We start from the raw sequence: 144179 nt of genomic DNA, 5'->3' as shown, positions 1-144179 counted from the left end.
TTAGCTGGGGTGAGTGTGATGAGCCAGACTCACAGATTAATACTGTATAAGGCAGGGTCGTACTAGTGACATAAGTGACGCTTTCCAGAAAGACTGAACTGGCTTCAAGTGGGTGTCCTTAGGGGTCTACAATAAGGAGACAGCATTTGAACTGAGCTTTAGAGGACAGATGGGATTTGGAAGGACAAAGGAGAGAGAAAGGTACCAAATCAAGAGCCAAGGGTGTTAGGAGAAAGTGACTTGAGAGAGTAGCTGGAAACGAGGGACTATAGGAGGTGGAGAAGAAAGGTAGATGAAGGACCAGGAATTGGAATGATCTGAGAGGCTACCTGGCAGACAGCTTGGCAGGCCCTCAATAATGCCAGGTATTTATACCTGAAGTGGTTTCTGAGTGTCTTTGAGTGGGCAGCCTGGGTGTGTCACTTATGGAAATGCCCCAATCCTCAGGTATGGGGTGAATTCATCAGGAGTTAAAGGGAGGACACCCTCATGGGTCTATACTGATGCCAGTCTAGGAAGGGTCTCTCCTAAGTGCCTAACCTGCTTTAGGGTGTGAACGGTCTCTAGGAAGGATTAATTAAATGGGCAAGAAACTATGGCTAGGCTCCTTGCAAGGACCATGGGAAAGCACTTGCCAGGCAGAACAGGCAAAATAAGGGAAGAAGACCACACTAGGAGGGGATGCCTAACTCACAAACTCCAGGCCCAATATATGGGGCCTCTGACATTGTCTTAGGAAGGGAAAAACTTCTCATGGCCATCATCCAACTCCAGAAAAGCTGAGAATAGGGACCCTGAAAGAGGCAGCATTTGGGGACATTTTTGGGAGGTGAGAGGAGAATGTGAGTTAGACCCAGCTGCTCGAGGCTATTTCCAAACACCTTTTCCTTGGGAAGTTCAAGAGCACATAGCCACAGAACCTGAGCCTACAGTGTGACAGGATGCCAGGAAAATAAATGCAACTTATACACATTAATGGAGCCTGGCAGCCTGGCTTGAGCATGTTAGGCACTGCTTTCAAAGAGACGCATTGGCGACTGAGGACATCCAGCTCAGCATGGCAGGGCCTAGAGGGAACCTAATGCAGAAACAGTTAGAGAATGGGAAACAGGTAGCATGGCATGAGATGATCGGGTGAGAATGAAGCAGGTTACAAAGCTGCAGCAGTCAAATGTCTATTGAACTGTGACAGGTCGAGGGTCAACACTGTGGCCAGTGCTTCCATGGCAGCAAAACTAAGAATGCAAAGGATATTGGCTTCCAAATACCTGAGAACTGTACAACAAGCAAAGGTGCTGGCTGTGCTAGCATTGCCTACTCTTTCTTGAACACTTACCCTATGCAGGGAGTGATGCTATATTTCACTGTAGCATAAACCTGGTTGGACTCAGGTTTGCAGATCTGTTACTTTGGGTTTATTTGGGACATGTGGGAATGCCTTCTTTTGGTGGGTGTATTCTAAAGATTTCTTATATGCATAAAGTTTTTGGCAATAACAGTGTAAGAGTGGTGTGTCTCAGGAGTGGGAAAGTCAAAACCATGTACCCCTATGGGTGCTCCATATTGGAATCGACTGCCTACATCATTTTTGGCAGGCACAGTCAACACATCTGTGGATTTAGCTATATACAGATTGCATACAATGTCATAGGTAGATAAATATAAATTGTATTGTGTAAATATAAATACAGAATTTTAAGCAGCAGGGAAATCACAATATATATTGTCTCATTTAATCTTCACATGAATCCCATGATTTAACTACTATTATCTTCATTTTACAGAAAGGGAAGTCAAACATAGAGAGATTAAATAAATTGCTCATGCTCAATTAGCTGGTAAGTGTCTGAAGTAGGCCCAGAACCCAGATCTCCTTGAAGGTCTTAGTTTCTATGCGCTACTGGAGGTATCTACACAAGGCATAAAGGAAGACTTGTCAGGGATGCTGATAAGAGAATTTTTGCCTTATGGGTAGGGGTTGATAAGATTCCTTCCATGTCTTCAGGTCTGTGGTGTGGCATCTGGGGTTTTCAGGAGGCCACACCATAGACCTGCAGGGTAAAACACTAAAATATATGATAAGGTGGTTGCTGTGGTCTGCATGTTGTGTTTCCCCAAAATTTATATGTTGAAATCCCAACTTTCAAGGTGATGGTACTAGGAGGTGATTCAGTAACGAAGGAAAGCACTCATGAATGCAATGACTGTCCTTATAAGAGGGACTTTGGAAGTGTCTTTGCCCCTTTCACCACATGAGCATGTAACGAGGAGAAAATGGCAGTCTGCAACCCAGAAGAGGGTCCTCACTAGAACCTGACCATGCTGGCACCCCGATTTTGGACTTCCAGCTTTGAGAATTGTGAGAAATAAATGTCTGTTGTTTATAAGCCACCCAGTCTATGGTAATTTGTTATAGCAGCCCAAATGAACTAAGACAATGAGCTGGACCCTGCACACTCCAATGCAATGCCAACGATGTGGAATTGGGCAGGCAGTCTGGCACAAGGGCAAGATGAGTGAAGTCTGTTTACACCCCCAGAATCCCTGTTTTCTTTGTAATTTTTCCTTGCTGTTTCTTTAATGTTACCCAGCCCTTGGCGACCCAAGTAGCTGATCTGTCTCCATGAGGGAACATTAAGCAGCCAAATGGAGAAAACTCAAGCTGGAGACCTCAAATACATCCACTCAGAGTGTCTAAGCATTTTTTGATTCATAATAAAAAAAATTCCTATCTTTGCCTTGGAGATCCAGAGATGCCCTGATTTCTGGTGGGATGGGAAGTGTCCACTTTGAATTCTAAGATTGGTTTATGTATGAATCCTCATCAGCCATGAAGAGTCTGTTGAGCTTTTTTTCTGTAGATTGTATTAAGGAAGTCACAGGTAGACTCTTTGGTTTTCAAATACAGCTGCTCCCCAACTTATATTTTTGACTTATGATATTTTCAATTTACCATAGGTTTATCTAGATGTATCCCATCTTAAGTCAAAGAGTGTAATGAGTGTGTATCACTTTTATACCATCAGAAAGTTGAAAAATCATAAGTCAAACCATTGTAAGTCAGGGACCATGTGTATAAAACTATATTATACCATTGAATGTTCTTATTAAAACCATGAATGCTCCCTTCTCCTCTCCCCTTGGAATTGTGATATACTCCTTATGAGGGTATGCTACCTTGTACCTCTGCCCTCGCAATTGAGAATCACTGGTCTCCTGGAACCCTTATAGCTGAGGAACCAGAGATAGGAATCAACTTGGTCACAGCCACAAAATAACTTATTCAGCTCATTCAATTTGGTTCTAGTCAACAAATATTTATTGAGCAACTACTACGTCCCTGGTATCCTAAAGGCAACAGGTACATTTGCAGTTTCAAATCCATCTCAAGGGAAGGAACTCTCTGACTAAAGGACTGAATGGTAGAATTTTGGTACTGATGGGGAATAGTCTTACTAAAATCCCACATTACAGACAAATGTCTGCATAACTAATATAAAAAGGATCAGCCCTGCATGGATGCCCAGGTTTGAAGATGGCAAGAAATGAGGGGGTTTAGAGATCTTTCCCTAAAGTAGCAGCATATCTGCTGCTCCTCTCTTGTCAACACCCTCTTCTCCTTGGAACTGGTCTTATACCCTGCCTGCTGTTTCCTTTGTTGTCTTTTTATCCCCACCATGTTGGGCAGAAGGGCAGCCCTCCTTATTCCCCCCCACCCCCCCATCCTTCCCGGCACAAGGTTCCATTCTTTATTAATGCTGTTTTAAAGCCAGCACGGAGCTGTTTTCCAGATGTGGCCATGCGCAGACAGTAATTGTGCTCTGTGATCCCTTCCAGCTGCTCCCGTTGCTTGCCAACAAATTCCCTCCACCCCCACCTTGCAGCCCCAGGAGTCCATGTTTGGGGGCTGCAAATTAGGGCAAACGTTGTAAAATGATCATGTGCTACCCATGGCCTTCCCCACAAGAATTATGGACTTTATAACTGAGCTAATTGGCATTAGGTCTTGCCTGAAAGGTCAACAGAGTGGCAGAGAAACAGGATCTTTGTAAATTGATCGGTTGCTTTTCCCCTTCTTCCCCCCAACTCCCTTTCCAGTTTTGAAATATGGCCTACCTGCCCCATGGAATTGCTGACTCTTGTAAATTACTGCTTTGACTGTATGGGACTGTGACACATTGTCTCATATCACGTGGAAGCCAGTGGGGATGTTGAAGGGGTGCATAATTATACCCTGCAAATTCTTCTACCATACCGCAAGCTTCGGCCTTCATGCACCTCTGTGAAGTGGGGCATTGTAATGCTCTTGACCTTCAAATCAGGCATGATTTATCCGAGAGTAGCATACAGCCTTTGGCTTTTTTATTTATTTAGTTTTGCTCCAAATACATGAGTTCATTTGGAATGATCTTGCAGCACAGCATACACCATTGCCTTTCTGTTGTTTCTCAGATGGGAACCCTTGTATGGCGTTTTTTTCATTCCACAAATTCTTATTGAGCGTATTATAGGCAGGGTCCAAGACTGACTTTAGGAGGGAAAGAAAGCTGTCTTCTGGAGTCAGAAATGTTATGTTCTAGCTATAGATTGTGTGGGTCCCTTTCTGCTTAGGGCCAATTGAAGCCTTATGGTTTTGAAATGTCTGTCCTTCCCACATCTGGCACTCACTATTTGGGGTTAAGCATTGAAGGTCCTTGCTAAAACATACATAATATTTGGGAGGAATAACTCATTAAACTTGTGGTTCTTGCCCCTCTCCCCTTTTTTTCTTAGTAAGGGGCCCTCGAGAATCTAATGAAAGTTGACCTCATACAGCACACCCTCACCCCACTCACAGGCATTTTGCTTACAATCTCCGGCTGTTCTTGACTCTTCAAATCTCAACTATGGATCAATGCTAAGTTAGGAATCCCTGCTCAGTTGTCATCCTCACCCATCAACACTATTGCCCACTTAAGCTGATTAAGCCCCTTCTAGCAGAGAGGTTGGAGGAATCAGGGCTTAGGCTGGTCAAGGGAATGGGAAAAGTGAGGGAAGCAAAGCTTCAGTGGCCTACTTTGGGGCCACAGTGACATAGGGGGCCTGAAAATCAACTATTTGTATGTACAATTCTTTTTCAAATGTATGGAAGCCCTGTTGGGCTATGAACATTGTGGATTTGTTTAGAAATGTGGACATCAAGTGTTTGCCCAATCCACGAATGCCAAAATGCTAACTGTTATTAGGCTGGGAAGTGTTTGTAAGGTTATTCAATGACAAACAGGGTTTTTTGAGCTGGGAAATTTGGGAGCCCCTGATCTACCCTGTCACCTGGGTAGATCTGATGGCCCAGGTCACCATCATCTCTCACCTCATTGCTACCTTAGCCTGAGCACCTTCTCCTTTCTTCTATCCCTAGCCAACACTGCAGCCAGGATGATCCTTTTAAAATATTAGGTCCTCCTAAATTGAACGCTCCCATGGCTGCTATCTCACCCTGAGCTAAAGCCAAATCTTTGCCATGGCCTCATGCTGTGGGCTGATTTTTTGTTCTCCCCTTTGCTTTCTTTCCCCCAGCTCTGCAGATCCCCGCTCTTCCTCAAACATGCTGGGCAAGTGCCCATCTCACGTCTTTTGCACTGGCTGCTACCCTCTGCCCATCACACACCTGTTCTATGTCTTCAAATAGCTGGTCTCCTTCCCCCTTTCCAGGTCTCTGCTCCTCTTTGTCTAACCACTGCCTGCCATGACACTCTTCCTCCCTCATCCATTTTGTTTTTCCATACACACCCAGCACCACATAACTTCATGGTTATTTGTTTTTGTTTGTATTTTCCCACCAGAACATCAGCTCTGTGAGAACAGGTACTTTGTCCAAGGTGTCTATGGCTGCATTGTAGTGTAGGCTAAGTTGGTATTTGTGAAATGAATGAGTGTCCCAGCTTGAGGACATGGGGGTTGGGGGGTGGGAGAGCAAGAAAGGAGAAGGGAAACTCACACAAAGAAAATGCAGGGGGTGGGGGAGAGAAGGAGCCTGGGGCTGGCAGGGCCCAGCTGCATTCCCCTTCTCCTTGCTGCTATGCGGGCCATGGGAGTCAGAGGACTGAGGCTCAGTCACTCAAACTCATGGCACCTCATCTATCACATGGAGCATGTCCCTTGTTGTCCTTTCTGCCCTAATGCAAGCTGCATGGAGAGTTTGCTTGGGCCCATTTCATTCTCCTGTGTCCCTTGTATCTTTCAACGCCAAGGAAGGGTGGGCTAATAATTAAGGACATATATGGACAAGAGCCCTGTATGGGTCACGGATCTGCTACTAAAAAGTTATTTCACTTCTCTGGGTCTTATTTCTAAAGCTACAAAATAGAAGGGTTTGTTAAGAAAATCTCAAAATCTAAGTGATTCTATTATGAAAAGGAATGTGAGATGCAAATTAACTTTAAATTCTTATGAATACTATGCAATAGTACTTATGGCAATATCAGCTGAGGATCAGTGTTCCAGAAGGTGGCATTCAGATGGACAAAGGGAATTTCCACATAAGTCTCCCCTTCTAACTCTGGGATGTGGTGCAGACGACAGTAAACGTGGATGAGACCAGCTTTCCACTGTGAAGCCAGTGTATCAACATTTGTAGCCACTAGACATGCAGAAGTGCTACCTTTCAGTCACTGCCCTGCCCTCCTCTGGGCCAACCTTCCCTCCCACAGCATGCACTCACTACTCTTCCCTTCTGTACATTTCCTGCTCCCCATGCCTTCATCTTACAGCCTCCCTACTTGATAGCCCTCATGTTGACACATCTCACTTCCCCTTTCTCCCAACATAGAGGAAGACATGCCAGAGAGCCTGGACTGACATCGAGGGCCAGCCCAGACAGAACCTGGTCAGAAGGGAGCCTCCCCAAATGGGTTGAGTTCTGTTGTCCCAACAGCGGTAGCTGTTTTCTTATTGGTGAGTTCCAAGCCCTTGGCCCCCATCTGCTGCAGCTCTGCGCTTTGAGCATCACACTGCAGCTTTTCCTTAAAAGGTTTTCACAAGTTCAGAGCAGTCCTGGGTATTGGGGAGTTGGAATCATTTTTACCCATGTGCAGCTGAAATAGCCATCTGCCATCACACCGCCCAGTTCCCCACTGTGTTTAAAATCCATCTGGAGTTCTTTTTTTTAAAATTCCCCATATTAAAAAAAATAGTGTCTTGGTGCAAAGGAAGGTATTTCTTCATGTCTTTCCTGCCTGTAGCAGAACTTGTCTTAGAGTACAGAATGAACTTAGGGCTACTCATTGCTTGTTCTAAGCCATATTGATTAATTATTGGTTCTAGGCCCATGTTTTTCCTTACTCTAGGGACGTCTATCTTTCTGTATCTAAATGAAATTCACAGCCCAGCTCATGTCACCTCCTCCATGAAGCCTTCCTGATTATTCTAGCCCTCCCTTCTCTGAAGTCACTACAGCAGGAATAGTCAGTTCCGTAGCTCTTAGTCCTTAATTTTCTTCTATATGCCTCACCTGTGTTGGCACTGTATCTCTCAGCTCTGTGACAACTGGGACTATGTTGATCTTGCAGTCATCACAGAACCTAGCCCAGAAGGAAACCTTCTATAGTGTCCTGGAATGTCCTCTAATCCCTTATTTTCCTTCAAGACTCCTCAGATCCAGCCTTAAACAGCTCAGATTTTCACCACACTTGGATTCTTATAATGTCAATGAAATTGCCAGAATTCAGTATAGTGCACACTCTCTGTCAAGAGCCATGCGGGGCTCAATAAATGACTCTGATAAAATGAAGATGGTAATGGTGATTGAGCCATTCATTTATCTGTTAGGATCCTGATAAGTGTCAGGCACACAGGCAGGTTCTGGGGTTCAGGGATGAATATGCCACACTCCCTACCTTCAGAGAGCTCACAGTCTAGTGGAGGAGACAGACTGTGAGCACTTCAAAGTGATTTCAGATGAGGGAGCAATTAACTCAATATGGGATTTCCAAATTTTGATATTTGAACTTGAGGGTTCAGGAAGAGGATGCACAAGGGCATGGAAGTGGGAAGAACTGGGGGGTTCAGGGAGCAGCCATGGTTCTGTGTGGCTAGGGCAAAAGAGACATGGGAGATGCTGAGAGGTCAGCCTGGAAAGCAGGAGGGTGAGGAAGGGAGCGCCAACTTGCTTGGCAAGAGACTCCCACCCCAAGCTTCCTCAGTCATTGTTCAAATTGTAATGGGTACATTTATTAATGAAAACTTTTCTTTGGTAATGAGGTCTATGAGTTATTCCTCTTCTACATGAAGAAGGACTTCCTTTGATTTATCTTATATTGTTCATTTCCATCTCTCTATGCAGCTTGATGTAGTTGACACCTCTTAAGTTCCTCATTGCCCTTAGTCCAGTTACATGCTCTTAAAAAAAAAAAAAAGACACGGAAAAACATTTGGAAACTAGGAATTGGAGATATATCCTTCTATTACCGTCATGACTTTGGTCAATTTTTAAAACTCCTTTAGGCCTCAGTCTTGTCACCTAAAAAAATAGGGAAAATAACACTAGAGCCATCTACTGTACTGGATGGTTATGAGGCTCATAGTATAACCATACATGTAAGAAAACCTCAAAACACAAGAAACTCAGCACAAACACAAGAGCTTATTACTCTGATGGAAGGAGCCAGTCACTCCTTCCTCTTGCAGACTCCCTTGCCAGGCTGCAAAACTTCACTAGGTCCCTTGGTCTCCCAAGTCAACTTGCCGTAGCATCCGACTGGCATTTTTGCCTCCACATAAGGCGGCATTTGCTCATTAGGTATAATAAATTACCTGCACTCCACTGGGGCAGAGATGGAAAGCGGTGAGGTAGAATGGATTTCTTCCCCCCTGCTTCCCTCCCTCTCCCTTTTCACGTTCACAAGTGCGCTTGAACAAGCTGTCTCCTGTCTGGGGAAGGCAGAGCTGGGGCTGCACTGAGGTGGGGCTCAGGATTTGAGAAGGCAGCTGCTCCATCCTTCCTCCCAAATGCTTTCTACAGCTTGGCTGGCTCTGGCCCTGCCATGCTGGTAGCACATCTGAATATCAGTTGTTTGCATAAATTGTGAGCCCAGCACATCGTAGTCCTTCTTTTGGGGCACCCCAGTTTACTGCCTCCAGGAATCCACTGAGGGCAGAGCATTGACGGACCAAAAGCCAAATTCCTACTTCATGAGCTACTCCTCTCTAGGGAATGGTGAGGCCCCTTGTGGTCACATTGCCAGTCCTTTGTCCATTTTACTTCTATTCGAGCAGCATCGCATATCCATATCTGACTGTGAAGAAAGGGGAACTGGCAGCATAGGAAGGAGGATGGAGGAGGCGCTAGCCTTCGGCAATATTGTGAGACTAATCCTACATGCCTCTCTTGGTCTACTCTCTGGGGTCCCTTTTACCTTCATCTAGGTGCACAGGATCTTTACAATACCTGCTGCAGATGCTCCAACATGCCATCCAGTCCTGTCCCCACAGTCCTACACTTGGCTGCATCTAGATTGCCATCAAGGGGTCAAAAGATCACCAAAGGCTGGAGATCTGCCTTCCAGCTACAGGTTAAGTGACATCACCTGTGTAAACTTCAGCTTGTATACAGCAAGGGCAGTGAGTTGGGGAGGGATGAACTCTGATCCCGGGTAGCTGTAAACTATGTGATTCTTATTTTTTGTTTTCAGGATCTCATTCCATTGCCCAGGCTGGAGTGCAGTGGCATGATGATAGATCACTGCAGCCTCAAACACCTGGGTTCAAGCAATCATCCCACATCAGCCCCCTGAGTAGCTGGGACCACAGGTGCATGTCACCACGCATGGCTAATTTTTTTATTTTTTGTAGAGACAGGGTCTCACTTTGTTGTCCAGCCTGGTCTCAAACTCGTGCACTCAAGCAATCCACCTGCTTCAGCCTCCCAAAGTGTTGGGATTATAGGTGTGAAACACCATGCCCTGCCAAATTTATGATTATTTAATCAAGTTCCTCTACTACTCTTTTCCCCGAATCAAAAATCATTTTTTTCCTGTGGTCCATCCTCTCAGGGTCTTCTTCCTCACTGAAGGAGGTCTTCTTCCTGTGCTAATGGAAGAGCTGATGCCACAAAGTGTCTTTCTGGTAGCCTCAGGCCCTCACTCCAAACTCCATTCTTAGCCTAAGCCCAGGATGACATCACAGGGCAGGCCTGCTTTCCTGTTTCCTTTTGAAGAACTTCCACTGGACAACAGTCCCTACATTCACTTCACGGCTATCATGGGTCATTCTCTTGTTTTGACTCCTGCCTCCTATAACCAGATTCCTGAGTTTCCCGACATCAGAAATCAAGCTGGCAGCAGGCTGGGCCCTTGGAATGTTTTGAGTAATTGATTTCTTGGAAAAGACTCCAAGTCCTGGGCTACAAAGTCCTATTTGAACCCATTCTCCTAGCCGACGCTGCCCACCTTTCAGTCTTACCCTCCTCTGATCACCCCAGGCCAACCCTTTTGCTCTTTGGGCCCTCATAGACTTTCTCATTATCTGTCTGCTGTGCAGCCCTTCTGTTCTCCAGAGTCTCTTTCTATAAAAACGTCTTCCTGGACCAGATCAATACACACTGGGCTTCAACTTCATTTCTTAACTACAATTCCTTACAGTTATGTAAGTATTTTACCAGCCACCTTCATGAAGATCATCTCATTTCATCATCTCCTAGACATTATCATCCCCATTTTAAAGGTGAGCAGACCAAGGGTCAAGGAGACTAAATGAGCCCAAGATCACAAGGCGGTCATCAGAGGGCCCACATGGGGCTGGCCGGGACTCAGATACAGTTCCCAGGTCCCAAGCTAAGAGTTCCGTCAGTTCCAACATAGGCAGTGAAGCTCATGCATCATTGGGGCTGTGGGCACTCCTATGCTCTGGCTTAGTTTATTCCAGAGTGGCCTGCTCCCTGTTCTGCGGCTCTCTTGGCTGAAGATATTCTAAGAGTCAGAGGAGGAACTGCTGCAGGGTAAGACAGACTGGAAGGGCATTGGAGGGAAAGGGCTTGGACACAGGGCATTTCAGGGGCACAATGTCAGGCTTTAAATGACCCTGAAAAAATTTTCCCTGAGAGGACTTGTTAAAGGTGGGAATGAGGTTCTCTGGTGTTCAAAGTAATGGGTTTCTAAACATCATGATGCCTCTTAATCCAAAATCAATAAAAGTTTTTCTTTTTTTCTTTCCTTTTGTTTAGCTCAGATAGCAAAATTCTTGGTTTCATAACCACAAGAACTGGTTGGTCTGGTAGCTACTGCAACCTGGGACATGAAGGAGCTCTGGACTGTCTGATTAGCCCATGCCCTAATCAGAAAGGAGTTTAAAAAGTGCTCTCTGCTCAGGTTGGCTCAAGAGGGTCCGGGGACCATAGATTAGTCCCTGGGTTGAGAAGGCTGGGCATGGTTTGATTATGTGTTTCCTATGCCTTCCAACAGTGGCAAGAGTAGCCAGCCCATAGGACGGAATGAAAATCAAGGTGGACCTTGCTTTAGGGACATCTAAAAGCATCCAAGAGAACAAATAAAATGAATAGCTCCCATTGAGAACTTAGTATTTGCCTGGCAATGTGCAATGTGTGTATATATATTTTTCTGCATTACAACTTCATGAGGTAGGTCCTATTAGTATACCTATTTTACAGATGAGGAAATTGAGGCACAGAAGTTTAAGTAAAATGCCCAAGGTTAACAACTAGTGAGTGATAGATTTGAAATCAGTCTGGCTTCGAAACCAATCCTTTGACTATTAAGCTCTTTGACCTTTCAGGGCGAAGATACACTTTTTGTGAAAGAATTGCCCACAGGCTTCCTTTCCATAGCTAGGGCTCTCCTGCTCCAGTAATGCTGATCACTGATTATAGGGTCTGTGTTAGAAACAGAGGCAGCTTCAGACAAAGAGAGGTAAAAGCATAGCTCAGTGTCTTTAGAGATTCAATTTCATTTGCATTGATTCAACTCAGTTCCACACGGAATTCAGCATCACTGTGTGTCAGGCAGATTGCTCTGTCTTCAGGAGTCTCAGATGAAGCTGAATCAATTCAGAAATAATTTTTGAAAGCCTTAAATGTTTGAATAACTTCTCTCAGCAATTCTTCTAGGAGTTCGTTCTAAGGATATAAAATCCTGAATGTAGGGAATATTAGCTCTGAAGATGCTCCTCTTTGTTTATTAAATAGCAAAAGTAATAGGTATGTTGCTGGGATAGGGACAGACTGGTTATAATACATGTATCTAACACAGGTATCATAAGCTGCAATGACACAGTGGATATGTGGGCTGAGACCAGTGAGGCAGGAACGAGGGCAGTCAGCAGTGTCTTTAGTTCCACTGGAAATATACAAAAGGTTCCCAAACTCTCTCAGTAATAGTTTTATAGCATTTCTAGGAAAAAATAAATGCTTCATAGTTAGATTTATTAAGTATATGAGTGCAAGTAAACGAGGAATACTTATGTCCTAACAACTTAATAGCTGTTTAAAAAATATTACACATAATTTGAAAGAAAAAATCTATAAATGTCATTCTTAAATATATTTACTAATGGGATATGTGTACCTATTGAGCATCACACAATTAAACTAGAGTCAGAATGGACACCTCTACCTTTGTTTCCTGTTTGATGATGATTTTCCCATGGTACTTGCTTTTTAACACAGTGACCAATGAAAATCCAGCTTTCCAAAGATGTGATGATACCAAGTGTAGCATGATCTATTGTTAAAATGCTGAGCTCACTCAAGCTGCTAGTCTGCATGGTGTCTGACAATAGTGAATATCATGGCGTGTTTCTTGATAATTATAAAAATCCTAAACTGTCCTTGTGGTTTTCCTGTGGGAGCCTGGGGTTCTTTGGTACACAGTTTGGGGGTTGCAGAAATATGTTCTCTCCTATTTTGATAGACATATGAGGACAAGAACTATTTCACTTCCATCTTGACTGTAGCAAAAGAAAATTAGCCCAAGAGCATGATAAATGGCAACGGACCCTCAGCCTGAGTTTTACGGAGGCCACAGAGAATGGGAGGGACTACAGCAAAAAGACAGCACCAGCAGCTTCCATCCAGCTCCACCTATGTGGCCCGATGGGGATGTGCTGTTACCATTTTTAAAATAAAAGCTTAAAATATTGACTTTAATTCTAAAATATTATTTATAACCACTGGGCAGGCTAATGCTATGTTACACAAAGAAAGCATGTCTGCAGATGGTGTTTAGCTTGAAAGTTTGGGATACGTAATATAACAAATTATCATGTAACCATTAAAATGACATTATTGGCCAGGCATGGTGGCTCATGCCTATAATCCCAGCACTTTGGGAGGCCGAGGCGGGCAGATCACCTGAGGTCGGGAGTTCGAGACCAGCCTGACCAACATGGAGAAATCCCATCTATATACTAAAAACACAAAATTAGCCGGGCATGGTGTTGCATGCCTGTTATCCCAGTTACTTGGGAGCCTGAGGCAGGAGAATCACTTGAACCCAGGGGGCGGAGGTTGCAGTGAGCCGCAATTGTGCCACTGCACTCCAGCCTGGGCAACAAGAATGAAACTCCGTCTCAAAAAAAAAAAAAAAAAAGACATTATTGATAAATATATATATAATCACATGAATACATATTTATAATATGTTAAATTTAAAAAGGTAACTAGTAAAAATCATAATATCATTTTTATAAAAGCTATTTATGGATACCAAGATGACTAAAAGGATATACAACCAAGGGTAGTGAAGATGGTTATTCCTGGGTAAGGCATCATGGGTGATTTTAATTGTTTTTTTCTTTGGCTTCTTTGTATTTTCTAAATGTTTAAAATAACCACATATTTCATCCAAAAATTTTGATGTTTTTGTGTCATTTTTTATAAAGAAACTTAGAATGATTACTATGAACAAGACAACATCAGGAACAAACACGAATGCAATTGAAAGTTGTATAAGAAAAAGTCCCTGGTTATATAGACACTTAATGAGTGGGAGAGAGATACTATATATTACTAGTACTGTATATACACTAATTGACAAAGCAAACAGGAGAGTTAAATGATTATATGTATATGTAAGTTGCTGAAGGGATTCAGGATAGGAAGAAAATTGGAGGCTGGGATGATCACAGAAGAAAGCTGTGTGTGGGGTACCCAAGACCATCTGAAGTTCAGTGATTTACTAAAGAACTTAAAGGACTCAGTATACTATCATACTCATTGCTAAGATTTATTACAGCTAAAGGATATAAAGCAAAATTAGCTAAGGGGACGGTGCATTGGGCGACTTTCAGAGGAAATCAGGCACAAGTTTCTAGAACCCTCTCCCAGTGGAGTCACATAAGATGTGCTTAATTCGTCCAATATTGGGTTGTGATAAGTGTAAAGTGCTATCCACCAGGGAAACCCATTAGAGACTCAGTGCCCAGCATTTTTACTTGGGGCTGGCCACATAGCCACCCTTTGCCTCCACCTGCCAACATTTCAGAACATAGGTGTTTAGCATAAACCACGTGGTTTGTACAGTTTAGGCACAGTGAGCCACTCTTATCAGTTAGGCAATGGTGGGAACACTCTTAAAATCCAAGTTCCTTGACACCAGCCAAAGGCCAACACTGCAACAGGCTTTTCTAGGGATAGCAGTCTCATATCTGCCATGTTTCCTTTTTTTTCTGTACCAATGCCTTCATGGGAGAGAGGTGAGTTTGAGCTGAGCCATGTTTTAGGAAGGTAGAGAGAAAAAGGGAAAGGGTTACAGGTGTAGCCAATGCTCACAAAACAAGCTCTTTCCAAATATCAGAGAATCTTAATACTGAAAGGAGTTTAGAGGTCATTAGTCTAGTACTTTCCAAAGGACAAACTTATACCACTGGTGGTAAGCAAGACAATTTAGGCCATCTATGGATGAACAGTTTGTATTGTAGTTTTCATATATTTATTTTGATGTGTATTTAAGAGTCTCATGCTCTACCAACTGAGTTAGCTGGCTTCTATTTTGATGTGTATTTAAATATATAAGATAATATAATTTTATATATATGTATTTTTTTTCCCTTAAAACCCTGATACCACAGATATTATCTTGGGTAAGCCTATTATTTTAAAAAATGTGAGTCAATTTAAAGACACAGGCTGGGCGCAGTGGCTCATGCCTGTAATCCCAGCACTTTGGGAGGCTGGGCAGGAAGATCACTTGAGGTCAGGAGTTTGAAACCAGCCTGGCCAACATGGTGAAACCCCATCTCTACTAAAAATACAAAAACTAGCCGGGCGTGGTGGTGTGCACCTGTAATCCCAGCTACTCGGGAGGCTGAGGCAGGAGGATCACTTTAACCCTGGAAGCGGAGGTTACAGTGAGTCAAGATTGTGCCACTGCACTCCAGCCTGGGCAACAAGGTGAGACTCCATCTCAAAAAACAGAGACACATATTAAATAATATTAAATACTAAGTAAATAGTTAAAAATAAAATGATTATATAAAAATATTAAATTATAGTAAATATTAAATAAATAACAGCCCAGGGATAAGAGGCCACATCCAACTCCTTGAGGGTAGTGAGATGAGCGAATGGTGGATACTCGTCAGCCTCTGCTCCCTTCCACTGCAGAAACCTCACTGTCATGTTCTCCCTTTTGCTATAGACTCTCCCAGTTTCAGATGCTTCATCTGTGAAGTAAGAGATTTGAGCTAAGCCTCTAGGGTACCTTCCAGATCTACTAGACAGTACTTCACTGATCCTCTGAGACTTAGTAATGGAAGTCAGTGGGAAAATGAAATTCAATTTTTATTTAATATTTTTCAGGAATCCTTTTTTTCTTATATAAAACAAGATACATCTTTATGGATGCTATCATTGTTTATCCACTGCAGAAGTTTCACGGAGAAAAGAGAATACACAAATCACCACAAAGCTTTCTGCTGCACACCACTTTCAGTGTCTTAAATCTAACTTCTTCATTTCTCCATTTTTTGCCAAATTCTACTCGAATACCTTTTATGTTTGAGACACTGGCATTGCTGAGTTAGCCTGATTCTGTCTTCCCCTTGCCCATTCCTTGAGATGCAGTCCTCGGCAGTAATCTTTTGGCTGTGACGTCCACCTTGGGTTCCCCTGGGCCTTCCAAAGGCACTCACAGCAGTTCTCAGCCATGCCCTCTGAGAATTAGAAGCCCATTGAGATCAGAAAGTTATTATTAAGGAGGGAAACATACCTTTGTGATAATGCTAGAGGCTATTTCAGGCAAGAGAGCTGAAAACCTAAGCCAGACTTTCTGATTGTTGATGCCAAGGAAACTCAAAAGCAAAAAAAAAAAAAACAAACAAAAAAAACCCTCTCTCTTTCATCTAACAAGCCCCTAGGAAAGATGCTCCTTGTAATGGCTGTCAAAGAAGTTAGCCTGCTGTCAGCAAGAGGTCTCTGTCTTTCAACATTACTAATTCCTTCACCACACAAGTACCTATTTTGTGCAAGACCCTGTTTTGTGCATTGGGAACACACAGTAAACAGGGTGTCCGTGACACCTGCCCATCTGGAAATTATATCTCATGAAGCCCCAGCCATAGGCGAAAAGAGACAATGCAGTGACCTCATAGGCTCTGACCTGCCTCTGTATCTCCTACCAATTATCTCCCATTTGTTCAGATTTGAACATCTAGATCTTGCCTTATCCATAAGGCTTGAATGTCTAATGTCCAGCAGGCAGGGCTGGGTCTGGCTCTTAGGTCAGTCATTATCTCAGGCCTAGAATGATATCTTCCTAGTTACATTTTAACTAACTTTTAAGGCTCAACCCAAGTTAAGCCATTTCTGTGAACTACTCTGTACTAGAAGCCCTAAGAAAGCCTGTTCTTCCTCAGTTCCACAGACACAGGTCTGGCCCATGCCTTTTACCTGAGCAGCAAAGCTGATGTCTGTAAGCCTGTTCTTTGGAGACAGATGAATGGACTAGGATGGGCACCAGATTCAAAGGCAACCTGTCTCTAGGCTAGCCAGATAGCTAATGCGATGGTCTTGGTTTGGGAGATTTGTCTAAAGGAGCAAAGGGGCCATGTGATTTCAGTGGGCCAGTCGAATCTTGATAAGGGGCTCATCATGCTGTCAGTAGTGGCAGCAGATATGGGCACAGGTGCACACGTGTGCACACACACATACACACATATGGCTGAATCATGGGAGTGGCAGAACCACTGGCAAGAAGACAAAGAATCCTGTTGTTGAGGGGCACAAACTATCCCTGACTCCTGAATGGCTTAGATCCCTAGACTCTGAGCTTCCCATTTGTCATGGTGCCCTGGGAGGAGGCTCTTGTGCTTAAGGCATCCTGAGCTTGTGTTCTTCTCAAAGGGCTGAAATAAGACATTCCTCCTTGTCCTTCAGCCTCATCCCTTCCCTCTCATCACCCTCTTTCACAGGCTATTTCTTGCCTCTCTGAGTTGGAACCCAATGGAATCCTTGATTCTTAGCTTCTTAAGGGCGAGGGCAAGGCTTCATAGAGTTTTACTGCAGGCCCAGCCCTGTGCCAGGTGGCAAGAGGGAAAAGAAGGGAGGAAAGATGTCCCACCCCAGCCCTCAGGGAGCTTCCACCCTGGCAGATTATTATTATTATTGTTATTAATTTGAGATGAAGTCTCACTCTGTTGTCCAGGCTGGAGTGCAGTGGCATGATCTCAGCTCACTGCAAACTCCACCTCCCAGGTTCAAGCGATTCTCCTGCCTTAGCCTCCTGAGTAGCTGGGATTATAGGCGCCCTCCACCACACCTGGCTAATTTTTTTGTATTTTTAGTAGAGATGAGGTCTCACAATGTTGGCCAGGTCGGTGTTGAACTCCTGACTTCAAGTAATCTGCCCGTCTTGGCCTCCCAAAGTGCTGGGATTACAGGTGTGAGCCACCGCACCCGGCCCACTCTGGCAGATGATAAAGCCTGTGAGCAGCAGCTTGCTAACTCCCCAAGCAGTGTGTGACTGCCCACAACAGGGTGAATTTGGAGTAAGGCTCAGCAGCAGCCCCGCGCACTGGGGGTGGGAATGTGGGGCTGGATGGAAAGGAATGCGAAGGTCCTCCAGTAACTGAGAACAGCAGGAGCAGACCCGAGGAACAGGATGTGGCTGGGCAAGGGGGCCAGGAAGGAGAGTCCAAATGGGGTGTGGGGGCTGGGAGGTCCTGCCCACTTCAGTCCTTACCCTGCCATTAAATCTGGGGCAGCAGCAAAATAGGTGTCCCAGCCACTCTGCCCTCTCAGTCACCTCATCAGGCACAAAGTGCCCAGGATTAAAAAAGAAAGAAAGAAAAAAAGAAAGGAAAGGAAAGACCTCATTATATGGTTGGAAATCCTCATACCAGAGATAAAATTTTACGAGTTGCCTATTGCTCAGCACCCCGTATTTTTGACATTCCCTGTTTCACATACAGTATTTTAAACACATGAGATGCAGACATTACTGTTTTTTTTTAATTTTTTTTTTTTTTTACTCTTTTCATTTTTTTTCTTTCTCTCATGGCTTAGTGGGTAGCTATGAAGTTTTTAATACTGAAGGGCCCATTTCATGTTATTTATTACCCTGCTTGCATGAAAGCTGAGGACTATAAATCATCAACACAGGCCGTCTAATTCCAGCAACAGCAAGGTTTCGTCACATGTAATTAAAAGATCCCAAAGCCATCGGAATGTAATGGATTTGGAAATGACACCATGGGGGCAAGGGGAACAGGCCCAGGAAGAGGCAGCCGTATTTCAAAGGCTCTCCTGCATGGTCTGGGATCGATGGGGCTGCCTGCCTGGGCTCCATGGGGTTGTCTGGCTGGGCTCCAGCAGAGCTGGCTGACATGGGGCTAGAGGCAGGGTCTGGATTTGATCTGATCCTCAGCTCTAAGACCAGGCCCTTGCAAGTCCCACCTCCATGGAGGGGCAGTGAGTTTTGAACTCACAAACTCCATTGGCCTGGCCTGCCCAGGCAGCCATCTGTGATGGCAGTGAGCATCCTCTGTCCTGGCAGGTGGGTTTCTAGAAGCATGGAAGTAACATAGTCTTACAGATAGACATAACCTAAGCCCAGGGTAGGGGAGAAGATCTTGGTGTTCATCTTCCTCACAAGTACAATAATCCTTTTATTCTTGCCCAACTTTCTTCCAGAAGCCATCACTTTAGCAACCTCATGCTCTGTCTGAAGATTCCCACCTGAATCCCTGAATTCCCACCTGAATCCCTGCATCCACCTAGAGTCCATTGCTCTTTCCTCTGGGCTCCCAGAGGACCTTGACTCTCCAGTTTTTGGAACATTATAGTGCTGGGTGTGGTTATTTTTTTACTTGACTGCTTCTCTATCCCCATGGGCTTCTCATGAGCAAGGAATGTGTCTAAGTCTTCTCTGAGCTTTATAGGCTTTACACAGGCCTGCCATATAGTATGTGATCAGCAAAGCTGTGGCAGGAAGGAAGGGATGCAAGATAAATAGGGGAAAGGAAGGAAAGCAAAAAAGGACAAAAGGAAGGAAGGAAGGAAAGAAAGAAAGCAAAAAAAAAAAAAAAGGGAAGGGGGAGAAGGAACTTTGGTCATTTCTTCTCATCTCATGGCAATAATATGATGACCAGAATCAGACTTCAAGATTGCCCTCAGTGGTCCCTGCTGGTATTCAGTTTCCTGCCCTTCCCATATTGTAGCAGGGTTGATGTGTGTGACTAATAGCATATGGCAGAGTGATGGTATGTCAATTCTGAGATTAGGTTATAAAAAAGACTGTGGCTTCTGTCTTCTTCCCTCTTTCTCTGTTGAGTCACTCACTCTGGAGGAAGCAAGCTGTTATGTTGTGTCAGCAGTCCTACGGGGAAGCCCACAGGGGAACTGAAGCCTGGGGCCAGCAGCCAGTCAGGAACTGAGGCCTGCCAACAACCAGGTGATGAGATTAGGAGTGGATTCTCCAGTCCCAGTCGAGCCTTGAAATGACCGTGGCCTTGGATAATAGCTTAACTGAAACCTCACGAAAGACCCTAAGCCAGAGCCAGCAAAAGCAAGGTTTTGTCCCATGTAATTAAAAGATCCCAAAGCCATTGGAATGTAGTGGGTTTGGAAATGACACCATGGGGGCAAGGGGAACAGGCCCAGGAAGAGGCAACCATATTTCAAAGGCTCTCCTGCATCTTCTGGGATCAATGAGGCTGCTGGCTGGGTTCCAGCAGGGTTGGCTGACATGGAGATAGAGGCAGGGTCTGGATTTGATCTGATTCTCAGCTCTGAGATGAGGCCCTTGCAAGTCCCACCTGCATGGAAGGGCACCGAGCTTTTGAACTCACAAACTCCATTGGCAAACCCAGCTAGGCTTCTCCCTCATTCCTGACCTCAGAAACTGTGTGAGCAAATGAGTGTTACTTTAGGTTTCTAAGTCTGGGAGTAATGTATTATGCAGTGATAAATGACTCCTACAAACACCATCTATTTGTTGATGGCACCACATTTTTATTTCCAACCCAGACCTCTCTGCTGAACTCCAGAACTGTATATCCCACTGTCTCCTTTACATCTCCTTCCTTTACTCCAAAACTCAACTCCTGGTCAATCTCCCAACCTGCTGCTCCATAGATTTCCCCATTGCAGTTAGGGGCAACTCTTATCTGGATGCTTGCTACCAGCTTCCATCTGCTTCTTGCTTCCTTCAGTGGCCAATGCGGTCTATTCTATACCCAGCAGCAAATGATCCCAACCAAATGTAGGTCAAATCATGACACTCCTCTGAACAAAATTCACCAATGGCTTCCTCATTTCACAGAAAAAAGGCTATGGTCCTTAAATATCCTACAAAGCTGTCTTCTGTTCCTTTCTGACCTCACCTCCTACCTCTCTCCCCACTTGCTCACTTCCCAGGGAACACACTGGCCATTTTGCTGCCAGCACACTGCCACTTTAGGGCTTTGTGTTGGCTCTGTTCCCTGTCCAGGACTCTCCTCCCCAGTTACCTGCATGGCTCACTCCCTCGCCTTCTTCACGTCTTTGTCAAAAGTCAACCTGAAGTCTATCTTGATAGCTCAACCCCCAGAACTCCCAGACTTCATTACTCTGCTTTCTTTTTTGTCTCCTTTTACATAGCACTAAAATCTTCAAAATTATTCTATGATTTATTTATTATGTTTCTTACTTATTTGCCCATCTCTGCTGGTATGTAAGCAGCTCCTGAGAGCAGGTATTTTGTTGTTGTTGCTTTTGTGTCTATTTTATTCATTGGTATATCTTCAGCACCTAGAAGAGAATACCTAGGACAATGTGCCTGGCAAATAATGGTGGTCTATAAATATTTGTTGAAGGAAGGAAGGAAGGGAAGGAGGGAGGGAGGGAGGGAGGGAGGGAGGGAGGGAGGGAGGGAGGGAGGGAGGGAGGGAGGGAGAGAGGGAGGGAGGGAGGGGAGAGAGGGGGACGAACCACCCGATGAGAGCTCTTGCACTGTGGTCTGAATGATTGTTTAGCAAATGCAGTTCTCCTGGCTAGACCACAAGGTCCTTGAAGGCCTGCAAGGATGCCCACCCAGGACACCCAGCATTCAGGACAGGCCCTGCTGAGACCAGCTTCAGGGAATGTCTTTGATTGATTTGCTTTTGGCAGCCCAGGAGGCTCCCAGTTTCATTGCCCTTACAATGTGACAAATCTGGATATTTTTACCTCCTTGGGTCTTTGCTGCCATTCATATGCAGCTTTTTTTGCTTTGTCATGGGTTGAATTGTGCCCCCCAAAAGATATGTTTAAGTCCCAACCCCCAATACCTTAGAATGTGACTTTACTTGGCAATGGATTGTTGTGGACGTCATTATCTAAATTAAGATGAGATCATACTGGAGAAGAGCGGCTCTTAATCTGACATGAATGGTGTCCTCTGGAGAAGAAGAGACACACACAGAGAAGGCCATGTGAAGACAGAGGCAGAGGTTAGAGTGATGCATCCACAAGCCAACAGACACCAAGGACTGCCGGCCATCAGCAGAAGCCAGACAGAGGCATGGAATGGGTTCTCCCGCACAGTCCTCAGAAGGAGCCAACTTTGCCAACACCTTGATTTCAGACTTCTAGCTTCCCAAACTGTGAAAGGATAAATATCTGTTGTTTTAAGCCACCCAGTTTGTGGAACTTTGTTAATGTCAGAGTACCCAGGTACTGGGAAATTAATACACATTTTATGCTTTCTTGTTCAAGCCCACCCCACTCTTGTCTCAGAGCCATCTCTCAGCATTAACAGATTGCTGGACACCACCTCAGGGCACAACCACCATGCTCTCCAGACTGTTTCTCTCACATAGGCAATACAATACCTCCTCCAAGAAGCCCTCCTGGACAATAAGAAGGAAAAAGGAAGTCAATGTTCTTCATATCCCTGTATTTTTAGGTTAAAACTCTAGAACATCTGGCTTTTTTATTCACAGTTGATGTGCATCCTATTGGCTTAAGATGTTGACAGTCCATCTCATCTATTTATCTTTACTTGCTCATTCATTGCCATGTTGTTCCTTTGATTAAATGTCCTTAGGGCAAGAAACAGATCTGTCTTCTTCATTGCCTATAGTTCCAAGTCCAACTATGGCAGAGGAGAGGCACTAGGGTTAGGGGATAAAGACTGTTTAGTAAGTAGGGATCTGGTTCACTTCTTTCCTTTTCCTATTTTACAAATGAGGAAACTGAGGCTCAGGCAGAAAAAGTGACCCTGAAAGATTAAGAACCATGAAGCTTTTCCATTTTGTGTCCACGCAAGAGTGCGAACATCAGGCCTTTTGCTCACTCAAACAGTTGGAAACATACTCCTAGTCACTTGCGCAGTCTCTGCTAACTCTGGACTCAGAGCTAGGTTCAATCCCAGCCCCATTATTCCTTCTTTGCACAATCTTAGACAAGTTATTCAACCTCCCTGAGCCTCAGCTTCCTCATCTGTAAGATGAGGATGGAAATATATATCTCACAGGATGGTCGGAACAATTCAATAAGAACGCTATGGAGTAACGGAGCCTGTGTACTGCAGAAGCTCAGTGAACCTTCATTCCTTAACTTTTATTCTGATCACATAAACTCCAGACAGAAAAAGGTAGAAACCAATTACGCTTCCAACAAACTCTTTCTATTTGTCACATTCAGCTCAAGTTGGAAAAGTTGTCAGAAATGATGGAGGTACGTAAAATAATCTCCTCCAGCTTTGTCATTAATAGCAAGTGTTATATAGTGCTAACAAGCTCCTTCCCCGGTAAATGAAGGGCAGTGATACTTACCAGACGCGACTGACTAGAAAAAGACAATGGGAATCTGACGTTTTGGAAAGATCTCCAAACATCAGAGCACAAACAGAAAGAGCTTTTTGGTTGCCTCTTCGCGAAGGATCAGGTATCACAGCAGATGGGAAAGTGGGCAAGAATTACAGACATCCACCAGACCTTGGGTCTCATTAACCAGCTAATTCATTTAACCAGAATGCCTCATTTCCTGAGAATTCCAGTAAATTGAGATTTTACAGTATGTTAATGTTTGCAGGTTGTATTTTTCTTCCCATCGGTGACTACAAAGATGCCCTGTGGTGCAGTCAATGGCACATAGGGCTGAAAATAATCTACCATTAACTGACCCATGAACTAGTTAGTTCTCCTCTGTGATCTCAGGGTCACCTTTCATCTAATGCATGGTTGGAATAATGATCTCTGAGGTTCCTAAGTTTATAATTTTATATACTCTTGCTCTATTTTCAACCCTTTGCCTATGTCCCATATCCTCCACGAAGGCTCAACTTGTCCCTTGCCTGACCTTGAGTGAACATCTGTAAAATGTGAGATTTGGACCAGATGAACTCTAAAGTTTCCGACATGCTATTGTTTCAAGGGTCTACATTGTTATTATTATTATTATTCATTAGAGGATTAAATTTACGAGGCCTTGATCTCAAGTGTTTGTGGTGAAATAAAATGAAGAAGCTCAGAGGCCTGCTTACACAGTATAGTAGAAAAACCACTGAGCTGGTTTTAGCTCTTTTTCAGCTGCTAACCAGCTTTGCTGTCCCAGGCATGTCGCGTCTGTACCTCTCTGGGGTTTTTTTCCTTTTGACTATAAATTTAGGTGCTTGAGAGTTAGTCTTTGTGTGTTTCTAGCTCCCTGTTTCTAAGACTTGCCACTCTGCTGTAGAATCATCCCTCCAACCTCAGTGAAGCCTTGTAAGGAAATGCTCTGCAGTGATGAGGAGGGGAAAGTGAAATTCGTGGAGGGAATGCATGTGAAATGAACCCTTTAGGTCTCTCCCACGTCCAAAATTGCAGCTTTGCTTCCTCACACTCAAAGCACCTTCCCAAGCAAAATCACGATTTTACCATACCTCTCTGTTCCCTAGATGGGAAGCACAAAAGCTTAAGAACTGGGACAGCTCAAAAACCTAAACCCTAAACAAGGTTTTTTGTTTGTTTGTTTGTTTGTTTTTCTTCTTTCTACATTCTTCGTGATTTGGGTTCTTGGGCCTGGAATGTTTGGCTTTATTAAAACTACTGAGCCAGATTTAGTCATTAGAAAAGGTCATACCAGAATCTCTGGGACACATTCAAAGCAGTGTGTAGAGGGACATTTATAGCACTAAATGCCCACAAGAGAAAGCAGGAAAGATCTAAAATTAACACCCTAACATCACAATTAAAATAACTAGAGAAGCAAGAGCAAACACATTCAAAAGCTAGCAGAAGGCAAGAAATAACTAAGATCAGAACAGAACTGAAGGAAATAGAGACACAAAAAACCCTTCAAAAAATCAATGAATCCAGGAGCTGGTTTTCTGAAAAGATCAGCAAAATTGATAGACCACTAGCAAGACTAATAAAGAAGAAAAGAGAGAAGAATCAAATAGACGCAATAAAAAATGACAAAGGAGATATCACCACCGATCCCACAGAAATACAAACTACCATCAGAGAATACTATAAACACCTCTATGCAAATCAACTTGAAAATCTAGAAGAAATGGATAAATTCCTCGACACACACACTCTCCCAAGACTAAACCAGGAAGAAGTTGAATCTCTGAATAGGCCAATAACAGGCTCTGAAATTGAGGCAATAATTAATAGCTTACCAACCAAAAAAAGTCCAGGACCAGATGGATTCACAGCTGAATTCTACCAGAGGTACAAGGAGGAGCTGGTACCATTCCTTCTGAAACTAGTCCAATCAATAGAAAAAGAGGGAATCCTCCCTAACTCATTTTATGAGGCCAGCATCATCCTGATACCAAAGCTTGGCAGAGACACAACCAAAAAAGAGAATTTTAGACCAATATCCTTGATGAACATTGATGCAAAAATCCTCAATAAAATACTGGCAAACCGAATCCAGCAGCACATCAAAAAGCTTATCCACCATGATCAAGTGGGCTTCATCCCTGGGATGCAAGGCTGGTTCAACATATGCAAATCAATAAACGTAATCCAGCATATAAACAGAACCAAAGACAAAAACCACATGATTATCTCAATAGATGCAGAAAAGGCCTTTGACAAAATTCAACAACTCTTCATGCTAAAAACTCTCAATAAATTAGGTATTGATGGTACGTATCTCAAAATAATATGAGCTATCTATGAAAAACCCACAGCCAATATCATACTGAATGGACAAAAGCTGCAAGCATTCCCTTGGAAAACTAGCAGAAGACAGGGATGCTCTCTCTCACCACTCCTTTTCAACATAGTATTGGAAGTTCTGGCCAGGGCAATCAGGCAGGAGAAGGAAATAAAGGGTATTCAATTAGGAAAAGAGGAAGTCAAATTGTCCCTGTTTGCAGATGACATGATTGTATATCTAGAAAACCCCATTGTCTCAGCCCAAAATCTCCTTAAGCTGATAAGCAACTTCAGCAAAGTCTCAGGATACAAAATCAATGTGCAAAAATCACAAGCATTCTTATACACCAATAACAGACAAACAGAGAGCCAAATCATGAGTGAACTCCCATTCACAATTGCTTCAAAGAGAATAAAATACCTAGGAATCCAACTTACAAGGGATGTGAAGGACCTCTTCAAGGAGAACTACAAACCAGTGCTCAATGAAATCAAAGAGGATACAAACAAATGGAAGAACATTCCATGCTCATTGGTAGGAAGAGTCAATATTGTGAAAATGGCCATACTGCCCAAGGTAATTTATAGATTCAATGCCATCCCCATCAAGCTACCAATGACTTTCTTCACAGAATTGGAAAAAACTACTTTAAAGTTCGTATGGAACCAAAAAAGAGCCCGCACTGCCAAGTCAATCCTAAGAAAAAAAAAACAAAGCTGGAGGCATCATGCTACCTGACTTCAAACTATACTACAAAGCTACAGTAACAAAAACAGCATGGTACTCCTACCAAAACAGAGATATAGACCAATGGAACAGAACAGAGACCTCAGAAATAATGCCGCATATCTACAACTATCTGATCTTTGACAAACCTGACAAAAAGAAGAAATGGGGAAAGGATTCCCTATTTAATAAATGGTGCTGGGAAAACTGGCTAGCCATATTTAGAAAGCTGAAACTGGATCCCTTCCTTACACCTTATACAAAAAGTAATTCAAGATGGATTAAAGACTTACACGTTAGACCTAAAACCATAAAAACCCTAGAAGAAAACCTAGGCATTACCATTCAGGACATAGGCATGGGCAAGGAATTCATGTCTAAAACACCAAAAGCAATGGCAACAAAAGTCAAAATTGACAAATGGGATCTAATTAAACTAAAGAGCTTCTGTACAGCAAAAGAAACCACCATCAGAGTGAACAGGCAACCTACAGAATGGGAGAAAATGTTTGCAACCTACTCATCTGACAAAGGGCTAATATCCAGAATCTACAATGAACTCAAACAGATTTACAAGAAAAAAACAAACAATCCCACCAAAAAGTGGGTGAAGGATATGAACAGACACTTCTCAAAAGAAGACATTTATGCAGCCAAAAAACACATGAAAAAATGTTCATCATCACTGGCCATCAGAGAAATGCAAATCAAAACCACAATGAGATACCATCTCACACCAGTTAGAATGGGGATCATTAAAAAGTCAGGAAACAACAGGTGCTGGAGAGGATGTGGAGAAATAGGAACACTTTTACACTGTTGGTGGGACTGTAAACTAGTTCAACCATTGTGGAAGTCAGTGGGGCGATTCCTCAGGGATCTAGAACTAGAAATGCCATTTAACCCAGCCATCCCATTACTGGGTATATACCCAAAGGATTATAAATCACGCTGCTATAAAGACACATGCACACATATGTTTATTGTGACACTATTCACAATAGCAAAGACTTGGAACCAACCCAAATGTCCAACAATGATAGACTGGATTAAGAAAATGTGTCACATATACACCATGGAATACTATGCAGCCATAAAAAATGATGAGTTCATGTCCTTTGTAGGGACATGGATGAAGCTAGAAACCATCATTCTCAGCAAACTATCACAAGGACAAAAAACCAAACACCGCATGTTCTCACTCATAGGTGGGAACTGAACAATGAGAACACATGGACATAGGAAGGGGAACATCACACACCAGGGACTGTTGTGGGGTGGGGGGAGTGGGGAGGGATAGCATTAGGAGATATACCTAATGCTAAATGACGAGTTAATGGGTGCAGCACACCAACATGGCACATGTATACATATGTAACAAACCTGCATGTTGTGCACATGTACCCTAAAACTTAAAGTATAATAATAATAAAAAAAATAGAAAAGGTGGCAGACAGAATTTTTTCAATAACTAAAGCTCGTGTACCTTCTCTTCTTAGGCTCTCAAGCAGCACTTTATTGGCCATTGTTTGACACACATTTCTAACGTATTTAGACATAGATGGTTCCCAAGACTTACAGAAGACTAGATATGGAGAACCTGAATAGCAAGTGGGTTATGAGAGGTGCTGGCATTAGGAAGAAATGAAGCTGATAGTATGAGATATAAAAGAAAACCTGTCTAGATTCAACACAAAAACACAGAAATACAAGGACATTTCTATGTTTTTGTAGATTTAGTAGTCTATGATATTTTTGTCTTATTTAATAATGAGTTATGGAGAAGAGCCTTCATTTCATTTTAGCATTTGCTTTATAGGAAAGTAAGGAGGAAATAATCTCTGTCAGGAGAATTGACAACAAACATCAGCCAAATTTTTTAAAAAGGTTATTGTTAATGAGATTCGCTTGAGCACAGGAACCTTGATTTATATTCAACGTCCCAAGTACCTAGCACAATGCTTAGCACACAGTGAATACTCAATAAACACTTTATGAATGAATGAAAAGAAGGGTTGTTTGAATGGCTGTGTTTTTTAATTTCTAGGAAATTCACTTGTATACCATATCATGTTTCCTAACGAGTCCTTGAACAAAAATTTGTATGGGACACCTACCAACTAAGCAGGCAAGGTCCTCTTTCTCAGAGAATGATGCTGGTTCAATGAGAGCTTCTTGTAGGAGTAGATGTGAACCATCTTGGTGCCTGGCTTGGAAGCCTGAGAATATGTTAGGAGTCTGGCACTCTTTTATGCCTATTTTGAGGAATTGAAGGCTGTGGGAAACTCCATTCCAGACACTTTTACTTTAAACTGTCACATACAAGATAGCCCCCCACCAAAGGGCTTCAGAGATGGAATTCCATGCAGGAATGGTGTGCTAAAGAGAACATGTGAAGTGACCATGTGACCCCATTCTCCTAGGCCTTGAGTTCTTAAGTCGAAACTCCTTTTCTCTTGCTGACCTAGATACTTCAATTCAACCCTAAGTCTTGGGCCTCAATGTAACAGGACTAAGGATCGAAAGGCAGAGGGTGGAAAAAACTGGGGATTGAAATTTGAGTTAAACTTTAGAAACTCAATCCATTTATATTCATTGATGGCCTATACGTGCTCGGCATAATATGCAGAGATCTTTAATAGGACAGTGCCAAAGAAATGGAAGACATAATTTTTTTTTCTTATGGAAAACCATCTAGGTGAGGAGGAAGTACCAGGTTGTAGGAACCACAACTTCTGTCTCTTGGATTCCCTCCAGTCCACATGATTTTTCATATAGGGTTTCATATGCAGTACCTCAGTCAGTATATGGCCAGACAACCAATGAGAAAGTAGACCACAGTGAGATGTCTGCTTTTTAAAACAGTATTTTTTCTGCACAAGGTTAAATAGCTGTTTTGACTGTGTTAATTTTCTCACCAATAATTTTGTTTTCTCACCAATAATTTGTTATTGCTGCCTAACCAACAGCCCCAAACTACGTTTTTCTCATGATTCTGCAAGTCAGCAATTTGAGCAGGGCTCTTGGCTGGGAGGCTTTTTTGTTCCCTCAGGTCACTTAGCTGCATTCAGCTGATGGTAGGGCTGGAAGGTGTCTTGATTTTACTCCATGTGGCCTCTCTCTCTCCATGTGGCATCTGACCCCTCAGAAGTCTAGCCTATGCTTCTTTATAGCCGCTGGCTTCCCCAGAAAGCAGAAAAGTGGAAGCTTCTAGTCTAAACTTGAAATTGGCACAGTGCCATGTTTACCATACATAGTTTATTGGTCAAACAAAGTCATGAGGCCAGCCCCAGAGTGGGTGAACTAGCCTCTGCTTCTTGATGATAGGAGCACATAGGGAAAGGAAGAATTGATAGCAGCCATCCTTGGGTGCTATCTAGCACAGATTTAACTTTTTTTCAATTAACTGAATAGATTTTGAGACTCTAAGTAACTTGAGTGCCAGGATCAGGGCTTGTTCATCTGTGTATCTCCACCATCTTCCATAGTTCTGGTTCAGATGGAACCTATCAGGGTTTGACTGAGCCGAGTGTGTGTGTGTGTGTGTGTGTGTGTTTTAATTTGGGGGGAGGTGGAAAAATGGGGTTCCTATTGGCTGCATAATTAATTCATGAAGTAAACTGAAATAAAGAACAACTATTTGTGATTTATGACCCTGTGGAGTGAGTGCTCCTGGACAGCGTGGATGTTCGAAGGTCTTTAGTCCAGGTAAAGTGACAGGTAGGATCCTGAGATGTCAGGATGTCAGTGAGTCTTTTTCTACATCAATTTTGAAGTCAGATTTGAAACTACAGGAATGATACTGAAAGATTAATGGCAGCTTTAAATATCCACCTCCCTGTATAAATCTAGAACGATGTTATGCCCTCCAGATAAAAAGGGATACCTCTTGGGAGTAATTTCTGATATGTTTTTGAAATCTTCGCATATGGACACCCCCCGCCCCCCCCCACCCACACACACACACACAGGTGTTGTGAACAGTTGTAACTTTGGTCAAAAGAGTAAGTGTGGCCTGAAACCAAACCTGTTCCACAAGTTAGCATGGGGCTGCATCTGCCTGGAGGGAGGAGGAAATAATTCTCACATGGATGTCATAAGGGCCTTTTAGCCTAATGGTGGCCCTATGGGCACACACATGCATTTACACACATGTACACACACAGGGTTTTCTGCCCTTGATTACAGGACGATGCTCCCAGGAGGCAGTGTCAAGACTTCACGTCAATGAGATCTTTTTTTCTTGGAAAGAGCTGTTGATTTGGTCACAAGAATAGCTTTCTACGAGAGAAATTGTGCAGAGTAGACAAGAGTTATGAATTGTAATCATTCACATTTGTATGTCCATTTATAGATTTGTAAAGCACTTAAAAATATATCATTGCATTTAATCCTCACAATTCTATGACTTAGATACTGAACTTTACAGTTGAGAAAAATAGACTTAGAACAAACGATTTGCCTAATGGACATGGCTGCTATAAGTATCCAGGCTAGAACTTAACCTGAGACTTTGGACTCCAAATGCCACATCCTTCCCATATCATGAGTCTGTAGAAAAGACTTGAATGTATTTATTTTCTCTAAATGTTGTCTTTCTTTTTGCAAAAAGTTGAATAGGTTAAGGCATAAGTTGAATAATTTATGTAATTCTATTGCTATTGCTAACTTTAAGGGAAGCCTGTCTTCTTGCTTTTATCTTAAGCTGTTTTCTCTAACACCATCAACATCATCTATAATAAATGAGACATCTAAAGGGGTGTGAGTTAAGATTTTTGAGATAAAAAATGGGATCATAAAGGCAACTTTACTCCTAATCATCTCAAGTCTTGGATTTGTTAGCGTCATCTCGGGAGCTGAGAGATGCCACCTAAGGGCTCAGGATTCTATTGCTCAATAGAACCTTGATAAATCTGCCATCCCAACGCTTCTCATCAGAACAGGAAGCACCTAAATTCTCCAGGACAGACAGCCAAACTTCCTTTTCATGGAAGATTGTTGGGAACAGATACTGGAAGATCTTAGCTCTGTCATTGACCAGCTATGTGACTTTTGGGCAAGTCATGCCCCTCTCTGGGCCTTACTTTTCTGGTCTAAAAAATGAAGGTTTTGGTAGATTACATTTAAGATCCTTGTAGGTCTGACATTTTTTGTTTATAGCCTTCCATTATTATCCATCCAATGTCCCTTATTCTGATTTTCAAGAATCTTCTTCCTGTCTGATTCCTCCTTCCATGATTAAGTTTTCTCTATTCATGCTCTTTGTGGGGCCATGGTGAATTTCTTAGCAACTCCCTCCTTGTCCATAAATTTCCTGATCCAGACTATTAGAAAAGAACCCACCCTACTTTGCCTGGCTCAGGCCTTACAATCTTGTTCCATTCTGCTTGTCCACAATGTATTTCCCCTTCCTCTTCCCCACGAACTTTCTGTTCCAGCTAAGTCAGAATTCTACCCATCTTCCCCCTCTATATGACTCAGTTCTCTAATATTATACACCCTATGATCCCTCACTGACCTCTCAAGTTCACTCCAAAATCACTTCTTATCAGAAGCAATAGCTTGGCCCTACTGTTTTCCATTTACTGGATTTTCTGGTTAGTTTCTTTATCTTTCCAAGTAAATTACAAGCTACTTGACTCAGATATCCTGTGATTCTTTCTTCCATATCCATAGTGCCAAGCAGACTTAGTCTGGTGTTTTTGATTGGTAGGATGTCTGAAAGCACCAACCTATTGGTTAATGCCTTCAGAAAAGCCTGCCTCTCAGGCACCAGAATTAGGAATGAACATTTTGCTGCAGCCTCAAGGCATCCTGACAGTGACTTCTGGCCGTATCACACAAGGTTCTCTCAGATCATAGCAGCTAAGAGGATTTTTTATTACTTTCAGCTGGACAGGGAATTCCAGTGACTAAAAACCATGAGGGGTCACTGTTGGGAAGAGAATGGTTGTGCAAGCTAAGATACGCTGCACTAAAGACTCTCCCTGCATAACCCAGATACTTATAGCCACAATGTAAATTCATTTTCTCTGAAGCTATCCCTTATGTGGGGAACGTTCCAATACCTTACTGCCTTCTTTCTTTATTTAACCAAGTAAAATGATGCTTTTATTTACCATTTAGCACTTTTAAATTTTCTTGCCTTTTTGCTTACAAATACCCTTTGAGCTACTGAATTGATTTTGCTGAGATTTGTTACACTATGAAAGAGTCTGAAGATGCACCTGGAATTCCATCATGTCTCAGCAAACACCTAGAAACAAAATGGCCACCACCAACTACTTTAAAAACGGCACATCTCCTGCAAATTTGAATTTGTACAACTGTAAATGGGGAGGTGCTATTGCATTGTGACCCATTGTATGTTCATGGGTCCCAGTTCATATGGACACAAACAGAAAATACACTCCTGCTCTTAGGAAGCATCATCTAAAATGTGATGATAATAACTCCTGGGCAGATCTACCAAATGCTAATTGGAATGCATTGAAAATAGTTAAGTTTGTGAGCATTTTGAAATCATCATGGGTGATATAAGCATATTTTTATCACTAGTGTTTAATAAAAGCCATTTCAGTGTCTGGGCCAAGGGCTTTGGCACATGTTCAGAACAAGTCAAAGGAGTTAATAGCCAGTAATAAAGGGAAATGGAGCCAAGGCATATCTAAGCTGCATATCTCTAGGGATCTTGGAAGTGGTAGGAGACATTCCTCAAGACATGTATGGTGGATGCACCAGCAGCACTACAGTCATTCACTTCAAGCCTAATCCACTCAACCTTTCCCAAAAGAGGAGTCAGGGAGACAGAAGTCCAAGGATGGGCCCATGAAGTCTTGTTTCATTTGCTTAGTTTTATGATTAACTGCAAGATACTGCATTTGATTCATTACCAATAGCAGCCACATTAAAGAAAATACCCCAGGTAGGTCAGAGAGAAAATTTTTATAGGATGGACAAGGAGCTGAAGGGAGGAGAGTTTTGTGTATGTGTATGTGTGTATGTGTGTATGTGTGTGTCTATATGCAAAGATTTCAAAAACATCTTGGGAATTACCCCCAAGAGGTATCCTTTTTATCTGGAAGGCATAAGATTGTTCTAGATTTAAATAGGGAGGTGGATATTAAATGCTGCCCGTAAGCTTTCTATATTATCCCTGTGGTTTCAAATTTGACTTCAACATTTCATCTTGATAATAAGGAGATGCTTTAAGTCTCCTGAATTAGTCCTACCAGAAATCTCACCAAAGTTGGGAGAAAACTTTCCTTCAACACCAAATGCTAGGGTGAGGAGAAAATGGGGCAGGAAAAAGGGCAGGGGCTGGTGGGGCCATGGTGCCTCTATCTCATTTTTCATATGGAGCAGCTGAGGCCAGAAAAGGCAGGTGAGGCATTTAAGGGCTTAGCAGTTAGGTCTACACCTGTGTGTTTTCGTATATGGTCCTGTGTTCTTTCCATGAAGATGTCACTTACCCATTTCTCTAAATGAGCCCTGAACTAAGAAGAATGAAATGCCAAAGTTTCATGTGTATGTGTCATCTGTTGGCCTTCTGATGTGGATATATAGGGCTGGATAGGGAACTATGTTCAGGGTACCTTGCCTACTATAGGTGATCAGGCTGCTCTGGGCTTCCTTGAGGCCAATGTCCAACCCTTCCTCTCACCTCAGGTCCAGCTGGGCTGGTCCCACACCCCATCAAGGGCACATCCCTCTCACTGCCTTTGTCTTTTCTTTCTTGCATTCTATTCACACCCTACTGGGTCTTCAAGTCCCAGCTGAGTTGAATGCAGTGCAATGGGATTGAACAAGCATTTATTGAGGACCTCATCAGTACAAAACATTGGGTAGCCAGACACTTGTTGAGGTGTTGAGGGCACTAAGTGAATAAAATACACTCTCCACGCAAGGTTCAAGAGGAATACAGGTCTGTAAACAGTCAAGTCTCACAGCCTAAGGCTGAGAATAGTAAAGAATAAGTAATAGTAGTAATAAGGATCACTTATTGAGCACCCACTAAGGACCAGGCTCCATCCAGGTGCTTTATACTTGTTACTGCCAATCCTTACAATAGCCAGGAAAGACAGGTATTAGAGGCAGCCCAGAGTATTCAGGTGAGCTCCAGTTTTGTGTCCAGTCCTGAGGTTCAATTCAACTCCGTACTTTACAAATTATGTGTCTTTGGGGCAACGTTCTTAATTTTTCTGCATCTCTCATTCTCTTATCTGAAAAATGATGACAAAATCTTCTTCAAAGGACAGATGTGAGGGTTAAACAGTAAAAGGCACACAAACAGCCTAGTGTAGGGTAAGTTCTCAACAAATGTGGCCAGAGATCTGGATGACCTGGGAAAAGTGAAATAGTGCCCTTAAAGGAAGCCCTCAGTGGAGATCCAGGCAGTTGCTGTGTCAGAGCAAAGGCAGGTCTCAGGTGGGGAGGGTTACAGGCAGGATGTATCATTTGCACTGGGTCTCCAAAGACAGGGGAGATTTCGTGGGGTTAAAGAATGATAACTAGTGGCTGGGCGTGGTGGCTCACACCTGTAATCCCAGCACCTTGGAAGGCCAAGGCGGGCTGATCACGAGGTCAGGAGATCAAGACCATCTTGGCCAACATGGTGTAAACCCCGTGTTTACTTAAAAAAAAAAAAAAAAAAAAGCTGGGCGTGGTGGTATGTGCCTGGAATCCCAGCTACTCAGGAGGCTGAGGCAGGAGAATCGCTTGAGCTAGGGAGCCAGAGGTTGCAGTGAGCCGAGATTGCGCCACTGCACTCCAGCCTGGGTGACAGAGTGAGATTCCGTCTCAAAACAAACAAACAAACAAACAAAGAAACAAAAAAAACCTGGTGATGAGGGTATGCATTGCTGCTGCCCTGGGCGACCTGTCTTTGTGATACTTACCCACATCTCAAGGTGTCTGGCTGGGTTATCCAGACTCAGCATAGGGGCTGGGGCTGGAGGAACTTTCTTGGCATTTCCCTCCTTTGTTTATTTAATCCTTTTCTCAAATTGAGTGTAAACTACAATTCTCACCAGCTGAGAAAGTGGAGAACCCCCACCCCACACCCCACCAGTGACCAGTGCGGACTACAGCCTGCCGTAGACCACTTATGGGGTCATGGTAAGACACTCTGCCCTCTCACCCATGACTTGGAGAGATCAGTTTTTTGGTTGCATGCGTGCCAAGCCATGGCATGCTCTGCGTTGGAACTTAGCAGTAATGGGAACCCCTGGCAACCCAGATGCTTAAACCAGGTGTCCTCAGCAAAACGGCCTCTGACTTCTATTGCCCAAGGCAACAGGGTATAGCTGTTTGGTGATATGATTTTCTAATGATCCACATGTTAATAAGAATTGGGGAATCCAACGAGAGCCTGAGTAAAGTGAGCAAGCAAGCAAACAGAAATCTTCACGCAACAAACAACAACCACAATAACAAGCACACTGTACAAAATTCATGAATATTTGTGGTCTAGAATAAATGAATGAACATGAATGGAATTTCCTGAAGAAAGTGCTATTACCAAAACCATCATCTATTTTAGAGGTCGATGGAGAACTAGGCCTGTTTCCCGAGAACTGTCAGTGCAGAATTAAATGTGCTTTGTGGCATTTCCATTCTGGGTAGTGAGTTATGTAGGATTGCTCCCGCCCTGAGCTCGGGGCCATCTCCAGCAGAATGAGAGGCAGGGACTGAGGGATGGTGCCGGGAAGCTGCCGCTCTGAGGATGGCAGGGCTCAAACTCTCCCAGGTCTGCAATGTCAAGGGTGCACCTTCCGGGGTTACCTTCTCGAGTTTATTACTGCAAGCTGGACATTTTCTCATGGGCTTATAGTGTTTATGCTTCTAGGGCTTAGCTGTTTTGGATAGCAAGGCTAAACATAAAAAAATGCCTCCTTTTCACAACACATCATACCCAGAACTTGACGCTGCCAACTTTCCTACAGCACTTTCTATTTCTTAAGGTGCTTTAACATGCATGCTCCCATTTGAAATCCACAGTAACCCCACGTGAAGGATGGTGATCTCCACTGATATGATGTGCAAACTGAAGGTCAGAAAGGCACATAACTGCCTTAGACTGCCTTAGATTGCTCAAGGGGCAAATAGTCCAGGCAGGATTAGAACATGAGTCTGCTGACTCCCAGTCCAGCACGCTTTCCTCCATGGCAAGCTGCCCTCAAATGAAACATAGCTCAAAGAGTAACGATGTCTAAGGCCAGTTACCTCATAGGCCTCTGGGAAAATGCCTCTTACTTTCTGGATGGATATGCCCACTCACAATCAGCCACACCCCCTCCTGCCTCCCTCAGCTTGAGTCCCAGAATCACTTGGCTGTTTAGAACAAATGCATTTATGAGGGCCAGCTCCAGAGATTCTGATTCTGTGGGAACCTGCATTTTTGACACACTCACCAAGTGATTCTGATGCACATTAAATCTTGCGACTTGCTGGTCTACGGAATACAATGGATTTTAAAGGTCACTTGAGCCAGACATAATCTCATATGTAAATCTGTTTCCTCGAAAGGTAATTTTATTTAAAAAAGAAAAAAAATGAAAAAGGAAACAGGGTTGCTTTCTGAAGGTCTTTTCCAAAGTTATACCTCATATCTAAATGTCCTCTCTCTTCTTTCTGGCTTCTCTCAATTTTCCAAGTCTTTTTTGTACCTTTCTTGTGTTACTCTCTCTGGTCCCTGAGCTGTATCCTGCTTATGGTACTATCCAGTTACTGAGTGTCTGTCTTGTGTGAGTCTCTCCCTAACCCTGTGCACTCTTTCTGAGTTATGTATTCTGCATTCCCAGTAGTCCTTAGCACAATGCCAGAAACTGCAAGTATGCTTTTGCTGTAAGCTTGGAATGAGTCATTTAACCCTGTTGGACTCAGTGCCTAGCACAACTCTCCATCAGTAAGGATAATCAAGATGATGTAGAAGCAAAGCCCATCATCAAACTGGCATTGAGTCCCTATCAGGTTAAAGCCTCAACTAAGCTCTCAAAAATTCCCTTAAAAAATATCACTGTTGACAGGTCACTTGATGTAGAACTGGGCTGATGGGAGGTGCAGGTCATGTTTCCAGGCCATAGGTGGGCCTGTTGGATGGTCATAGACACTACTCTTGCCTGGGCCAGCTGTTAAGATTCTAGAGTATCTCAGAGGACCTGGTGGGAGGAGGAAGGCCCACCCATTCCCACTGCTGGGGAAGCACCCAATCACCAAGGCCCTGTCACCTGTGCAGACTTTCTGTCATAATAATAATCATGATCCTAACAGCTTGTATATGCCCTGGGCTTTGCCACTTAGTAAGCCTTTCCCTTATCTTCTCATGGTAACCCACAAATTAGATAGATTGTTCTCTCTGGTCTAGAGAGGAAGAAATAGATGTTCCCAGAGGTTGAGGTAACTGCCCTAGGTCACACAGCTAGATGTGTGAGAACCCACATTTTCTGATGCTGAAATTTCATGCTCTTTCCAGGACACCATGTTGCTTCTTGTCTCATGGGCCATACCTCCTTAGGATGGAAACTCCCAGAAAAACACTTCTCTATAAAGATCTAGCTCATTTGACATGCAAAGTTTATTCCATACATTTTAATCAAAAAGAATAGAAATAAATGCAACTTTAAATGCATTTAGTCCATCATTCAAAAGGTATTTATTTAGTGCTTAGTACCATGTAAAAGCCCAGTTGCAGGCACTGGGTCAGGGACAGGGGGACATAAGGGTGTGTTTAAGGCATGCCCATGGACTCGCAGCCTGCACCACCCATTATCCTAAGTCTCCACCAGGTGATCTGCCAACAGTCACATGTAGCACACTCATATTCCTGAAAGGAATTTTTGAGATTTTAGTTGAGGCTTTATACCTGGTAGGGACTCAATATCTATTTGATGATGGGCTCTGCTTCTGCAAAAACCACATCTCGATTCTCTGCACTGAAGCAGGGAATAGTGCTAGGTACTGAGTCCAACATGGTTGAATGACTCATTCCAAGAATATGGCTAAAGCATCTTTTTAACTTTCTAAAGACATACCAAATATGGTTTCCACCCTCTATGTACTTCAACCAAATGGTACGTACAAGACATGCCCATTGGCCCAAAGAGATCTAAGCACACCACAGCTGTGATTTCTGGTGTGTGAAAGTGGCAGTAGCTGCTAGCTCCCATCCATGTATGCAAGGGCCTGCTAACACCCAGAGTAGGCTGATACCACTGCCAGGTAGTTGGTGGCACCAGCCTGTTAATTCCTAGTGTAGGAGTCCCATCTGATTCTGGTTTCCTTCAGAGACCTCCCCTTAGTGTAGAACCCAGAGTGATCTCACAAAGGGCTTCTAAACCACAGGCTCCAGGGGATGAGCAGATCCCGGAGTAACAGCACGGGTGGAATTTCTCTGAGCCTTTAGCTTAATTTCTTAAAATTATCAGACAGGAGATCTCTGGCTTAGCCCCTTTTTGATTGCCAAGTGCACAAGTTGGGGTTTATATGAGCTCTCTCCTCCTTCTTCGTGCTTACTCTGCCCCCTTTTTCCAATTAGTTCTCTGGCAGGGAATCTTCCTCAGCTAGCAGCTAACAGTAAATTATGTGTCTGGGATTCCCCCAGGGGTGAGTGAGTGAGGTGTATGTGTGTGTGCTCATGCTCATGCATGGGCATGGGGGTGCTGAAGTGGGAAAGGAGGATCCAAGTTCAAAACTAACATTGGAGACTCTGTGAATGGGCAGATAAAGAATAATTTCCCCTGAGGGTCATGCCTGGCCTTGGAGCATTCCATCTCCTACAAGAAGCAATCAAATGGAACTCTGCTTGATTCAGGGGTAGCTAATCTACCAGGGATATTTTTTTCCTTCCACACCCCACCTTGCCTTCTGTTGCCTTCATGGGTTTCTGTTCATTTATACATGGATTCAGTTGCTTGTTAGTGCGCTCTGCAGTGCTTCCCTAAGGATATAACTCTGCAGATGGACGACATTTTTTATTTTATTTTCTTAGTATTACTCTTGGCTTTTTGGAGGATTTTTAAAAATGATTATTCCTCCTGGTATTATTTTAGTTTCCAATTACAGTGTGGGTATACTCTAGCACACTGCTATTTTGTAAATGGATGTATATGCTTATTGTTAATTGATTCCCCAAACAGGCCACAAATGCTTGCATTTAGATTGTGTATTATATTACTTGCATGCCACCAGGCTGGCCCCTTGCCAGCTGGGGCTCTCAGCTTAACCAGAATCACAGTGGACACATCTCGTTTTCCCTGACACCTGTGCAAAACAGCTTGCTTGCCCTGGGCTTTGCTCTCCAGGGAGAAGGAGCTAAGGTGGCCCTCTATTGAAGAGGTATCAAAAAACCTGAGGTCCTCCTGCTCTTATTTGCTAAGAAAAGAATTAGAAAACAAATTCAATTTTAGTCACCTAGATTATCCGTCTTTTTCTGAAAACACAGAGGAAGGGCCAACTCTGGTCTTTATCCCTATCAGTGGCCAAGTCCAGACACCAGCAGTTTGAACCACTCCTCTGTAAAGCTTTTCCAGCGACCCCAGGCAAGTTAACAAGTCCCTTCCTCTGGGTTCTCTCTGACATGACTCAGCTCCAACAGTTATAGGGCTGTTTTACTTACTAATGTCTATTTCACCTCTGGACTGTGAACTTGGTTTGGGACCTTTGCTTTCCACCAGTGTCTATGCTGTACTTGACAGTTGGTAAATAGGCTGAATGAATGAATGAATGAATGAAGACAAATGCTATCATAGGGGAGTTAGCTGGAGTTTGACACTGGGTACATGTAAACAATGGATGTGTAATTTTTAAAGAGGATCATTATTCATTCAAAAATCATAGTATTTAATAGTATGAAAGGTGAAGTGTGTCTCACGTGGGGAACAGGGACTCTGTTTGCATCAGCTGTGAAATGAGATGGACAATCTCAAAGATGTTTCAGAGGCCTTGGAGCAACCCGGAACTGTGTGATGTAAGCTTTGTTAGGTAACAGTTCTTTTACAGAATAGGATGGCAATTGGGAAATATATATCCTATTCCATTCCATAAAATGAAGTAGAAAACAGACTGAATCTAGATGTTGTGTTAATTATTAGTTATTATTATTATTGTTATGGAGTTAAGATATCTAATTTAAGATGTCAAAGTTAAGATATGGCATTGATTTGTAAATTCCAGTTCAACAATCTTCTACAGCAGTTACAATAAGCACCTTATTCTTATATCCCTTGCCCCCTTGAGCAAGTTGTTTGTTTTCTAATTGTTCTCTATAACCAGTGAACTTCTATTTTTTGTACCCCTATGAACTTAAGCTAATATTTTCTCCCAGGGAAAGAGAGATTAAAGTTTTCAGTGGAATGCCCTGAAGTCCCAAAGGTAGAATTCCAGGCATCAGCCAAAAGGACAGAAAGTCCTGGAGGGAGGGTCAGGGTAGGGAGTTCCTCGAGTTCCAAGATTTACAACTTCCAGCCAAGCATTGGTGGCCGCCTTCACCTCCGGGTGAGACTGGACCTGGCCATGATAAAGTCTGTCAAAGGAAGCAAATTCGGCAAGCTGGATAGCAGCATGAATGTTGATGCAATTTCAGCCTGAGGTTTAATGCCACAATTAAAAGAATAACAAACCCTCCTGCTGAGAAGCCTTTTGGCCACTCTAGACCTTTTAATTCCCATCAGAAAACAGTATGTCACTTCCAAGGGTTACCCACAACAGGGCTTGCTTTGGAGACCTAGAGGCGTAATTATCTATTGGGAGGGGGGAGGCTGAGGTCAGCCTGGCTGGGGCGAGGGTCTGCCCTTTGTGCAGATATTGGAATGTCTCAGAATTCCTGCCAAACTCAATCAGCCAGGGCCACGTCTCATGAGAAGTTACTTGGGGAGGTTATTAGTCTGCCCTGCTGCTGACTCAGGCAGCCTTCCCTAAGCTAACCAGAGGCAGATGAATCTGTGGGAAAAGCTCTGTCTTCATCATGAAGCCCACAAGATGGAGGTGGGCCCTGAGCCCTCTGTGTCCTTCGGTGAGTTGTGCACATCTCACCGAACTGTGCTCCAGGAGAGCAGGGACCCTGCCAGTCTCATTCACCTCTGTGTCCCTGTGCCCAGTTCACAGACAGCACACAGTGAGAGCCTGGAGAGAGAAGAAATAGCCCTCTCTGTCTGCACAGTGCTTTCTCTTCTCTTCTAGATACTGTTCACCTTTCAAGGCTCAAGTTCCACTCCCATGTGAAGCTTTCTCTGCTCACAGCAGCCATTCTGATCTATTTCTTCACAGAGCAGTGTGTCTCCTGGTGCCCCCAACACTAACTTAACCCCCACTGGTTAATCTTGAAGCTGAGTGAGCTCCTTGGAGCCAACACTTGTACTTCTCCCATCTTTACTTATAGCATCAGATACAATGTCTTTCACGTGGCAGAAATCAATGAACAGGAGAAACCTACAATGCTGGAGTGGGAAAGTGCTGCCCAGATCAACTAGGCCAGTGGGTTTCTAATTTTTTTCCTATTAAGCAGCAAAAAGAACCCCGTGTTCTTTTCAAATGAATGATTATGGAATCTCCTCCCCTGCATATAAAAGGTAAGAAGTTTGCTTCTTTGGGTTGAGGAGTGTACAGAGATTCAGAAAGCCCATCTCTTATCTTTCTCTCCCACTCTCGTCCCTGGGGCAGCACTTGAAAAATCACAGATCTGTCTAGGACCTTCCTTTTTCAAATGAGAAAGCTGAAGGCCAGAGAAATAGAGTGACTTGGCCAGGTTCACACACTTATTTTAGCGGCAAATTTGGGAGGGGGACCAAGGTCTTCAAACTGTTACCTAAGTGACCTTTCCATTCTATGACATTAACTTTTGGCTGAAAGAAAGAGAAAGGAAAGAAAGGAAGAAGGGAGGGAGGAAAGAATGGAAGGGAGGAAGGAAGGGAAACAGTAGTGAGAGGGGGAGAGAAAGGAAATAAAGGAAAAACTATATATTCAATACATCATGGAGAGTTCATTTTCTTCTCTCTGACCTCAGCATCAACACAGCCTTATGCTTGGTATAGCAGAGCTCCTCTCCAGTTAAAAGTTCAAAGATTAAGTTTTGTATGGAGAATTTCAGAAAAGAAATTTAGGTACAAATATTAATGGTTAGCTCAAATAGTTATTAATACTAAAACTTCACACTATCAACTTGAGTTCTTACAGTTAGTAATTCCTATAGTTACCACAATGGCTTGGGTATTTGAAGCTATGTTCCATGGATAACTTCAAGGAGGGCATGCAGGCATGCAAAGCAGGCCCTGCTTCATTTACAGGAACAGCTTGTCTGAATCCTTCTTTCTCTGGTTCTGTTTCTTGTGATGCATGGTTTTCTGAAGTACAAACCCAATGATTGCACCAATTTGTTCCTTTGCCCAGGCCTGCTCTCCCGGGCCCGATGTGTCTACATCCACAGGGATGAGTTGCACAGGTTGCCCGAGTGTTGGCTGGGCTATGCGTGCTTTTTGTCTTCCCTTCCTGACTGCAGAGTGGGACCTCCTCTTCTTTTCTAGATCCTGCTCACCTTTCAAGGCTCAAGTTCCATCCCCATGTGAAGCTTTCTACGCTCACAGCAGCCCACGTGCTGATCTCTTCTTTCTCAGAGCATTGTGTCTCCTGGTGCCCCCAATCCGAACTTAACCCCCACTGGTTCTGTTGATTCCTTTGTGCTCCATTTCGCAGTCTACTTAATGAGAAAATGGAGGCTCAGAAAGATTAAAAGACCTGCCCAAGGCCAACCCAGCTAGTTAGTATTAATCAAGCTTAAAACCCATGTTTTTGATGCCAAATTGACACTGTCTACACTCTCTATAATCATTGCTCCTTAAAATTCATTTTAGCTCAGTGAGGCTACAGTCAGTATGACAAAGCAGTTACTTTAAAACCATAATATCCAGATTTCATAGTTGTATTATAAACACTTGAAGTCTTCCATTTTTAATCGTTCATTTGAACAAATATTTATCCACAAACTACTTAGTGTCAGACACTGTTGTCATGCCAGGTACATACTGCAGGCCTCTTTAACGTGTGTGAGTGGTATGCTAAGTCTGCTCAGTCAGCATGTTCTCCTCCACCTATTCCAGGAAAAGTCAGTGCTGTCAGGATGCTTCATGGGGTTCTTATTTTCTTATTATGTTTCAAGAGAATCATTGAACTTGGTACTTGAATTTCTATTTGACAAAATGTGGAACAGGGGAAAGAATGTAGCCATGATAGGTAGAAATAAATTTATTAATATTTCAATTAACATTTCTATGGATATTAATGGATATATTAATAGCCACCCAGTGCAGTATAAGCAAAAGTGAGTTTGTGGTAGTTACTACATGGGTGTTTCCCCATCTACATTTCGAGGGTATAAGTTGGGCTTTACTCATCTTTGTATCCTTCATAGCATGAAAGCTTGCACACATAGATGCTCAATAAAGTTTGCTGATTGCTAGGTATGCCTCTTAATATTACCCTATGCTTACCAAGGAATATAGGTCAGGTCTACGTTAGGATGCTCACCTAATGTAGGCATCCACAGCATTTTCTAATAGATCCACAGCGTTTTCTAATACCTCAAGTTCATCTACAAGGCCAGTTTTACGTGATTTTCTAGCTCTGATATGGTTTGGCTCTATGTCCCCACCCAAATCTCATACTGAATTATAATTCCCAATGTTGGAGTTGGGGCCTTGTGGGAGGTGATTAGATCATGGGGGTGGTTTCTAATAGTTTAGCACCTTTCCTGTAGTGTTGTCTCATGGTGGAGTTTTCACAAGATCTGGTTGTTTGAAAGTGTGTAGCATCTTCCCCTTTGCATGCTATCTCTCTCCTGTCAGTCATGTGAAGATGTGTCTGCTTCTCCTTCACTTTCCACTATGATTGTAAGTTTCCTGAGGCCTCCCCAGAAGCAGAAGCCCGTATGGCCTGCAGAACCATGAGCTGATTAAACCTCTTTTCCTTATAAATTACCCAGTCTCAGGCATGTCTTTATAGCAGTGTAAGAATGGCCTAATACAACTTCCATGATATCATCCTTGGAAAAAATGTTTTTTTCCATCTGCTGGCTGATTCTATTAGTTTGATTAGGACCAACATTTTAGTTCCAGAGATGAAACTAGCAACTGTAAGTTAGAAAGGGTAGGATCTCTACCTGAAAATTAACATGAATGGCAGAATTTTTCACTATTCCAGGCAGAGCACTCTGTGTGTTGGGTGGAGAAGGAGGTGGAGATGTTTCCTTAGTCTGTGGGGTCTCTGTGGAAACTGGGTCCATTTTTGGCTGATCAAGAGAGAAACTTCCTCCACTATGGGTCTGAGTCGGTACAGTAAGAATGAAACAGAGTATCTCATATCCTCAGGTCACCCCAGAGATATGTCTTTGTGTCCCAACTATTTGTGGGGCCACAGCCCTAACTCTTATTGAGAATGCTGGGACATCTGGAGCCAGGCAATAGAGGCACAGTTAATCCACAAATTCTTTATGTATATATGGATAAAATCTAAACACTCTTACCCTTCAACCTTTACATTTGGGGCTACATTCGAACTTCTATGTATCATAGTCAACTTCTGATTACAGTCCTATTGGCCTCAACTAATTTAGAAGGTGGTGTTGTGGCCAAAGAAATGAAGTGCCATTACACAATGGAGTGTGTAGTATCATTCCAATGTAAGTAGCATTAAAAAATATGCTTTGTTCTTGGTATACATTCCCTCTAACTTCTCATCAATACAATGATGCTGGAAATTTCTTTATCACATATTGGGCAATAAGGCTTAAAATAAATGTTTCTCTGAGAAAGGGAACATCATGATTTATACTCACATAAGGTAAATGACAGGTTTGAAAGATTTTGTACAGCAGATTTTGATCCAGAGGCACACAGAAACAGTTAGAAGTAAAATCTGGGGAGAGGGTGGTATATAAGATGAAGATATGCTCCAGAAGAAGTCTGGGTAGAGAACAAGTGTTTGCTAAAAGCTGGCCCTGATGACCTTCAAGGTAACCCCATGATATGAACTCTCAGGATACTGCTTCACTGAGGCTGTGGTGCAGCCACAGAATAGGGTAGCCATTGTTGGTGGCGACATAGGCTAATAGTAAGTTTCTGGGGCCCATCTATTCAGAAGCTTGGTCAACAGAGACTCCCAAAGAATCACTTGCTTGATCACACCCTGAGTAGACAGAACCTTGGATTTACCTGCAAGTTACTGACAGAAAGTACTTGAAAACATTCTGAACTAGCCACGGTACTGGTTGTTGAGAAATGATGTCTGGGAATTCCGCTCTGCCTTCCCACCCTTCCAGCTCCCCCAATCCAGTAATGGCCTTGTGATCTCATCCTCTAAGACAGATTTTGCAGGCAGAATGAGTCTGATGTATGTAAATCTTGTGCCCTCACCAGACTCTCCCGGGGAGGCTGCCGTGAAGAAAATCTATTGCCCTAATCAATTACCAAACTTCCAAATGAAATAGATTGTTCTCTCTTGCTGGAAGACCATCAAGCTGTCATTTTTCTTGGTAATGAGCAGCAGTGCAGGAGGGGAATTGCACTTTCTCTGTGGCACTGGATGAAGGGGTTCCAGTAAGCAAGGGCTGACCAGGAAAGCAGGGAGTTACCTGCCAAAATGATGGAAAGGCATCTGGAAGCCTCTCTCTCTTTTAAACTGTACTCCAACGAATTTCTCTTGACTCTTCAGTATGCATCAGGCAATTTTCTGGGTATGGCAGTGTAAAATTGAGAAAGGACTCTTCTCCCTGGCCTAGGTATCGCCCATCTGACTTTGATTTTTTTTTCTCCACTCCTTCCATGCTAGTCTGGTTCACTCCTAATTCCTGAGCTATATCTGAAGAGGACAAGAACTCATTTGGGACCCTCACCTCCACCATCTGATGGGGACTGGAATTCATCTGTTGCCCAGGGATGCTCCATGGATATTGGTGTATAGTTCCCAAGCATTTCTCTTTCTGCTGAAATGTGCTCCTGTACATGCATCTGGGCTCCTGCCTTGGTTTACCCGTATAGCATCTTTATTCCAATTTGGGCTTGGAATAGCACCTCAAACTTTAGTCTGTTTGCCTGGGCTCTGCCTAGGTTCCTTCCCTGAGAGCTGAGAGCCCATTTTTCTACCTTCCTCTTTCTTCAGGGTCAATGCCTTGATGCCACAGTCTACCTGTCTTCAAACACTGCTCCTCCTCTGAATATTTTCTTGCCATAGTGCTTTATCTCCTAAAGTGAACTCCCTGGTGTGCAGATGGAGGCTTGAACCCTATGTGGTATCACCAAGCACCTTGGGATCTGTACTCTTCATCCAAAGTACTTTTTATAAGGACCCTTCCAGGGAGCAGTACTTGACACAAATGGAAGAACTCCTATGGGTAGAAATTGGGACACTTGGGTTAGTTTCCTCTTCCCTTTGCATGGAGTTTCAACTTCCTTCTTTCTCAAACACATACACCTGAGACCCCAGCTCATCCTGCAAGCTTCTCCTGGTTATGGCACTTACTCACCTTTCAAGGTGCTCACTTTCCAAATGGAGAGACAGCTAGACATTTAACAGCTAAATATCAACCACTGTGATAAGGTAATCTGTAAGGTGTGTACTAAGGGTGGTGGGAGTGAGCCCAGGGAAGGGATATAATAAAGAACAGACTGCAAGGAGACCTTAAGGGAGGAGTAAGAGTCGACTTAGGGGACAAGGGTCTTCTAGTGGATCCCAAAAGGATCCACTCCTGAGTGATGTCAGAGAGTCTGAAAAATTAATGTTTAAGCTACTATATAAATTCTAGAATTTCAGAGATCCACTGCCCCAAAATATAGAGGTGTATCAATATTCTCCCCATAGGAGCTATAACCTAGTTGGGGAGGAAATTTTCTCACAGAGTAAATAGTGAAATAATAATGTAAGGCTATACATAATAAAGTGCTACTTTAAATAGAAACAAGTGCCAAGGATGTGTCAAGTGCAAAGATGTCTGGGCCAGATAATGCCCCTTGCAGAAGGCTGGGAAAAAAGAAAAAAAAAAACAACAATAAAAGGGGAGTTAACACAGGAGCTAGGAATGGGGACCTTTCTGCTGTCTGCAAATCATATGATGTGGATGGCTGCCCTCTTGGCCTCTGCCCTGCAGAGGACTCTCTTGGATTTTCAGGAGAGGAGGGGGAAAAAGAAGTCTTATTAAAAATAACAGCATTTGGTGTGCATGTGTGAGTGCTGTGTACAGACACATTTAACAGTGCAGCCGCTCTGAGCATTGGCTGGTGGGGAAGAGTCCTGAATGCAAAGTGAGGTGAGTGGCCTTTGCAAATGCCAGCTGGAAATGCTGCTCTGCTATGTAAGCAGGACAAGAACAAGCTAGGGAACTGTCACCTCTCCAAACAAGTTCTCTCAATGATGGGATCAGCTGGCTGTTCTGAGAGGGGCTTTGGGCATCTCTATGCCTCTCTCTTGGTGGGTAGAAACCCAAGTATGGGGAGCATGGCTGAATGCCTTTTGATTCTGCCTCTGGGTGGGGCATTGGCTTAGATCACTTTCGGGAGGCAGGACCCTGATCAGCAGGCAAAGGGGAAGGCAATATTGTGACATTTCATGAAAGATTGGGCCAGGCTCTCCTCCTGTGGGCACCACTCCACTGGTGGCAGGGTTGGACTGGGGGTACTCCCTGCCTCCACAGTAGGAGCCGCATAGAGGGGCCTGGGAGTATAGGAGAGCCTGGTCTTTTGTTCTATATGCCTTCTCATTTTCCATCAAACCTACGCTTAGTATGGCTTGGGGGCACAGATAAATCACTATAAGTTGCATGATCTTAAGGAGTTTACTTTAACTCAGGCAGGCTCATTTTTTTCTCCCCTATCACACGGGAATTGTAATGATCACTGTAAAACACAAATCTATTGTCACATTTAAGTGTGAGAATAATTATAAAAAACACCTAGCACCTGTAAGAAGCCATCCAAAATGCTCACTTCCATGCCCCTAATTTTACAGATAAGAACTCGGAGGCTCAAAGAGGTTAAGTGTCTCACTTGAAGTTGTCCATCAAAGAAGAAACTGAGCCTGGAGCCTGGGAAGGACAGTGAGGAGGTGAGGGAGAAATGTTTGGGGGTTGGCTCTGCCCCTAACAGGGGGTAGGATTATGGGCAACCCCTCCACTCAGATTTCAGGTTCCCCCTCTGTTAGGCAGAGGATGGATGGGATCCTCTCCAAGGTCTCTCAGGTTCTAACATGGAACTAGCAATGCTCCTTTCTCTATGCAGCAGAGGTCCAGTCCGTGACCTACAGAACTCTGCATTCCATAGAGAAGTCACAGTGTGGGACCCTGGGTCAGACATCTCTACAAACAAAGTTCATCGCAATGGAACTTCTCAAGGGCTTTGGCCCCTGGAACCTCCCTCAAGAACCATCCAAGGGAGGCAGGGATGGGGGCCCACAGGGTGCAGAGTGGCGGCCACTTGAGTGGCAGATTGCCGACACCACGTGACCTGGCTTCCCAGTCTCAACTTTTCCATTCTTCCCAGTTTATTTTTCCTTCCCTGTCCCCTCCATGACCTGAAATGCTGTCACAACCATATCTGGGCTTTTCTGTAAATGTCTTTTTTTTTCTTTTAAACCTTGATTGCTTTCATGCTAATAAACTAGAACTGAGGCTTACTGAGACAAGAGAAGTAGGTTTCCCTGAAAAACATTTATGTGTATGTAACAGAAACAGATAGAGACTGAGAAAGAAAGACAGAGGTAGCGAGAGAGAAAACCACAGAAAGAAAACTTATGGAGAATTTGAAAGACAGAGAGACAAGCAGGTATTGATGGCCAGAAAGACAGAGAGAGATATATATATATAGGGAGGAGATGACTGAGGTAAATTTAGGCAGAGACATGGAGATTTGGTCCATCTCCTCTTGTGTCCCTATCTACAAAGAGGGATGTGATGGAAACAGTTGAATCCACAGATGAGTTGGGTAAGACTGGGCAAGGTATCCCATGAAGGGACACATAGAGTCTTCATTTTCCTTCTACTTCTTGGACTCTTCCAAAGGCTTGCAATACCACTGGCTATACAGGAGGCTCCAGGATAGAGTCATGACCATCTGAAGTCCCTGAGTTCGGGGCCATGGGTCCTCTATCCTAGCATTTTGCCTCAGATGGATCTGAAGGTTTGGGGGATGCTGGCATTTTTATCCATGAAATCAACTCAAAGGTCATCTGTCACCCCCCAATATCTTGATAATTTGTAATTCTGTTTACATGTTTACATATTTTTGTCTCATTTGCAAGACCAGTTTGTTAATTCTCTGGAGTAGGCATTTTTGTGTGTGCATGATGCCTTGAACCTAGTAGGCCTTTGATAAAGTCCAGTTGAGGGACTGGGCCTGTGTCAGACAGCTTCCAGTGGCCCATCAGAATGGAGGATTCCAGAAGATTGGGTGACCCATCTAAAGGACACTGGCCATTCTACAGAAACATCTTGTAGAAAGTTGAGCACCCATTAGTAGGCTGGCAAGCAAAGAAAAGATGAAGGCTGTATTAGTCTGTTTTCACACTGATGATAAAGACATACCTGAGACTGGGGAATTTACATAACAAAGAGGTATAATGGAGTTACAGTTCCACATGGCTAAGGAAGCCTCACGATCATGGCAGAAGGTGAAAGGCACATCTCACATGGCGGTAGACAAGAGAAGAGAGCTTGTGTAGGGAAACTCCCCTTTTTAAAATCATCAGATCTCATGAGACTTATTCACTATCACAAGAACAGCATGGGAAAGACCTGCTCTCATGATTCAATGATCTCCCACTGGGTTCCGTCCCACAACACATGGGAATTCAAGATGAGATTTGGATGGGGATACAATCAAACCTTATCAAAGGCCCTGCCCTCTTCCAAATACTAATAGAGGAAGAGAAGAGTCACAGCAAGAACCCAAGTGAAGACTAGCCTGTAAAAAAGTCAACACAGGAAGACTCAGGAGGTCAGCCCCAGCTAGAACATGAGATCTATGCAAAACAATTTTTGAGTTCTGAGATGCCTCTGTTGAGCATGTTGGATGATGGTGTTTCTAAGTATTCCAGTCTTTCTTACCTTTGAGATAAGCAGAGTACGTGGAATCTATTTTAAGCTTGCATTATAGGATTAGAGTGGTACGTGGCAGGCTCTTGTTTGTTCAGGGATATTTGCCCCATTGCCAGATGGCCCCAGATTGCCATGTTTTTCTAGTTGGTTCTTCTTACCTTTTCTCACAGTTCCTATTCCTGTTGTATGTTTCTGCTTCCTTATTTTACTTTGCAGTAAGCAAAGAGAGTCTGATGGGACTCACATGAGGGAGAGTTACAGGGACACTCTCACCATTCTTGTCAACTGGCCAATTTTATTCATTTCTCAAGTAGCTTAAAAGTCCCTTCTTCCAGTAAGATGTCCCAGCTCCCCAAACGGCAGCAGAAGCTCCTCTGTGCATTTTTCTGCCTAAGATACCTACTTCCCTGAACAGAGTTACATGCTCAATAGGCTGCCTCCACCATCAGATTGTATGCCCACTGAGGACAGAGTCTGTGTCCCCACAGATTCTTTAGTGCCCAGGACTGCAGGGTGACAGTGAGTGTTCAATCCATATTTATTTAATGTGGATGTGTGTGACCTGAGGGTCAGCCTCGTCTCTCCCATGGAGGAAAGCACTTCCCTCAATGCTAGACCCTGGTTATGGGGCAGAGCTTACCAAAGACTGATTTCTGGGTGAAGCATGACATGGTGCTCCTGTGGTCCTCTCTGCTCCAGCCTGCCTTGTTTCCTCCTTGTCACTCTCTCATCTGACCTCTGCGCATTGACTTCTCTGCCGGTCATCAAAGCTCTCCCAACTCCTCCTCTTTGGCAACCTGCCCTTGAGTTCAGAGACCACCTCCTCTAGGACCTTCCCTGACTCTACTTGAACCCTTCCCTCCTAGGGTCTGTAGTGCTCATTTCAGTGTGCCTCTCACAGTGGGGACCCGGGGTTATGATGTCATCACCTTGTGTAGTTATAATCTCCCTTTCTTACACAAAAAAGACAACACTGGAGCTGTAGGGATTCATAGACCTTGTTCTGTCCATCTCCTTCAATGTACAGGAAAGGACAGTGAAGCCAGGGAGCTCAAGTGACCTCCTCCAGGGGATACAGCTGGTGAGTGGTGATATCCCCTTGAGGAGGGGGTAAGTCAGGTTCCCCTCAGGGGAGGAAAGTCAGGTCCTCTCACTTTATGTTCGGGCAGATTCCAGTTCCCCTTCATTCCTAGGATTTTGTACACCATGGTACCCTAGCCCAGGGCTTGAATATCAGTTTCTTAGGACTGCTGTGACAAATTACCAATAAACTCGGTACTTCAGCACAAGAAAAATTCATTCTTTCACAGTTCCGAAGCTAGAAATCCACAACTAAGGTGTTGGCAGGGCCATGCTCCCTCTGGAGGCACTAGAGAAAAAATTTTCTGGCCACTTCTGACTTCTGGTGGCTCCTGGCATTCCTTGGCTTGTGGTGGCATCACTCCAATTTCTGCCTGTCTTCACATGCCCTTTGTTTCTCTCTGTCATGTCTTTTTCTGTCTCTTCCATTATTGGATTTTTGGGTCCGCCCTATCTAGGATGATTTCATTTGGAGAGCCTTAACTTGTCTGCAAAAAATCCTTATTCCAAATAAATTCACATTCCAAGGTTCTGTGTAGAACTATTTTTTTGATGGGGCACGATTCCACCCACTACAGCTCGGAATTCAGCAAACACCCAGTTGCCACTGGATTACTGACAGATAGTGGCTCTGCTGGTGTGTGGTCAGGCTAACTGGACAACTAGAAAAAGGCTCTGTGGAGGTGGTTGGGTTTGATGGGGAGAAGAAGGTTGGGTTTTCTAAGTGAGGATAAAGTGAAGGGCAGGTCTCAAAGGCTACTGGGAGCAGGATTCCTGAGAGACTTGAGGACGGGGCCTCAGTTAGTGTGTGAGTCAGAGCTGGGAGGGGTACAGGACTGGACCTGACACCTTCAAGGTCCCCCTGCAGCCTCAAAGCTGGCTGCAGCCTTGAAGCTGGAAGCAGAATCTCCTGCTGGAAGGCTAGCAGACACTTTGCAGTAAGCAGGAAGCGGTGAGCCTCCCTCCCTCAGAACATCTTTTTCAAGAAGGTGCTTCTCTGAAGTTTTCAGCTTGGCCCTCCCTCCCCACCCTAGTTCTGCGGAGAGAAATCCACATCAGAATGGACAGGGTGAAGGCAAGTGGCCCTGTCACACATCCCAGTCAGCTACTTGAGAAGAAAATGAGAGAGGAGGCAAGGCTAGGCTTTGTGAAACGTGTAGGCGGGTCTGTACACAAACATCGGCTCATACAAATAAACCAAACCTGGCCAAAAATAACAGAAAAGGCAACAGATGCTTCCAATTAAAATGTCAGCGTCTCCTGAGAAGCTGAGTTCTCACGTGGTGTGGGTGCTCGGGGGGCCGAGGACTACTGGAAGGGACCACATATGGAAATCTGTTTGCATTATACCATGTCCCAGATGCCACGTAAGACACTGGCCTGACCTTGCAATTAGCACATTGGCTGTTTCTGGGGTGAGGTATGTGGGGATGCAGGGAAAACCCAGAAAGTTGTGAAAGAGTGATTGTTCCTGCTGGGTCCTATAGGAAGCAAGAAACCCAGGAGCATTCTCAGGGAATATTACCCTGTGGGCTCCTCACCCACTCCGTCTTCCCTCTTTTTTGGTTCCATTTTCCCATATTCTTCAACGTCGTTATGAAAGGAAAATGAATTTACATGGATAGCAGGCAGTCTTGGTGGAAAAAGACTGTTAAAGTCTGTCACAAGGATGTGGCAGGGGGTAGGAGGACAGAGGGACAATCCCTGCCCCATCTCCCTGTCTGCCCTTGGTGGTGGTGGTGGTGAGGCATGTAAGACACTGGATGCACACTGGACTATCCAAACAGCCTCTCCCTAGCCTGCTGTACTTCCGAATCCCTCATAAAATTGTTTCTTTCCGATTTGCTTTGCTGTTTACTCATCATAGGTCCTCATTTCCCTTTGATCCTAGAGTCACTTTACTTTTATTTTTCCTTTCCTAACTTTCTTTCTAGCCCCATTGGGTAACTGCTAAGGAAACCAACAAAGGCAGCAACGAAACAGCAGATTCTTTCCCAAATCTCACCATCTCATCAAATCAAGAGGGAGTGTGTATTTGAAAGGATGCCTTATTCTGATAAATGAATCTCCTTCTTCTCCTAGTTATTTTTATTATCATCGCTATTATAATAAAATCCACATTTTATAGCTAAAGATCCAACTAGAGTAATATCCACAGAAAGGAAGAACAATGGGGAAATTAATAAACTGCATCCTCATTTGTGTTTCTGTAGGGGAAGATGATAATTTGTTGGTTTTAATAAGTTCCTGGATTGAGTTGCTTCCACAGGCTAGTGATGCCAGGCCCAGGTATCCACTGGGTAATGCAAGATGTGTAACTCAAATATTTTTATGTGGATTCAAACACATTTTCATTTCTTAATGGTCACTATTACTGACCAGATAAGAGAAAGACTTATCTACATAAGGCAAACAAATGATTAGTTTGACAACAGAAGCTTAAACAGGATATTAACTAGCAGCCATAGAGATGGGAAGGTTCTGGATGGGAACAGTTATGCAGACAAACCCACAGTATGGCTACTATGTACCAGGGTCCCATCCCTTACCATATGGCTGTGGTCTGGCAAATGGTTCACTGGCAATTCATTACCATATCATTTGGAACTCAGGAGCAAACTGTTTATGATTAGCAAATTCATTATGCTATCCTTGGTACCTTAAGGGGACACTGTGGGCTTTCCTCCCCTGTTGTTATTTTAAGGACATATGACAGGGAAGGAAGAGCCCTCCCTTTTCCAGCTGCCTCAAAGTACTGTTTGCTGGAAAGTTTGCCGGAATCTAGATAGAATCTTTCAAAAGAAAATAAACAAGCAAAAAATCCCTGCAGTCATGAACTGTAGCCACAGCTGGAACTATTGGAACATTCCAGGAGATGAAAACAAAGATTCCCTCCTCCTTCCCTTCCATCTTACTGAGGACACATCAGTCACCCTTGTGAGTGCACTTTAGCCATAGGAAGAGCAAGATCAGAGAGAAATAAGGACTTATGACCATTAGACCAGGAGACAGGGAGCGATGGTTCTGGAAGGGGCTCTGTTACTAACTTTGGGTAAGTCAGCTGAATCTTTGATCCTGAGGTTCAGAATCTGCAAAATAGATAAACTCCTCTCTGTTTTACCTACTTCCAGTGGTGTGGGAAGCATCATGAGAACACGGTCTTTGATGGGGATAATTACTCTGAATCTACCAGGCTGATTAAGCCACAGCAGATCAGCAGGTGAGGTATTGGAGAGATTTATTTTCAAGCCATTAGCAAAGGTAGGCAAGAAGAGAGAGGCACCAGTCTCTCTACTATCAATAGGGTCTGCCCACCTCTGTAATTTAGCATTTTAACTAGAGTTGCCAAGAAAGAGTACGTGGAGCTTTGCATAAGGTGAAAAAGTGGAGATTGTGTCTGAGAACGGACTAATAGGAATGTGTTTTGCAGAGACTAAAGCTTGATGGAATAGTCAAAATTCCTGAAGAGGCAGAAAAGCATTAAGACAGGAGGGTTACAATGGCAAACAGAAAAGGGAAGGAGGAAAAATAAGAACCAGACATTGAGTTAGTCACGTTGGTGTGATTTGTTAAGCATTGGCTGGGGAGGGATGTGGCAGTGCTGAAGGGAAACTTGCTCAGTAAGCACAGAGCATGGGATGACCCCATTTTGGTTAATGTACATAATGTGGAGAGACCCCTTGTAGAGCTTGTTCCCTGAAGCCCACCATAGCCTGTTCCCTAATCTCAAAGCCTGACTCTAAGTAAAAATCCCAGGGCTTAGACAAGGGCCCTAATATCCTAAAAACACACACAACAATCAAAAATACTATCACTCCCCTGCAGCATCAATCTGACCTAAAAGAAGCATGCTTGCCACAATCAACATTAATTACACATTTAATTAACTCTCACTTTATTTCCTTCTTAGAATTCCAAGGGTCTCTGGGCAAGACTTTCCATGGACCGCATCTCTGGAAAGAGCTGCCCATGGAACTTTAAAATGATGCCTTCTTCTTGTGATAAATTTCCCTGTTGCAAGCAGTAGAAGCATTACAAAAGAAAATATTTTATTGATCATTCTTTTTTTTAAAAAAAAACCAGAAATAGGACACATAGGACACACAGGTCCTTATCAGAATCTTGTGGTTTGGAAGAAGCACCACCTAGAAAATCCAGGATCCTGGGTCTGAATTCTGGGTCTGATGCTGATTCATGATGCAACATTGAATGTGTCAGTTAACTTATTTATGTTTCAGTTCTCCTATCTACAAAGTGACTGTAAGGTAAACTTTATTACATTGACTAGATGCGCTGTCACAGAATGTTTCTTGGAGCATAATCTTACTATTCCCAGTGATTGCAGAGGTCCGGAGCTGTTCCTTTGCTTTATGAATGTCAAAGAATGAATTAGGGTACTTTTCAGCTTGATCACTCTAGCATCTCATGGTGCAATATTGTTGCCCATGTTTATGATATATGAGGATATACTGACCCTTGTCCACAACACAAATCCTAGACATGGAACTGTTCCTATGGGAATAAGATGCATTTTATGGTCTTCCAGTTCTGTTGAGTCCAACCAAACACCTACAGCATGCCAGGTGATCTGCTAGGCTCTGGGTTATCGGGATGAGATGGCACAGACCCTGCCCTGGAGGAGCTTATGTTCTCATGGAGGCAGCTTAATCTCTAAACAATTAACTTTAGTTCAAGATGATATGTGAAACAATAGACTATCGAGAGTTTCTCAAAGGTTTCCCCCCAAGAATCAACTGCATTGGAAACAACTAGTGAGTTTAACAACCCCACCCCTAATCTTCCCATATCTATATCTCTCAGGGTGGAATTTGGGAATCTGCCTGTTTCACAAGTCTTCCAGCATCTTCTGCCCCACACTAAAGTCACTATGGGAAAAGTTAACTATGGGAACTCACAGACAGATGCCACGGAATCCTGCCTTTAGGGACCACTTATTTGAGTTCTATGCTCCTCTAAGCCCTGTGAAAAATCCAATAACATTTACTATAGAATCCATTACCTCTAGGAGCTTATACTTTTCTCAAGAGCCATAAAACCAGGATATCACATCCAAGGATAAGAGAAAGAAATCAGAGTTGGAGCTCATGTCCCATGATGTTCTTGCTCTAGCCAAGACTTGTGGACTTCCTCCTTCATGATTGATTTTTTCCCCAGAGCAGAAGTCACTTGCCCCACCATGGGAAGATGTAGCTCTGCCCAAGACTCTGGGACCACTCTGATCTGGGGGAAAGTGTTGAGAAACCTTTCAGGAATCCCTTGTCACTTCCAGTCCTGCTCTGACTGGGTAATTCATTATCGGACCTTGACTGTGTTCTGGGTACTCTAAAGCTAACTTTATCCTTGCCCAGTGTCCCGGCAACTCTATGGCCCTTGCTCTTCTGCGTCTTTGCCAGGGACATGTCCTTCACCTGCACCCTGTTCAACAGAGACAATGACACTTCTCTACCTGGCAATGCAGCCTAATGCAGGTGGGAGATGAAGCATTTATACAAAAAGCATTGTGTTCGAACTACATAGCAACTTACACATTTTCCAGAGAGATAATATTATGTTCACTTTATTAATATATTTTAAGGACTCAGTCCACAAAGCTGGTAAGTGGACGATTCAAGTCTCAGGTTGGCCCTGACTTACTCATAGTTTGTGGCCCTCATCATAATCACAGGTCCCTTATAAGGGGAGTGTTGATGGACAGGACATAAGTAGAGAGTCACTCTCTTTTCCTGGCTGTCCTCACCTTTGGCGAGCCAGTTTGCCAGAGTCAAAATAGTCTGGCATTTGGAGGCTTCTCTGTTCATTATTCTCTGTGTGATCTTGGGCAAGTTGTAGCCTTTTTGATCCTCAGGTTCTTTGCTGGTAAAACGGGACAATACACACATACTAGAGGTCACTGTTGAGTGAACTGAATGAAATAATATAGGTAATGTCCTTAGCTCAGTAATGTTAGCTTCTCTTCCGTTTCCTCTCTTCCTGCCCTTGTATGTGGAGCCCCAGACCCTTGTCTTTCCTCACCCCTGCAAAGGAGGTCCTTTTGAGAAATACTTCTTGCTATGTTATCTTATCTGACAGTGACCAGGCTTGTTCTCACAAGACAATAGCTGATCCCTTCCTTCTTATAGTGCTGTGAAAATCCCACCTCTTCCCGAAACCAGATAGAACCTGGTGAAAAGGCAGAGACGGATCCACTTTAACTTTGCTGGTCTGTTTGCATTTGCCCCTGACCTTTATGTTCTGAGCCTTAGCTGGGTGCAGTGAAGTAAAGAAGGGGCTGGGAACAAGGAATGTGCAACAGTTCTGACCACCATGCTCTTTCTTGAGGAACTGGAAACCTGCTAGAGGTTACTAACACTCATGCGTCAGGATAAGGGCAGGATTTCAAGTTAAGGATTTCAAGAAAGCATTTTATAGCAACCCAGCATGCCAGAGAGAAAGCAGCACTCCTTGGGGTGGGTTCCAATATAGGCCAAGTGATCAGGAGGAGTGATTATTTCTACAAAGGATAATCTTTCTTGTACACTGTATTCTGTCTCTCCATGCCCCCTTTTAAAAAACAATAAGTAGCCAATTATTATCAATTTATTGCGGCTTCTTATAATTATATTATCCATGATTAACTCACTGGAGTCTAATTTGACTCTAGAGTTATTTTGTAGGAATGCTCCATCGTCAGGCATAGTGAGACTCTTGTCAGAGCAGGCTCACTCTGTTTGGCTCACAGAGTTCAATTAATGCACATTGAGAGGGACAAAGAAGAGGATGAGAAATGGCAGGTGCCCTAGTCTTGCTGAGTTGCAAAGTCCCTCCACATTCATTATTTCATTTGATACTCAGACTAGCTCTATGAGGTAGCTAAGATACCTATGATCATCTCCAGGCTACAAACTGGGACATGGACCCAGGTCAAATCACAATGTGGTGCCCAAGATGGGATTAAAACCCAATGTTGACACCCTCCTGGCCCCTCTTCCCCAACACACTGCAGCTCCAAGGATATTGATCAATGATTTTGACAGTGATCATTTCTGTAATACTTAGAAGTTTGCAAAGTATTTCAAATTCCTGATCTTATTTAATCTTTACAACAATCCCGCAAGGCTAAGAAGAAATTATAATACCCATTTTTATAGAGGAGATAACTTTGGTTTAGAGAGGTGAATTGCCCAAGATCATATAGCCTTTAAGGTGTGAAAACTGGATGAGAATCCTGGGATCAGCCTTCTGATAAAATGTTTTATTCTATTATAGCACCTCTGAATGTCGAGGACTCACCAGAAATGTATGGTTTAAGTGTAGTGAGGATCAGCCACATGACATCATAGTTACATTTTGTAAAAACAGCTATTTTCTGTGACAGAGGCTCTTCTTAATTTAGGGACCTTTTGAGATAATGTTTACATATGTATATACATATGTGTGTATGTGAATATGTATCAATCAAATGACATTTTGGGGAGACTCTAACATTGCCATCAGAGTCTCAAAGGAGTGTGTGACCCCAAAACAACCAGTGAGTCTGGTGATTCTCGTCTCTTCTCCACCAGTGAAAAATGAAGGTGGTGGTGGTGGTGTTTGGGACTGGGAAGAAAATGAGAAGGCTTTAGAGAAGACCAAGGGACAGAGTCATGCAGGCCAAATGAGGTGAAAGTTTTAAGGGGCTGAGTCTAAGTAATGGTTACAGTGACAAAACTGCAGAGGCTAAAGGCTTAAACAAGTTGACACATTCAGCAGTTAGAGAAGTTTCTGTGGAGTTGTGGGAACAGAAAGCTGACTGTGGGTGTTAAAGAAGGTGGAGAGTAGGAAGGAGAGACAGTGAGTGCAGAAACCTTTCTTTACAACCTGGCAATTAAGCAAAGTGGAGATATGGAATGCCAGCTTGGAGGGGAAAGCAGGACCAAGGAAAGTTCTCTCTCTCTTTTTTTCTTTCCCTTAAAATGGGAGGAAGACTAATTGAAAGGGAGAGACCAGCTGAGGGAGAAGGAGCCTAATTAGGAGACAGGAGGAGATGAATCCTGAGCTGAGATGGAGGTTAACTTCAGAGCAGATCTGACAGTCTCCAGGAACAGGAGTGGAGATGGGAGGGAGAGGTGAAGATACAGAGGGAGTGTGAGCTTCTTGCATGATTCCTGCCAATTTCATCTACCGTAGAACTTATGGCGTTGCAGCAAACGGCAAGTGACACCATTCAACCAGGCTGCTTCCTGTCACCCTGGGCACAAAACTTCTTGGCTCTGGGCGTCTGGCAGCTTCTCGCTGCCCTTCCCTGTCTGTTTTGCATCCTTATTTCCCAGCTTCAGGCACTGACCCTGTCAGGTGCTTCTCCTTGAGCTCTCAGCCTCACAGAACTCTTCTGAGGGTGATTTCAGTAGTAAAATACAGAAATGTGTTCCCGGGAAGTATGTACCTGGGAAATTGTTTTCTTTGTTGTTGATTTATTTGATTGCTAAATCTTTTTTAAAAACTTGCACTACACAATGTACAGATATATTGCATTTTAGTTATGAAATAGATTATATTTGTCACTTTCTATTTTTAAAGTTTTTTTTTTCTGGTCCTTGGACAGGAATGGACTTCCATGTTGTTTCTAAGGCATGAACAGAATCTTCCTCTTATTTTACTTTTAGTGGCTTTCCCAGAAACATAACCTCCTAAGTCTATGAAGGAAACATTTTCAATGAGATCTTGAAGCATGTCTAAAGGCTTTCCCCTTGCTCTCCTCCTGCAGTTCTCCAGCTATTATATTTCTGATAGAAGGTATTCAGAAGGCATTCATAGGCAGAATCAGATTGCACGGACAGCTTCCTTAAACTCCTGAGTCATTGGGCCATTTTCGCTGGGGACAGATCCGTCACCAAAAAATCCTCTCTGCTTGCCAAGCTAGTTAGTGACCACCCCATTCTACTTGTGAAACTGCCCCATGGCAGGATGTGGCATATTTGGGGCTTACTTTTGAATCCTCCCTTCTCAATGGGAACACCATGCCTACTGGTTGTTCTTTGTCTCTAATGTGCTCATTGTCAGCCCGCTGCTGCACTGTGGGTACCAGCAAGGCATACATCAAAGTTGGAAATGGATTTCGTTGGAAAGCTCAAAGCCAGGTGTCAACAGAGAGGCCTTGTCTGGCCACCCTTGAAAAACAAAACCTATTCTCTTGCCCCACTGCTCTCTGTTTCCCTTGCTTTGTTTTATTATTTTGCATAGGACATAGGGTGTATTGCCCTCTGCCTGAAAGATTGTATGTCTGTCTCTTCAATTGAATATGACCCCCACACAGGATAAGAAACGTTTTCTGTTTTGAACCTGTTGTATCCTCACTGGCCTAACACAGTGCCTGATGCCTGGAAGGGGATCAATACACAGTTGTTGAATTAACTGTTGAATGACTGTGGCTATCAGGTTCATGCTTGCAAGAGTCCAGGAAGCAGTAGGGTATAGTGAGGAAAGAGCCAAATTGGGAACCAAGAAATCCAGCAATCACTTTCTGCCTCTGTCATCAGCTAGTATGTGTGTGTGTATATATACACATATACACACTCCCATATATATGGGAGTTTATTAGAGAGAATGGGCTTCACACTATTACAAGGCAAAGTCCCACAATAGGCTGTCTGCAAGCTGGGGAAGAGAGAAGCTGGTAGTGGCTCAGTCTGAGTCAGAAAGCCTCAATCCAGGGAAACTGACAATGCAGACTTCAGTCTGTGGCCAAAGGCCTGAGAGCCTCTGGCAAGCCACTAGTGCAAATTCCAGAGTCCATAAGCCAAAGAACCTGGAGTCTAATGTCCAAGGGTGGAAGGAGCAGGAAGAAGTCTCCAGCATGGGAGAAAGAAGGCAGCCGGAAGGCCCAGCAAGCAGTTATCTCACCTTCCATTTTTTTTTTGAGACGGAGTCTTGCTCTTGTTGCCTAGGCTGTAGTGCAGTGGCGCAATCTTGGCTCACTGCAACCTCTACCTCCTGGGTTCAAGCAATTCTCCTGCCTCAGCCTCTGCAGTAGCTGGGTTTACAGGCACCTGCCACCATGCCTGGCTAATTTTTGCTAGAGATGGGGTTTTGTATTTTTGCTAGAGATGGGGTTTTGTATTTTTGCTAGAGATGGGGTTTCACCACGTTTGCCAGGCTGGCCTCGAACTCCTGACCTCAAGTGCCTGCCTCAGCTTCCTAAAGTGTTGGGATTACAGGCGTGAGCCACTGCACCCAGCCAAGGTTATCCCACCTTCTTCTGCCTGCTTTGTTCTAGCTACCCTGGCACCCAATTGGATGGTGCCCACCCACACTGACAGTGGGTCTTCCTCTCCCGGTCCACTGACTCAAATGTCAATCTCCTCTGGCAACATCCTCACAGACACACCAAGGAACAATATTTTACCAGCTATCCAGGCATCTTTCAATCCAATCAAGTTGACACCTAATATTAACCATCACACTTAGAAATGTTACTTCTCTGAATTTCACACCCTTTTGTATAATAAAGATGATACTTCTTTCATAGAAGGGTTGTGAGCACTGAATGAAATTAAGTATGTTAAGAATTGAGTTTGTTCACATTTGCCGCTACTATTAGGGATCAAATTGCCCTTGGTAATGGGAATCATCTCTGCTCATTCTTCTTTCTCACTTCAACTGTCTGGTTTGAAAACAGATTATCACATTAATAGGCATGAAGCATTGGCCCCAGGAAACTGGTGTTGCCACACGGAGCTTCATGAGGCCTTTGCTCACATGAATTGCTAAAGTGCCTTTGGGTGGTCTTCAAACTTTCAGCAAGCAGGTCAGACCTGGGAGTTGGGGCTAGCCAAGGTGCTGGGATAGCAGCACTTGGTCTCATGACATAGGCGTTCCGTGTTCTTTCCACTCTTTTCTCTGTGCTCTGGGCTGCTACGTTGCAGATAGTAATTATTTTACCAGTTCAGCCCCAAATTTAACTGGCTTCTCTTAAGGGCCATTACATATTAAGTGACCTAAATCCCTCAAGAAATGGAGCCAAGTTATCAATAAGTATACCTTTCCCAGGGTGTCATGGAGAGGTCCAGGGAAGAAGGGGGCTAACATAGGCAATGACTTGCTTCAGTAAGAAGGCAAGAGGACACTGTCTCATAGAAATGTACATTGATATAATCCCAAGGTTGAAGCAAGACTCAGTCTTGGATTTAATCACCACTCCTCTGATCTGTCCTCAAGGCTTCAACCCCTCACCTTGCTTTGTAGGATCACCGGGTGGCTGGGTGGCATTTTGAGGTCTATAGTGCTGACTAGGGACCAGTCAAGTGAAGTTGATGCCCTAGAGTTTAATTTAAAATAGAAATATGCCACCAGGATCTTATAAACAATGCTTTGAGGCCCCGGCCATTGTATTTTGTTTGTTTCTTGTTTGATTTTGTTTTGTTTTTATTTCCTATTTTTCTACTTTGGACAAACTTTCTTCCTCCATCCACATGTCCAAGTTTTTTGTTGTTGTTATTATTGTTACTTTTATCCCTCCTTCCTCTGTCTTTTCTTTCTTCTCCTCCTGCATCCAAATTCACTCATGCATTTGCCAAGTATTGACCGAGAGGTAGGGACGAGAGAGAGAGTCAGACAGGATGCAGCGTATGTAGAGATCCACAGTTTAGGGGAATCTAGGATCCGAGTGAGGAAATATGAAGCTGGGAGGAAAGCAGTGGCCAGACACTGAACAAACTGGTTTTCTATTTTATGAGTTTTGACTCTATCCCAAAGCTTATATTATGGAGATCCATTAAGAAAGGGTGTGTGTGTGTGTGTGTGTGTGTGTGTGTGTGTGTGTGTGTGATGACCCGATTCTGTTTTAAAAAGCTCTGGCTTCCTTACACCAAGAATGGGCTGGAAGGTGCTGTCTCAAAACAAAGTGTAGACTAACAGAGGGGAGTGGACAGACTGAAGAGAGGTGAAGGAGATAGGAATAGTAGGGCATAGTGACTGTCTCAATGATGGTGTGGAGGGAGAAAAAGGAGTCAAAGATGACTACCAGGCCGGGCGCAGTGGCTCACACCTGTAATCCCAGCGCTTTGGGAGACTGAGGCAGGCAGATCAACCTGAGGTCAGGAGTTTGAGACAAGCCTGGCCAATATGGTGAGACCCTGTCTCTACTTAAAAAAAAAATTTTTTTTCTGGGCATGGTGGCATGTGCCTGTGATCCCAGCTACTTGGGAGGCTGAGGCAGGAGAATCACTTGAACCCAGGAGGTGGAGGTTGCAGTGAGCCGAGATTGCAACACTGTACTCCAGCCTGGGTGACAGAGTGAGAAAAAAATAAAAGATGACTACCAAGTTTTGGCTTGATCACAAGGGTGGATGGTGTTGCTGATAACAGAGAAGAAGCGGCACTTCTTGTTTCTTGTCAGGGTTGATGATGAGTGACTATGGACATGATGAAGGATAGCCTGAGTTGAGGAAGGGACCATGAATGTACAGTAGGCACTAATTTGGGGAATTTGTGATTTCTCCTGTAGAATTCAACTGTCCAGATAGAAAGGTGGACATGGAAAAATTGGGCTTTGCAAATGGTCACCCAATTCTTGCCTTCCTGGTCTCCAGATCACCCTTCCTATACCACCACTCTGGATAAAGAAGTACAGAACACTAACAAGGTACAACCACTTTCTACCCTGCCAGGACTTGACTTAAAAGATGACCATGCACAGAACATTGTCCAAGATGCTTGCCTTTCCTCTTTGCAGACATGATTTGGCAGGAATGCAGTCTTCCATTTAGGTGATTAAGGATGTGGCTTGATGTTTCTATTTAGCCTTTATGCAGTGGCCTTTGTGAGCCAAGTCAAATCTCACCAAAGTTTCAAGTGAAAAGCAGTTGTTCCTTACCCACTGAATTCAAATATTTTATCAAAAGTCTTCATTAAATGCCTAATGTATGCAGTGAAAAAATAAATATGAGTCACAGAACAACACTTAAAGAAACATGTCCAGAATCCATAACTAAAAAACTAGTATAAAGCAAATCATAGAAGGTAATTTTGGCCTAGGAGTTAGAGGACTAGAATTATTCCGGCCATGTGGCTAAAATGCTTATAGAATAGTGATTTCTGGCACAGTCTCTCGAGTCAGAATGCCTCGTTCAAATCCTGGCTCTTTCCTTGACTACCTGTGCAACTTTGGATTATCACAAAGTAATTATTATACATAAAACACTCACACCAGTATTTCACACAGTGGGTAAGTATTAGGTAATGCTGTTGTTATTATAGGTGTTGCTATTATGAGCTATATACCATGAACAATTGAATTCTATCTTTGGGCAGCAATGTCTTTATTCATAAAATGAGGGCAAGATATTATCTTTTCTAACTATGTTCTGAAGTGACTTGGGGCTCCTCTGCCCCATCCCATTCTACATTTTATTCATTTTATCCATCATCTTGGGGTTTCACATATGTTTTTACTTGCAGAAAGGGCTCTGAAAAACAAGTTGCAAATCATTAGGCCAGGTGGTGTAAGGTGTGTCTTCAACAAAAGTTTTGATTCTCTGAGTGAAAAACATGCTCTTGACAATGGACAGTGGGATGAAGTGGTCTCAGAGGAGGTGGCCATATACCAGGGGGAGCTTCTTGGAAGAAGTGAGTTGGAAAGTTAAAATCTGGGTGTTTCTAGCAGTTGGTGAACCTGGAAGAGAAGTTGTAATTCCCAAAGAGAGGTGAGTGTGGAACATAGATATAGAACCAAAACTGTGCAGGGAGAAAAAGTTTCAAAGATCCAAATCCCTGCAGTAAGGGAAAGAAAGCGAGTAGACAAGGGCTTCAAGATAATTGTCTCAAGTTGAAGTTTGATTAAAGTTTGAAGCAATGAACAAGGTGAGAAAAGATGATTGGCTCTATTGAGGAAAGCAGCACCTCATCTATCCTCTTTTTTGCATGGACAGGAAAGCAATGTTCAGAGGAAGAAAGCCTTTGTCTGTGGGCACAGAATTAGTCACCAACTCTGGTAGCCATTATTAGCTGCAAACCAGCTAGCCATTCCCCCTTTTTCCTTAGCGATAGTAATCCCAACCTTTTAGCTAGGCACATTGCTGATTGAATTAAAGAAAACATTTCTGATATGGCTTGGCTCTGTGACCCACCCAAATCTAATCCTGAACTGTAATCACTACATGTGGACTGAGGGAAGTGATTGGATTATGGGGGCAGTTTCTTCCATGCTGTTTTCGTGATAGTGAATTCTCATGAGATCTGATGGTTTTATAAATGGTAGTTTTCCCTGCACTTACACACACTCTTTCTCACTTGCTGCCATGTACAGCATACCTGCTTCCCCTTCCACCATGATTGTAAGTTTCCTGAGGTCTCACCAGCCGTGAGGAACTGTGAGTCAATTAAACCTCCTTTGTTTATAAATTACGCAGTCTCAAGTATGTCTTTATAGAAGTGTGAAAACAAACTAATACAATTTCCTAGCCTCCCTTGGCATTAGGGATGATCCAAAAATGTCCATGCAAGTTAAGGGCCTCCAGGAAAGAAGTTTTAGAGGGGTACAGTCAGCCAATAGGGACCATTTTGCCCTCCTCATCTTCACTTCTTCTTGTGTCTTACCAGGATGGCTTGGAGTTGCAGTGGTCACCTCAGATCTTAAGGTCACTTTGGAGATGGAACCCCTGTGACTAGGAATGGCAGAACAGAAAGGTAGAAAGAGCTTGAGTCCTGGGGATGTGGCAAAGCCACCATCCTAGCCCCGTACTGCATACCTCTGGACTTCCTTTAAGTTGAGAGAAACATGTTCCTACCATATTTAACCATTTGGTGTTCTAAACCCCATTCCTAGCCCTGGAATGCCCTGGCAGAGCTGGTGCTGGCTGGGACCCCAGTGGTCCTTGGTGACCTTGCTCAGCAGTGCTCTTTCCACAAATGACCCCACTACTATCATGTGCAGAACTATCTTGGTGTGTGTGTGTGCATGAGCAGACATCCACAGCCAAGTAATTTTCAAAGCTGTCAGCTCTGCTCTCCTATAGCCTCCTGCTCCCCACTGCCTTCTCATTTCCACCAGAGGAAGGTGAGGCTGCTGGTGAGGAGCTTTTTCCTTTTCCCTTTTCTGAATTGTTTACTATATTAAACACTCAATATCCACTGCCCAGAATATTATTATGCTAATATTTCTCTGATTTATTTTTACTTTTATTTGTAATTAAAGAAATAAAACACTATAGGTACTATCGCGTCCTTTTTATCCTTTCTGTGAGCCTATTCTACTCCTTCTTCCAAAAAGGCATTCTCTTGAACTTGCATGCATTCTGTGTTTTTATGCTTCTATTATGCATATGTCTGAATCCATACATGATTAATAACATTGTTTTATATGTTTTAAATATGTGTGTAAATGGTATATTAATGTGGTTTGATTTTTTACACAGACCTTGGATTTTTTTCAAGATCATCCTTCTTGATGCCTGCATCTAGCTCACGGGAACTCACTGCTGTGCCTGTACAGTGTTTTCCCATTGCTCTATTGATGAACATTTAAATTGTTTTCCAATTTTCAATATTGTAAATAATGCAATAATAAACATCCTCTTACCTGTCCTATTACACACTGGAGTAAGAGTTTTTCTAGGGATTATATTTAGACATAAAACGAGTTGTCATAGGGTATGTATATCCTTACTTTTACAAGGTATTTCTAAATTGCCCTCTAAAGAGATAAAAACAATTTGGACTTCCTCCAGGATGGCAGTGCCCATTTCCCATAAAAACTTGGCATTGCTGAACCTTTCAATTTTTGACAGTTGAATAGGTGTGAAATGCTATCTATTTGCTTTTTAATGGGCATTTCCCTGATTATCTGTGAGGTAGGCCATCTTTTCATATTTTAATAGGCCATTTTGATTTCCATTTCTGTGAACTGCCTGCTTTAATATTTTGTTTTTCTGTTGGGCTGTTTGTCTTTTACTTATTGTTGTCCCCATCTGACTCCCTATCCCATATACACACATTTTCGGAGATTAACCCTTTTTAGGTCACATGCATTGCAAACTTCTCCTCCAAATCTCTCACCTGTCTTTTAGCTTTGTTTATGGTGACTTTGTTCCTACAAGACTATAAGCTTGGTCTTAAATTTTAACATAGTCAAATTTATTGATCTTTTTCTTTACTTTTGTGTTCTTAAAATTTTTCCTTAATCAGATATTATTAAACTATCTTCCTGAATATTCTTTGAATAGTTTAAAAGATAATTTTTTACTTTAACTTTTAATCCATCTGGAATTTATTTGCAATATTTTGTGTTATTTTGCATATGAAATTGAGCTCTAATGTTAATTTTCCAATATGAAGAGCCAATTTCTGTGACACTATGTATCAAACAGTCTATTCCTTCCCCACTTAGTTGTAATCACCCCATCATGTATCAGTTTTCCAAAATGCCTGGGTCTCTTTCTAGACTTTCTAGTTTATTCCACTGGTCTCTCTATCCCTATACTTCTCTTGCACAATTTTTTTCCTGTGCTTTGATATCTACAGTGTAAATTCATCTTCTTCATAGTCAGTCTTTTTCAAATTTCTTTGGACTGTTCTTGGCCCTTTGGCTTTCAAATGAATTTTGATTAATCTTTTAATAAAATGCTTCCCTCCTACCTCATTCAACACATACTTCTCTCCCATCTCATTCCTATTCTGAAGGCTACTGCCCTCAAAGATCTAGTTTCCAGCCTTGAATCTGCCACCAAATGCCCGTCTATTCTTGTGCAAATCCCCTAATCTCTCTGGGTTTCAGTTTCCTCACCTGTCAGGTCTGCTTTGCCTATATCACAGGATTGCTGAGCTGATGAAATGAGATAAAGATGAGAGATGCTTTGAACAGTTCAAAACACCAAGTTAAAGAGTTAAAAACAATAATCTCTACGTGATCTGAGACAAAATGTGAAATTCAGATTATTTCTTCTCCAGTTTTTTCTACACTTTGTGACACTCCTTTCTGTCAAACTTCCAGTGTTTTGCATCTTCCAGTGAGATGCGAAGGTCTTCTGTTCAGGGTAGAATTATTATGATGATGGGCTGGGGACAGCTGGGATTTATATGCCCTGGCTCCCATTTTGGATTCTCTCTTTGTGACTTAATGTAAGGCACTTAAACTCTTTGAATCTCAATTTCTTCACCTTTAAGAAGAATATTAAAAATTCTCTCCCCCAAGTAGTATTGTGTTTTTGTTTTTGTTTTTGTTTTTGAGACAGAGTCTTGCTCTGTTGCCCAGGCGGGAGTGCAGTGGTACGATCTCGGCTCACTGCAATGTCTGTCTCCTGGATTCAAGCAATTCTCATGCCTCGGCCTCCCAGGTAGCTGAGACCACAGGAGCACACCACCACACCTAGATAGTTTTTGTATTTTTAGTAGAGACAGGTTTTCCCTATGTTGGCCAGGCTGGTCTTGAACTCCTCACCTCAAATGATCTGCTGGCCTCAGCCTCTCAAAGTGCTGGGATTATAAGTAGCATTGTGAAATTCAAGAGATTTAGTATAGGTTAACTGTTACATAAAATGTGAAGCCCTATAAGAATCATGAGGCATTATTATGAATGTTCTTGCTGACATTTGCATGCAGAAAGGACTTACAGAAAGGCAATGATGTTTCTCACCACTTGAATCGAACCATGTAGGATAATCAAAACCATTTTTGTCTACAAGTATGGTTGGCCCAGTGCAATGTCTTCACAGTCTTCTAGAAGATGCAGGAAATCTTTTTCAAAAATACTATGTCCTTTAGGCTTTGCAGCCTGGATGTGTGGAAAAGTGGAGGTAGCTGGGGAGTTCGTCTTGTCCATCTGGACAAACAGGAAGAACTATCCTTATGCAGTGCTGGCTCACCACTGACCCGAGGGAGTGAGAACGTGGGGACTAAAGGGTGGGAACAAATCAGTCTTTGTACCTTCCTTGCTGAGTGTGGATACCATTCAGTTAGATTGAACATTGAGGTCAGCCCTGATGTAATGTGAGAGCACTTCCCCTGGAGTGAGCAGATGGTTTTGCCTTCCCAGCCCCTTAAATGTTTTTAACCCTTGCTACTCAGGTGACCAGAGCATCTTCATTTCCTGCACCAGGATCAGACTTGGGCTTGAGCCAATGACATTCATGGGCCAGATGACCCAAAGCTGTAGTCCACCTGCTTACTGTAACACAGAATGCCCTTTTCCCCACTAAGTTCTTACCCTTTCCTCAGTTCTGTTGAAATAAGATTTCTGACCTATTCTTTAGCCACTTCCATGGCTGACCATGAACTCTACTCTTCTGACCACCAGTACCTGCTGAAAGTTGCTGGAATCCTTCTAAGCCAATATCAGGACTACCTGTCCTGCCCTGCCCTGCCCTCAGCCTCTGCCAATGCCACTTCTTTGCTGTTGTTTGGGCAGAACCCTGGATTTGGATGTTGGTTTGGATCTTAGTCCCCAGAACTTACAATCTGCTTGTTTTTATCCTCTGGGGTCCACACCATATCCAACCCAATCTCATCATTCTGCCATGCTCACGTTATCCCTGCCTGCTCTTGCTCTCATGTTCATACATCCTCAAAGAGTCCACTCTCCTTCAAGGCCATACCTCATTTCTCCTTACACTATAGATGAAACACATGACTATTTTCCTTCTGATTCCTAAGTTCTGAGTCTAGGACCACTTTGTAATCAGGTTTAATTCCAGACCACAGCTGACCTTTTATTTTTTTTCACATGTAAAAGTGAAGCTTAGGTACAGGTATTCTAGAAGTAGCTGTGATTATTTGCTTAAATCATCTTTCATGAATGAAGGACATATTACCCTAGCTATTGGGAGTTGACCTTGGAGAAGAAAGCTGACTTAGTTACACCAGCAATTCTCCCCAACACACATACACAGGGCAGCCCGTATCCTGTGACTGCTTGATGTGGTCATAGCAATCAGAGAAAGAGTTTAAAGTCTCAGCCTCTCTTGATAACTCTGAGAGGCCATCCCATTTTAGGTATCCCCAAGGGGTCAGCTGGACCTTGTGATGAGCCCAAATTCCAGCTCCTCCCTCTGCCTATTCTGCCTCTTTTAATTCCACTCCTCTGCAGTGGCTGATCCTGAAAGCCCTCTTACTTCCAACACACACACCTTCATCCCAGAGTTTGATGCTTGGGGACCCCAACCTGCAACAGGTATCCACAACTATTTCCTTGCTCAACCAACCAACTCTCTACTGACTCACCATCTTTCCTCCCCATGGTAGGCAGAATAATGCCCATCTCTACTCAAAGATGCCTGTGCCCTAATCTCCAGGAACTTGCGAATGTGTTGCCTTATATGTCAAGAGGGACTTTGCGGATGTAATTAAAAGTCATTGAACTCAAGATAGGGAGATTATTCTGCATCATTCAGGTGGATCCAGCCTAATCATATGAGCCCTTAAAAGTGGAAAACCTTTCTTGGCTGTGGCCAGAGATGGACTACAGAAGAATGGTCAGGGAAATGCAATGTTGCTGCCTTTGAAGATGGAAGAAGGAGCCATCAGCCAAGGAATGCAGGCAACCTCTAGAAGCTGGAAAGGGCAAGGAAATAGATTCTTTTCAGAGTCTCCAGAAAGGAGCCCAGCACTGCTGGTACCTTGATTTTAGTCCAGTGTGACCCTTGTCAGACCTCTGACCTACAGAACTGTATGTAAAACAATGAATTTGTGTTGCTTTAAGCCACTAAAGTTTGCAATAATTAATTATAGCAGCAATGGGAAACTGATACAGTCCCTTAGGAGTCATCTTAATACTTGCTCTTTTGCATGATCTTGGACATGCCCTTCACTGGTCTGAGCCTTAATTTTCTCACCTGTAAAACGACAATTTTAGACTACATGCTCCAAAGCCTTTTTCAACCTGACATTTTTCATTCTAACTGTATGGATTACCTACTTTGCAACATTTATCTTTTTATTCTAGCAAGGCAGAGTTTACTTGTCTTTTTGATGATTATTCTGGGAAAACCTATTTGAGATGCTGCAGGAAGCAACAGAATGGCCATACAACAGGATGAGGAGTGAGATACTCTTTTTCTTTGTCTAACTCTTCTGGTCTGTCTTTATGTTGATTTCTAAATTTTCTATTCTGTAACTCCTTATGGCCATGGGAAAAATGCTTCTCAGCTGGTGACCAATTTATTAAACAAAGCTAGATGGCTAATAGATTTTGTCATTTTTCTTTTTGCTAGTGGACCTGCAAATACATTTTTATTTTTTGGTTATGCTGAAAATAATTTGTGAAAAATGGTAGTTACCATGCTTTTAAGTGGGATCAAAGGTAGCAGTGTTCTGACTGCTGGTGAAAGTTAACTCAGCCTCTAGGAAAATCCACCACTTTTCAGATTAAAAAAAAAAAGTCCCTAGCCTGAATTTTGTCAGGAGAATATATAATAAAATGCCACTGTAATTAAAATACTTATAAACCCGCAAGACACAGCTGTTGTGAAAGGAAAACAGGATGCTAAAATGGGATAAAAGGAGACCCTTGTCTGGCTCCTTTGCCCTCCCAGTGGGTATCTAATACAGTTGCCACTCCATTAACTGCTCTGTGTTAAGAAAAGCTGGGCTGACCCCAAAACAATAATGGCAGTAGCAGAATTCTAATGATGACTTTCTTCCACACTTATCTAGATGGTATGCTTTTCAAAGCACTTTCTGTCTACTCACTGATTTGAGCCCCAAGTTCTCAGTATTTCCCTAAGAAAGTAGGGGAAGTAGAGAGGGTGAACATCATCCACTTGATTTGACAGATGAGAAAAACATGGCTTCCTTGGAGTCTAAATTAAACTTGTGTCATCACAGCAGCCAACAGCAGGTCTGGGGCCGGGGGCTGGTCTCCGTGTTGAGGTCTAGGTTGACTATAGCTCATTGCTCCTGGCAGTTGGAGTCACCCAACACAGGGTCAAACACAGTCTCCAAAGACTTTACACTGCAAACCTAGAGCCACTGTAACAGTTCTTTTTGCACTCAGTAGAAAAAAATAAAGTCACTGGAAAATTATTCACTAAAGTTAGCTAGGAAAAGACCAAAGAGTTGAAGGGAAGAAAAAACTATAAGAAACCAAGAAGTGGATTTCAGACTGTCACCTGCCTACTAGGGTTTGTGATGCTGGCCACACAGTGTTGTTTCCAAACATACCAAACTGGAGGGCACCCATTTTCTTCCCTCTTGGGGCCCCACTCACATTCCTTGGAGAAATTTCCAAGAACCCTCTACATTATGGCCTCTGTAAACTGAAATCACCAACATTAATACTATTTGCTCCTCCTCACCAACCCAGGTGCAATTAGGCTGACCAGCCTTGATAAAAGTAAGATGACCTGAGGTCAGTAGCATGTAGTGGAATAAAAAAGAATAATTTTCCTAGATATCCCAACTTATTTGAACAATGAGGAATTGAGACTAAGTCTCTTCAAAGATTCCATTTATTTTGGTAAGATGCCATTTTACATTTAGTGTAGTAATACAATTTTGACTTAAAAGGCCAGGGTTTGAGAACCAAGTGGCCAGTTTGACTGGGCTATCATGTGATCATCATGGTCATTATCCCTTGGTCTCCTTGAGGGTCAGTTCTTTCATCTATAAAATAGATATGATCATAGCGAATCTCCTTTTCACTATACAAGGTTGTCATGAGAATCAAATAAATAAATGCTAAAGCACTACAGAAGAGATGTTATGATTTTATCTTTGGCAGTAGTGCTAATCATTATAATAGCAGCCTATTAATAACAATGATATTACAAGAAACAGCAATTGTGGTAGTGTTGGTAAGGTACTTCTGGGATTATTTATATATGTGGCTACTTGCTGGAAAAGCCACCCATGTGTTGAGATAATGTGTATTGTGCTCTTTCTTGAATTATCTCCTTGGGACTTTACAACCCCAAGAGGTATATCTTATTACTGTCATTACACACATGCACACTCAAAAAAAGAAAAACCAACCAACCAGTCAACAAACAAAAAGCTAAAGCAGAGAGAGAGAGAGAGAGAGACAGTGAGTTAGTTTGAAAGCTAGTATCTTGAAACCCCAGTGAGTTCTGCTGACTTCCAGCACTGGCAGGCACACCTACCACTTCCAGTGGAGAACAACCTTGAAACCTAGAATCTTTAGGACCTTGTTGCCAGTGGCTTATTGCCTTAACCATGAGAAGGGGATATAGCTGGCATTAGAAGTTCCTCCATATAGGGAAGAACAATTGACCATTCAAAGAGTCATTGATAAGTTAACTAATCCCTGCTCTGTGAGATATACATGAATGCCAGTAAAAGTTTCCTCAGCAAGAAGGTTCTAATGTTATGATCTTTCCTGACAGCACTCACAGTGTGTGCTACCCTTCTGCATGGTGGAATTGTGGGGAAGTAACTACTAGCCAGAGACTACCTCAAGGCCTCTTTCATCAAGGAGAGGCCCATATGATTAGTTTTCACCAGTGAGGTATGAATGAAAATGATGTGTGCCAATTTTAGGCCAAGTTGGGTAGGAAGTGGGGGTGTCATCTTCATTTTCTCCTTCCCAATCAACCCAGCTAGATACAGAGGACCTAACATACAACTCAGGGTCCCTAGAAGATGGAGAAAACACAGACAATTGGCAGGTGGGTTTCTGAACCATCATTTGGACAAAAACTCTTTTGGCTATTATATGAGTGAAATGTGATCCATTTTATTAAGCCATCAAAGTTTGAATGTTATCTGTTACAACAGCTATTCTATTATAGATCCCAATGAAAAGAGATCCACCAGTATTTCAGACCTAATCCTAATCCTCTGCCATCTTTGAGGCTATTACCCTCCTCCCCCACTGATGCCAGCACATCCATCTTGAGCAGCTTTCTTTGTGCTTTATATAAGTATAGAGCAGCTGGTCTGCTTGTCAAACAACCAATAAATCGATGCCTGGCAAAACAGTAGTTTTTATCAGCAAGTGACCTTAAGATAAACTTTATATTGCTAGGAAATCATTCCAACCCCAAATCAGTGGCACACCAACTCAGGCCTCCCTGGTGGCATGAGGAAGGAAAACTAATGAAGTATGGAGGCTATTAATGGCTTTATCTTTTCTCTCACCCATTCCCTCTCCTTTTTTCAAATTTGCAATTATGTTCAGCAGTGTAAGATCTGTTCATCTATTTTTGACATATAAATAGAACCTATCCCTTTTAAATTTTTCAGAGGAGATGGGTATGTGATTATTGTTACCACTTGTCTGGAAGCAACCAGAATGGAGTGGGGAAGACTCAAGGAGGAGATCTTCACAGGACTCACCTCTCATCACAGCTCCCGTGTGGTTGTAATCACCCCAGAGGGAAAAATAATTTCGGTTTTTTATGGTTTAATTATTGGTGATAGCAGCTGTTTTGAAGACACAAACACAGAAACAAGTTCTAGAACATACTCACAGTTTCCTTGGTCACAGTGGTGTCAGTGGTTCTATAAAGGTCTTATGAATCTCTACTTAGTTGACCGCAAGTAGTAAGCAAGAAACAATCCTGTAAAGAGAATGGAGGTCAGAATAAAGAAGTCTTGAGGGTTTAAATCGCTTCTTGAAAATGTAATAATATTTACTCTTTTAAAAATTATAAACAATACATGTTCCTTTTACAGAAAAAAAAGAAAAAAAATAAGGAAATAGGACATAAAACTCATCTGTTATTCCACCATCTAGATACAACTATTGTTAACCCAGGAACACTTAAAGAGTGTTTCATGAATATTTATGTATACATGCAAATATATTTTCTATCGGTCTTAGTTTACAAAACAGGGATCCTATTGCCCTTGCTGTTTTGTGACCTTTTCTTTCATTGAATAAGATATTAATAAATATCCTTTGCCAATAAATATACTTCAACTCCGTGGTGGACACATTCTAAGATGATTCCCTTTGATCCCCACCCCCTTGTGTTCTCACCATTGTATAACTGTGTGATCCACTCCATTTGAGTGTGGGCTGAACTTTTGACTTACATCCAACCAATAGAATATCACAGTGTTGGGATATCATTTCCGAGATTAGGTTACAAGAAGACTCTATCTTCTTGCTCATGCTCTCTTATTCTCTGGCTTGCTTTCTGCCATGGAGCCAACTGCCATGTCATCAACTGTCTGCCCTACAGAAATGCCCACGTGTCAAGGAGCTAAGGGAGACCAGCCCAGGAGGAGCTGAATCCTGCCAACAATCACTTGAGTGAACTTGAGAGTGAATCCTCTCCATGTTAAGCCTTGAGGTGATTGTAGCTCCATCAAATACCTTCATTGTAGCCTTGTGAGAGATCTGAGTCAGAGGATGGAGTTAAGCCAAGCCCAGATTCCAGACCCTCAGAAACTGTGAGATAATAAATTTGTTGTTCTAAGCTACTAAGTTTTGGTGTAAAACTGCCATAGATAACTGATACAAATCACATAATTTTTAATAGCTGCTTCATATGTTAATATGTCTGTACCATAATTTACTCAATCTTTTGTTGCTGCATATTTTGGTTATTTTGTTTTGCTATTATAAACAGGGCTGCAATGAATATTATTGTACTTAAACATTGGTACACGTTCTTCTTTCCTAAGGATAAATTCCTTGAAGTAAAATAGCTGGCTTTCAATGGGTATGCATTTTTTTTAAAGCTTTTGGTATGTTATTCCCCAATCACTTTCTGTTAGGATTGTATTCATTTACAGTCCTGCTGGCTGTAGTTCAGAGTGGGTTTTTGGTTAATTTCAACTGCTTTATCTTGAGTTGTCTCCATGAAAACCAGTTAGAAACCAAAACCAAAGCCCCAAACAAGAAAAGCCCCAAACAAGAACCCAGGAAAGAAAACTAAGGTTGAATCTTGAAAACTATGAGATAAATTTGAAGCTAAACAATTTTCAAAGTACCATTGTTTTGAAATAAGTCCGATAAATTCAACCACCCTCAAATTGTTATTCTTATCTTTCAATGGACACAGAAGTCCTGAAAATGTGGTGATACTCACAGTCTTCACGAACTTTGAAAGGGAAAACAACAATTTCCCTGGTTGAAGTCAACATAACAATAGGCTAGTTTGAAAATCCTGTTTTTTTTCAGTTGCACAAAGGATTGTCAATAAATTCAACTTTTTAAATTACTAAGCTGGATAAACTGAATTCAATAGATTTTTTGGAAGCATTTTGTATACATAGATACCATCACCATTTCCAAATTGCAACCCTTACTGTTGGGGAAGAGTAAATATTTTAATGAATGCTATATATTTTAACAAGCTCTGAACTCTGCGGTTGGTTTAAGCTAAGGGTGCAATTTCAGGCATCTAAATAAGTAAATAAATGAGGAAGAAAATCCATGTTAATAGCAGTAATTCGCGGCACTTTCAAATTCTTAATTAAGAAATAAAATAGGATTCATTAGCCATGCCCAGTGTAGATGGCATACATAGATCACCATTATGACCAGACACAAGACCTGAAGTCATTGCCATAAATGAAATAACAGAGAAAAATCACTGGTGCATTATTGGCCAGAATATGCAGGCACAAAGAGGGAGGAGAGAGGGGAGAGAGACACATAAAATGCCTGTCCTCCAAAACCTGGCCTGGGGATTGCATTATCCCAAAACATCTCCCCTGAGCCTGGAATCCTGCCTCCTCCTAATTTTGGGGATTGGTTCCTCCCTCAAGCCTCACACAAAACTTCTCTTAGCCTGTCTGACAACCCTGCCAGTGCTTACTTTTTAAACTTTATCAATCATCTGCCCCAGGTCTTTTGTGTACCTGGACTTCAGGTCTCTTTGCCTGCTTCATTTTCTTAGTGAGTCCTAATATATATACATATTTTTTAAAAACTGGGAAGAAGAAAAGAACTTTGGTTATAACCAGAAGCATTCTGACTCATGCTGCTTTTTAAAAATTAAGCATTAAATTAGAGAGAGCACATAATTTACTATTAGAAAAATTACTTTTGACTGGGACAAATGTTTCTCTGGACAGGGCACCAGACATTAATTGGGACTGTTCCTGGCAATCCAAGATGCTTGGTGCCTCTAATGAAAGCCCATGCAGGCCCCCAGGGGAGGGGGAAGGTGGTAGTGGGCATGAGTTTTCAGGCATGTAAGGGGAGCTCTGCTCTGGTTATGTGGGCTGTTGGGGTAATCTCAATGTGTGCTTGTTTGGAAGAAAGAGCACTGATGTACCTGGCTGTGGGCAGAGATGACTCGTCATTGTATTCCTGGTGAGAACACAAATGTAGACTATAGGCATGTATCCCTTGGGCCTTCCCTTTCCTGCTGTTCTACCTATCTTAGTGTTGATATCCAGGTAGGCATGAACACTCTGTGGAGACAGGCACGGGCAGGTGTGGGCAGCCAATTGCATTCAGCTCAGCAGTGAGAAGGGTACAGAGTACAGGGCATGAGCAATTTGAAGAGGTCTGGAAACTCAAGGTGAAGAAAGAAAAGAAAGAAAATAATCCACTGAAGATCTCTAAAAGAAATTGAAGAATCTTGTCTGGGATTAGACACTGAAATATTTTGGGCAGGTAGCAAAGTTTTTGGTGTTACTTGTAGACTGAAGCAAATCAGAAATGAGCATATACACTTCTCAAAACCTATTATATCTTCATGTGGAAGGCATAAGAATAGTCTGAGACATATTTTTTGTTTTGGGGGGACTTATGGGTTGCTTCCTTAAGTCAAAGGCTCCCTTTCCTTTGAAATGGAAAGCAGAGAGAAAGCTGGTCTCTTAGCCCTACTTACTGAACCATGCAAATCCTTTCTTGGGGAAGGCCATCCACTATTCCACACCCATGATGAAGACCCTCGTGGAATTTATGAGAGGTGCAATAAATGTTCACGTCTTGCAATGTTCCATTTCCCAGAGGATCCTTCCTCCCTGGCCACATCCGGACAGAGTCCAGACCTTTGGGGACTCAGAGGCCTGTTGCTGTGGGTAATGTGAATGATTATTTCCATTCCTTACCAAAACAGGGGGAGAACAGCATCATTATGCCTTTAATTTTCTGAAGATTTATGGTAAAGCAGATACAGAGCTTTTCCAATTTTAGAAGTAAGACAAAGAGAAACAAATTCAAAATACATCCATAAAAACTGAGGCTAGATACCAGACTAGGAAAAGAAAAACCGACTATATAGAGTCTTCCTGTAGAATTCACTATTTCCTGTGTGCTAGGTACTCTAACTTGGCACAGATAGTGAGTGAGAATAGTATGCTGACAAGACATAAAAAAGGATGAGAAAAAAGTAGGCAGGAGATGTCAGAGCCATGACAAGCCCTGGGAAGTATGCTTTATTACGCTGTTGCAAGGAAGATCAAGGAGAATTCATTGTTAAAGTTCTTTTGAGGACAGGCCTGAAATACAGTTATATCTCAATTATTACATTTGAGAATTGTTTGTTCATTCCTTTATTTATTCATTTAATTATTAGCTATTAATATTAACAAACATTAATTGAGCATTTTCTCTTTGTCAGATATAGCGTTAGGTGCTGGAGATTTAGGGGAGGAAAATTGGGATATACAGCCTTTTAGAAAGAGCTTTACTTTTAAGACAGTGTTGTTAAGATAGCCCTGCCCACTTCCTTTTGAATTTGTTCCAAGACAATAATAATAAGAAGAAACAGAAATGCAAACCTCACCTTTTTTGAGGAAGGGCTGCCAAAAGCAGTAAAGTTCCAACCTAGGGCAGGTAGATGCTGAAAGGTGTCTGCTACCAAAGACCTCAAGCAAAGCTCGCAGAGCACAGAGTTTGCCAAAGAGGGCAGAACCAACACCATCTTTTGGGGGACAACTGGTCTAAGGTGAATGGCTGCCTGTAAAAGCATCCCTGGACTCTTCCATTAAGAAAAGGGGAGGTGGTATAAATGAGAAAACACTTAAAAATTCTATTTAAGCTTGTCTGTTGGGAAGGCGGGTTAGAGAAGATAGGTTCCACTTTAATTGGTCTTGGCAACTGCCAATCTCTTTTTTTTTCTGGAAAAAGGTAAATGCTAAATTAACTTGTACACATATCCACACACACAACCTTGTGTGTTGTCAGGCACATCCCTATAAACTAGAGAGATGCTACTGGATGACATTATAGGCTGGCTCTTCACACCTTCCTTTTTCTGCAAAATAGCTGGTTAAGAAAGAGCTTATCTCAGTCAAATATGAGCCAGAATCAAACAGAAACCATCAGAAGAATTCTACAAAGATATTGCAAGAAAAGAAGGTAATGATAAAAGGAAACAGACAAAGAACAAGTACCAAATTGTGTTACCATCAAGCTAAAGGAAACTGTGCCAAGCAAACTATCATAGACAGTGGCTGGCAAGATGGCTGCATAGAAACATCTCCAGTCTGCAGCTCTCAGTGAGATCAGTACAGAAGGCAGGTGATTTCTGCATTTCCAACTGCGGTACCGAACTCATCTCATTGGGACTGGTTAGACAGTGGGTCCAGCCCATTTAGGGCGAGCAGAAGCAGGGTGGGGTGTTGCCTCACCTGGGAAGCACAAAGGATCAAAGAACTCCCTCTTCTATTCAAGGGAAGCCATGAGGGACTGTGCCTTGAGGAACAGTGCATTCTGGCTCAGATACTATTCTTTTCCCATGGTCTTTGCAACCCACAGACCAGGAGATTCCCTTGGGTGCCTACACCACCAGGGCCCTGGGTTTCAAGCACAAAAGTGGGTGGTTGTTTGGGCAGACACCAAGCTAGCTGCAGGAGTTTTTCTTCATACCCCAGTGGCACCTGGAACGCCAGTGAGACAGAACCATTCACTTCCCTGGAAAGGGGGCTGAAGCCAGGGAGCCAAGTGGTCTAGGTCAGTGGATCCCACCCCCATGGAGCCCAGCAAGCTAAGATCCACTGGCTTGAAATTCTTGCTGCCAGCACAGCAGTCTAAAGTCAGCCTGGGATGCTCGAGCTTGGTTGGGGTAAGGGCGTCCGCCATTACTGAGGCTTGAGTAGGTGGTTTTCCTCTCACAGCATAAACAACGCCACCAGGAAGTTTGGACTCAGTGGAGCCCACCGCAGCTCGACAAAGCTGCTGTAGCCAGACTGCTTCTCTAAATTCCTCCTCCCTGGGCAGGGTATCTCTGAAAGAAAGGCAGCAGCCCCAGTTATGGGCTTATAGATAAAACTCCCATCTCTGTGGGACAAAGCACCTGGGGGAAGGGGTGGCTGTGGGTGCAGCTTCAGTAGACTTAAATGTTCCTGCCTGCTGACTCTGAAGAGATCAGCAGATCTCCCAGCACAGCACTTGAGCTCTGCTAAGGGACAGACTGCCTCCTAAAGTGGGTCCCTGACCCCCATGCCTTCTTACTGGGAGATGCCTCCTAGCAGGGGTCGACAGACACCTCATACAGGAGAGCTCCGGCTGGCATCTTGTGGGTACCCCCCTGGGACGAAGCATCCAAAGGAAGGAACAGGCAGCAATCTTTGCTGTTCTGCAGCTTCCACTGGTGATACCCAGGCAAACAATGTCTGGAGTGGACCTCCAGCAAGCTCCAGCAGACCTGCTGCAGAGGGGCCTGGCTGTTAGAAGGAAAACTAACAAACAGAAAGGAATAGCATCAACATCAACAAAAAGGATGTCCACACAAAAACCCCATCCGAAGGTCACCAACATCAAAGACCAAAAGTAGATAAATCCATGAAGATGAGAAAAAACCAGTGCAAAAAGGCTGAAAACTCGAAAAACCAGAACTCCTCTTCTCCAAAGGATCACAACTCCCCGCCAGCAAGGGAATAAAACTGGATGAAGAATGAGTTTGATGAATTGACAGAAGTAGGCTTCAGAAGGCGGGTAATAACAAACTCCTCCAAGCTAAAGAAGCATGTTCTAACCCAATGCAAGGAAGCCAAGAACCTTGAAAGAAGGTTAGAGGAATTGCTAACTAGAATAACCAGTTTAGAGAAGAACATCAATGACCTGATGGAGCTGAAAAACACAGCACAAGAACTTCGTGAAGCATACACAAGTATCAATAGCCGAATCGATCAAGTGGAAGAAAGGATATCAGAGATTGAAGATCAACTTAATGAAATAAAGCATGAAGACAAGATTAGAGAAAAAGGAATGAAAAGGAACAAACAAAGCCTCCAAGAAATATGGGACTATGTGAAAAGACCAAACCTACGTTTGACTGATGTACCTGAAAGTGATAGGGAGAATGGAACCAAGTTGGAAAACACTCTTCAGGATATTGTTCAGGACAACTTCCCCAGCCTCGCAAGGCAGGCCAACATTCAAATTCAGGAAATACTGAAAACGCCACAAAGATACTGCTCAAGAAGAGTAACCCCAAGAAACATAATCATCACCTTCACCAAGGTTGAAATTAAGGAAAAAATGTTAAGGGCCGTCAGAGAGAAAGGTCGGGTTACCCACAAAGAGAAGCTCACCAGACTAACAGCAGATCTCTCTGCAGAAACCTTACAAACCAGAAGAGAGTGGGGGCCAATATTCAAAATTCTTAAAACAGAGAGTTTTCAACCCAGAATTTCATATCCAGCCAAACTAATCTTCATAAGAGAAGGAGAAATAAAATCCTTTACAGACAAGCAATTGCTGAGAGATTTTGTCACCACCAGGCCCGCCTTACAAGAGCTCCTGAAGGAAGCACTAAATATGGAAAGGAAAAACCAGTACCAGCCACTGCAAAAACATACCAAATTGTAAAGACCATCAATACTATGAAGAAACTGCATCAACTAATGGGCAAAATAACCAGCTATCATGATAATGACAGGATCAAATTCACACATAACGATATTAACCTTAAATGTAAATGGGCTAAATGTCCCAATTAAAAGACACAGGCTGGAAAATTGGATAAAGAGTCAAGACCAATTACTGTGCTGTATTCAGAAGACCCATCTCATGTGCAAAGACACACATAGGCTCAAAATAAAGGGATGGAGGAAGATTTACCAAGCAAATGGAAAGCAAAAAAAGCAGGGGTTGCAATCCTAGTCTCTGATAAAACAGACTTTAAACCAACAAAGATAAAAAAAGACAAAGAAGGGCATTACATAATGGTAAAGGGATCAATGCAACAAGAAGAGATAACTATCATATATATATATATATATATATATATATCACCTAAACATATATCTACATCTATATCCTAAATATATATCCTAAATATATGCACCCAATACAGGAGCACCCATATTAATAAAGCAAGTTCTTAGAGACATACAAAGAGACTTAGACTCCCACACAATAATAGTGTATTAACACCCCACTGTCAATATTTGACAGATCAATGAGACAGAAAATTAACAAGGATATTTAGGACTTGAACTCAGTTCTGGACCAAGCAGACATCTAAAGAACTCCCCACCCCAAGTCAACAGAATATACATTCTTCTCAACACCACATCGCACTTATTCTAAAATTGACCACATAATTGGAAAACCCTCCTCAGCAAATGCAAAAGAACAGAAATCATAACTGTCTCTCAGACCACAGTGCAATCAAATTAGAACTCAGGATTAAGAAACTCACTCAGAACTGCACAACCATGTGGAAACTGAACAACCTGCTCCTGAATGAATACTGGGTACATAACGAAATTAAGGCAGAAATAAATAAGTTCTTTGAAACCAATGAGAAGAAAGACACAACATACCAGGATCTCTGGGACACAGCTAAAGCAGTGTTTAAAGGGAAATTTATAGCATTAAATGCCCACAGGAGAAAGTGGGAAAGATCTAGAATCGACACCCTAACATCACAATTAAAAGAACTAGAGAAGCAAGAGCAAACAGATTCAAAAGCTAGCAAAAGACAAGAAATAACTAAGATCAGAGCAGAACTGAAGGAGATAGAGACACAAAAAACCCTTCAAAAAATTAATGAATCCAGGAGCTGGTTTTTTGAAAAGATTAACAAAATAGATAGACTGCTAGCCAGACCAATAAAGAAGAAAAGAGAGAAGAATCAAATAGACACAATAAAAAATGATAAAGGAGATATCACCACTGAACCTACGGAAATGCAAACTACTATCAGAGAATACTATAAACACCTCTATGCAAATAAACTAGAAAATCTAGAAGAAATGGATAAATTCCTGGACACATACACCCTCCCAAGACTAAACCAGGAAGAAGTTGAATCCCTGAATAGACCAACAACGAGTTCTGAAATTGAGGCAATAATTAATAGCCTACCAACCAAAAAAAGCCCAGGACCGGATGGGTTCACAGCTAAATTATACCAGAGGTACAAAGAGGAGCTGGTACCACTCCTTCTGAAACTATTCCAAACAGTAGGAAAAGAGGGACCCCTCCCTAACTCATTTTACTGGGCCAACATCATCCTGATACCAAAACCTGGCAGACACACAACAAAAAAAGAAAATTTCTGGCCAATATCCCTGATGAACGTTGATGCAAAAATCCTCAATAAAATACGGGCAAACCAAATCCAGCAGCACATCAAAAAGCTTATCCGCCATGATCAAATGGGCTTCAACCCCAGGATGCAAGGGGGTTCAATATACACAAATCAATAAACGTAATCCATCACATAAACAGAATCAATGACAAAAACCACGTGATTATCTCAACAGATGCAGAAAAGGCCTTCAATAAAATTCAACACCCATTCATGCTAAAAACTCTCAATAAACTAGGTATTGATGGAATGTATCTCAAAATATTAAGAGCTATTTATGAAAAACCCACAGCCAATATCATACTGAATGGGCAAAAACAGGAAGCATTTCCTTTGAAAACTGGCACAAGACAAGTATGCCCTCTCTTACCACTCCTATTCAACATAGTATTGGAAGTTCTGGCCAGGGCAATCAGGCAAGAGAAAAAATAAAGGATATTCAAATAGGAAGAGAGGAAGTCAAATTGTTTCTGTTTGCAGATGACATGATTGTATATTTAGAAAACCCCATCATCTCAGCCCAAAATCTCCTTAAGCTGATCAGCAACTTCAGCAAAGCCTCAGGATACAAAATCAATGTGCAAAAGTCACAAGCATTCCTATACATCAATCATAGACAAACAAAGAGCCAAATCATGAGTGAACTCCTGTTCGCAACTGCTACAAAGAGAATAAAATATCTAAGAATCCAACTTACAAGGGATGTGAAGGGCCTCTTCAAGGAGAACTGCAAACCACTGCTCAAGGAAATAAGAGAGGACACAAAAACAAATGGAAAAACACTTGATGCTCATGGATAGGAAGAATCAATATTATGAAATGGCCATACTGCCCAAAGTAATTTATAGATTTAATGCTATCCCCATCAAGCTACCATTGGCTTTCTTCTCATAATTAGAAAAAACTACTTTAAATTTCACATGGAACCAAAAAAGAGCCCATGTAGCCAAGACAATCCTAAGCAAAAAGAACAAAGCCAGAGGCATGATGCTACCTGACTTCAAACCATACTACAAGGCTACAGTAACCAAAACAGCATGGTACTGGTACCAAAACAGATATATAGACCAATGGAACAGAACAGAGGCCTCAGGCGTAATGCCACACATCTACAACCATCTGATCTTTGACAAACCTGACAAAAACAAGCAATGGGGAAAGGATTCCCTATTTAATAAATGGTGTTGGGAAAACTGGCTAGCCATATGCAGAAAACTGAACCTGGACCCCTTCCTTACACCTTATACAAAAATTAATTTAAGATGGATTAAAGACTTAAATGTAAGACCTAAAACCACAGAAACCCTAGAAAGAAACCTAGGCATTACCATTCAGGACATAGGCATGGGCAAAGACTTCATGACTAAAACACCAAAAGCAATGACAACAAAAGCCAGAATTGACAAATGGGATCTAATTAAATTAAAGAGCTTCTGCACAGCAAAAGAAACTATCATCAGAGTGAACAGGCAACCTGCAGAATGGAAGAAAATTTTTGCATTCTATCCATCTGACAAAGGGCTAATATCCAGAATCTATAAGAAACTTAAACAAATTAAGAAGAAAAAAACACACAACCCCATCAAAAAATGGGCGAAGGATATGGACAGACACTTCTCAAAAGAAGACATTTATGTGACCAACAAACATATGAAGAAAAGCTCATCATCACCGGTCATTAGAGAAATGCAAATCAAAACCACAATGGGATACCATCTCACACCAGTTAGAATGGCTATCATTAAAAAGTCAGAAAACAACAGATGCTGGAGAGGATGTGGAAAATAGGAATGCTTTTACACTGTTGGTGGGAGTGTAAATTAGTTCAACCACTGTGGAAGACAGTGTGGCGATTCCTCAAGGATCTAGAACCAGAAATACCATTTGACCCAGCAATCCCATTACTGGGTATATACCAAAAGGATTATAAATCATGCCACTATAAAGACATATGCATACGTGTATTTACTGCAGCACTATCCACAATAGCAAAGACTTGGAACCAACCCAAATGCCCATCAATGATAGACTGGATAAAGAAAATGTGGCACAAATACACCATGGAATACTATGCAGCCATGAAAAAGAATGAGTTCATGTTCCTTGCGGGGACATGGATGAAGCTGGAAACCATCATTCTCAGCAAACTAACACAGGAACTGTAAACCAAACACTGCATATTCTCACTCATAAGGGGGAGTTGAGCAACGAGAACACATGGACACAGGGAGGGGAACATCTCACACCGTGGCCTGTCATGGGGTCGGGGGCTAGGGGAAGGATAGCATTAGGAGAAATACCTAATGTAGATGATGGGTTGATGGGTGCAGCAAACCACCATGGCATGTGTATACCTATGTAACAAACCTGTACATTCTGCATATGTACCCCAGAACTTAAAGTGTAATAAAAAAAAACTATTATAGACAAACATACAAATAAAAAAACAACAAGCCTTAATGAAACAAATCATTATATAAAATAAAATATCAAGAAAGACATGTCCAGACAACTGAAAGAGCAAAAAATGAGCTAGCAGAGCTCAGGAAAGTTGTAAAGGAGAAAGAAAGAGTCATCACCAAAATTAGGGACCCATCAGCAGCAACAAGACGGTGAAAAGAAACTGCTCAAGACACAAAAACAGACTTAAGAACAGGATTGATCAAGTGAGCAGAACACATGAAAATGGATAGTTAAAAAGGAATAAGAAAGAACATGATAGAAACGGAAGATAAAATAGATACAATAGATCTATGCTTATGCATAAATGTAGTATTTGAAGAATACTAAAAAATATAGAATAGAAAATGTATTTGGAGAAGTATAATTTCAAAACAGTTTTCAAAAATAAAATATTTAAATCTGCCTACAAAGCAAGGCAAAACAAACAAAACATAAACCGTCTCAGGAAAAATTGATACAGAAATGATACCCAATGGTAAAGAAAGACTCTCTTGCCATCCCAACAAACAAAAAGCGAAACAAACAAAAGAAAACCAAGATCAAAACCAGAATTTATTTTTCAAGGGGGAAAATCAGGTTGGTGCCAGAGTTTTCCATAGCAACATGATGCTTATAAAACCTCACTAAGAACAAACAAGAAACAGTAAAAATGTGTTAAACTCAAACTGTTGTTCAAGTACAAATGCTTCACCACACATCCTAATAATGCAGAAAATGCATTTATCTGATCTCATCTTGAAGAAACTGGAGGCTGAAATTTAACTAATCAGTAGAAAATGAAGAAACTATGGCAGAAGAACTGGTGGTGGGTTTTTAATGACTTTAGGATTACAACACACACACACACAAACTGGAAATTATGATTTGAGAACACAATGTAAATATTAATGAACTATAATAACATTTTAAAACACTGAAACTAAAAAAAATTCAGAAGTTGAAGAGAATGAGAAGGTAGCCAAGGGTCAAAGGTTACCACTTAGTGCTAAAGAATCAAATAGAAGGAAATGTTTATTAAAAAGTATAAGGTTGAGATTAGCAGAAATATCATCATCATCATCAATGTCATCATCATGATTAATTAAAATTCGGTAAGAGTAGAAAAATGAGAGGCTACAGAAGAGGAACTATACACATGTCATTATCTTGCAGAGCTGACAGTCAATAGCTAGTAAGGATACAGAGGATTAAATATACTGTATAAACTATCAGAAAGATAAACAATAAAGAATGAAAAATGTTAAAACCTTCCCAACTATCTCTATGAACCTACACACAAACCAAATTAAAATATAACAAACCATAACTGTTAGTGAAAGATAAAAAGAGGCAATAGAGGCAGAAAGTATGTGATGTCTAAACTGAGTACAAACACATCTATGACATCAAAAAATATAAAAGTAAAAATGTATCAGTCAAAATAAATAGATTCTCCATTTAAGTTACAATGTAAAGAACAATTTTGTGCTATGAGCAAAAGACACAATTAAAATAAAGTGACTGGAAAGTTGAAAACAAAAGGAAGGAAAAAGGCAAGCAAGCAAATCAAAACAAAACTAGAAATCTTAGTTTTAATATCAGGCATGTATCAGACAGGTTGAGTTCAGGGCTCAAAACAGTAAATGACACAAACATAGAAACTTTATTGAAACCTGCAATGATGATCTAAACATTATAAATATTTATGCACCAAAAAACATAGCAACAGCTTTTATTAAGCTAAAAGGCAGTACATATAAAAACAAAAGGCAGGAGATGTATAAAGAGTAAGAGAGCAATACAATTCCTTCAGTTTAAAGATATCAGAATACTTTTAGAGTCACATTACACTTCATTTGGGGATTTTCTCTACTTTTCAACTCGCTGTATTTTTACAAACAGCTATAAAAGAATTGACAGTATCTTCTCCCTGCTACCATTCCTTTCATAGCTCCCCATATCTGCTGCATAAGTCCAAGTTCCTTTATAATGTGGCCCTGCCTACTTCTCTAGTGTTCTCCCACTCTTCAGGTGTTCACAGACATGCCCCACACTGGGAGCTTTCCTTTTCACACCTCCTTGCCTTTGCCTTGGTCCATGCTGTTTCCTTTCTCTGGATGCTCTTCACTCCCTCTGAAAGTAGGTGGACATGATTTTTAAGACTTCACAAACATGTCACTTCCTCTGGGGAGCCTTCTTTGCCTCCAACCCCCACCAGGCACAGGAAACAATTAATACATGCTTACACCACACTGGCACTAACCCAGTTCCTTGGGATCAAGACAAGAGAGATACCTTTGCTCCACCTCATCCTTCATTCCCCACATGTAATTAGGTACAAAGGCCTGCCAGTTGTTCCCTATTGTTTTTCATTTCTTCTATAACCACCTGACTGTCACCCCTGTATCCCTGAGCTCCTCTTCTCTGAGTATTTTGTGGAAGCATCACCCTCTCCTGTTGATTCAGCATCTGCCCTTGCATCCATCTTCTTAAGTAACACTTGGTCAATCAGCTCCTTTGCTCCAGGGTCTCCAGTGGGTTCCCTTTCCTTTACGATCAATTCTTTCATCTGATTTCAAGGCTTTCGGAGCCTGGACATGATGCCCTTTCCTAAATAATTGTCCATTATTACCATCTTACACACCGTTCCATCCACACTGACCATCCTTCCAACAATGCCATGGACACATACCATCTCTATGGCCATCCTGACCTGTACCATAATCACCTTTCTCATGTTCTCCCTGCTTTTCTTCCCTACATATCCAAATCCTGCTTCAAGGGCAACACAGGGGCAACCTCCGCTTCCCCTCCAGCCCATCAGGCCACAAATCTCTGCCCTGAGCTCTTGTGACATTTATTATCAACATCTCAGCTTGGCTTTTATCTTAATTCATGCTGTGAGTTGCACTTTACTGTACATGCTTTATCTCATCAGATACACTTGACACCTCAGGGATTATGTCTTGTGCTTCTTCTATATTATCTTTGATATCTTACAAGGGGTCGAGAATATAGTAGGTGCTCAGCAATTATATATTCTTTTTAAAAACATAGAATCCATTGCTTTTGTACATGTCATTTAGCAGGATGCCAGTGCATTTGAATCCTAAGCCTTAACCTCTTTCACGGCTTCTTCCCTTCCAGGTTAGAGTGACCCAATTTCTAACCATCATTTTCTAATTATTCACCTAGGCTAATTAATTACAATGGAGTTGCTTAATATTTTAAAAACTGCTGCCCTTCCATTATCTCAGTGGGCCTTCACATGATACTGTGTTGCAGGCAATGAAGGGATTGTTGGCTTAATTTTACAAATAGGAAAATAAAGTCACGAGTCCAAGACCACACAGTATGTCACTGGCACAAGGGAGGTCAGACTGCGTAGCTTCTGCTTGTTGTCCCTTATTCTTTACACCAGAACAAGCTCTGCCCCTTTCCTAAGTTTCCGGAACTCTAGATGATTAAATGCATTTTGAAAGCATTGATTTTTGCTAAAATGTTTCCTTATTTTTCTTTTGATTTCTCCTTCCCAGTGAAGATACTGCCTCTTCCTTGATGGTTAGCATTCTTTTTCTTCCATGAATGATGGCTCCACTCTATCCTCCTTTTGTTCTCTTTGCCTGAGTTTCCATTTAGCCCTGACAGCCCCTGGAGAACCATTCTGGCTTAATGCCTCCTGCATCCTTTCAAATTGTTCTTGTTTCTTAGCTCTGGATTTCCTGCAGGGCTGGCCTTCTCAGCAAATGAAGATCCTCCAGCGGAAGGCACTACTCCTGACCAAGGTTCTTGATCCTGCTGGGAGGTGGGGGTGGTGGCTGGTAGAGGAGAGGGTGCAGCCCTGCCTTGATTCTCTGGGAATACAGGCAGGTGGCTGTGCTGATGTAGTTCTGGTGAGCCCTGGAACTTGCCTGTACCTCATTTTGTTCTGACCAGCCCCTCTCTCCCCATACCTCCCACACTGTCTTTAGAATGATCTACCTCCACCTCCTCCAGGACAGCTAATTCACAGTGTGTTTTTTTGTTCTCTACGTTATATATCACTTTTTAATTTGTCTGTGGGAGAGGGTGGAGTGGGTTGGTAACATTTACCGATGTCCTAGACTGAGTAGGAATTACCTTATATTATGTATCTTGAATGGATGCTGGAGTCACCCTTTAGCATAACTGTCCATTAGGTAAAATGAGTTTTCAGTTGTCTCAATCCCAGTAGTGTATATCTATTAGTTTTGTTTCCCTTCCTGTCCCTATGACCATGAAGGGGACAAGGTAACCCAGCCTGAGTACAGATAGAACCTCAACTTCCTGGCTGTTGGATTGGCCTGAGAAGAGATGGGCACGTGACCCAAGCCAGGCCAGTCAGAGTCCTGCTCTGAGTTTCAAGGGGAGCTGGATAGAGGAAGCCAACTTTTCTCTCTGGCTATTAAACTGTCGGGATATGAGGTTGCAGGGGCTGATGCCAAACCTCAACAACAAGCAATATGGGGGAAATGACATAACATCCACAGAGAAACATAAATGGGGATTGAGGGATGGGTGATACTAGAACTCCAATACCAGTTATTCGTGAGGCCAGCTCCCACCCCTGGGTTTTAAGGAGCTTGGCTATATGAGCCTGTAAATTACCTTCTACTGCTGGAGCCAGTTTGATCTGTTAATTGCAATCAAGAAAATCCTGTCTAATATAATCCCTTCTGTTGGTGACTTCTCCCATCACAAGTCCCATATGCTCTGTGCCATCCCTGGCTACCCCAAACTGAGTGTCCTTACACTCGGCATCACTGTGGGTTCATTGGGGGTTGATTCCTGTCTTCTTAGATACCCCAAAAGTCACACCCACATGGACATTGCGTCATCATCAGTAGATAAGAAATAAAATAAATACACATGTCCCTGAAAGAATTAGAGCTCCACGGGAGAAGGGTTCTCTACCTGCTTTGTTAACAGATGTGCCCATCTGTCTAGGTGGGGCCAGGCACACAGTGGGCACATGAAGAATATTTGCTGAATGGAGGAATCAGTGAATGTGGTAATTTATTCATTCACAGGGGTATACAGGGTGCTGGGCTGCCTCTCTTTTTCTGCTCAGTCATCTCCAATCACTGCCCATTGCATTCCGAATTTAACTCTCTCTTTTATCTACCCTCAATCTACTTGGCTGGCTTTCTCTCTTATGACTCCCCTACTTGTTCAAAGAACCTCCTAGTGTGCAGCAGGATGTTAGGTCACCTGAGTTTTTGGTCTGTCTCTGTGGACTGTGCCTTGGCTTGGGCGATTCCATCTATCTAGGATGCATCTTCTCTCTGTACTTCACAATCCCACATTTTGAACTCATGCCTCAAGGACAAGCTCAGATGGAACTCATGCTCTATTCCTCTCATTCAGAAAGAATCTCACATGCTGCTCAGCTTTGCTAGCACATTCTTCAGCCTTCATGCTCTCTAACTTGTACTGATACCAGTTACTGATGCACATGCCTTCCCTTCTCTGGCAGACTGTAGGTTTCCTGGGTGCAGGCCTCCTTCTGCCTCTCTTTGTCTTTGTCCATCATCTTTTCCCTCTACCCACTTCTTTTCTACCACACCCCTCTGTACTCATAGTCAACCATATCCTAGCACAGTCTCACACAAAGGGGATGTCCAGGTAATATAATACATGAATAAATCTGTGTAAATTAGTGCAAAACGATCAACTCTGACCTGACCGAGATAAGCACATAGAATCAGGCTGCAGGGCTCGTTGCAAATTGGGGATAATAATCCTCACTTTCTCCCATCACAAATACCATATGCTCTGTGCCACAGACCTTGTGGGGCATGGCTGATAAAATCTATAGTTTAACCCAATGCCCAGCATTATTTAAAGCACTCAGTAAGTGTTGGTTGTTGTTTTTGTTATTAACAGGTCTTGGGCTGCCTAGGAAGTCAGGAGGACACTTTCTTTTTTTTTTTTTTTCTGTCCAGCAGACATCTCTTATATTTGCAACGTGACACTTTTCTCCATTTTATACTTAGCAATGTGTTTCCAATGCATCCATGCCCTTCCAGAGTCCTCTCCTATGGCTGTCTCTCAGCCAGCCAGGCAGCTGGCTGCTCCTCCCGTCAGTTTACCCCTCGCCACAGCTGCTCTACCTCTAGGAAAGCATTTCCTGGGTCAGGTGGGCTCCTAGCTGAGCAATTTTGGGAGTCCATTGTCCCAGGCATGCTTTCATGATTTTCTTGAGATAGGGCCCTGAGGAAGGGAGGAGGAGAAGGATGGATGGATGCATGCATGGATGGATGGATGAAGGGAGGGAGGGAGGCTTCGGGCCCAGGTCTGGGATGACAAGATACTTTCTGCTTTGGGAGGCCAGAGGAGGAGGGAAGAAAAGATCACCCCCCGTCATGGACTACTGGCCCATGCCCATCACTGCCCTGTCCTGGGCCTTGGAGAGATGATAGAAAATTGGGATGGGAGGCAAGCCTGGCTGCTTTCACAAAACCCTCTTTGTTACCACAACTGCCAACAGTGCAGCTCCATGAGGAAATGGAGCTGTTTGGGTGCTTTCTTTTATTTTCCCCTCTGCACACATATGCAATTGATTCTGGAGGCACTGCTTCTCTCGCTGAACCCCCAAATATCTCCAGAGGTTTGCAAGGGGATGACACTGTGACAGAGATAGTGTTTTCTTCTCTCCGTTTCTTTCTGCATTTCTTTCTCTCTCTCTCTGACCCTCCTCTGTCTCACTCTGTATCTGTTTTTTCTCTCTTTAGCTGGTACCTGTGTGACCACCATCTCTTGTCTTCCTATTATTTCTCTAGCTGTCCCTTCCATTGTCTGTTTCTGTCTCTCTCCTTCTGAGGCTGCCCCTTTCCTTGTGCCCTTCCCTACTTCTCTCCTGCCTGCCTGCATTTTGGCTTTCCTTCTCACTGCCATGATGCTGTCACGGTGAGAAGGGGACAATCTATCTGTCAGAGACAGGCTCTGCCAACCTCCACCATCTCTCTCCTGCTGCCGGCAATTATCTGGAGGTTGGCATTGGGCCCAGAAACTGCTGCTTGTACCACCCCACGGCTCAGGGCCTGCTCCTCCACGCCAGCCCCCTTGGAGGATCACTTGGTGCTGTGCCCAGGATGCGACAACCTGCAAAGGTCACACGCACTCCCAAGAAGATGGACTGCTCTACGAGTGGAACTGACAGTGGGCAGATTTGCAAATGTCCCTCTAGACTTTCTAGCATTTCACAAAGGCAGGCAAAGAGCAGCAAAAAATAGAAATTACACGAAATTACACACAGCACTGGCCCTCTCCACCTGAACATCTGCCACTCATGCCGGGTTTTATTTCTTTGCTTCTTTTTTTCAAAAGTGGCTTTTGAATCTATCTTATTTGACATTATATAACTAATTCATCCACAAGACTTCATTGAACATTGACAGTACGCTAGGTACCAGGTGGGAGCTGACCTTACATTTATAGGATGCTGTGCAGTTCTGTAAACAGAGTCACAGCTATGACCTGACACACTCTCTCTCAGGGGTCCATGGGGTTTCAGAGCTGACAGAGACTTGTGAGGTTATTTAATCCAAACCATTTATCTCAGAGATGGGAAATTTGTGGTCCAGAGAAGCCAAGTTACCCTAAATCAGACAGTTAGTTGGTAGCAAAGACCAGACAAGAACTCAGATATTTAGGTTCCTGAGGAAATGTTCGTTTTACTCTTCGCCCCACTACTTCTGTTGGGTAGACATGGTGGAATTATTATCCTTTAACAAGGGAGGAAACTGAGCTTCCAGGAAGACAAATGATTCTGCCCAGACCATTTGGTTGTTAGGCGTTAGCGTTCTTGTATCTCATTTATTTTAAAGTATGTTCTTCCAACCAGTCTACTAACCTTGCAAAACATCCTGGTAATCAGAAAAATTAGAAATAGGGTGGACAGGGCTAATCCTCCTGGACTGATTTGAGCCTTTTCAGCTGGCTCTGAGCAGGGACACTGCTTTCATCAATACGGAGGCAAAGCCCTGTCATAAAGTGCTTAATCATGTTCAACGAGCCTTTTGCCAAGGGTCTGCCATGTGTCACGGGCTTATTACATGGCAGGTTAGCCCATATCCACACACTCTCACTAGGAGATCTTCATGTCCATAGGGTTCAGTGACTAGCTCACCACCTGCCCACTAGGGATTCACCTCTGTGCACTGTGGTACTGCCTCATGCAACACTGGGAAAACCCCAGCCAGAAACGGAAGCATGCACACACACAAAAAGATGACTGAAGGATTCTAGAATGTCCTACAAACCTGGCTACAACCACCCATGCTCCCTGCATGTGTCAAATGTGAAGATGTAGATAAATGGCCTTGCTTTTCGCAATGTGGCCTTTACGTAATAATGGCAGCTGTCATTTATTGAGCATCTACAGTGCATGAGATGCTATGTTAGAGGCTCCCCCCTCATCATCTCCCTTAATCCTCACCATCACCCCATTAAGTAGGGATCATCTTTGTCATCTGTGTCCCTAACTGAACATTTGGGAGACCAACGTCACACAGCTGGTGGGTCAAGCTGCTGGGTGTCGTGTTCAGGCTTTCAAATGACAAAGCTTATCACTGCTCCACGCCAGGCTACCCAACTGCCTCCCCCTTTGCCCAATTTACAGGGAACCCAGATTAAGGTAGCAAAGGGAGTACAGGCTTTCTACAGTGAACTCATGGTCCCTGGTTCATGGAAGAAAGGGACAGCAGAGCCACCATGTGAGTAGGAGAAGATGGAACTGGTTATTGCGTCAGGGGTTGGGGTGGGCTGAACCTGCCTGTATACTTCCTGGGCTTCCAAAGATATTCTGTATCAGAGCACATTATAAGAATGGACATTGATCACTCCGAGGGAAACAAAAAGTTAACATACATTCAGCATATTTCGTTTTAAAAGGAGAGAAATCATGATAATGGTGTCATGATAATAGAGGCCATATATTGAGTGCTTAGCAGGTGACAAGCAGTTTGCTAAGTGCCTGACTTCTATTTTACAAAAATCTGCAAAGTAGGCATTCTCCCATTTTGCAGGTGAGGAAATTAAAGTCCAAAGATGTTAAAACAAAACAAAAAAATTTAAAAAAATGCAAAACCAGATTGATTCAGATTGTAACTGTAGAACTGGGATTCAAGTGTCAAGCCGCCTGTTTCCAAAGCTGCTCCATCTACCACGTGGCTCTCAAGGAAGTATACACTGCTGATTAGAAAGCTTTCCTACTAAATAATTAAAACTTCAGAATTATCCCTGTACTTAAAGGGATACATTTCAATTACCTGGAACAGTCACTGAGGCAGAACAGCCTCCCTGACTACACTCTTTCTCTGCTCTGTTTCAAATCACATATCTCAGAACCCTCAGACTCTAGTGGACAATATATGCCTCCTGCCTGGCAGCATCACGAGGGGACCCTAAAGCTAGGGAATTTATGGGCCCTGCTAGACAGTGTACAAGTCCCTTGCCTGCTCGGAATGCAAGTCTCTGGCCCGTGGACTCTCCATGGAAACCAGGGCTTGGTTCCCGCAAGTTGGCTGGCTCTAAAAGTCTATGCCTTTTGTACTGAGGTTTTATTTTCCTTTTTGATGCTGTTATGGGGGACAGTTGAAGAGGAAATTCCCTGTAGTTCAACAGAATCTAGATTTATAGAGTAGTATGAAAATATTTGCCCTGTGTTTGAAACTGCTGAAGAGGGAAAAAGAAACGTTGTTTTCTATGGAATTATGAAAACAGAAACATTGATTGGTTTTGTTTGGGGTTTTTCACTCATTCAATGATAACTTGATGTTTTCTGGTGCTTGGAGAGGGCCAGGTTTCTAGCACTGGCAACTAGGAAAACTGTGCAGTTTGTTTCTTACACTTTCTGCTCCACCCTCTGCATCCCTCCTACCACGTCTTCCTTTTTCAATTCCCACCTGCAATAATCCCAGGCCCCACATCACCTCAGACTCTCCCAGGGAGGAAAACAATCTAGCATTAATTCACAGTAATTATGAAGAATTGATGAGTTGCAATCTTTTATAAATTGTTGTCTCTTTTTAAAAAATGCTGAAGATGAGTAATTCTCCTTAACCCAAATATATGATTATGCTCAAACGATGCAATTTTAGGCACTTGTGAGAGAAGTAAGTTTGGGCAGAATTTCAAGGCCTTTTTGTTGCCCTTCATGTCATATCACACAGGCAATGATGGGCTCTGTCTAAATATGAGGCTGATTCTGACTGTGCACATGGATTTTGCTTCAGAACGACCTCTTTACAGAGCTGAAACTATTCTAGGCACTTTGATCTCAAATATCTGTGGGAGCCTTTCTAGCAGACTGGAGGGACAGGTCCCAGAGCTTTGTTCCATAAAACAGATGAGGTCCTAAGGAATAGATTGTAGTCTAGAGCTTCTAAAAGATGGTCAGGATGCTGTCCTTTTCAGGGAAGGAAGAAAGAGAAATGCAATTCTCACTAATTAATTGCTCAATTACACCCAACCTAGGCAGCTCCTATCCACCTAGGTTCATCCTCACATGGTCCAATGTTCCCCAATGCAAAGGAGCATCTCTGAAAGGTAACCACAATGATGCTTTCCCCAATGCAAGTTTTCCCAATGCAATACAAGATTCTAGTAGGCTTAGGTTTACCTCTGTTTGAGCCACTGTGACCTGCAAATTTCAGTATTGGGAAAAATAAGAAACTGAAGGACATGGGAAAGGTGGAGTAGAAAATAGAAAATAGGGGCAAATTGGGTGGAAGGGAGGAGTCAGTTTTGGGGGGCAATGAAAAGGAATTGTAGAAAATAATCCTGGCCTCAGATGGCCTTTGTGAGGGAGTGGGAGCTGAGATCTCATAGGAAAGGTTGGGTCAGATGCCTGGACTTAGGACACCAGGTATTGAGAAGGGGTTCATACAACACCTACTCAGCTTCACCAAACAAGTCAAATAAAGGTGAGTCAAAGCCTTTTTTCCTTCCAGCTTCTAAATCACACTGTGAAACCCAGGAGGCAGAAGCCAATAAAATCTTAAAGACACCCAAGGTCAAGGCCTACTCATTTTAAGTGCTTCTTAGGGTGAATATTTTCTGCCACAAAGCAAAATGGATTTACATGTATCTCATTAAAACTGCAGGGGAGGAAGAACATGAAAAGTTGCCAAGGAGAAGGGATTGTAAATGGAATTAATAGTACAGAACTCATTAGGGCCCATTATTACTAATTTAAGATACATGAAATGTTAGTGATATTTTCTTTATTTAGCACGTAGCCTTTGTTGTTGGGTAGAGTGAACTTTATTAAGGCTTTCTTAGCTTCTCTTACAGTTCAGACCTGCCAACCCTATTTTCCCATAAGTTGGGAGTTTCACAAAGGAAAATTCTTCTATCATGAAGGGCTTTCAGGAACAGTCAAGAAGGTCCCTTGAATCTCAAATTCTGGGCTAACCCTTCTGCAAGGTGGACTGGGCAGCCCTAGTGTGTACATGTGGGGATAGCACCTGAATAGGAAGGCTTCATTGGGAGGGTGCAGCATGGAGGTGGTGGTGGGTAGATTGGGTGAAGAGTCAGTGTGTGATTCACAGAGGACCACCAGTAAGGAGTCTCATCTTCTACCTCCTCTCCTTTGCCTGGCTTTGGTGGCTGCCTGAAATGGTGCCATGGTACAGCCATCATTGGGTAAAGGCAGCATTATTTCCTTTCAGGTGGGAATATGCTTGAGAATGGAATAGATCACTCACATCTTCATGCCAGTGGAAACTCAATCTCTCAGAACCCAATGGCTCTATCTTAGAGAGCAGTTTTAAGTACTAAAGGAAGCTGGAAGAGTCCGGGATATCGGGTGCTGACCAAAAAGATTGGACCTGGATGGGGCAACATGAGAGCCCCAGGTACCTGGTGGGAAATGGGCTAAGGTTTTGAGGAAGGAGATGTGGCAAAGGGGAGGTTGAGGATGTTTGGGCTGAATGCAACCATCTCCAGGTCTCTGCTGTTTTCTCGAATTTGTTTTTCTTACAACAGAGTCAGGCCACGCTTTCAACATGTTTATAGGTTCTGGATGGGGATGCTACCCTCAAAGGCATGATCGAAGCCACAAACTTAAATGAGAAAGGCCATAGCATGAGAGCTTTTAGTTTCCAAACCTAGTCTCTGAATGTCAGGCCAGGAGGGGGCTGGAGATGTCCCGATTCTGTGTGTGCTTTCTGAGCAGGCTGGTGCACCAGGAACTGGGCGAGGCCCCGGGAATAGCAGGCTGCAGGTGGTATATGCTTTCAGTCCAGCTGCTCACCTTCCTTTCTTCTTGGTTGAGAGAACTAAGGCCCAGACAAGGAGGTGGTGTGCTGAAAGTCACACACCTTCTTTGAGGCAGAGAAGACACACTGGATGTTTGTATGACATCACAGCAACCTCCCCCAGTGTGGCCAAGTGGGAAGCTCTCTGAAGGGTAAAGTCTCTTTGAAATAGGGAGGTGAGGGCACCACAGCACAGAGTTTTATCCTCCTCTACAGCACGTGGAGACAAGGTCGAATAAGCCAAAGTCTACAGAGATGGAGCTCAGCAAATGTCCCAGTTGCCGGGGCACTCTTGCTTTGGGGCTGACAAGTAGGCCCTCTCTGTCTCCACCCAAAGACTCTCATTTGCTTAGCACTTGAAAAGGGGATCCCTGGCAGGGGGTGGTGAAGGGCAAATGAGTGTCTCCAAGCTCGGCTGGTGCCCTTTCCATTGCTGGGGAGAGTTTGGATTCTAATATTACTCTTATGGAACTACTCAGCAGATGTCCTGCACTGACAAACTCAGGGATCTCTGAAAATCAACCCTTATTCAGAATGGACTGCCACACATTGTCCCTCCATCTCAGGACTTCCCCTGGCTTTCTAGAGAGCACCTTATTATTGTTGTCCTATTTTACTGTCATTTTTACCTCCAAAGTATAGCTTTCGGTACATCAGTATATTCATTGCACCAAACCACTTGTAAATTCTCCAACTTTAGTGGAATTGTGAAAAGTCTTGAGGAAGTTTCATCCGGGTGTCTGTTGACATGTGACTCTACCCTCACTCTCTCTGTCACAGATCCACAAATGTTTGAGGACACTGGGACTCAGAGGCTGTCATGTGGCTAGTAAAATTGCCCTTGGGCAATTTTAAAATTCTCTCTGCATCTTAGTTTCCCCTTCTGTGAAAAGAGGAGGCTGGACTAGATAGGTTCTAAGCTTTCTTCCAGTTATAACTTAATCCACTGAAGTAGAAATGGCTGATCGGCCAGGAGAGGCATTTATAAAATCAAACGCATCAATAGCTAATCATTTCAAGCATGATGTCACGGAGAGAAAACGGAGACTTTTAAGTGTGGGAGTAGAGAGATTTGGGAGTGTGGAGCCCACACAGCCAGAAGGAAAGGACTTCTTTCCCTGAGTGTTACCCCGAGTGTGGGGTACCCTGCCAAATAGCTGTAGGCCACTCTGGGTTTTCCTGTGATGCCAGTTTCCCTTTCCTAATGTTCCAAGAAGAACATTTTCATGGAAGACAAATCACTGGTCCTTGACCCCTGTGACAGCAAATGGAGACTAATGAGAGGAGCCAGGACTTACGAGATGCTTTTATATTAATGCCTGTTGCTGCAAACCCTTTCCAGAAAGCTCCTTTGTGCTGCCCAGCTTTTGTTGGCTCCACTCTAGGGGCTGCAGATGGCAGGTGCTAGGCAGCAGTGCTTCCCTTGGGCAGGCATTTCTTCTCTGTCTATCTCCCTTCAGGGATGAGGCCTGAAATCCCCAGCCCAGGCTCTTTGCTATTACCTCACATTCAGAACAAAATCCCAATGTCACATCAGCATTTTTTTTCCAACACCATTCTCCTACGAAGGCTCACATGTGTGTGTCTGCAGCTTCCCTGTCACCTCTCCCGGCAACTTTCCTCCCTGATTCTTGACACTCGTCTCCCCATAGGACAGCATCTGACTCCAGGATGCTTCTTCTCCTCCCACCGCCCCAGCCCCAGGGGTAGCTGCTCTCATGATCTCCATTTTACAGATGGTTAGACAGACGCACAATTAGGTAGTGACCTGCCCAAGGACACACAGGTAGTAAGTGGTAAAGTCAGAACAGGAAAGCCAGGCAGTCCAGCTCCTGAGCCTGTGTTCTTGGCCATGCAGATTTCCTGCCTTTTTTTTTTTTTTTTTTTTTAACCTCCATAACCTTTCTGATTGCCAGTCACAATGTCCTGGTCCCCAAACAGGTCACTACCAGTGACCCTCTCTAACTTGTTGCTTTCAAACACTGCTCCTAGGATTTTAGAACTCTCAAATGCCTCTGGGCTTGAGAAATGTGGCCCAATTGCAATTCAAAGCAAGCCTCGCCACTTTTATGAAACTCCCTTTGCTACCCGAGCTATGAGCTACCAACACTGAGGCTCCATGGGGAAATGGAGCTGGTTTGGGTTCTTTTATTTGTTCCCCTCTGCACATATATGCAGTTGACTTTGGAGACCCCCTGCATGTTGCTTCTTTCTAAATCCACCACCAGGGACATGCCTCAAACCAGAGATGCTGTACGTCTGGGATGGTAGGGGGGCTTTCAGGAACCATTGTCCAGCAAACTGGCTGAAAAAGGGCTATGGTTGTTTACTGTACTCTATTGATCCAGTCTTAAATAAGATTTAGTCTTATTTGGTAGCTGAATCTGAGACTCAATGAGATTAAATATTTAAAAAAACCTTTGTATACTACAAAGTACTAGGCAAAATGTGCTTTGTTATAACTTACTAATATTCAACTTTCACCCAAAGTGGAATTGATTTTTTTTAATTTGTATTGTTGTGTGCTCCCTAACTAGGGGGAGATCCTGGCAGCCCCGAGGTCTCCAGGTCCCTGTATCTTGTGGGTCCTGCAGGGATGTCCTCTACAAAGGCTCCGTCCCTCCAGGCACATCTTGGGTGGAATAATAAAGCGTTTCCTCATGCTTCCCAACCCTACTGCCCAACTTGCATTTATTCCAAAGGCTGTCTTTACCTCAGCTTTGAAAATCTGCAACAGCCCTGCAGCTGGGAAGAGAGTATATCATTTGGCTTTTTGCCCAGAAAATAAGATGCTTCAAAAAGGTCATCCAAAAAAAAAAAAAAAGTCTCTTGGGGAAGAAAAGGAAAAAAACACCACTCTCTCAAGGTTAATTGAGTGGAAGGTGAACTTTCATCACAAGCCATCCCTTTGAGAAAGCTACACGTCCTCCAGTACGTGGAGAGGGTAATTCACTGGAGACATGGACTAGGCTGCAGTGTGAGAACACATTGCTCTCTTAGAGCTGGCCCCAATCCCTGAGCACTTGGAGAGAGTGTCTTCACCATGGAGGAGCAGATGGGAGGTGCAGACATGCAGCCACCTTACTGAGGAGCCCAGGCCTCTACAGGAACAGAGGTGTAAGGCTGGACTCCTGCCTTCAGGGAGCTTTTGCTGTTGTGGATGCAAGGAGACTAACAGCCAGCATAAAATGGATAAGAGGACAAACAGCATCCCCTGGGGGCACTGACTCTGCAGAGCTCTGGGTGCTTAGAATGAGCTGGGATGAATGGTCGCAGATGGTGCTGCTCTGAGTTATGAGAAGCCTGACTGGAGACTTAGCACTTCCTCTTCCTCTTCCTCTGCCTAGCCCTGTGGTTCTGAACAGGGGATGATTTTAGCCCCCAGGGGGCATTTGCCTATGTCTGGGGACACTTTTGATTGTCACAGCTGGGAGGGAGGTACTACCAGCACCCCTTAGGTAGAGGCCAGGGAGCTTCTAAACATTCTACAATGCACAGGTGAGCCCCCAGAGTAAAGAGTTACCCAAACCAAAATGTTAATAGTGCCCAAGTGAACACTATTAACTGGTCTAGAGCTAACTCCCAGCACCCTCATTCACAAGACTTCCTCTTTCCTTTACTTTAGGTGTGTGCTCAAAGCCCCCTTACCAGAAATCCCTTCACAACCATCTTACAATAAGAAAATACCCATTTCTCACTCCATCACTCTTTCTCCTATATCTTGCTTCAAGTTTTTCATAGCTTTTGTCTAATATACGTAAATGTATCTGTGTTCAACTGTTTATAGGATTGCTGCCTTCTTACACTAGAATGTAAGTTCCATGAGACCACAGACACTGTCACTTTTGTTCATTACTCTAGTCCCAATGTCTAAAACAGAAGATGCAGCAAATGCTCAATAGATTTTTTTTTACTTTATTATTATTATTATTATTATGCTTTAAGTTCTGGGGTACATGGCAGAATGTGCAGTTTTGTTACATAGGTATACACATGCCATGGTGGTTTGCTGCACCCATCAACCCGTCACCTACATTAGTTATTTCTCCTAATGCTATCCTTCCCCTAGCCCCCCACCCCCTGACAGGTCCTGGTGTGTGGTGTTCCCCTCCCTGTGTCCATGTGTTCTCATTGTTCAACTCCCACTTGTGAGTGAGAACATGTGGTGTTTGGTTTTCTGTTCCTGTGTTGTTTGCTGAGAATGATGGTTTCCAGCTTCCTCCATGTCCCTGTGAAGGACATGAACTCATCCTACTTTATGGCTGCATAGTATTCCATGGTGTATATGTGCCACATTTTCTTTCTCCAGTCTATTGTGGATGGACATTTGGGCTGGTTCCAAGTCTTTGTTATTGTGAATAGTGCTGCAATAAACATGTGTGTACATGTGTCTTTATAGTAGAATGATTTATAATCCTTTGGGTATATACCCAGTTATGGGATTGCTGGGTCAAATCAATATTGTGAAAATGGCTGTACTGCCCATAGTAATTTACAGATTCAATTCTATCCCCATTAAGCTACCATTGACCTTTTTCACAGAATTGGGAAAAACTACTTTAAACTTCATATGGAACCAAAAAAGAGCCTGCACTGCCAAGATAATCCTAAGCAAAAGGATCAAAGCTGGAGGCATCACGCTACCTGACTTCAAACTATACTACAAGGCTACAGTAACCAAAACAGCATGGTACTGGTACCAAAACAGATATATAGACCAATGGAACACAACAGAGGCCTCAGAAATAACGCCACACATCTATAACCACCTGCTCTTTGACAAACTTGACAAAAACAAGAAATGGGGAAAGGATTCCCTATTTAATAAATGGCATTGGGAAAACTGGCTAGCCATATGCAGAAAACTGAAACTGGACCCCTTCCATACACCTTATACAAAAATTAACTCAAGGTGGATTAAAGACTTAAATGTAAGACCTAAAACCATAAAAATCCTCTAAGAAAACCTAGGCAATACCATTCAGGACATAGGCATGGGAAAAGACTTCATGTCTAAAATACCAAAAGCAATGGGAACAAAAGCCAAATTGACAAATGGGATCTAATTAAACTAAAGAGCTTTTGCATAGCAAAAGAAACTATCAGCAGAGTGAACAGGCAACCTACAGAATGGGAGGAAAATTTTTGCAATCTATCCATCTGACAAAGGGCTAATATCCAGAATCTACAAAGAATTTAAACAAATTTACAAGAAAAAGACATTTCTTAAGTTAGTCAATGAATGGATGCTAGCCCCAGACAGCTCTGTGAACCTGGATTGGTCACTTAACTAGTCTAACATGCATTCAGATCCTCATGTTAAAAAAAAGGAAGTTGAGGATTAGAATGTTTCATTGTGGATTCCCCACCCTTCCCCAGCTCTAAGCTTCTTTGATTCTACAAGAAAGCAGAACTTGGGCTGGGTACAGTGGCTCACACCTATAATCCCAGCACTATGGGAGGCCGAGGTGGGTGGATCATGAAGTCTGGAGTTGGAGACCAGCCTGGCCAACATGGTGAAACCCTGTCTCTACTAAAAATACAAAAATTAGCTGGGCCTGGTGGCATGCGCCTGTAATCCCAGCTACTCGGGAGGCTGAGGCAGAAGAATCGCTTGAACCCGGGAGGCAGAGGTTGCAGTGAGCCGAGATCATGCCACTGCACTGCAGCCTGGGTGACAGAGTGAGACTCTGTCTCAAAAAAAGAAAAAAAAAAAAAAAACAGAAAAGAAAAAAGAAAGCGGAACTTGCTATGGGAATTTTGGTTGAGGGAGAGGGCAGGTTTCAGTAAGGGAGGCACTGTGAATGCAAGATGTGCATGTTTGAGTCCCTACCTCATGTGGATGCAGTGAGTGGCAGCTATTGTTATCTATGCAGAATGACACTAGCCTTAGGCACAAAGTTTACAGGATCACAAAAATACTCAAGAATTACAAATAATATTTTAATACAATATTTAAAAATGAAAGTTAATGCAAAAATCTATAATAAATGAAACACCAAAATGTTAAAGACAGGATTGTATTACTGGTTTTTCCTTTTGCTATGGGCTCCAATCTGGCTCAACACAGCACTGCTACTGATCCTGTCTTTATTTAAACATTTTGATACTTTGCTTATCATAAATTTTTGACATTAATTTTTGATTTTAAAAATGCCCTGAAAGCTGATTTGTCCTGATTACTGAGATTTTTGTCACCTCTGTCAATTTTGTGCCCAGAGTGAGTGCCTCACTTGGTTTGCCCTAGTTCCTGCTCTCAGCCAGGGGATGCCGGAGAGCAATGGGCACAGCTAAAGGCAGAGGGGAGCCTCCTGCCATTCATCCCTAGGGAAGAAAAATGGTGAGAGTTTTGGGGACAGCTAGTGGGACCTTGGAATTTGAGGGCTGGGCTTCCCAGGCAGAATGAAGCTGAGTAGGTGGGTCTGAATTTCCAAGTGAAAAAGCAGAAGACATCCTCAAGGCTAGAGGAGATCTAGGTCCTGGTTTGACTGGGACATTCCTGGTTGCACCAGTTGTCTCAAGGCAGTTATTAACAGTGCCTCATCTTGCTCTCTAAGATGTCTGGGGTTGAACACTAAGTATATGGTCACCCTGGGCCAGGCTGCTGTCTAAGCAATTGCTGCAGTGGGCCACTCCTGAGCACTACAAAGGAGAAAGATATTGCCCTTCACTTGAGTTCTAATCTCTGTGGATCTCTAGTGCTGCTGAAGAATGCCTCAAACACCACTTTCGACCTCAGCTAAGCTTCATAGCGCTTAGCCTTTGCCGTGTAGCTATTTTTTATGTGTCTGACCTTACCCTTGTCTTGCTAGAGTCTTAGCCCCTCATGGCTTTGACTTGTGACCTACTGCCAGCTCCACAGAGTGACTGTCCCAGGAGCCACACTCACAAAGAAGCATTTTTGTGAGTGCATGGCGTTTTTCTAGTCCATGGTGTTGGAGAGAGAAATGTAAATGACAAGAAAAATAATAAACACGTAAAATTAATGTCAGACTTTTTAAAGGCCTAATTTCTATGGCATTCACCTAATGTTAGAGTCCTTCTTTGTTGCATTGTTTCCCCTGAACCTAAAATGTAGATATTGGCTAAAATGTCACATACCCAGTAAGAAATACTAAATTCCATCTCACTCACACACAAACAATGGATGAAGGACATAGTATGTAAAGTCAAGTGGTAATAAGTACTGAAACCAAAGGGATGTGCACTCTTGGATGATTGGCAATAATGCACTTTAAAAAAATTCACTTGTGTTTCATTATCCTTGTATTTTGGGTTGTTAGTACCCCAAGTGCTGGGTTTCATATTTTACAGGCACTGTCCTGTTAGTAAATGGCAGACCTGGGATTCAAATGCAGGCATCTCTGAGTCCAAGCTTTTGGCTAAACTTCTACAGTGTCTTGCCTCTCGTCCAGGATCAAATCAGAACTTGAGAGTGTCTCTTACACACACATCGCGTCCTCTGTCAAAGGGACATGTGACCAGATATCCCCCCAGCTGTCCCCACTCTTGAGTACCCCCCCATATTTTTGATTTGAAAAATATTGCATTGAAAGATGATTTGTCTTGATTACTGAGCTTTTTGTCATCTCTGTCAATTTTGTGATTAACTAAGGTTCTGATTAACCATGTTCTGGTTAACTGAGGTTTGACTTGCAGAAAGGGCAAACAGATAAATTGGGAAGCAATCATTAACCGAACCCATAATATGATCTTTCAAAACAGAATGTACTTGGTCTTTTGAATAGTTTGTTGCTGAACCATAATTCTTAAAATTCTCAGATAGGAAAGGAATTTAGGAGTCATCTGGTGTAAATATCTTTGACTATTGAGTTGAGATGCCAAGAAATTTAAAGAAAAATGGTTCATTGGAGTGCAATTGCAGGCATAGATAAACTGTCTCTAAGATGTAATGTGAACGTGAATAGGAGAAAAGGGAGCTTATTAGCCTCAATTTAATTTTTTTTATTTATTTTAAGTTGGGCTTTTATATTCAATTTTGGGAATAAGAAAATTTCATACAATGAAATTTCTTCCCCTCTTTTAAATAAACCAAATCCTACCCATTCTTCAAATTCTAATTTAATTCTAAGCTTTTTCATGGAACTCTCCCAAGGATCAGATAGTTATTTTTCCTTCCTTTGAATTTGTATTTTTCTTAGTCTTCACTATGGCACTTAGCATTTAATTGTTGAATTGCTTTCTGATACTTTTATTCTTCCATATTGAATGCATTAAGAATGCAGGAAGTGTATCTTCAACTTCTTGCTCCCCGAGAACCCCCTCTCTTAGGGACAGGCTTTCAGCAAGTTCTTTCAGGGCCCTGCCTATTTTCAACTGGGCATTCAGTTGAAAATCCCTGAAGGGGTCAGGGTTAGTTGACTGGACCATTCAACTAACTTACAGCTGCCAATATTGACCTCTCTGTGCTTGAAGGCTCTTTTTCTTCAGCATCAATTGTGGAAAGCTTACTGTTTTTATATATGGCAGGCCAAAACTTCAAGGAATTATTACCCCTCAGGAGCAGTCCTCAAACCAATGGCTCTCGGGAGCTGGTGTATAAACACCGTGGCTCCCTCGTCCTTTGAAGTGGTTGAGCCATGTGTTTTGCACAATTTCCCAGAGCTTCTCCAAGAGTTAAGGCTCCAATGGCCCACAGTAGCAGCTGGCTAAATGATGGACCCTTTATTCTCTGCCTTTTCTCCTCATACTACTTTCCCCATTTGTCTCCTGGTGTTACCTGCAATTCTTGACTGAATGGTTTGCACTCAAATCCTTTATCTTCAGGGTCAGCTTCTGGGGTAACTCAAACTAAGACAAGCACAGAGGCTACAGTTAATATTCACTTGTTGATCAGATAATTAATAGACTGTCAGAGTGTAACCTTGCAGATATGGGGATTGTGCATTCTGTATTCAGAGGGCATGATGTTATCCCCTGCAGTGGTACTCATTTAATTCTAGTTGAATGGAACAACAATGATGGTCAAGGGTCCCACCCTAAGTTCATCTGGTTCTGTTCACTAATCTGTATTTGTGATCTATTACTGACTCTGGTAAGCAGTGGAGAGCCAAGGGGAATTATGTCAAACCCCTATAACCCCTCTCCCATCCCTGCTGCTACCAGCTGTATATAATTCTCAAGTTGTATTGTCTTCAGAGTGATTACCTCCTGACAAGGCCAAGAAGAAATGTTGACCTTGGGTTAAGACTAAACCAAAGGCCCCTTCCCTTTAGAAGCCTAAAAGGATGGGAAAATTCACACCAGCAAGATGTTTCCTAACAGGGCCATGTCAAATTTATAGATAAATAAAATATCAAAGATCAAATGAGGCTAGATCAGCTGTTTGGACCTCTCCCCAACCAAGCAGAGAATGTGCTGTCTGACTCTGTCTTGGACTGATTTCCAGTTTTGTGATTCACAGCTGCAGCCAGGCAGAGCACATCCAATAATGCTATTTGTTTTCCACTTTTTAAAAAAGGCTGGGGAAATATATAAATGGTTCATAGAAGAAGCGGGCATTAGCAGACAGTCTGACCATAGTGAGACAGGCAGATGGTTCATGGGACCGATGCCAGCTGGGTGTTTCTGTAAGTGATCGTGTATCTCTTCTCTGTGTCCCAGCTCTCAGCTTGATTAAGAGGTCAGAAGGAGGCTTCTGCAGCACGAGGCTGGAGCACACATGATCTATGACCAATCTGTTGGTCGCCTAGAAACAGCTCTCTAAAAAGGCCCAAAGACAGTTCAATTTATAAGCCCACACGTTTTGGGCCTAGTAGTGCTGGCTGCTATTAAAACTAAGTTTGATTCTTGGGGTTTGTTTTCCTGAATGCCACTCAGCCCCTTTAACTTTTACTCCCCATCAACTCCTTCTCTTCTTAATATGATGGTATCATTTGGTAAGTGGAAACACCCTTCAGATGGGATTCTGGGAAGTGAGTGAAGCAAGCAGGCAGTTAGGAGAAAGAAGGGGTCAGGGAAAACTGGGTGAGGTCTGATTTTCCCTTTCTGCACTTGCTGAGTCCTGACTGGGTGCCCAGCACTGGGGGAAGATGTAGGAAAAGGAGACTCCATCATCTTTCCCCGGGCGCAGGAAGTTTATGTGTATGAGGCAGAGTAACCCAAGGATGCCAAGGATCCAAATGAGAGGTATGAACAATGTGTTTTGGAAATGGTCAGAATTGGGGTCAGGAGAAGGCTTCAGAGAGGAGGTGGAATGTGGGATAGGTGAGATTCTCATAGATGAAGAAGTGGGATTTGCAGAATTGCCCCTCACCCTCCACTAACCTTTGGAAAGTCTCAATCTATATGCTCTTTCATAGTCTTTATCCTTGTTTGTCTGAAGAGCACAGGATGGAGAACTGTCCAGACAAAGGACTCAAAGAAAAAAGATGCTCAGGCAATATACTGCAGGGCAGATGAAGCACTGGCCTGCCTGGAATGGGCTTTGAGGCTTTGCTCATTGATTTGCCAGTTAAATCCCACTCTTGAGTGATTCTCACAGCTGACCTGAATGCCCTTTGGGATGGCCACCTGCTGGCTGCACCTTCCTCTGCTTATGTCCGCTCCACAGGCCCATCTGCTCTGTTACAGATTCCGGTCAGTGATCCTGGACTGAAATTTTACCCTCTCTCCTGATCAGAAAGGAAAGTGATTGTGCTTTCCAACTATAAATCTATTTAGTAAATATTTACTGGGTACCTACTTTTAGCAAGGCACCAGGGTAAAAATGTTTGAAGATCTAAAAATCTGCAAATACAGTCTGTCTCTTTCCTCAAAGAATTTGCAGTCTCTTCATGGAGTTGAGTTAAAAATAAATACATGAATGAAGATGCTGCAAGCCAGTGAGATATGCACCCAGAGAGGAGTAAGCAATGAGGTGGGAGTTAGAGGGAGGAGCTGTCACTTCTGGATGGAGGGACAAGGGCAGGTTTTTTGGGGAAGAGTGCGCAGAGCAACAGGACTTGAAATTGAGGGAAGGCAGAGCTCTAGGTTTTTTCTTTCTTTTTTTTTTTTTTATTATACTTTAAGTTTTAGGGTACATGTGCACATTGTGCAGGTTAGTTACATATGTATACATGTGCCATGCTGGTGCACTGCACCCACTAACTCGTCATCTAGCATTAGGTATATCTCCCAATGCTATCCCTCACCCCTACCCCCTCCCCACCAAAGTCCCCAGAGTGTGATATTCCCCTTCCTGTGTCCATGTGATCTCATTGTTCAATTCCCACCTATGAGTGAGAATATGCGGTGTTTGGTTTTTTGTTCTTGCGATAGTTTACTGAGAATGATAGTTTCCAGTTTCATCCATGTCCCTACAAAGGACATGAACTCATCATTTTTTATGGCTGCATAGTATTCCATGGTGTATATGTGCCACATTTTCTTAATCCAGTCTATCATTGTTGGACATTTGGGTTGGTTCCAAGTCTTTGCTATTGTGAATAATGCCGCAATAAACATACATGTGCATGTGTCTTTATAGCAGCATGATTTATAGTCCTTTGGGTATATACCCAGTAATGGGATGGCTGGGTCAAATGGTATTTCTAGTTCTAGATCCCTGAGGAATCGCCACACTGACTTCCACAATGGTTGAACTAGTTTACAGTCCCACCAACAGTGTAAAAGTGTTCCTATTTCTCCACATCCTCTCCAGCACCTGTTGTTTCCTGACTTTTTAATGATTGCCATTCTAACTGGTGTGAGATGATATCTCATAGTGGTTTTGATTTGCATTTCTCTGATGGCCAGTGATGATGAGCATTTTTTCATGTGTGTTTTGGCTGCATAAATGTCTTCTTTTGAGAAGTGCCTGTTCATGTCCCTCGCCCACTTTTTGATGGGGTTGTTTGTTTTTTTCTTGTAAATTTGTTTGAGTTCATTGTAGATTCTGGATATTAGCCCTTTGTCAGATGAGTAGGTTGTGAAAATTTTCTCCCATGTTGTAGGTTGCCTGTTCACTCTGATGGTAGTTTCTTTTGCTGTGCAGAAGCTCTTTAGTTTAATTAGATCCCATTTGTCAATTTTGGCTTTTGTTGCCATTGCTTTTGGTGTTTTGGACATGAAGTCCTTGCCCACGCCTATGTCCTGAATGGTAATGCCTAGGTTTTCTTCTAGGGTTTTTATGGTTTTAGGTCTAACGTTTAAATCTTTAATCCATCTTGAATTGATTTTTGTATAAGGTGTAAGGAAGGGATCCAGTTTCAGCTTTCTACATATGGCTAGCCAGTTTTCCCAGCACCGTTTATTAAATAGGGAATCCTTTCCCCATTGCTTGTTTTTCTCAGGTTTGTCAAAGATCAGATAGTTGTAGGTAAGTGGCGTTATTTCTGAGGGCTCTGTTCTGTTCCATTGATCTATATCTCTGTTTTGGTAACAGTACCATGCTGTTTTGGTTACTGTAGCCTTGTAGTATAGTTTGAAGTCAGGTAGTGTGATGCCTCCAGCTTTGTTCTTTTGGCTTAGGATTGACTTGGCGATGCGGGCTCTTTGTTGGTTCCATATGAACTTTAAAGTAGTTTTTTCCAATTCTGTGAAGAAAGTCATTGGTAGCTTGATGGGGATGGCATTGAATCTGTAAATTACCTTGGGCAGTATGGCCATTTTCACGATATTGATTCTTCCTACCCATGAGCATGGAATGTTCTTCCATTTGTTTGTATCCTCTTTTATTTCATTGAGCAGTGGTTTGTAGTTCTCCTTGAAGAGGTCCTTCACATCCCTTGTAAGTTGGATTTCTAGGTATTTTATTCTCTTTGAAGCAATTGTGAATGGGAGTTCACTCATGATTTGGCTCTCTGTTTGTCTGTTGTTGGTGTATAGGAATGCTTGTGATTTTTGTACATTGATTTTGTATCCTGAGACTTTGCTGAATTTGCTTATCAGCCTAAGGAGATTTTGGGCTGAGACGATGGGGTTTTCTAGATAAACAATCATGTCGTCTGCAAACAGGGACAATTTGACTTCCTCTTTTCCTAATTGAATACCCTTTATTTCCTTCTCCTGCCTGATTGCCCTGGCCAGAACTTCCAACACTATGTTGAATAGGAGCGGTGAGAGAGGGCATCCCTGTCTTGTGCCAGTTTTCAAAGGGAATGCTTCCAGTTTTTGCCCATTCAGTATGATATTGGCTGTGGGTTTGTCATAGATAGCTCTTATTATTTTGAAATACGTCCCATCAATACCTAATTTATTGAGAGTTTTTAGCATGAAGGGTTGTTGAATTTTGTCAAAGGCTTTTTCTGCATCTATTGAGATAATCATGTGGTTTTTGTCTTTGGCTCTGTTTATATGCTGGATTACATTTATTGATTTCCGTATATTGAACCAGCCTTGCATCCCAGGGATGAAGCCCACTTGATCATGGTGGATAAGCTTTTTGATGTGCTGCTGGATTCGGTTTGCCAGTATTTTATTGAGGATTTTTGCATCAATGTTCATCAAGGATATTGGTCTAAAATTCTCTTTTTTGGTTGTGTCTCTGCCCGGCTTTGGTCAATTAGCAATAATCGCACCTCGGATAGACCTCATTGGCTACGATACTGCCACTGCGCAAAGCTCTAGGTTTTATCTAAAATTCTGCATGTGGAGTGGCAGTTAGTAGAAGCTGATTCTCATGTCATTTCTTTCTCAAATCATTTCATGTGTTTTCATTACTGAAAACAACCCATCTAAAGGCCATGATAACTTCTGGAAAAAGTCCATGCTAGTTTCTGGTTTACCTAGAGCTCTCCCAGTTTACATATTATTAATAAACCTTCTTTCATTGTACAAACTGTCATGGTTTGAGAAATGAATTATATAGGCATCTTAATTCTTGATAATGCTTTCAGCAGCCTTTCAGAAATTCTAAGGTCACAATGTTGGATTAGCTGTTTAAGCTGCAAGCAACATGGTAGATTTTGGGAAGGGATGTAAGCTTGAACCAAGAAATCCCCTTTATTTTGCTTCTAAATCAACATATACAAATCAACAAAAAGAAAAAGCCAAGGCACCCTTTTTGCCTAGAATAGAAGCAGGTGGGTGTGCCAGTCATACACTCATTGCTGAGGTATGCTGATAACACAGCAATGATCATGGATAATCTATTAACACACTTGAGCCATACTCAGTCTTGTTTTGCAGATAAACATAGTCTGTGATTATTTTACAACACTGTTAAGGTGCGGAGGGTTGTCCCTCATTTATTACTTGACTAATAAATACTTTAATTACACTTAATAAATAATGTAAGCAGGGCTCACTGAAGTGGTAATTCTTTAAATTAATTATTAACTGCATGCAAAAGGCTGCACTGCCAGTACCACTAAAAGAAAATTCAGGCTTTAGTCTAGTGATTATTCATTATCTGGTATAAAGGCTCCATTTGCATATTATTAGGGAAATAAACTTCGGCCTCCTTGGCAATACAGATAGATCTCAAAGTCCATGCATTATGAATCTCCAAATACTAAAGCAATGATAAACAATATGTAATAAAATCCTCAGTTTATAGCTTTATAGCAGCTGGTTTTTGATTTTTCAAATATATTACAATGATAAAGTGACCAGTTAATATATAAGCTCTTTGTGAAAGGTGGTGCCTACAGATGGTCGACTGATAGGAAACAGTAAATGTGCAAACTGCTCATTTCCCTTGAGATTGGAGTCATAAAGTGATCTCAGTAAGATATGAGAAGAAAATATCCATTTAACCCCTTTCTCTGCAGCAACCCAAACATGGTAGTGCACTGAATTGTTTTATATGTGTCTGTTTCTCCTCTCCTCTCTGGCTTCACATCTTCACTTTGGAAAAGTGAAAGCGGAATACCTGGTTATCCGGAGGTCACTGTCTCCACACAGACTGGTATCCCTGATGCTAGCTTGGGGCAAAGAAGCCAGGTAAGGTTGTCATCAAAAGAGAAAGATGATTTCTAAAACCAGCAAAAGGCTAGAATTTGTGTGCCCTTGCATTTTCTAGCTTGATACTCCCTCCTTGAGTCTGGGCAGCTCCCAGGGGAGGTGACTGACTACCCCCACCCCCCATCCCTCCCACCAGGAGCTATGGCCAAAGAACAAGCACATGAAGCAGCCTCCCAATATCCCAAACTAGAAAGTGCTGAGACCAAATCAATGAATCAAAAACAGGTTTCCAGAGGAGAATGAGTCTCTCTTCCTCTGCTTCTTTTAGGACAAAGTGGAGGTGGGGATGAGAAGCCGGGGGGGAGGGGGAGAGGGAAGGAGATAGGAAGCTGAGGGCTCGTGAAAATGCTGACAGTCACAAGAAAGCAGGAATGACCTCTCTTCCAATTTCCTATTCTGTCCTATTCATCTTGCTGAGCCCCATTTTGGGACTACTTCTTTCCAGTGGTCTTCCCTAACCCCCTATTCATTTCAGTAGTCACCTATAGTATGGACCAGTCAATACTGCACAGACCTGTGCGAGGTGGGGAAAGGGCTGCAAGAAGATGAGTTGTGTCCTTTTAAGTGGACATTTTGGGAGCTGAAGCTATTTCAATAATGCTGATACTACTCCAAATAGTATTGATAGATAGATCTGCTTTTCATGTTTGTATTGGTCAGCTTGGGCAGCTATAACAAATATCATCAATTGGATGACTTAAACAAAAGACAGTTTCTCTCACAGTTCTGGTGGCTGGAAGTCTAAGACAAGGGTGCCAACATTGTTGGGTCTTTGGTGAGGGCTTTCTTCCTGGCTTGCAGACAGCTACTTTCTCACTGTGTTCTTATGTGGTGGAAAGAGAGAGCTCTGGCCTTTTTCTCTTCTTATAAGGGCACTAATCCCATCATGGGGGCTCCACCCTAATGACCACATCTTAACCTAATCACCTCACAAGAGCCCCGAATCCAAAACCCATCATATATGGGGTTAGGGCTTCAACATATGAATGAGGAGGGCACAAACATTCTATCCATAACAATGATCTTCTGAACATATTCAATGAGAGAACAATTATATTAACAATAATCACACTCTTTAACTGAGCGTGAACCCTGTGTGCCAGGGGTTTCACTTACATTATCTCATATTATCCCCATGGTGACAGCAAGAGGTAAATATCATTAATCCTTTATAATGGAGAACACTAAGATTTTGGAGAAAATTATATAGCCTAAGTTAGAACCCAGTGACTCCAAAGCCAAGGCTTTAATGTCTTTGCTTACTGCTCTGCCTTCTGAAGGTAGAATAATCAGTGGTTATTTCCCAAAAGAACCACTTTCCTGAAAGTGTTCCTTTCCACGTGTCACTAATGTGGCTTCTCTAGGCATTTTCTTTAGTTCAAAGAGAATTCTAAGAGTAGGAATTTTAGGCACACTACAGGTTAGTGGGATAATATTTGGGAGGGAAGGGCCTCATCTGCCTCTTGATATCATGCCATAAAGGCAACTGCCTACTCCATCTGTGATATCTGCATAGGGCCAACTCTATTCTCATCTAACCTAATCTGTAGCTTGTTGGGCCACTAACTTCAATTAATGTTTGCACATATTACTCATTCAATCTTTCAATCATTCCTATGAGCTAGGTTGGTATTCTTATTATTCTTGTTTTAAAGATGAGAAAACAAGCAGAGAGAGATTGGGCAATCTCCCCAAGTTTACACAGCAAGTAAAGAAAAGACCACCACAGACTCAAATGTAGACATCTTTGTTTTTATCACTAAAGAATAAACAGTTGGATCCTCCATCACAAATGTCTCTTACGTCCTATCAAAAATGGTGTCAGGCCAGGCTTGGTGGCTCACGCCTGTAATCCCAGCACTTTGGAAGGCTGAGGCAGGCAGATCACGAGGTCAGGAGTTCGAGATCTGCCTGGCCAACATAGTGAAACCCCATATCTACTAAAAATATAAAAATTAGCCAGGCATGGTGGTGCATGCCTGTAGTCCCAGCTACTTGGGAGGCTGAGGCAAGAGAATTGCTTGAACCTGGGAGGCGGAGGTTTCAGTGAGCCAACGTTGTGCCACTGCACTTCAGCCTGGGGAACAGAGCAAGACTCCGTCTTAAAAAAAAAAAAAGCATGTCAATTTGCCACAAAGAGTTAAACATCTGCACATTTACTCCCTTACCTACAAGATTCCCATCATCCATTTGTTTTGCATTCCTTCATAGTTCCATTCACTCATTAATTCATTTAACAAATATTTTCGAAGCACATTACTTGGTACCAGTCACTGTATTAGATACTGGCTATCAAATCCAAATTTACAAAAGGAAATTGAACCAATGGGCTATTAGCTGAATTGACAACGTGATCTAATGACTTTGATGTTGGTAGAGACCTCTCCACTTTCTCCACCTCTCATAGGCTCCCAGAGAGAAGTAGCTTTAAAAAGAGCTGTCGATGCACACCTACCTGTGCGGCTCGCCACTGGCTCCCACTTTTAAAGAGATGATGGCATGATTTCTGATTACAGCCATTAGATAAAATGAAATAGAGAAAGCTGGCTCACCAGTTTCATCCTGCTTAATCAAATAGCCTAATTCATCATATTCACTCACATGATAGTGCCTTTCCACACTTAAAGACAGGCATGCACAAGCCCAGTTCAGGTTTCCATCCAACGGCAACTCACTCCTTTTTAAATATGGACAGATCATCTTTTCTTCTTTATTTTCCCCCTTCTGAAAACCTGTTTCAGATCCAGCCAGGAAGAAACCTATGCTGGGGATAGCATTATCCTTCATGACAGAATTCAGCAGAATTTCTTTCTTACTGACTTTGGGGCTGGAGTGGGGTCTGAGCCAGGATCAGAATATCAAAGTATGTCAGAACTGGCAGGGTCCACAGGGAGAAGTTAGTCCATCCACTCACTTTACAGATAAGAAAACCTACAAGATTGCCACAAAGCAGGAGCAGAGCTTCAGCTTCCAGACTCCCTAGCCAGAGCTCTCAACTTGTCTTATCTCTAGGATTGCTGTTAGCACCTCAGAAAACCTTAGAACAGGGCTTCCAGTTGGTTCTTCAGTACACGCACAAAAGCCTGCCTTCAGATACATTGCTGACGGTTCCACAGAGGATCAAAACTTTATGATAGAAACAAATTTGCAGCATTGGTAATGGTTACTCTACTGTGCTTCCATTTCTTCTCCCTTGTCCTCTTTACTTTTTCCAGGGACCCACTCTCCATGTGTGTTTCCAGGAATTTTGTACTGCTAATTGCACCTGTTTTCTCTCCCTAAGGCCTGGATTATGGAAAAGACTACTCTGGATAGACTTCTTTCTCCTTCCCTTTCAAAGAGCCTCTGCGCCCAGCTGACTATTATTATTTCAAATGAAGAGAGGGAATGCCTTACACCCTTATTCAAAATGAGATCTGAATGACTGATGTAGGGTCTCAGAAAAACATACCCCAAAACAAATGCCTCAGAAGCAAAAGTCTTTCTCTGACCTGCCCTCTTCTCTCTGCCTCTCATTCTTCCCAAGGCTAGCCATAGAAACTAGAACCCCTCTGCCCTACAGAAGATCATAGAAACTAGAACTCCGTTTCCCCCAATCCGGCCATAAAACCTACAAAGATTACTCTAACTCTTCCCCCTACCCCCACTGCCTTTCTGTCTAAATCAAGATGGCCATCAAGAAATTATCTGACCTATCTTCTTTGACTGTAGGTCATAAGACCCCCATTCCAGAGACAGTTCTGCCACACATCCGTGGAAAGATTGTGTGTTCAAAGAGGCCAAGAAGAATCTAGACAGACAGGCCTTACTGGGCATCCCCAATCAGTCCATTAGCATTAGATGATGCCTTTTTTTGTCCAATTGTATTTCTACATAGTTATCCTTACTTTGCTGAACCTAAGCATAAAAATAGACAGTTTTCCCTGCATCTTTGGGTCTTCAATTTGAAAGCTCACAAGTCATGGAAAACTATGATCACACACATTTATATGCCTCTTCTCCTATTAGTTTGCCTCTTGTCAGTGATTTTCAGTGAATCTTCAGAAAGTAAACCTTCACCTTCCCCTTCCCCTTCAGTGAACCTACACTGCCAACTAATATACTGGGGAAACTGTTAATTTGAAACAAGGATAAATCTCATGGTTAAATTTCAGTGGATTTAGACTTTGGAGCAAGGAGACTTTCCCAAATAGTTTTCAAAACATGCACATATAAAACCATACATATGTGCACAGCTGGCCCACATACTGTCATTGTGTGGACACAGTCTAAAAGCTTCAACAACCTAGCACCTGCCAATCCCCATGCACACACACATCCTGGGCAACCTAGACAATATGGTTGATGTATACGGGAGGGAATTTTTTTCTAGCTACCTGACTTAGTTAAAGATAAATCTTTAGTAAATGAAGGCTTAGCAAACAATAACAATAGTGATAGTAGCTTCCTTTATGGAACACTTAATTTGTAATTAAGCTTTATATACATCTCACTTTTTTTCTGACAAGCCTTTTATGAATTGATTGTATCTTCCCAAAATTCATATGTTGAAGTCCTAACCCTTAATATATTAGAGTATAATCTTATTTGGAAATAAGTTTATCCCAGATGTAATGAGTTAAGATAAGGTTATAATGGAGTAGGGTGGGCTCCTAATCCAACATAACCTGTGTCTTAATAAAAAGAGGAAATTTGGATATAGAGACATACATAAAGGGAGAATACTGTGTGAGGATGAAGGCAGAGATCTGAGTGATGCCTTGACATGCCAACGAAAGTCAAAGATTGCCAGCAAACCACCAGAAGCAAGAGGAGAGGCATGGAACAGAATCTTCCTCACAGTCTCAGAAGGAATGAACTCTATCAACACCTTGATCTCTGACTTCTGGACACCAGAAGTGTGAGACAATAAATTTCTGTTATTTAAGCCACCCAGTTTGCGGCACTTTGTTATGGCAGTGCTAGCATACTACCACAAAGCCTTTGAATAGTCTTATCCTCATTTTATCAACAAGGAAACTGAGGCTCAGATCAGTTAAATAACCTGCCCAAGACCACATAGCAGGTAAGGAGCAAAGCCAGTATTCCAACTTGGATCTGCATGCTCTGCTCCTTCTCAGGTACTGGGAAATTGTGCTGGTAAAAGCTAGGAAAGGCTAGTTTTTCCTCCACAACAAGCCAGATATGATACATCTTCCTTGTCAGCCTGGAATAGGACAGCCAGTTCTCCCAGGTCACACTCCCATCACTAATAGCACTCCGGGGTCTGTTGTCTACTTTTTTCATGTTTCTCCTTGTTCAGCAATTAACAGAATCCCAAATCAAATGCCAAGGGATGACATTAGAAAATAAAGTTTCCCTCTTCAATCTTCTCATTTCATTTCTTTAGCCCTGAAAATGCACTGGAGGCCCCCAAATGCAGTGCATGCTTCATATTGTTTCTGAGAGAGCAAATTCCTAAATTCATCAGGGGTGGGAAGGAAAGCCAAGATTAAACCTAAAATGCTTCCTCATTCCTGGTTTCTGTGGCCAGAGTACCTCCTTGCCCTCTGGCATCCATCCATGTAGACGTCACAAACACACACGTATGGGCATGCGTGCACGTGTGCATGCACACAAACACAGAGAAAAATTGAACTTGGCTCTCTCACTGAAGCCAAACAGACCAGATTCCTCCTGGGCCTCCTTGTCTTACTGCCCTTCCAGCACTAAGCACTGGTGGTCCCACCCTTAGGAGTGTTCTCTCACCCTGTCTCCTGAAGCCAAGATCCATGGCGGTCCTGGGTAATGGCTATGGCATTCTTCTTTTAGGGTTTTGACTGGGTGGAGAAAAGGGGAGTGTGAGGGCAGAGAAATGGCAGCCCGTTTGGATTTTATTCCATTTCCAAATCATTTGAATATCATGCCCCTCCACAAGAGGGCACATGTAGACTTATCCTTGGAATCTCTGCTTGAAAGAGCCATTTCTTAGCATTTCCCAGGCTGAAAAATTATGTAAAACTACATTTTAAAAAGGCACCTTGTTATTTTTCTGAGCAGTGAGGCTGGAACATTGGCATAAGTAGAATGCAGTCAAAGACAGCCAAAGTGGAAAAAGGGAGGGCATGGCTGTCCGAGGGAAGGGACAGTTGGGAGCAGGCAGAAGCAGTCAGATGGTTTCAAATCCACAGTTCAGCTCCAGAGATTGGGCAAAAATAGGAGACCAGAAATAGAGAAGTCAGTCAATGGCAGATCAAAACACAATGAAGCACGAACACGGCAGCCTGGATGATCCTCAGGGAGGATGCTGTTTATTGTCTTTTTATTCTCCCGGCATTTGAGTCCTAGAGCAATGCTGGACTGAGACCTAAGGACTCAAAGTGTCTCAATTCCTGGTAGGTTCTCACCTATGACTTAAGTGACAATAGCAACAGCCGTTTCCCTTTATTGCATAATGTCTCTGTGTTCTGGGTTGCTCCAAGTGCTTTATTTTTTTATGTAAGTTCTATTACTCCCCTCATTACAGATGAGAAAATGGAAGCTTTGAGAGAGATCAGTTTTCCAAACGTCATGTACCTTGTAAGTGATAGTGCCAGGACTCCAGTTAGGAATGTCTCATTCTTGGAATTCTGTCTACTAAGTCAGGAACACACTTTTAAAGCTGTAGTCTTCAGCCCATGTCCTCTGGTAGGTTTGCCTCCCCCTGACTAGGCTTACTGGGTTCACCTTCCACTAAATTGCTGATGTGGACATGTGGTCTGGCACCCAGAGAAACGTTCTGATTTCCAACATGCTGGAACAGCTCTGCTGGTGAGGAGTGAAAGGAAACCCAGACTACCCAACTTCTCATCTCTATGGTCTTGGAGTAAGTGTCTGTTGACAAACCTGGCTGAGGTGGGGGTAGTGGAGAAGGGAGTGTTAGAGGACAGCCACATGGGGTTCTCTGTATATGTTGGAAAAAGTCACAGAGCAACACTGCTGGATTTAGGCCAGATGTCATGAAGAAAATAAAAAAAAAAAACTTGAGAAATGATTTCTCTGAAACAGTGTTTGCATAGCAAGGTTCTAGGGCTAAGTTGCCCAGAGGGGGCCCATATTCATACTCCTTTGGAAGAACCAGCCATCCATTTTCATTAGATCATGATTTGATCAACCTACACAGGCCTCTTTTTAGCTTCCGGTGAACCACAATATTATGACTGGGCTTAAATAATGCCAGAGCAATTCATGCAAAAGGGAAACATTCAGTTAAACCAGTCACAGGGCACTGCAACTAACTTTCCAATGCTGAATTACTCTCCTGTAAGGAAATGGTCTTACTTATGAGAAAAAAAGCGTAGAGTCTCCAAGGATTGCTCTGTGCAGGGTAGAGCCTGAGGGAAGACTTTCCAGGTGTAAAAGGCCAACTGGTGTCAAGTCTTTCCCTGGAGTGGTCTCTTCTCTGTTGGGTTCTCGCAAACTGGGATTCCTGTGTCTCCCTCACCCCCAACACTGTGCTGATGTGGATGTGGTGCCATTCCCTTCCAAACTCTCCACCAAATGTGGGCAAAACTCTTTTTCATGTTTTTCCTTAGTGCAGCAGAGCAGAGACCAGTGTATAATTATTTAGCTAATTATATGTAATTATTTCATTGGCATTTCTTCCTCACTAGACTGTGAGCATCATAAGAGCAAGAAGCAGGTTGGTTGTGTTCATCCATGAATCCTCAACACCTACCATGGTGTCAAACATATTGTAGATGTGCAATAAATAGCTGTTCATTGACAGTTTTTCAAGAAGAAAACAAAAAAAATTTCAGAATATATACATAGCATGAAAATCAGCAGAGTTTTTTTACTGAACACTTTTCTGAGAGCCAAATGCCTTAGGTAATCCTTTAGTAACCAGGTTAGTATCTAAGTTAACAACATGGTGAAATCTGACAAGCAAACCAGGCAACTTTGCCTGGCATTTTTTTTAAGAGATAGAGTCTTGCTCTGTTGCCCAGGCTGGAGTACAGTGGTTCCTCCATAGTTCACTGTAACCTCAAACTTCTGGGCTCAAGCAATCCTCCCTCCTCAGCCTCCCAAGTAGCTAGGTGTGCACCATGCCCAGCTAATTTTTTAATTTTTATTTTTGTAGAGATGGCACCTGGCCATATTGCCTAGGCTGGTCTCCAACTCCGGCCCTCAAGTGATCCTCCCTTCTTGGAACTCCCAAAGTTCTGGGATTACAGGCATAAGCTTTCATGTCTAGCCTGTCTGGGTTTTAATACCAGGGCTGCCACTGTCTTCTCTTACTCTTGACAGGTTATAGGCCCTAGGTAACATTGGAGGTACAGAGAATCACTGGGAAAATTAAAGGAGATATTGTTCAGAAAGTGCCTAATGCCTGATAGGGGGAATAATGAACTACATGTATGTCCCCCACAGCTCCTTGACGAATTCTTATATGGACAGGAATTCTTAAATGACAGGAAAACAGCCAGTATTCCTGTCCATTTTCCTATCATAGATATACATAAGGCTTTAATTTCAACTTTCTTGCTAGATCATTAGTATATTTTTATTCCTGGTTTCCTTTCTGAGGGACACAATTCATTCACAGTTTGTTTGAGTAGAAATGGTATTGTTTAGCCTCTAGCAGGATAGGTTTGTTTTAAACAGTTGCTTTGGCTATTATAAATCATCTTAAACACAGTCTTAAACAAAGATCTCTCTCCTGCTCTCTCTCTTTTGCTCTCGCTTTTGCTCTTTCTCTTGCACACACACATGTATGAACACCCAAACACACACGGAGCCTTTCTTTAACTTTCCCCTGAACCCTCTCAAACTAGTTTGTATGTGTAGATACAGATAACAGGAGGTAAATTCTGCTAGCTGTGGAATAAAAAATATTTCTTTATGTTTTTCAGGCCAGCTTATGGTTGCAACAGGAATAGAAGGGACTTCCTTACTCCAATCCCACCCTACCCCCTCATCCTGCCTCAACCAGTCATGCAGAGAGATGCTGAATGGCAGCCTGCTCTCAGGGGAGTGGTTTGTGGAGGTTTAATTAAAATAATTTAATGAATCAAATCCAACAAATATTCGCTGAGTACCTACCATAGTTAAGAACTTACTACATTTTATACTTACTGAAAGTCTTGATTTTTGCCTCTCCATGTCGTTGAGAGCACCATTCTGATGTTCCCTTCTACAGTTTCAGTCCAAGCACAGACCCTCATATATAGTAAGGGCCTAATAAATGTTTTGTTGGATGTATGACTGTAGATAGAAGGGCAATAGGAAGTCAAGGGGGTAAGTATATTTATAACCCAAGATTTCTAGGCCTTTGGAAGACAGCAGGGTATCGCATACATTAAGAGCATGTAGTTTGCTCAGTATGAATATGAATCCTCATACTTGGAGTTATTATCTGCCAAGAAGTTAATTATCCTCTTCAGGTTTCAATTTTCTTATCAACAAAATGGGAAACAACAAATGATTTTTGAGGGCCAAGACATCGAGGATGTGCTTAGCACAGCGTCCGACATAGTGAGCACTCAACACAACTGCCTGCTGAGATTGGAGCTTAGGCAGTGCATAGTGAGCACACAACACAACAACTGCTGGTGCGGCTGGAGGGCGGTGACCGAGTTCTTGCATGGCCACCACTTAACCACCTCCAGTGCCGGCTGGTGTGCATGGGGATGATAGACCGCATGACATGAGGGTGGCTAGCAGCTGGAGCGGATGGGCCACTCCCAGATGCGAGGCTTGAAGGAGGTGGGGCTCTGTGCAGCGATCTGGTGCTGGTTGGGCACGCCTGGCTCCAGGAGAGAGGCTCATCTGACTCTCCACAAGCAGAGAAAACAGCTTAACTTCCTTGTCTGGCAGCGGGGTCCTGGGTGCATGACTATCTCTACGAGGCTGGTTTCCACCATCTGGAAACAAGGATGTGCCTGCACCTTGGCCCTGCTTTCTTTCCTGCTCCCTTGGGTGTACAGACAGGAGTGCCTTAGTGAATTCCCTCTCCGGTAGCTTTTTACAGACTTGGGAGTCCAACCACAGGCTTCAAGCACTATGTTGAAAGGGCAATAAAAATCGGAGAGAAATGGAAAGATGAAAATAAAGGGCAAAGCAGAGGGATGCGCACTCATGCGTGCGTCCATTAGTGCGTACATCTATACGTGCCTGTGTGCGTGGGAAGTGGGGTGGGCCAGGCAGTGGGAAGAGCGCTTATTCAGAAGAGGGGCTCCAGTCTCTGGTCTCCTGTGTGGCCCAACCTAGAATCCTGAGCGGAGGACCAACATGCTTTGGGAGACAAAGTTCAAATGTGTCTTCCTTTGACATTTGCATCTCAGTTCAATGGAATTCTATCCCCTTTCCCTTGCACCCACCTTTTGATGTGAATATGCATTGTTTTTTGGTTTTAACCTTTTCTACTCCCACAGCTTTGGTTTCGGCTTAAAAAAAAAAAAAAAGAAAGAAATCTCCAGCCATCCTTTCTCAGCTTCTGCTTTAATTATCCAATTACTGAAGCTATCCAATCTATTTATTCAGGCAATCAAGGCTTTAAATGCGTGGATTTATCATCACCTCAAATCGCCTGTCACTGTGATGGAACAAAAATAGAAAGGTAACCAGGATGCTGTAAGAGGTTTGAATCAACATACTTTTCCTGGTCAGTTCACTGTTTTCAAGACTCGTTTATGAGAAGAAAAAAATTGTAGGGAGAGGAGATACGAGAGAAGAAAGAAGTGATAGAGGGAAAGGGAATGAAGACTGTTTGAAAGGGTTTGGTCTCTGTTCCTGTAAAGATTGACCTGCAGTGTTCTTGGGTTTTCTCTAAATTCCCTCCTTTCCAGCTCTTCCCTCTGTGGATAAATTACCATCACTGTTGCCCTAGTTAAGAAATACAAACTTGGGGGTCATCAAAGGACAGAGAAGGTGGTCTATAGATCCATGCTGTTACTGGAACTGCGTCTGCTTTCTGGAATCACCCAGAATAAGTCCATTTGCACGTTGACCTGATTGCCCCTAACATATTTGAAAACAGACTGTTCTTTTTAACATAAACAACGTAATTTTTTTCAGTCATTGCTCATTCACCATTCTGGACATTTTACTCCAATGTATCAACTTCTTTATTAAAAGGTGGTACCCCCAAATGTAACACAAAACTCGAAGTGTGTTATGTTCAGTATCACCTCCCTCTGTCTGGTCATGGTCTTTGGGGCTCTATTAATAGTACTAGAGCTCCAAAGCTTTTAAAGCTCCTCTGGCATGTCATATGCTGCTGTTTAGTCACATCTTCCCTGTCCTGTGCTCTTTGATTGTGAGTTTTTGAGAAACCTAAATATAGGAATTTATATTTATCCATGTACATTTTAATAGGTTAAATCAGGCCCAGTTTTGCTAGCCATGGAAACCAGTTTGGATTGCAACATACCTTCCTATATATTTACCACTTTACTTAAACTGTGGTTTTGTATACTCTGCTTTTTGTATCTTCACCCTAGTTATTAAGGCTCTTGACCAGAACAGGTTGATATAGAGCCCGGGGACAAGCCACTAGGCACTATCCAGTGGATTGTTCTTTCTCTATTAATCAGTATTTTTGGAGTTTATGTCCCAGCCAAAGGCAAACTCTTCAGCTGGAAGGTTAAAGGGACTCCATCAGTGCTATTATCCTTAGTATAAAAATAAGAACAACAGTCTTGCCAAAATTGTCTCAGTACCATGCCAATTTAAAAGAGAACTCAATCTAGTATAGAGCCATCCTGCAACTTAACGTTTTGGTGTATGTGATATTATAATACTAGCTGATGAAATACTCATTTTTCATGCACAGATTTCTCAATAACACACTGTGTAATAATAAATGTAATTGACCTATTCTATTCCTTTTCCCCAAAGTAATTTAAGCTCCTCTCTCATTTCCTTTGCCTTTGAGTTGGGCTAATATCTTCCTGCTAGCATGTTTCCATCTGTGAGTTGGTCAAAGCAACTTTATCTGCGAAATTTTGAAGAATCAGCTTCATCTCCGCTTGGCAGCATGTGGTAAATGAAGGTATTTCTGGTAAGATTTATTGTATCATCTTCTGGGACACTAACTCCAGAGAGGACCTGATTGCAGAGAACTGTATATTAAAGTTTCTTTTCCTATCTCCAGGCCCAGGTGGAGGGGACAAATGGATTCCTACCTGACTGCAAAATATGATATATTATTATAAACAGAGTCTTGAATTATAGAAAATACTAGTTATCATAATTACATTACCATATTTTTATATGGAGATTATTATTCAAATACCAAACAGGCAATCTTCCATTGGAAAAAACCAACAAACACTCTCAATCCAGAGTTCCATGGTTATGTATGTCAGAGAACAAAACAATTTTAAAGTTTAAAACCCATTACATTACAAGAGCTATTCACTTCAGGTAGGTGGCAATTTGCTTCATTTTTTCACCCCACGTTTTGATAGCTATTCACCTCTATCAATTCTTATCTTGCCCATTCTTTAGAAACCAATTGCAGTTTAAAAAGTGCCCATCTATTTCTGATTGAAATCTTCATGTGCTGGTTTTTAAAACTATTTTTCAATCTCTTAATAAAATAGATTGCCTTCAGGCTGCCAGTTAGTAAACCTGCTAACAATTCAGGGATTCCAAGGACTGCTGTGGCTCTTAGGTTTTCCCTGCTCTTGGTTCTGTGCAGGAAATCCACTGGTGCTATCCACATGTGCATAACAGTTTAATGGATGGAGCTTATTTAAAATCATGCAAACAACAACAACAACAAAGCTCTGCAAAATTTCCTGATGAAATTGAGTTAAACTGCCAGCCTTTTTAGTGCACAAAATATAAAATAGGTCTTACAGCTTTTCCCTTTACTTGTTAACAGTTTTTATTGTTGACATCTCAGAGTCATCAGACTGACAGTGTCTTATATCATTGAGGATAACCTCCATTTGTAAGTGGGACTCTCAACCCATCAGTCTTGGAACAAGTATTTCTTAAGGACCGGCTTTGTGGCTGGCCATGAATCAAGCAAAGGAAGGGAAAATATGGTGTCTGCCTCTGAGGGTTCATGCTTTAGAGAGAGAACAATATGGGACAATCTACAGTTAAGGGTAGGGGGATGTTCAGACCATAGGGTTCCCTGTGATTCAGAGATGGGAGAAATAAGGAGTCGAGGGAATGGTCTCCTAAACCCAGAAGAACCCTCAGAGATGGGGATGAAGTTATATTAGGTGTAAAGGACTATCTGCCATTGAGGGAAGACACAGGAGCCCTGAGTAAGTATTATGAGCATGGGATGAACTGAAGGCAGTGAGAAGTTGACCAGACTAACACTGGCCCTTCATGTGTCTATGTGGCCACCATCCATCTTCCCCCTTCCAGGAGAAGAAAAGCCACACTTTCTTTTCTTTTTAAAACTATTGTCATCCTCAGCGTCCACTCAAGATCTCCATACCCATTCCCTAGCCTTGGTCTCATCAATAATGAGTGCTTAAATGCCCTGATCTTAAGCAACATTCACATCCTCTTAGTTTGAATCCAATTAAGTTAAATGTCATTGTAGCCCCAAATAATCAGGAAGCTTTAAGATAATGCAGATCAAAACAAACTTATTGATGTCATATCATGGCTGGATATTGTGTTACCTATTTCCAGTTTTCTAGATCTTTTTAACCCAGTAGCAGGTACAAGGCGGAGAAGTGTGATAGAATAAGGTAAGTGTCACAAGAATAGTGTGGAGTCCCCTGGTGTTTCAGAAATAAAGAAAGCATGTCCATCTGGAGGATTGGAGAAAGTTGAATGCCTTTGAGATACCTCTCACGTATGACTAAGGCTTTTTATATCCATCATAGAAGAAGGCCTAGGAAGATAAGGGAAGAGTGGACGTAGGCAAGCTGAGATTGCATTCAAAGAAAAGCTCATGTTATTTGGTTAACAATGTTGGGAATACAATATTAATTATAAAATAATATTTGTTGCATTTAACCTTCACAACAGCAATGTTGAGGGGGTACTATATTCTCCACTGTATGCATGGGAAAACTGAGGCTTAGTTAGGAAAAGGATCCTGCCTGCAGTCCCTTGGTAGTAAATGTTGGGGTCAGGACTCAAACCTATGTCTATCTAATCCATATTGAGAAGGTTATAGTTCAGAGGAGGTAAATAATTGTTTTGAGGAAGTGAAAGAGAAAAGTTGATGGAGTTCATCTACAGAGTGAGGGAAGGATGAGGAGAATTTAGAGGAGCACAGAAAGAGTAGAAAACAGCAAATCTGTGGTGGCAAAATAGGCCTTTGGGCTCTCATTTACCTATTTATTTATTGCACAAAAAATGTACAAAAGGATTTGCTAATACATGGAAATCAAAATCCCAGACAAACTCTTGCCCGTAAGGTTAGATTTAATGACTCAGGGTCAGTGCAGTAAGTCCTTGGTGACTGAGGCTATGTCTATGTGGCCATCAAATCCTATCTTAGGATCACATGTCTACTAGACTATCCTGGCATCCACAAGACCTTGTACTGGGAAGACTCAAATGCTGGGTTGATGCGGTCCAGGTCTGTGCAGGAATCATGAACATATCAAAGTCTACTCACAAAGCCGAAATCAGGGTGGAAAATTAGTGGCTGGGTGTGAGGCTGCTGCAGAGAAATTGCAGTTGGTGACTTCTCTTGGGGTCTGTCTCCCCTAGATCACTCTGGGTATTTTCTAGAACTGTGGTCAGAACTCCTGGCCTCCTGTGTTAGGATGCACATCCCCAGGGGACTCCCTGGGTTGCAGCAATTTGTGTATCATGGGCAAGGAGCTTATTAGGGACTGAAGTATTCCTGCCCAATTGTTAATTAATCACCTATTATTTTTGTAGCTACGATCTTTGGAGGATGGTTTCATAATGGCGATTTCCCAAAACCTATACCAGAAGCTTTATTCAGTCACCTGGGTCCTGCCTGCCCCTGTGGCCTTATCATTCTGCACAGGAGTGTCTGTCATTTTCATTCCTTCATTGTCATGCAGAACACTGTACGGGGAGGGTTCCATGCTGGGAGTGTTGTTATCCTTTCCAACACTGCTATTTTTATTATAAAAGATGGAAAAATAGTAGGAGGTTAATGGCTGCTCAGAATAAAAACAAATAGTGACTAAGAACAAATATTCAAACGAGGCATTGTCTTGCTGGGGGAATGATATTCAACAGTGAAGCCCTGTGCTCAGTTTTCATCTCCGTCTTTGACTACATAAACCAGGGGTTGTGTGTACTCAGTTCTGCCATTGTACTGCCTTCCATTGTCAAATCACCTAACAAAAGAGACTGTTGGAAGCACAAGAACCCTCCAAAGGCCAAGGGTTCTAATCAGGGAAGTTTGTTTCTTCCTCTCCTCATCGTCACACTTCCCACTTCCTTCATTTTAGTGGATGGATTGTCACCTCCAGTTGGCTACCGTGGGCCCCTTGCAAAGCCCAGTTCTCTGCAAAGAGGAGTGAAATGGTCATATGGACCAAAGCTCTGAGCGTATTCACTGACCTGTGGGCACTGCTTGTTTCCTGTGCCTGAAGCACATTGCACACACATTATTGTGCCCATGACCTCCAGTTTCTAACTGAGCTGTCCCTTCAGGCTGAGGTGGTGCCCTAACGTCCAGCTTTCTGTGTCCCCCTGCCCAGTGTCCCCTAAAGTGCTATTCTTTGCTAGGTGACTGTCAATAGAAAAGAGGAAAGAGAACTAACATTATTTGGGTACATACCATATGCTAGGCACTGCACAAAGTAGTTTTTTTAAAAAATAATATTTACTTCTTTTGATAATCCTGCCAGGTAAGTGTCACTATCTTTATTTCATGGGAAAGAAACTGAGGCATAGAGAGGTTTAGTAAATTAACTAGGTAGTGAGGGGCCAGGATTCATTCATTAATCAGACAATACACACACACACAGACACACAGACCACGCACAACACACTCATCCACTTGCTAGACATGTAATATATTTTTAAAATATAACATCTTAATTCTTTCAAAACTGACTCCAGAAATCCCTTGAGAAGAGAGTCTAATGGTCACTTAGGCTGTAGCAGAAAGAATACCATATAGAGAGCTATTCCCTCTACCTAATCAGCATTAAACCTTGTGTAATTACCACTCCAAATGAGACATTCTATGATTGTTTCCAAATAAAAGGTAAATGATCTAAAGTAGATTATATAAGATCCAATACTTCTTATCTCATGCCTGGATCCTGAACTTCATCTTTGCACATTTCCTCCTCCTCTAAAAAGTCATCAGCACCCAACCAGGGGAGTCTCACTAAACTAGAACTCACATTGGGCAAAGGCTAAAAGGTCTCCCTGGGTGTCCATTCCACTCCTCAGCTCCACGGATCCATAGATCTCCTAGTCTGTGGGAAGTGAGCAGACTCCCTTCTTCCCACCATGTGAAGGCCACCATCTCTGCAAGCTCTCTCTTTCTCTATCTGGTTTTCCATCTCTACTAAAAATACAAAAAGCAATTAGCCAGGCATGGTGGTGGGTGCCTGTAGTCCCAGCTACTCAGGAGGTTGAGGCAGGAGAATGGCGTGAACACAGGAGGTGGAGCTTGCACTGAGCTGAGATCACACCACTGCACTCCAGCCTGGGAAATAGAGCGAGACTCTATCTCAAAAAATAAAATAAAATAAAATGATAAAATAAAATAAAATAAATTCCCTTCCACAGAAAGAGCCAGTCCAATTATCCCAATCCACACAGATCTCTCCCTTTTCTGAAATCTTTAGTTAGTGCTACGTGAGTTATTACAAGATCCCTCTCATTTCCCTTGTGTATATTTTGTTTATTCAACTTGATTTATAGCCATGAGCATATGGGATATGTCTTATACTTTTCTCTAACCATTCTTAGCAAATGTCCAACAAATATAACTACTAAAAGGAAGCTGTAGTAAGAAAGAACACTGGGTTAGTGATTTGGAAACTTGTTTTTTGTTCCAGCATTGCTACTAACCAACTATGTGATTTGGGGAAAGCTACCTAACTCTCAAAGATTATTTTCCCATCTGCCAAAATGACCATGCTTGAGCAATGGACTTCTAAGACCTTTCCCAAAGTTATAACTATACTCTCATGAATTGATTAAACATTTGAAGAAAAAGGAAGTTGCCAAGAAAGACCCACCCCAGACCTGAGTTGCTTAACATCTGAGTGTTCTGAGAATGGAGGCTGAGTGTGAAATCCATGAATGAGGATCAAGAGACAGCACAGTCAGTTAGGGCATATTATTGAGTTTCCATAAAGCCTTAAACATCATTGGGCCAAGGAATGCCTCTGATTCCTTAGGGAGGGACTAAAACAACTTCAGGAGCAAAGGGAACCAGGTTCTTTCTGTTCCTCAACCACAGACCTTTACTGGATCAGACTACAACAGCAGGTCTTCCCACTGCTAAGATCTGAACTCAGCCACCCCAGGGGAGTCACAGAAGGAGACTTCCAGGTGCCCCAGGAGGTAACTTGGCTTCGAGGATCAAACTCATGCACTTCTGCCTTTCTTTCCCTCTGGACTCTTGTCAAAGACTAGACTCCATCAGTGAGGCTGAAATGTACATAAAAATATGATTTATGCTATTGTAAGACTGGTCAGGCTGGAGAGGCCTCTGACTCTAAATGGGGGTCCTAGGAGCTACTTGCTGTCCATATCACAGATATTTGACAACAGGGAATCAAGTGATGGGCTAGATTTCTTCCTCAAGGCTTTCCCTGTGCTCACTGTAGAATCCGTAAAGAGTGAGTGGCATAGATGGTCCACCTTGTGCCCTGCCAATTTGCTTCTGCTCAGAGAGGTCCATGCCTCTCAAATCATTTTGCACAAAGACCAACTTCCTCTGCTTAGCCATGGCCAACTTCAGTCACAGGCAAGTCTTCCACAGACTCTCCACAGTTTCCTGGCTTGATGGATTTAGACTTTAAAAAATAACAGTATTTATTCATGTAATAAGTAGACTTTTATTTCTGCAAAGAATGAAAACATATAGTATATACTGTTTTATAAGGTAATTTAAAATTTAATAATATATTGTAATCATTTCTTTATGCCAATAAATATAGAACTCTGGCGTCAATGTCTTCTCTTCCATCCTCCACTATAACTTCATTCTTGGTCAGGGAGTATGTTCCTCCAAATATTTGAAAAAGTAAATTTTGCCGTTGGCCCCTTTACTCTCTTCCTGTCTTTGTTCAGTAATGAGCCATCTAGTACTCCATCTTCTCAACCAAGCACTGGTGATGAGGTTTCATGCATTTAGGAAGAGTGCATGGATTCTTCTGATGAGAACAACAGATGCCCATCTCTTCCCAGAAATCTAGAACCAATAGTGGGGACTTATCAAAAACAATCAGAGAAGCTGAATTTGTATGTTCTCTGTACTTATTAAACAGAACTCAAATGAAAGTTTTCTTTAATGTTTCTTCTTTTGTCTTGGGTAGTAAGTGGGACAGGCTGTTTTGTAATGCAGTCTCAAGGGTTGGTCCATTCTGTCATTAAACTTGCTATTTCCTTCTGCTCACCTCTCTACCCAGATGACATGTCACTTTGACATAGTTCCCTCCTTTCTACTTTTCCAAGTACAGTCTGTGTTTTAGGACCAACTTGTGGGGTATGTGCCCTGGGGGTGCCCATGACCTCCAGCCTATAGGGGTGGCTCCTCTTCAGTCCTCAAGGATTTCCCTTCCTGAGCTTCTGTGGTGCCTGCTGTCTGCTTTATGTTCATGTTAGCACCCTCTCTCCTCCACACTTCCAATATTGTGCACAGTGTTTTTTTGTTACAATCCTGCAAAACAGGTTTTTAAAGTTACGGTCTGTAGTTGCCATTTTACAGCTTCTTAAACATGGATCATTTCTATCCAACAATTTGAAGAAGTGACACCATGCCCTTGAAAGGTATTGTTTTATTTGAGTCAGATATAATATTGCTAAAATATATGCTATCCCAAGAGACTGGCTATATTGTGAATTTTCCCTGTAAATGTGTAGCTTCCATCCTTAATTCCCAGGCTAGGGCTCCTTGGGTTGAATGACATAACTTCCAGAAGAAATGCTGGTGCAGTAGCTAGGTGATTTACATATAATCTCTCCCTCTGGGACTCCCTCTTAGGAGGGTGAGTTTGTGAGTTTCTTACATGTAATGAGTGGCCTTCAGTCCAAGCAGACTTGCTATAAACAGTGAACTCTTTCTTACTTGGATGGTGTTGTGTATTTGTCAATGCTCTTTCATGCCTATTGTTTCAGATCTTCATGACACCTTTGTGGGAAAGGCAGGGCAGTTATTTTAATCCCCATCTGACAGATGAGGAGAGCAAAGCCCTGAGAGATCTTATGGCTTTCCTAAGATCACATCATTGGCAGCCAAAGCTAGAACCTGATGCCAGGATCTCCTGCTTGCCCTGTCCTCTTGGTAACACACACAAGGATGCTCTGATAGCCACCACTGTTTCCTCACATCCGTTTCTTCCCAAATATAGTCACATTTCTAATCCCATTTAATTCTCACAAAAGCCCTGGGAGAAACTCCTGGGTTGGGGTTATCTGAGTCATTATTTCCAACCTATAGAAACAAACACTGGGACTTAAGGGACTTTCCTGGTCACACATTGATCAGTGAATGGGGTGGGGCAGAACTCAGTTCCCAGACCCTCCAGCTGGAACTTTGACACCTCTGTGCACACACACACCATGTTCCTCAGATGTTGGTCTCCCTGCACCCAATAATTTGAAGTAGAAAGCATGACTGTCAGGAGGAACTTCAGGGTGGTCTTCAAGGGAAACACTGGCATCCAAATGAACCCATTGCTTGGTACTTAGTGACAGGCAGGTGTGCAAATGTGTAAGTGTGTGGTCCCATGGAAAGAACCAGGTGGGGAGGCCTTGGGCACAGAGCCAGGGTGAGAGCCAGGCCTCCTGATTTCCAGGAGAGTCCTTTTTTTTTCCCCCTTTCTTTTCTAACCCTACTAATAGAAGAATTCAACAGCTTTCTCCATGAAGAAAAATTAAGTGAATATCAGATCAGGGGTTTGATTTCCCTCATGACAAATACAAAGAATTATTCCACATTCTTCCAGTGAAAGGGGGTGAGGTGTCCATTTTCCTGCTACTTATGTTCCTCAGCAGGTATGTCGGAATGACTGGGTCACTGTTAGCTGGGTCAAATAAGCCAGTCTCAACTCAGCCAATACAAATATTTCCCCAACTCTATGTTGAGAAAAGATGAAAAAAAAATTGGCATCTGAAGAGGTGAAAGGAGGTGGTGGCAATGCAGTCATTCCCTGAGGGAAAAGAGCAGATGGATATATTTCCTGCTGCAATAGGTGGTCCAGAATTGGCCGAGAAGGGGCTTCCTAACACACACTCACATGACCAATGCAGGTTCCCAGAGGCAGAACCAGGAACCTGGGACAATACTCTGCTTCCCTTAGAAAATGCCCAATTTTGTTCAAGGGCTGTTTTTCCATTAAGTGTGTATGTGTGTGTGTGTGTGTATGTATATATGTATATGTGTGTATATATATGTATATGTATGTATATATGTATATAGATATATAGTATATATATGTGTATATATATAGTATATATATGTGTGTATATATATAGTATATATATGTGTGTATATATATACTATATATATGTGTGTACACACACACACACACACACACACACACATGCTGACCTCATTCGGCTCTGCTTGTGTTTTCAGGGATAAAACATACAAGGGTGTGCTCTGCTTGGAAATCACTTTTTAAACAAACAAACAAACAGGTACCATATGACTAGTTAATGTAAAGCACAGAGAGGACCACCGCTGAAGGAGGTATGTCTTCTGCCTTCAGGAAAACCACAATCCAGTTGAAAAATCACGATTACGCACTCGATAAGTTAGATGATTACACGCTTTGTAACTTAGCTCCAAATTCAAGGCTAACAATGACAATAAGTGGCATTCAGCAAGGAACAGAAAGTTTGACTCGGGTAGTCCAGAACAGGGAGAAGCTAAACAGAGGCGGGATAGTTCAGGAAGAATCAGAGGCAGAGGTGGAACTCAAGTTGGGTCTTGACTGCTAGATAAGAGGGGTGGCCATCGATGCCGTGCCAGGGAGATGTGGAGGAGTGAGCAGGAGAGTTGGGTTGGCTCACTTTTCAGAACATAGACTTCCCCTTTGCTCCCAGGGACTTGCTCTCTTTTAATGACAAAAAGGATGTAAGAGAGTGTGAGTAGTTCAAACATGCCTCACTTCCAGAGAGTATCCCAGGTAATAATGGAGGAGAAGCACCTTTTCTGAAGTCGGGGACAGCACACAGCTTTTCACTCAAATGAAATCCACCCCCTCCCTTTAAAAAAAAATACCCTAGGACTGTTTACCTATCCATGGGAAAGTCATAAAGGAAAATGTAGAAATGGGAATTGCTTTGAGAATCTGTAGAAGGTTGACAGAATATGTGTAAACTAGAAAGTGCTGGACAGCTTACTATTATACCTAGGGGCCTGACTGACACTGAATTCCAGGAGAGACTACGTTACTAGAAGGTATTTAAAGTACTTTCAGTGAGTCTATTTCATGTGTCCTTAGCAGCAGAGTGAATCTCAGCACAAGCTAGTTCAAATCCTCTCCCAGAGCAGACATGTCTTCCACAGCCATCTCTAGGGCTTGCCATCCCATCTCTGTTTTTGTGACAGCCTGTGCCACTGATGTACTGGCAATTCATCAGGGGGACTAACAGGGACAGAACCAAGGATACAGTTCTCAGGTGGAGGAGCCTGCAGAATCATGGTGCTGAGAAGATGGAGAGGAGACAGCACTGGTAGGGTGGATGGCATTCATACATGCTTTGCCTATTTCAAATCAAAACCAAAGCCTGGGCCTGGTGCCCTCATCAAATGTTGTTATAGCCATGCCATATAGAATTAACAATCTTAGAATTGTTACACATCTCTTACATTAATTCTAGGATTGGAAGTCCATCTTAAAATAAGAGTGGGCTATGGAGGGTCAGCATTTGGATGGAATATTTATTACCATTGCCAGGACCATTTGTCCATGGCATATTTGGAAGCTTCTTTTGAAAACTTTTATTTGTGCCTCGAAAATCTCAACTCCTAAAGGGAACTGGATGTGCAGTCAAGACACATTGAGATAGAAGTTAGCTTTGCCATTAGGCAGCCATGTCTGGGATGTGCTTGGTGAATCATGGGTGCTCTAAGAGGGTTTGCTGAATGATTAGGAAACTCAGGGAAAATCTCTTCAGTTTCGCCATCTCTAAACCAAGAGAAATAGCCCCCAGCACTCCCAACTGACAGGCCTTCAGCAGGATAAAAATGAGGTAATGGTTTTTAAATATACTTTACAAGTAAAAATTTCTATAGAAATATAAGTGGTTGCTATAGCAAACTTGGAAGTTGGAGGTGGAAAAGGCCTGTGACTAGGAACTAGGAAATTTTGGGTCTTGTCCAGCACAGCCCATAAACGATAAATCTTGAAAAGTCTCTTACCTTCTTGGAGCTTCAGTGACCTCATTTGTAAACACGTTATTATAGAGTCTGTTTACTTCACAGCGTGTTTGAAAGTCAATGGAGATGATTATAAATTGCTCTCCTTTGATGAGCAATGAAAAAGCAAGTGTGGGTGTCCACCTACCCATGCCTGTGCACAGTTGTGATTTTAGAAACAGTTTGCTCCTGGAGAAGTGAAGCCTTGATGGGAAGCCCCTGGGCCTGCTGACCCTACCCCCTTTCTTCCTGCCTTCAGGCATCCACACCATGTGTTTCCCATTAGCTTTGCCTTAGCATCCCCCCTTCCATGTTCTTTGCAATCATTGCTCACCATCTCCCACAGGCACAGTCTCCATAGAACCCCAGAATATGAGCACTGGATGGAGTCTCACTCTACAGAACCAACCCCTTTATACATGAGGATATGGAGGCTCCGAAAAGTCATGTAGCTATTTGATGGCAAAGTTAGAACTGGATCCCAGGTCCAAGTTCATAGTTCTTTTTAGTGTCTCTGATCCCAGGCCTTTTAAACAGTGTACTTCCCAACCCCATTTTATTACAGGAAATCCCATCTTCCCAGAATTCAGCTAGGATCCAGAAGTGATGCTGTTATGTGACGTCTTCAACCTCCCTCCCTCTGCCCATCTCAGGGACCTCTCCAGAAGCCAGTCCCAAGAGTGGCATTGGTTAGCATATCTCAAATACAGTGGGAGAAGCCTCTCAGCTCAGCTCCAGTTATTTCTCTATTGTAGAAAACCAAGAGAGAGATGAATAAGGGATGAAAACATACTCCACATGGACTCAATAAATCTTGGGTGAAATGGTGCTGTCTGACAAGGTAAATAAAAAATGCAGCACTCAAGCACCAGCACTGGGGATGAGATGAGGACACGCCAATTACCAGCACTTCTGCCTGCTTTGCTTTGTTGACATAAAATATCAAGTTATGTCATCATCTGTGGGTTTTTGTTCCTATTAGTATAGTTGACTAGATATGCTGGATGTCATATTTATGATGTATTTAACAAAATTATTTTTTAAAAAGATTTTTTTTATTTGTGACTGTCAAAAAGCTTGATTTCCAGCTCAGAGGTCATCTTTGTCTATGTCCCTTGTCAGTCACATTTTTTACCCAAGCTTCATTCTCTTCACCCATAAAATAGGTGGGATAGGCCAAATGCTCACTAAGGAATCCTCTGGTTAGAATGTTCTGTTGCAGCTCCTCTGTTTGTGCATGTTGTCATTAAATAGGACAGCATTTTACAACATTAGTGGCCACTCTGAGCCCCTGCAGAAGCTCCTCCATACAGGGGGTCCTGAGCAAAGGGCTCTCCCCAGGACAGGACTATGAACTCACTGTCAAATTGTCGCAGAGATTTCTCTGTACTTCAGCTACTGCTTCCTGACTATTCATATAACCACCTTTCAGAAGGATATGATAATATAGCATCTTGATTGTAAAACTGCTCATAAAACATTATGGGATTGTGGGAAGTTTGGGTCCCTGTAAGGACGGTGCTGGAATACAACTTGAGCCTGAGCGGAAAATAAATAATGAGCTATTTGAAACCGTCTTCATTCCCCAAATGGAGCAGAGAGAGTGAAAATAAGTGGAAATACCATCAATTACTGTTTTTCCCAATGGCAAAGTGATAAGATATTTAAACGATGTGTGACACAATGGAGTGTGAGTTCTAATGGAGGGGCTCCTGTCCTTAACGAGGTAGAAAAGTAAGATAGTGGAAGAAGTGGAAAAGTTAGGAGGGGACAGCAAAAAGAAGTAGAAATTAGCACTGAGGGAGCCGGGCTAAGCCTACATGTGACAGCAGTGTACGAATCGCACTGATGAGGTGTAATTGCCTGTCCTCTAAATGGAGACTCAGAAAGGGAAGACAGAGGACAAGAAGGAGATGAGGAAATGAAAAGCAGGGAGGTGGCCTATAAAAGCTTAGACAGCAACAGCTCTAACTGCCTTTTCTGGGCCATGAAAAGTTCTGGCTCCATTGATGGAGCAGGGGTTCTGGCCGTGGCTCAGTCTTGACATTGGCCTTCTGTCTCTCTGTAGGATCCTCCCCAGAGGCCTCACCTGCCCATGTTTGGGGCCTCTCACAGGCTGCTCTGTGGGTGATTCCTGAATCTGCCCCTCTCCCCGGCTCAGCCGTCTTCTGTCTCTAACCTTCCACTATTCCTCTCCACGCCTCCCCCTCCACCTCACACTTAGCCTAAATCTGTGTTCCTCACTTCCTCATGCACCCTGGTTCCCTTTTCCATGTTTTCATACTATATGAGTGGCACCAACTATTTCTTCTAACTCCCTAGACTCAAATTTGCCTCTCTTCTTCTTACCTTCCCTGTCTTACAGCTCCCAAATTCAGTTATTTTTTGCTAGTGAAATCTCTATATTCACAGACCACACTTTTATTGGGACCTTCTCATACCTCATTTTCAAACCACTGTAATAGCTGCTGCAAACAGGCCTTGGATCCAGCTTCTTCCTGCCTGAGACTACCCAGTGTCCTCTTGCCAGATTGACAGTCTTCCAACACCTCATTAGTCATGCTACTCCCCTGCTCAGAAACCTGCTATAGCTCCCTATTTCTAACAGACAAGACCCTCGGGCCTCTTTGGCCCTACCTTCTCTGAGAGATCACATTTGCAGCTTCTCTTCTCCATGTTGTACTTGCTATTCAACAAATACTCCTATCTTTCCCACTCATTCTCATTTCTGTGGTATAACCTCCTATCCCATTGGATGTGTCATATTCTATTCAAGTCCAAAGTCAAGACCTCCTCCTCCAGGAAGCCTACCTTGTCTGCTGAAAATAGTGCTGATGCACTTTTGTCCAGGCATGATCATTCAGCATTGGATTAGTGGCTGATTCACATTGACATTTTAAGGTTTGGGACCAAACATAATTAACTCTTAGGCATTCATCTCTCCATTCTTTGAGGCCTTCAGAGGTCGTATAGGTCATCCTACATGCTTGGTGAGGAGAGCATTGTGGGTTCACTGGTAGTCTGTGATTGGTCAGCTGCACGGCCACAGCATTTATTTGCACAGATTTGACTTTTGAGAAAAGGATACAAAGATCAGCCATTACAATGTAAATTTTTGAGGAAATTTAAATTAAGTAAAAATATGGACCAAAAACATCGCCTTAACACATGGCCACGTAGCTGATGCTGTTCGTTCTATCTTCAAGATGTTCTGATGAACCCTTAGGTCTAGCACACTCCTCTCTGCTGGTACATGCCACTCATACCTGTTGAAATGTGTGCTTCCCAAGAATCAATTGTGTTTGTTCCCAAAACTTTTTATGCTGGTTGTAGTTATAATTTATGTAATTTATTTAAATATTATGCAAAACTGTGAACTATGAATGCAAAGAGGGTTGTTGATTTGACAAAAAAACAAGTTGATTGCTTTCGAAAGAGCCAGTAAATGGGAAATTGATTAAAAAAAAAAAGGATCAATGTTAAATTGAATGTGGGTGGGACAACTCTAAGAGATTAGTTAAAAATAATAAAATTCTGCACGTAGATAGCTCATAAAATACATTTTAGGTTCTTGATTCACTTTAAAGAACCCAAAGCTAGATAATGTAAATAATGTATTCTTGGAATGATTTGTGGAGGGAAAGGATGCAGAACTTTAATGAGAAGAACTTTATTTAAGAAAAAATCAGGCCGGGTGCGGTGGCCCATGTCTGTAATCCCAGCACTTTGGGAGGCTGAGGTGGGCAGATCACGAAGTCAAGAGATTGAGATCATTCTGGCCAACATGGTGAAACCCCATCTCTATTAAAAATACAAAAGTTAGCTAGGCGTGGTGGTGCATGCCTGTAGTCCCACCTACTTGGGAGGTTGAGGCGGGAGAATTTCTTGAACCCGGGAGGCGGAGGTTGCCGTGAGCCAAGGTCACACAACTGCACTCCAGCCTGGCAACAGAGTGAGACTCCATCTCAAAAAAAAAAAAAAAAAAAAAAAAAAATTCCACCTATACCAAATGATTGGCAAATAAGTGCATATTTATAAGTTTTAAATCATGTTTAAAATAATTTGACCATCCTTTCCTATTATCAACCATTATTCCAGATTATATCAGATTAAAGGAATTCTTTACCACTCAACCTCAGCATGGGTAGAACATTTTCCAGTTTGGGGGCAGAAACAGGGTAGTATCATCTTCTGAATACCAGAACCTGACACATCCGCATTTGAGCTGCAAAGATACACCTTTGTGATACTTAACCTCCAAGACATGCCCCCTCCCCACACCATCCTCGTGTGGATCTGTGGATCTTTATTTCCTGGAGTTCACACCTTGTATAATTCTCACTCTCATTGAATCAGGCTGTCCTATGTGATCAATAGAATACACTAGAAGTTATGGTATATGACTTCCAAGGCTGGTTCATAAAGACATCTTGCTTAGCATCTTGAATAACTCACTCTGAGAGAAGCCAGCCACCATGTTTTGAGGCCACTCAAGCAACCCTGTGGAGAGATTCGGGTGGGGAACTGAGGACTCTTGCCAACAGCCAGCACCAACTTTCCAGCCATGTGAGTGAGCTGCCTTGGAAGTGCATCCTCTAGTCCTGGTCAAGTCCTTAGATGACAGCCATAGCTGACATCTCATGAGAGATCCCAAGCCGGAACTACCTGGCCAAGCTGTTCCCAGATTTGTGACCCACGGAAACTGTGAGAAATATTAAATGACTATTGTTGTTTTAAGCCATTATATTTTGGAACAATCTGTTACGCAGCTTTAGGTAACATGGAATTTCCCAAACAGAGCAGCTATTTCTAAGCAGGGAGAACCTGAGGCGACTCATATTGAGTACTATTAGCAAGAATGCCCACTCTACTGAAAGTGCAAAGGACACACTGATTTTTGTCCTCATTAATTACATAAAACTGGAGATTTTCTTTCTTTCTTTCTTTTTTTTTTTTTTGAGTTGGAGTCCTCCTCTGTTGCCCAGGCTGGAGTGCAGTGGTGTGATCTCAGCCCACTGCAACCTCTGCCTCCTGGGATCAAGTAATTCTCCTGTCTCAGCCTCCAGAGTCGCTGGGATTACAGGCGTGCGCCACCACACCTGACTAATTTTTGTATTTTTAGTACAGGTGGGGTTTCACCACATTGGCCAGGCTGGTCTCGATCTCCTGACCTCAGGTGATCCGCCTGCCTCGGCCTCCCAAAGTGCTGGGATTATAGGCATGAGCCACCATGCCCGACCTGATAAAATGTTTTAAAAGTTCATTTTGAACTGCTTCTGGGACAGAATGACAACACAAAACGAGTTTGCTCAATAGTTTGATATTCAAGAGTAAGGAAGAGTGAAGGGGCATCAGAGAGAGAATCATTTTCCTCCTGTTCATACTTTAAACCTCACCTACATACATCATACCCCTTAACAGAATAAAAGGGGCCTGTGAGAAACTTTGGGGATCATCCCGGTCAGGGTGTGCTTTAGGAACCCTGGGTTCCCGGCACAATTCCATGAAGATTCTCCACCACATAGAGTGAATATGTTTCTCTTGTTAGTTTCAAAGGATAGCACTCTTATAATAATAGCAGGCCTAATAGCAGCAATGCTTATTGGCAGGTTGGTCATAGCTTAGTGAGCACTGGTCAAAAACATTTATCACTTTTTTCCTCTTCACAAAACACACATTAAATCTTGAGAAATCAAATGAAGAGACTCTAGCAGTATCTTTGGTGCTTCAGCCTGAACAGCCCAAATATAATCAATTGCATTTTCCTAACTGTCCTCCCCTCTGATTGCTAAGCCATGGATCTGATGCTTGCACCAAGAGTGGACCCTCTCCCCTCCTCTGACACGGCACTTCAAAATCACTACCAAAAGGGAGATGCCTTTTTTTTCCTCAGAAGGAAAATAAGAGAAAGCTAGTTGAACAGGGATTAGAGGTAAATCCACCTCCTCAGCTGATGAAACAACTTCTAAAATATCTTCCTTCCTCCTTCTCACCCCAGTCTCATTTAAATTTTCTATCACTTTGATCACATCAATATTTTGCTTAAGAACCTGAAATGACTTTCTGATGCCATCCAAATAAATGCCCAGGCATATTAGGAAGATATTCAAGACCCCTGGTAACCAAGCTTCAAATCTGACCTGAAGGTACCGTTCCAGTTTTATCTCTACTGACGACTCATGGATGTGAACCTGGGTCCTTGACAAATGCTGGCTTTTCTCAGACTCTACCAAACACTCGTATGTCTCCTACTTCACTCCTGCTATCCTCTTTCCCTGGAATGCTCTCCTTCCAATCACCAGCCTTCTACACTTTCTTGTAGCTTAGTTGTTTCAACACCACATGCTATAGATGCCCTCTTATGACAATGCCAGAGATGGCTGCCACCTCTAGTGGCACTTCTGTGCCACTCACAAGACATTTGTTTCTTATTAAGAGTGCAGTAACTATCCAGGTTCTTTATGTCTCATCTCCCTTCAAGCTTGTGAATACCCAGAGGATAAGAATCAGATTTCTTTTATTGCTGTTCCCCCCACACACCTAGCAGTGTCCTTGGCATTTACAAGGACCATAATATGATGAATAAGTGAATATTGTCGCTTTTCTAAAACTTATTTTACTGACTCATATATACATTTATTTCAAAGGAAAAGCAACAAAAAGACAAGAGCAGGGATGTGACATGAGATGGATGGTGCTATTTCCCTGAATAGCTGCACCCAAATCTTCCCACTTAGCTGTTTTTCATCTTCACATCCAATCATTTAGCTTCATTTGATTGGAATGACTACAGGTTCCTCTTATAAAAGAATGTTAGAAGTTGGCAATATTGGTGGCTTCCTAGAAGGTATGACTAGGTGGGAACTTAAAAAAGTCCTTTCCTCCTTGAATAAATTCTTTAAAAAATATTATTTACTGATTTCTGAAATTCCTCCATTTGAGATTTTTTTTAAAGTAATTATCTTCAGGAGAGGTCACACTTAAGGCAATGACAATTATTATCAACAATAACGATGATAAAAGGTGATATGGTTTGGCTGTGTCCCCACCCAAATCTGATCTTGAATTTTAGTTCCCATAATCTTCACATGTCATGCAAGGGACCTGGTGGGAGGTAATTGAATTGGGGGCGGTTCCCCCCATGCTGCTATTCTCCTGATAGTGAGTGAGTTCACAGAAGATCTGATGGCTTTGTAAGGAGCTTTTCCCTCTTTGCTTGGCAGTTCTCCTTCCTGCCATCATGTGAAGAAGAATGTGTTTGCTTCCTCTTCTGCCATGATTGTAAGTTTCCTGAGGCTTCCTAAGCCATGCAGAACTGTGAGTCAATTAAATCTCCTTCTTTTATAAATTACCCAGTCTTGGGCAGTTCTTTATAGCAGCGTGAGAATGGACAAATACAAATGGCCTGTAAGAAATAAGGTCTAGGGACCAAGGAAGTTAAAAAAGAAAAAGTAAAAGAAAGGATCACCAAAAAGGGGAAGTGTTAAGATGCTTTAAAAAAACCCCATAATTTGTTGAATTTGCTGAAGCCTGGCTTTATCCCTAGCAGAATTTTGTAAGGTGCCTTTTCACAGATCAGAAAACCTCTCTGCTGATAAATAACCAAAATCCTGATTTTTTTTAAACCCACCAACCCCTAGCTCTAACATAATTGCCTGTGATAGAGAGCCAGCTGTATCCCTGTGATGTAATTATTTTCTTTGTAGGGTCCATCTTGCGGATTTGTGTGGATGTGCACAAGTACCACATGTGTGTACACACACGTGCTCTGTAGGCACCGGGACCTCGCTGATCCTTTACACCCCACTCATTTTCCCTCCTCAGATGATACATCAGAAGCACAATGTGATTTCTGGGTGTGTATTAAAACATGATCTATGGAAAATAAATTAACCTAATAAAATATATTCAAATGATCAAATGTCCTATAAAGGTAATTTGAGAGAGGAAAAAACCTGCTGGTTTTGATGGCAGCTTAAAATATCTCTTATTTCTCATAAATAATACGGTAGTTAAATACCCATTTTACTTATATCATGTTAATGAGTTCTAGATGCCATTCCCAAATGCTCATCCTTCTCTCATTAAGCCTTCCCAATACTAGTGACAATAACAATAACAACAATGATCATATACAACAAAGACCAAAGATCACTGGAAAGTTTTCTTCCCCAAAGAGGAATTTTTGAATGGCTGCACTCTGCGCCTTGAATGCATTATGGTTAATTTCAGATTCCGAGGATGATTAACTCTGACTGGTGGAATAAAAGGC

At 42.6% G+C, this 144179-nt stretch overlaps 1 long non-coding RNA gene and 1 pseudogene across 1 annotated transcript; one reads left to right on the top strand and one right to left on the bottom strand.

Moving 5' to 3' along the window:
• The first annotated feature begins 51354 nt into the window (after positions 1-51354).
• Positions 51355-122457, top strand: LOC134729251 (uncharacterized). Its single transcript, XR_010110155.1, has 9 exons — positions 51355-51417; positions 54548-54636; positions 73724-73845; positions 73937-74005; positions 74583-74961; positions 75527-75637; positions 108537-109506; positions 112084-113400; positions 122295-122457. It is a non-coding gene; the product is annotated as an uncharacterized LOC134729251 (long non-coding RNA).
• Positions 112014-112079, bottom strand: LOC112437837 (U4 spliceosomal RNA; annotated as a pseudogene).
• Positions 122458-144179: the final 21722 nt, after the last annotated feature.

The sequence above is a fragment of the Pan paniscus genome, chromosome 17, assembly GCF_029289425.2.
Source record: "Pan paniscus chromosome 17, NHGRI_mPanPan1-v2.0_pri, whole genome shotgun sequence".
NCBI classification, from domain to species: domain Eukaryota; kingdom Metazoa; phylum Chordata; class Mammalia; order Primates; family Hominidae; genus Pan; species Pan paniscus.
Note: the sequence above shows the minus strand (reverse complement) of the source record. Positions and strands in the feature narration are given on the sequence as shown.